We start from the raw sequence: 144,179 nt of genomic DNA, 5'->3' as shown, positions 1-144,179 counted from the left end.
TTACACACTTTTGTTCTCATAAATTGTGTTTACCAATTATGGCGACCACAAATATTTGTGCATGTACAAGATAGGGTTCGTGCTTCATTCGTTAAAACTACGAATACGGGTTGTCCTTTTCTCATTAATCCATTGATCAATTGTAAGTGCTCAATGAATCCTTTTATTTGTAGGGATTTACGCTTATATTAACCGTAAATGTTCATTGATTAAACCCTATTTATTACTGGACTTATATGCAAATCCCAGGTGACAGGTGTCTGATATGTCCATTTGTCTATATATTTTAGGATAGGTAGATTGGGAAATTGGGTTTTGTGCTACCCCGAGAACATATATTTAGGGGAGTCCTGATGAATGTTTCCCTCTTAGCGATAACCATTTGCAAACTGTAGCTTTTAATATAAATGTTGAATAAATTTGCTAATTTGGCTGGGAAAATAAATTTAAGAATGGTAAATATGAAATAATGATTTGCTTTCAATGGGTCATCTTTTTCTCTTGATGCAAAACGAACAACGGTTAACGTGAACCCGTGCCGGAAATATATTGAATCTTGTAAAATTGGAAAAACAATGGTACTTGTTTGGAATTATGTATTAAAAAATTGTACATCAATTAGTTTTATCTTATAAAGATCAACATAAATCTCATCCAAAGATAATATATTTTTTAAGGGCTGGTCTTCTAATGGACATGTATGTATCTAGAGATCATATATTTAAAATTAAAATTACACTGTGCACGAAATTGACACTTTTTTTGTCAAGAGGGGCACCGGCGGGTTAAACTAATTCGATTACGCTGGATCCATTGGTGCTAACGGGTTTTTTAAATTAGCTATTGTTTTCGAGATATGCCGTTATTTCGAAAATGGAGAAGGTTATATTTTTATTTTTCTTTTGCAAAAAATCTATATTTCTAACACGAATCGCAGATTAAAAAAATAGGTAAAAAAAAGGTAATTTTATTGCGGTATATCTCGAAAACAAGAGCTAACATTAATAAAAACGGTTAGCACCACTGAACTCAGCGTACTCGAATTAGTTTAACACACCGGGTCCATTATATCTGAAAATAGTTAAGCTCTCATAAATATCTTAATTATAAACATTAGAGTTAATTTCAAAAATTTGATTTGCGGGTATCATAAATACAAATGCATCCTTTTTTTTGGAAAATTTTCACTCCTTGTGTTGGTTCTGTAGAGCAAAAACGGTTGAATATATGTATTTCAAATATGATTTCACCAGTCGATTCTGCATCAGAAATTAATAAATTGATGTTTTTTGAATCCTTAAAAATAGTTCCAAAAACCCACAAATCTCATAAAAAATAAAAAAAGGAATTTGACTTTTTTTAAACATACACGACGAAAAGGCATTTTAAGCTTAGCAAAACTGCACGAATATTTCCTTTCCTTTTCCATTAAAAAGTTATGAGACTTCAAAGTTATTTATTTAACATGAAAATAATAATTGATAGTTTGCATTAATAGAACATTTTTAACGGGTTGTGATATAAAGGAAATATTGGTGCCGTTTTGCTAAGCTTAAAAAGCCTTTTCATCGTGAATGTATAAAAAAACTAAATTTTTTTTTTATTTTTTTTATGAGATTTGCGTCCCCTGTTATGTGGGCGCAAATCTCATAAAATTAAGATCAATTGTCTTAATTTTGGATGCAAAATCGACTGGAAAATCAGTTTTTGCTCTACAGAAAAATGTGGCCAAAATCCACAAGGAATAACAATTTTCAAAAAAAAGGACGTCATTATTTTTATTTACTGAAAAACCTTCACAAAAAAATTATGATGATAAACATATTCAAACCAAATTCAAACCAAATTCAGCACAAATAAGTTTTATATAAGCTGAACTCGTACTATCAAATTTAGAACCGATCGGTCCACAATGTTCAATAGCTCCCATATAAGCACCATTCTCAAAAATGTCATTAATATGCATAAATCTCTGAAATATGTTAGTATCCAAATAAAATTTTACCACATTTCATTTGAAATTTCGAGTTTTAGGTCAAAGTAGCCATAATTGAAAGAAGAAAAACAATTTAAATTACAAATTTATTTTATATTGTACCGAAAAAATTAAACGCAATTTCAAAAAATTGTTCTCGATAAAATATTTTTCTGATATATGGTTATCGACCTACCCCCTAGGTCGATCTTCACAAAAGTTGTTGGAAAGATTTATGTTCATATAAAACTTATTTATGTCCAATTTCATCACGATATAATTTATTTTAAGACAATTGTGAAAGTTCAAATAATTTTCTAATGGGGACAAGTGACAAATGTTGCCCGATTTTCGCCATACTTTACAGTATAATTTCAGAGCATTGAGACTAATTTCTGGAAAATTTAATAAAGATTGCCGCATAATCAACATATTTATGACATATTTATTCCGGAGGGACGTTTGTGTGGGGACCAGGTATAATCATAGGCGGACATTGCCCATTTTCAATATACAGACAGAAGGACGGATATAGCTTAGATTCTTATGAGGACCCTGAATATGTATACTTTGGAGGGTCTGCGGTAAATATTTCGATATGTTACACACGGAATAACCAAATTAAAATACAAAATGTTAAGTTTAACGGTTGTACCTCTTATGGGTCAGTTTAGCAGATTTGAAATTGGAGAATTTCAATGAAATTTAGTTTTTGGTTTATTTTCTATATTTTTGATTTCTTTGGGTTGCTATTGTTACGAAATTGTACTTGAATTCAAATATAACGATTTTAACGGCTGATTTAAAAGTAGCATAATGCTTCAAGTAACAGTGCTGTAAAACTGTAATATATCTGTGGGCATTGTTAAATAAAAGCTTTCAGTTGATTTGATTGTAAGTTGGCAACACTGTATTCGAGTTCGAATAATCAGTTAAAGAACATTGTAGAAAGTACACCACAGATTGCGTATGATCTAGAATATTCGAACTTTGACAGTTAAAGAGCTTTCTAGATGGTAATGCAGTGCTATAAATAGTGGCAGAGGTTGCAGTTGAGTGGAGTTGATCAGAGACGCTTTTCGAAGAAACATCATCTAAGTGCCTTAAACGGCTTTTATTTGCAATCAAAAGTATCCGGTTTATTTAAAGGAAATAAACCAGCGTTTTGAAAAGGTTAAAACGTAACACTATTAACAATTTTGCAATTTTAAATTATTCCCAGTAAAAATTATTAAAAAACTAAGTTATTAAGTTATTAGTGTTTCAATTACTACATAATATAGATATAAGTTTTATATGTAGATTTTTAAAAAAAATCGTTAAACATTTTAATTATAGTATTCAAATTACGTTTACGTATCTTAAAGATGGAAAACGGTGAAAAAATTTATTTAATTTAATTTAATAACACTTTTTCTCATAAGAAAAAAATGTCCCCCCTTATTATGAGTGTAGTAACTGAAGACTTTGTATCATGGACAATTTTCGTCAACGACTACATAAAATATATGGAAATTTTGACGCAATTAATGCTTTAAGTTAATTTTATTGCAATAAAATATTTTGTTACAATAATTACAACAGTTCTTAAGTATGTAATTAAATAAAATTGTAAACACTTGGTTAAATTTTGTAACAATATTTTTAATTAATGTAAATTTACATATTTATAAATTGTTATATTAACATTTTTTATTAGTTGCTTATCATGTATGTATTTCATATGTTGAAAATTATTTTGAATACTACATTTAAATAAATGAAAAAAGTTTATTTTTCAATGGGTAAATGCATACAATTAATTTAAAAAAAACTTAAATAAACAGATTGGTACTCTTTGTTCCATTTTCCATTTAGAAGCTCGAAATTTAAAATATAAAGTCTATAAAGATTATGCAATCCTGATAAAATTTTGCGCAAATTATTTCTAAGTACACTGAAATTATACTGTAAAATATGTCGAAAATCGGACAACTTATATCCCTAGTGCCCATACAAGGTAACCGTCAGAAAATGATTAATATCATGAACATAGATCTTGCTGACTTTTGTGAGGATCGGTACATAATTGAGCATAGCCCCAAATAACTCCTACTTATATAAGAAAAATATGTTATTGTCACAAATTGATGTTTGGTATGCAAGATTTGGGACATATGTATATTGGTTTTCTCATAGATTTAATTCGTCCTATAAATATTTTTAATATAAATCTGACCATATACAATATTTAACTGTGAGCAGGCATACGCCTCAACTGTACTAGCATTTTAGAGGAAAATAACCTAACTAACTAAAATATTTTTATTGGAGGGGATGAGCCACTAGTGACTTAAACTAATACATGATCAACGATCCCTGATTTAGACAGACTACCTGTCAATGCCCTTCATAAGCATAAGGACATCGCGGGCTTAGGCTGTTATCCACATATTCTTAAAATAACAAGACTTAAATTGTAAAATGTATTTAACAGTTTTTAGAATAGCCAGCTTACAATATGTTTTAATCCCTCCGCGTTACTTAATACAAATCGCCCCAGATTGTTTTTTAAATCCGGACACTGCAAAAAGCTTTAAAAAAAGTACATTTGGTAACGAAATGAAATTTAAATGTTTTAAATCGATTTTAATTGTAATTTTAAAGCAGTTTAAATAAATGGACTTTGTAAAACAAAACTAACAAGTCATAATCTTCTAAACTGTTTGCTAAGTAATTTGATACTTGGTTAACTAAGTAGAACGACCAATCAATAATTTGGGCGACCTAAAAGATGCAACGAAATTATCCGGCCGGAGCATATCTAACATCTCAAACAGACAACATATTTTTAAAAGCCATCAACAAACTACATCGTTTAATGAGGTCAATTAAAAATACTAAAAAACAGACGAAACAATTATCTCTTCTTGTGCATTCGTTTTCCAAAAGAGAAAAGAAATTGCTTAATCATCGAAAACTGAGACAGTCATTTATCGTACACACATTATGACAAGTAATCATAAATAGAAACCGAAAGTGTTGATCGTGCAAAGTGAAGATCATGGCTTACGATGAGTAGTAAGTAGCTTGCATAAATTGCACCAGATTTATAACTCATTAGCTAAAGCTGGCATCCTTTAGAGAGGAGAGAACAGCTCAACCATGTTTAGGTAGCTAAAGCCCATAGGTTTTCGTACGCTGCTCAATCCTAACTAGGCTAGTGGACTAAAATAAATGAATACAGAGCTCTATATTAAAGATTACATTAAACCATTGATCAAACATCAAAATCATGTTACTCAATGAAATCACCCACGATTTAACAACCTAAGTACTTAATACTTATCTCCAGATCAACTTATTATGATCCTAAGTATGTGTGTATGTATCTATGTGTCTATGTATGCAAGTATGTACCTATAATTATGAATTTAATGTACAACGCAACACTTGTTATGAGTGCAGTTGAGTTCTAGCGCATGATTAGTCTTTTTGAATGCTTCCTTTTTCTGCTCTATCTATACAAGTACATATGTAGTATATGGATAGATGGCTCTTAGTAGCGTCAGGATTAAGGAGATTTTGTGAAAAGAATAGTTTTTTTTTCAGTTTATAGTTGTGTTACTTGTCGATCGTGCTGCTGTTGTTAATGGCGTCATTTTGTCAGCTGTCAAAAGTAATGATTGCACGTTGTATTGTTCACTTCGAGTGCCATTGTTCTGCTTTCGGTTTGTTTGCGTTAAAAATACAAAGAAGTTGTGCAAGTTTTCACAAATTAGCGCCTTAAGTAACCAAAACAACTCTATACAAATTATTTCTGCAACCGAGTGACACACATGCAACTTTATCATTGTTCGTTTTAAGTCCTTAGAATAGTTTTCTTGGAAAAATTGGATTTAACACATATTAACCACATAAATTCCAAATATCTTCTTGTCGAGAATATCAGTAATATTTACATAATTATTTAGTTGCAAAAGAACGGAATTCCTTGGAAATCTGTACTAAATATTTTCGAACCAGAGTTTGCATTTGTAACAATTATTACAGCGCTAATATATCTATGTATATAGAATTATCACAAATTTAATTTTGAAAATTGGATCGATCTTACAAACTTAAAAAATTACTTGTATTCAAAAAACTAATTGAATGTTTTAACTATTACTTTATCTATATTGAAATATAATAAAATTTTAATTTACATCCATTCCTAGAGTATTTTAATTTTAACTCTCCTCAAGATAAAATACCTCACACATTTATATAAATATTGTCCTAAAAAGATATTTCAACGTACACTATCCCTAAGATTCCCAAAGAGGACCGAGAGTCACAATTTATATATAAATCTACGTCTACAATGATGGAGTATTCCACTCAGTGGCAAATTATATTTATTTATCTTTTGTATTTATTTGATTTCATATTTAGATATCTGTTGACATTTTACGACTCTGGAAGCTTTGAAAGATAATTATGTTCTCTTTAGACTACATAATTAAAACAAATATTTATTTTCTATAACGCAAATGCAATTTTCAGATGCACTTTTGGAATTGTTTCCCACATAAAATTGTTGTTGTTGGGCAAGAGACATGCACAATAAAATTACCTAATGTGAAATGGGTCTTAGGACAGGTAACTTATCAACATTTTAAACATAGTTAAGGCTAATCAATGTTTAAATATATTGTTTTTGTATGATTTTTATTTTTATAAAATAAAACTATGTTTATTTATTTGAAATACAAATGTTGATCAAATGTATTTCAAAGTTTTTCTACAGTATTTAAATACACTAAATTATATATGACTAAATATTACAAAATTTATGTTATTTTTTACATTATCTGAAAGAAAAACATTCATACATTAGTTCAAGCAATTAATTAGTTTTAGCAATTAATTGTGGTATTGTGGTCATTTACTATATTTTATTATTTAATTTTTTGAAAAAAATATTTATGAAAAAAGACAAAATTGATCTAGTCAATATCAAATGAATTTGTATATTAAAAACACAATATACAAATTTAAAATTTGTAAGACTTTGAACATTTTATACCGCTACCGTAACTTCTATTACATACCTTTACCGATGTAATTGTAAATACCGTTGCTTCTAATTACTGTAACCGATAATAATTTAAATCATAAACATACAAATTGAGTTTATGGAAATCTGCAAAATTTAAAATATAACAAAATACAACCTTTGTCAATATATTTTTAAACTTTATTAATGAAAAACGGTTTGAAAAGGGTAAAAATAGTTTAAAAGAAAAAAAACGTATTATTGAATGATCATTTTTATTCATATAGGACATAGAATAAAATATACATAGAAGCGCAACTGAGAGACAAACAACCTAAGTTTGTTGTCAAAAACCTAAGTCTTGCAACAACAGAATACATGTAAATCAATGTACATATTTTGAGTTTTTATATAAGTAATCGAATTTTGGTCTGAAAAATGAGTGATCACAGATCGAGCTCCTTTTCTTGATTAAACTCCTATTGGCCAAGTTATTAGCGAATTTAGATATTTTGAGTTTTTATATAAAAAATTCATTTTTGGTCAGAAATATGGGTGATCACAGATCGAGCTATTTTTCTTAATTAAGTTATGGCCAAGTTATTAGCGAATTTAGATATTTGGAAAAAAATCGATTTTTGGTCAGAAATATAAGTGATCACAGTTTTTATATAAGCTCCTTTTCTTGATTAAACGCTTATTGGCCAAGTTATTAGCGAATTTAGATATTTTGAATTTTTATATAAAAAATAGATTTTTTGTCAGAGATATGAGTGATCACAGATCGAGCTCCTTTTCTCGATTAAACGCTTATTGGCCAAGTTATTAGCGAATTTAGATATTTTGAGATTTTATATAAAAAATCAATTTTTGGTCAGAGATATGAGTGATCACAGATCGAGCTCCTTTTCTTGATTAAACGCTTATTGGCCAAGTTATTAGCGAATTTAGATATTTTGAGATTTTATATAAAAAATCGATTTTTGTTAAGAAATATGAGTGATCACAGATAGAAATCCTTTTCATGATTAAACGCTTATTGGCCAAGTTTTTATACAAAATTTTGGTCAGAAATATGAGTGATAACAGACCGATGTATTTAATAAGTGGGCGTATTAGTGGACGGGGACAATTTTTATTTATGTAAAAACTTTTGTGGACTATGTATTGCGAACATTAAAAAAATTAGTGAAATCGGTCCAGGCGTCCTGCGATTTTAGATATATCGAATTCTTCTTTCAGTAAAAACTTAAATTGGATTACTATGATCATTTAAATAAAAAACAAGTAAGAGTGCTACATTCGGCTATGCCGAATCTTATATACCCTTCACCTTTGTTGTGGATGCATTATTATTTTTTATAATTAGTATATACATAGGTATGTATGTACATTGCCCACTTTCAGCTTACAGCATCCTAAATTTATCAAGAACACAAAAAACAACAACAACGCCAAACGAAACAGAACACCAAAAAAAAACAAAAAAAAATACGCAAGGCAATGAAGCCAACACACATCCAAACATACGTTTAATTGTATAAAAAACAACAACAACGCCAAAAGAAACAAAACACAACAGAAAAACAAAATACGCAAAGCTTGCACATCCAAACATACGTTTTGTTGTTTTTTTGTCAAAAAAACCAACACACAACCAAACAAAAGTTTAGTTGTATAAAAAACAACAACAACGCCAAAAGAAACAAAACACAAAAAAAAAACAAAATACGCAAAGCTTGCACATCCAAACATACGTTTTGTTGTTTTTTTGTCAAAAAAACCAACACACAACCAAACAAACGTTTAGTTGTATAAAAAACAACAACAACGCCAAAAGAAACAAAACACAAAAAAAACCAAATACAACACATCCAACCATACGTTTTGTTGCTTTTTTGTCAAAGCATGCAATACATTGTGTTTTTTGATGAAATTTTCAGAGGTTGTCTCGGATTTTTGCTCATATCTCTCAACAGACAGATGATGAAATTTTCAGAGGTTGTCTCGGATTTTTGCTCATATCTCTCAACAGACAGACAGACAGACAGACAGACAGACAGACAGACAGACAGACAGACAGACAGACAGACAGACAGACAGACAGACAGACAGACAGACAGACAGACAGACAGACAGACAGACAGACAGACAGACAGACAGACAGACAGACAGACAGACAGACAGACAGACAGACAGACAGACAGACAGACAGACAGACAGACAGACAGACAGACAGACAGACAGACAGACAGACAGACAGACAGACAGACAGACAGACAGACAGACAGACAGACAGACAGACAGACAGACAGACAGACAGACAGACAGACAGACAGACAGACAGACAGACAGACAGACAGACAGACAGACAGACAGACAGACAGACAGACAGACAGACAGACAGACAGACGGACATGGCTTAATCGACTCCGCTATCTATAAGGATCCAGAATATATATACTTTATAGGGTCGGAAATGAAAAATGTAGAAATTACAAACGTAATGACAAACTTATATATACCCTTCTCACGAAGCTGAAGGGTATAAAAATAGCCAAATCGATGTAGCCGTTTTCCGATTTTAGATAAATCGAAAAAAGTGGGCGTAAAAGTGGGTGTGGTCAATTTTTCATTCCGTAAAAAAAAAAGTTGGGCTTACTCCGTTTTTCGCTTTTAACATACTATTTGTAATGCTCCCACGGAGTTCTTTATAACCAAGTTTTACTGTATTGTGTTTTTTACATACGATAATTATTTTTTTCACTACACTACTCAACCAATTTTGAATTTTTCCATAAACTTCTCACGCAGTAAATCATACATTTCGCTATATAGCAAAATTATAAATGATATTTGTCCAGTCCATCCAAATTTGACTTTTTTCATAAGAAAGCACTTAAAAATTCGTCACTATGTATACCGAGCAACGAAACAGTATCCAGTTTTCAAATACATCAGTATTTTATCATTTCTAACAATGCCATTCGTAAACTAATCAAGATTCAGATCTTACTAGCGGCATATGCATATATAGGACTTTTCACTACTTTAGGGTCAGTGATCATTTTAAACTTAAAATAACTGACCGGTAATAGTTTATGAAGTTTACAATTTATGCTCATCAAGTATAAAGCAAACGTAGCATTTGACCACATTTTAGATCAAAAATCTATTCAATTATAACAAACATTGTTTTACAATCTCTCTTGTTTTCTCTTTAATTCTCAGTATTTCTCGCTGTGTGGAGGACATGCGCTCTTAAGCAAACATTTCATTGGGTACAAGTGGAAACCGCAAACCAATACCATGAAATTTTCAAAACAACAAGGACATAATGCTCCCCCCATGTGGGGTTATAAAGAATCCTAGTATCCCACACACACTCTGACTGTGTGATGCTGTGTTCGTTGCCTGTTTGAAAAACAGATTGTTGCTGTTGTTTTGCACGATAAATAATTATTACGAGCATGAAGATGATAATGAGGATTCTATGTTTGAACTCGGTATAATATATCTATGTGTGCTGCATGTTGCATGTATTTACTATAGAAAAAGTATGGTGGCAAAGTGCTATTATACGAGTAGAAATAGTTAACATTCAGCTCACCTTTTAATAAGGTTAACTAGGTACTGGTAAAGTTCCTTTTTGGTTGTTTGGTGTGTGTGTTGGCATGGAGCATGATAGTAAAAAGTGAAGGGGTGGAGAGAAGATATGTCAACATCATCAGTATCATTCGTAGCATCCTTATTTAGTTTGGCTCGTATCTTGTTGGCATCTTCAATGTAGGTAGGTGTGTGTGTGTATGTTAGATACTTCCCAGTGGAAAAAAATCGAGGGCTTCACTTTGTAGGCCTTCTAGAAGACTTATTAACACATTCTTAAATACGCGGCAGGTCTTCAGACAGGCCTTCAACAAAAGACCTCCTAAGATGCCTTCTTAAGTAGGCATTCTTTTTTTTTGTTGAAAAATATGACAAAAAATGCTTTTTATTGACAAGTAGATTCCACATATATATATTTTTGTAATGGGAACACAAACGAATCGTTTTAAAAATACAGCATACCCGAGATGTCCCACTAGGTCCAAATTCAAAACATAAACTCGACAACACTTTCTCTTTGAGCATGTGAAATATCATTCAAACTTGACTAACAGTTTCGAAGTTTGAGATTTACTTCCCTCAGTGAACTTGATTTATAAATCACGGTTTTTTTAAACAGTTACCGCGATCACGTGTTGTCTATGTTAAGCAAAATAACAATTATGTTAAGAACAATATATGTATTATGTATTATTTTCATTCTTAAATCTGCTGATTTAAAAACGTTTTTTAAAAAATAGGAAAATAACAGAATTAAGTAAATGCAACAAAATTTTAAGAGAATTAACTTAACATTTTATTTTATAAACTGTGTTGGAGATAAATAAAATTATGCGCCTAAAAATAGGCAGTAACTGAATGTTGAAAAATATGTATAAAAGAACGACATTTAACAGTTTGTTGAAATATGTAAAAGAACGACATTAAAAGTACCTGTGACTTTGTTGTTTTGTTACCAGTGATTTTTTAAAAACGTTAACATGAATGTTGAAAGATATAAAAGAACGACATTTAACAGTATGTTGAAAAATATGAAAGAACAATATTAAATGTACCTATTACTACAATTGTTCCAGCGATTTTTCTAAGACGTTACCAGTGAATGTTGAAAAATATAAAAGAACGACTTAAATGTACCTGTTACTTGCAATATTCAGTAACTGTTGTTACCAGTGATTTTTCAATCACAGTGATTAAATCACAGGTATGGAAATATCTCTCATCTCTACTGTAACAGTATGTTGAAAAATATGAAAGAACAATATTAAATGTACCTATTACTACAATTGTTCCAGTGATTTTTCTAAAACGTTACCAGTGAATGTTGAAAAATATAAAAGAACGACTTAAATGTACCTGTTACTTGCAATATTCAGTAACTGTTGTTACCAGTGATTTTTCAATCACAGTGATTAAATCACAGGTATGGAAATATCTCTCATCTCTACTGTGCTATGTCACGATTTTGCAATGCGGCTTTCTGGTTGTTCTTGTGTCTGCCAAAGAAGGCCTTTAGTAAGGCCTCTTTACTGCATCTTTTTCCCGCTGGTTTATTTTCATATTATACGTAGATACATACATATATTTATGGGATTGTGTGTGTATGTAAGCAATACAATTTACATACAATATAATTTTACTAATATTAACGCAACAGTAGCAACATTTTTCTTTGCTATTAAATTTAATATATTAAGGCAATAAAACGATTTTCATTTGTTGACTTTTACCACCATTCTCCCTTCCTGCTCTTCTCACGCTCACCCACTAAGCTTCTCTGGCATCTGGCTCGATTTTGTTGTTTGTTTCCTTTTTGATTCTCATGGTGAATGATGGGGGTGATGATGATGATGACGACGTTGAGAGTGTGGTGGGATGGGTGTGGGTGCAAATGAGGTTTTCTGTGACATGTTTTCAGACCTTTGGCAAAATAGTTTTGTTGTCTTGTCTTATGAAGATTAAGTGCTTTGATGTTGTTGTTGCAGTTGTCGAGGAAACTGTAGTTTGAGTCTGGAAATGATTTTAAATTTGATTTTGATTCTTTTTATTTATTGTTTATTCTTTTATTTTATTTTATTTTTTTTTGGTGTCGCTGCTGCTCTTTTCTATTAAATTCATTTAGTTTGTTTGCTCTTTTTCCATTACTTTTTTGTTATTTTGCCATTTAACTTGGTATTCTTTTGTAATTTCAATTAAGTTGCCAACTTTTCCCTCTACACAGATGAGGATGGTGATGATGATAACGATTGCAATTTTTACAATGTCTATTGTAATCATTATTTTCTTGTTGTTGTTGCTGATAAACTGACAAATTGCCGTAATTTAAGAAGAAGAAAAAGAATGAGAGTAAATATGTTGATTCTTACCCCCACATCCACATTCAAAAGGTTAAGTAATTGCAAATTATAAAGCTTTTTCAAATAAATTAATTATTACACAGTGTGACACATAAAATATGCTTCATTAATAGGTTTTTTTTAAGACAATTAGTTTCTGCAAACACTTTCCAAAATGGCAGTTATATAAAAGGAGTTTTAAGTGGACTTTAAACAGATCAAAGTACCAGGATAACACCTAGAGAATGTTTGTTAGTTGTCATGTAATATCATGTCACGGCTGTTAATGTAATTTTCAATGACTGGTAATACCTAATCTGCATTACTTAGAAGTTGTTTAGTAATGTCTGGATTATGAGCTGATACATCAGTACTTATTTGTTAGACATCCACATTAGCACTAAATGAATACACGAATAATTGTAACGTAACGGATTTATAATTACATAAAGGCCTTTGGGAGTCCTTAGGTTCAATAGTTATGATATGAATGTCATGACTAATTAAAGTTCTTATTTTTGTAAGAGTTCATTGTAAGTAGTTGCATCCAAAGACATAACCTACAGCGTTAAAATAATTATGTAGTACAAATGCTAATGAATTAGTAGAGAAAACTCATTGTATTAGAATTTTAATTCCATTACTTGAAAACGAAATTTTAGCTGAATCTAAATATTAAAGGTCCTCTTTAGAAACTTCAATTAGTTTCAATTCATTTCAAAATATACCAAGGTTGGCTACCGATTCGAAAAGTTTAAAAGGAAACGCTAATGATAATTTAAATTATTGGATAATAAAGTTTACAGAAATTAAAATACAGTTGACAAAGCTAGTATTCTACTCGTAATACATTTAAATTTTTGTTAATTTCTATTAACTCAATTATGGAAATAAAAAAATTTTATTTTGATTTGATTGAAATCGTTGCCGAAATAATCGAAAATACATCCTATTATAAATACATAGTTTTAAGGATGTATTTTCGATTATTTCGGCAACGGTACTGTAGCGGTAGCTTTGCGGTTGAAAAGTAAAATATTTTGGTGCAATAATGGTAATTAGGAACGTATGAAATATACTTTGAAATGCCTTTCATTTGCTATACATATTTGGTCAATTCACAAGGTCTCTTATCAGTCATATTGTCATAATGTCCTAATATATCATGACTCGGCAGCTCGGCTTAACTGACTCTTAGGAATTCGGCGCAGGTCTCTTCTGCTTGGTTACGATAACACAATAAACATAGCATACAGATTAGTATTATTTTAGGACATTTTTTGCTTGAAAAGCAATAAAAACCATTGTGAAATATTAGGACATTATGACATGATAAGAGACCTTGTGAATTAACCAATAGTCTATGTCTTGATGTTTTAGAATATCTTAGCTAAGCATTGTTCTGATTTGGGTCACTCAGATATCTGGGGCTTTTGGAAATCTGATTTCAAAAGACATACGGACATCGATATATCCTTCCTTGTCTATATGAAATATTGTAGAAATGAAGGTGATGAAGAAGAGTATGAAAATAATATGAGCAACTCATGAGGTACACGCGTAAAGCGTTTTTAGGCGCCAAACTGGCTGTACTCAAACTCTGTTTCTTTTTTTTTTTAATCTTTATCAAAATTCCAAGTACCAACCTACATCTTATGATCTTTTTACTTTTAATAAGCAAACGTGTGTCCTTTATTAACCTCTATTTACATGGACTTAGCTGCTTTGTATCGAAATGCATGAATTTGTTGAATTTGATATTTGATACTCTACATATGAATATGTTATTTGACCAAAAGCAGACATGTAAAAAGAAAAGAACCACCGCAAATGTCGTTCCTTATAATTTTGTCAAAAGATATAAAGACATGGTAGAAGTGAAAGAAGATTTGGCCAGTAGTTGGTAGTTCAACAGTAGCTATTCAAGATCTCAATTTTCGTTTAGATAGGCGTTTCATATGTGGCATAAACATTAATACATACTACATATGTATGTATAAACATTAGTGTACAAACGTACATAGTATAAATAGTTCCCACACACACACATATGTATGCAATGGATGTGTCAATAGAGAATACAAAACTACACAGATATATTCAAGCAAACATATAGTTGGTTTTTCTCTTTACTTGTTTTGTGTATGTAGGCGTCAACACATTTGCCACTTTTTTGCACTAATTTTTGCCCAAATACAAACATTTAATGCCGGCATTTTTCTTTCATTCCTTTTGAGAATCTCAACAATAACTTCAGTAGAAATTATAGTATTGTGACCACTTGAATTACATAAAAATTGGGCAGCTAACAAAAGGACACTTTGCATATGACTACGAGCACTACTAGCCATCCAACATGCAAGCAGGCATGTCCAGTAACAATAACAGCAAACAAAGCATCAATGTTTAAATAGCCAGGATAATAAAGGATTATAAAGAGGAGTTTGAGCCCAGAAAACAAAAAAGACAAACAAATCACAATCTACACAGCAGAAAATTTCATGCTTCTACTAAGTACTATGCATGTAGATTGTGGAAAGGCAAATATTTATTCTTGAAAATGACGTTGGAACACAATTATTTGGCCAAGTGTATTGAACTATTTCCATAGAGATTTGCATTTATATTTTGCTAAATAATTGTAAAATCAACACTTCTACAAACAAAACAACTTCATTATTTACCATTTATTTACGGGTACAAAAAATATACAATTAGAACAAATGACCCACTACTTAATAGAAAATAACTGCTTGGTTCAACATTTACCAATAGTTTTAAGACTCTTTATGGTTAGATCACTAAAGTGTTCATGATTGTCTATTGTTATTTTGCATTCGTTTTTTTGTTTCAATACAATTGTTCAAACGTTTGTCTATGCTTTGAAAATGTATGTATGTATGTATGTATGTATGTAGCATTCAGTCCGTCGTACAGTTGTCAACATATGTATGTATACATATGGGTGTGGCAAGGACTTTCCAACGCCTACATACAACATACATACATCAAGTATGAAGCGTGCCGACAAATTTCCACAAAACGAAAATGAGTGTTTGATTATCTGATGGTTTGATAAGTTTATTGTTTCAATCACATCTAAATGTAAAAGGAAACATATATGTAGATACACACACTGACCATATGTGTATGTCGTCAGTTTCTATTTATGGCAGATGAGAAATTATTCTTGAAAGAAAGTTTCTGATTTTAACTCTTTCCTTCCGTTTTAAACAATCATAGATTGATATTTGTAACACTTCCTGTCGGTGACTTTGCAAAAAATAAAACGGTCTCACGCTACTCCATAATAGGTAAAACCATTAAAATTTTTAATCCTTATTTAGTATTAATTAGAATAGACAAAATTCCGTATAATTTTTTGAAAATTAGTTTAAAAAACATTTTTATTTTAAATTTTGTGACATATCGCTAATTTCGAGAAAAACGGCTTTGAATGTTTTATGACATTTTACTATTTCTTAAATTCATTTTCAACAATTCATGCGATTTCAGAAATAAAACCTGATTTAAATAGTAGATATTAATATCTTTCTGTCAAATATACGAAAAAACATAAGTTTTAATTTTAACGTTTACAACAAGAAAAACACTCTCATACAAAAAATAATTGACTTTTTTTTAAAACTGATAAAACCATAGGGTAACATAGAGACGAGACGTAATTGTCAAAAACCTAAGTCTATTGTCAAAAACCTATCTCTCGCAGCAACAAAATACTTGCTAGTCAATGTTTAATGATTTATTGTTGTTGTATCAAACATATTTTTCTCGTCTCGTCTCTATGTATAATTCTCTATGGATAAAACTATATATGTACATTAGAGTGACAGCCGATTTTTTTTTTAGATTTCAAAGAGTGCCGGGTGGAATATTGTGACACTAGGCTTAAATGTTAAGTGCTGAAAATTTAAGCCAAATCGGGAAACGATTTCCGGACGCGCATCGAGGTCAAAGTTCAGATATATGCAAAATTTTACTGTTAATATGGAATAAATAGGTGAAACTCGTTAACTTTCTGCATTGTTTTCTAGAAATGTGTAGAATTATTTATATTAATGAATATTACATTAAAAAATTTTTTTTGGAAATTAACCCTGTATCTCCTTTGGTTCAAAATGACCCAAAAACTGTATTATCGCCAAAATTAGAGAAAAATGCAAATTTTTCAGTTTTTGAAAAAATTTTGCTACTAAATAAATACTTTTGCAATTGAATGCAAAAGAATCGAAATATGTACGTAATTATCGTTGTAATGAGATATAAATGAGAAAATTCGATTAAAAAATTTTAAAGTTATTACAAATTCGCCAGACCATTAACGTGTTTCAGGCCACTTGAACAAAAAATTTAGGAAACAAATTAAGATATTTCGAGAAAAATTAAAATAAAAGTTAATTTTTACTTAAAATATGTCCATATATACTTGTATACGAGTTTTTGTCTTCGTAGGATACCGTTAACCTATTCGCAGGTATGGCCAAAAAAAATAATTTTTTTTAACGGGTATTTCAAAACTCCATTTTCAAATTTTTAAAAATTTTGTTAAACAAATTTCAGATCTTTTCGATCATCACATTGGGGTTTATTGAGATCCAAATAGGGAATAAAAATATGAAAAAATTATGTCAATACCTCTTACAGTTTTTCCGTACCTGCGATTGAAATTTTGCGTTTTTCAAGAAAAACTAATTTTTTGTCCATATTTAGGCGAATGAGTCCAATTTCCTTACTGTTATAAATTTTAAGTAAAACCTATTCATAATATTATAGTCCTTGTAATTTTAAAAATGTTCTGAAAGTTTTACTAAAATCGGAAAACGATAACCTTTGAATCGTAAAGGTCAAAGGTCAAATTTTTCAATATTTGGAATTTCTAATGAAAAGATAGCGAAATGTTATATATTTTTGGGCCGATTTTAATGCAACTTAAGGAAAATATAACATAAAGTCCAGAATTTAAAATAGCATCACAAAAATGGAAATTAACCCTTAGCAGCACTTGGGGTCCAAATTACCCTCAATTTTTAAAATCACGAAAAACACAACCATTTGACCCCAAGTCCTCTTAAAGGTTAAAATTCGTTTTTGCACTGTTTTTGTAAATGCTAGACCCCCATTATATATTTTCCTCAAGTTTCATGAAAATCGGCACAAAAATATATAAGAGTTCGCTATCTTTTCATTAGAAATTCCAAATATTGAAAAATTTGACCTTTGACCTTCACGATTCAAAGGTTATCGTTTTCCGATTTTAGTAAAACTTTCAGAACGTATTTAAAATTACAAGGACTATAATATTATGAATAAGTTTTACTTAAAATTTATAACAGTAAGGAAATTGGACTCATTCGCCTAAATATGGACAAAAAATTAGTTTTTCTTGAAAATCGCAAAATTTAAATCCCATGTACGGAAAAACTGTAAGAGGTATTGATATAATTTTTTCATATTTTTATTCCCTATTTTGATCTCAATAAACCCCAATGTGATGATCGAAAAAATCTGAAATTTGTTTAACAAAATTTTTAAAAATTTGAAAATGGAGTTTTGAAACAGCCGTTAAAAAATTATTTTTTTTGGCCATACCTGCGAATAGGTTAACGGTATCCTACGAAGACAAAAACTCGTATACAAGTAAATATGGACATATTTTAAGTAAAAATGAACTTTTATTTTAATTTTTCTCGAAATATCTTAATTTTTTTCCTAAATGTTTTGTTCAAGTGGCCTGAAACACGTTAATGGTCTGGCGAATTTGTAATAACTTTAAAATTTTTTAATCAAATTTTCTCATTTATATCTCATTACAACGATAATTACGTACATATTTCGATTCTTTTGCATTCAATTGCAAAAGTATTTATTTAGTAGCAAAATTTTTTCAAAAACTGAAAAATTTGCATTTTTCTCTAATTTTGGCGATAATACAGTTTTTGGGTCATTTTGAACCAAAGGAGATACAGGGTTAATTTCCAAAAAAAAATTTTAATGTAATATTCATTAATATAAATAAATCTACACATTTCTAGAAAACAATGCAGAAAATTAACGAGTTTCACCTATTTATTCCATACTAACAGTAAAATTTTGCATATATCTGAACTTTGACCTCGATGCGCGTCCAGAAATCGTTGCCCGATTTGGCTCAAATTTTCAGCACTTAACATTTAGGCCTAGTGTCACAATATTCCACCCGGCACTCTTCAAAATTTTAACAAAAATTTTTTTCCATACAACTGATTGTCACTCTAATGTACATGAAAGACTAAAGAACGGCGCATATTTTGTATTACTCAGTTCGAAAAACCCGGATTTTGAGTTCTCACATTGTTGCAGCAAATGAGCGATATGTATGTATATTGTTAATTGTAACGATGTCAGAAAATGAGAAATGGGTATTTTTTTTGATTTTATCGCCTTTTTTGTAGAAAATTTACGAAATTGTTGTGAAAATTTACGAATATTTGACGTTATCATATCAAATCCGCTGGCTCGAAATTGATTTTTCAGCTATGGTTTCTTCGGCAAGGTTCTTGGAATGACCCAAAGAACAAGAATAGTGATGCGCATTTGTACATTTTGTCGGCCCCCAACAATTTGACTCACCCTACTTGTCTTAGCTATTATTATTATATACTAGCTGACCCGACAGACGTTGTCCTGTCCTAGTTAAAATATGCTTGTGTTCGATTTGTGAATTTGTGAGTAGCGGTTTGAAAAGGGTAAAAATAGTTAAAAAGAAAAAAAACGTATTATTGAATGATCATTTTTATTCATATAGGACATAGAATAAAATATACATAGAAGCGAACTGAGAGACAAAGAACCTAAGTTTGTTGTCGAAAACCAAAGTCTTGCAACAACAGAATACATGTAAATCAATGTACATATTTTGAGTTTTAATATAAGTAATCGAATTTTGGTCTGAAAAATGAGTGATTACAGATCGAGCTCCTTTTCTTGATTAAACGCTTATTGGCCAAGTTATTAGCGAATTTAGATATTTTGAGTTTTTAATCAAATTTTGGTCAGAAATATGAGTGATCACAGATCGAGCTCTTTTTCTTGATTAAACGCTTATTGACCAAGTTATTAGAAAATTTAGATATTTTGAGTTTTTATACAAAAAATTGAATTTTGGTCAGAAGTATGAGTGATCACAGATCGAGCTCTTTTTCTTGATTAAACGCTTATTGTCCAATATATTAGCAAATTTAGATATATTGAGTTTTTATGGAAAAAATCGAATTTTGGTCAGAAATATGAGTGATCACAGATCGAGTTTAGATATTTTGAGTTTTTATATAAAAAATCGAATTTTGGTCAGAAATATGAGTGATCACAGATCGAACTCCTTTTCTTGATTAAACGCTTATTGGCTAAGTTATTAGCGAATTTAGATATTTTGAGTTTTTATATAAAAATCGAATTTTGGTCAGAAATATGGCTGATCACAGATCGAGCTCTTTTTCTTGATTAAACGGTTATTGGCCAAGTTATTAGCGAATTTAGATATTTTGAGTTTTTATATAAAAAATCGATTTTTTGTAAGAAATATGAGTGATCACAGATCGAGCTCCTTTTCTTGATTAAACGCTTATTGGCCAAGTTATTAGCGAATTTAGATATTTTGAGTTTTTATACAAAAAATCGATTTTTGGTAAAAAATATGAGTGATCACAGTTTTTATATAAAAAATCGAATTTTGGTCACAAATATGAGTGATCACAGATCGAGCTCTTTTTCTTGATTATACGCTTATTGGCCAAGTAATTAGCGAATTTAGATATTTTGAGTTTTTATATAAAAAATCGATTTTTTGTGAGAAATATGAATGATCACAGATCGAGCTCTTTTTCGTGATTAAACGCTTATTGGCTAAGTTATTAGCGAATTTAGATATTTTGAGTTTTTATACAAAAATCGAATTTTTGTCAGAAATATGGCTGATCACAGATCGAGCTCTTTTTCTTAATTAAACGCTTATTGGCCAAGTTATTAGCGAATTTAGATATTTTGAGTTTAAAAAATCGATTTTTGGTCACAAATATGAGTGATTACAGATCGATATTTTGAGTTTTTATATAAAAAATCGATTTTTGGACGGACATATGATTGATCACAGATCGAGCTCCTTTTCATGATTAAACGCTTATTGGCAAGGTTATTATCGATTTAAGCTATTGTGAGTTTTTATATAAGTAATCGAGTTTTGCTCTGAAATATGATTGATCACAGACCGATGTATTTTTCAGATGTATTTAATAAGTGGGCGTATTAGTGGACGGGGACAATTTTTATTTATGTAAAAACTTTTGCGGACTATGTATTGCGAACATTAAAAAAAATTAGTTCAATCGGTCCAGGCGTCTTGCAATTTTAGATATATCGAAAAAAAAATTGGCGTGGTCAATTTTTCTTTCAGTAAAAACTCGAATTGGATTACTATGATCATTTAAACAAAAAGTTAGCCAAATCGAATTAGCCGTTTTTCGATTTTAGATAAATTGAAAAAAGTGGGCGTAAAAGTGGGTGTGGTCAATTTTTCATTCCGTAAAAACCTAAGTTTGGCTATGACCAACCTTTTTTTAAAAAAATGGTCTAAATCTGTCCGGCCGTTCTCTACTGATGCAATTACCAACGAACGACATTTGATTTTTATTTATATAGATAGATAGATTACCACTGTCCACTGTCAAACCATGGATCGCATATAAATCTCTTTTAAATGTCGTTATCTAGAAAATCAAATTAAAAATAAATTATTTTCGTGAATACAAAAATAATATTATCCGATTCAGTATATCTTTACAAACGAATTTAAATCGTTAAAACCAGAGATGCATACAATTATTAAAAAAATATTTTAAAACTATTGCTCTCATTTCATAAATCGATATCATAAATCATAAATCTATATGTTGTGAAACGTAAGAACTTAGTGTGGAGTATATTGTTCTTAGCAAAATGTGCTCCAAATAGTTTAGATATATAGCTATTTCTTCAATCTTTCGACAAAAAAATTAAAAAAAAAATTTTGACATTTTTTTCCAAAATCTAAAACTTGTTTGACTTTTTATTTCAAAATGGGCCCCTTTTTTCTCAAAAGAAACCTTAAATCTTTCCCTTGAAGACCTTTTTGGTCGCTTAGTGGGATGCGAGTTGGATATCTATCAAAATAAATGACATGAAATCCCCCTTATAAATAACTTCCGGCATAATGTTGGACCACCATCTACTTCTAGCTACTGCCAATTTTATCGTATAAAGTTTATTAATTTAATATCGTTCGACGACATCCTTAAGTTTTTGATGAATCAATTAGTTTTTAGTTTGTATTTTATTGCTTACATTACAATATGTTTACAATGCCACACAAATATTCCTTATATATTCTTACTCGTACTGTTGCGTGTAGCTTGTATCTATGTGCCGCTTAAACCGCAAAACACTCACCCAAACATAAGAATCCTTCATAACTTGAGTTGTACACTACAATTTTCTGTGGCTTTTATTATTGAGTTGAATTTATTGTATCTAGTTGCGTATCTATGGATGTAAATGTAAATGTGTGTGTGTTTAAATGTATTAGTGTTTGTATTTATATTTATTTATTCGACTAGTTATTATAACCTCAAGGCAAATGGCAGAGAAAAGTTACTAAATTAAACATAATAACAATATTTTATAAAAATCTGTACGTGTTTATGTGTAAGTATGTATGAATAGTAGACATTGCTTCTTTCCACAGGACTCTCCCTATCTCTCTTCCTCTCTAAAAGACTATGAATGTAATTTCTTTCAAGTTGGGTGGTTGGGAGTACATTTTTGTTTCAAACAAAATAATCAAAACCAGATTCTGCTTTTGCTGACAAAATTAAAAAAAAATAAAAATAATACAAAAAAAAGATTCTATAACAAGCAAGTAATTAAATCTGTTTTTGTGTTTTTCTGCTCAGTGTCTCGTTCGATGTACAACAAATTATCCCACTGTGATGATCTGTAAATGATGTGTTGTTGTTTTCATGATAATGGGAAAATTGTAATATAATATGGTTTTATAAGACTTATAATAACAGCTCCTGCAGTTTAATTCATGACATGCAAATCTGTATTTTATGTTTTTACATTTATTCTATTATTTTATTTAAAAAAAAAAAAAACACACACACACAATCCGTTAAGGGGCGAGATCTTGTATGTTTGTTAGTGATTTAAAAAATGTATTTAATATTAAAATAAATAAAATAAAATTCATATACATACATATATATATGTATGTATAACTCTTATAACTTTGTTATAGCAAAATTTTAATTGCACCAAAGTCATAATTAAAAAAGAAATTTATTGGACTTTAATAAATAACACTGTGATACTATTTTTCTAATAGTTGTTATCGATTATAACAAGAATCTATTTTTGAAATCTGCAAAACACTACCAAAATCTTGAATTACGGTTAAGAAACCGGATTTTCGTAACCAAGTTGAATATCAAAACTCCTGGAATTCAAAATTACAATGAAATGTTAATAGAATGTTAATACAATTCAAAACTAATAGACTAAAACGATACGGAATGAAACCAAAATCAGCAATTACATGTGAAGTGCAAACTACGTACATAATATTTCTTATTTATTTTACTTTTCTTCACAATTATACTGTCAGTATGTAGATGATATTGATACATATTAATGCTTTCATATTGTTACATTAATCTTTAAATGAAAACTCTGTACAGTGTTATAAACAGAATGCATGGAAAACTTAGAGATTATTTTATTTTTGTTTTCTTTTTGTAATAATACACATACAATTGTTAATGTGAATAGCCACATACATACATACATACATGTGTATGTAGTTTGTGTGAATTTCAACTCCTACATACACACAAATACACTTTGGTATTTTCATTATGAAACTTGTTCAAAAATTTCATTAAAAATGGTTGCCATTGTTGATTCTTTTAACCCGAAAACATTATAAAAATATAAAATGAAACCAAATCAAAACCAAAACCAAAGCAAATGAAATGAAATGATATAAGAGAGGGGAACTGACTATTAACACATGAATAAAATATAAATTATGTGGAAATTGTTACCTCCCTACCTACGCGGCTGGAAAACTGACAAAAATATAAAAATAAAAAATAATCCATCCATCCATCCATCCATCTATCCATAAGCAAATTTTGTTAGTAGGAGACAAGAAATACGTCTCACAGTCACACAGTGTATGTGTGAGACTGTATGAGTGAGCAAACAGAGTGAGAGCAGGGAAATGTTGATATAAAAAATAACAAATTTTTTAATATAGCGTTGAAAATTGCACTCAATTGCTTGGTAATACTTATTTGCTCATGTTTCATGTGAGTGTATATGTGTGTTTGTGTTTTTGAAAAAAGCCTTACTTACCCACATGCACATGCACCATGTAGCAGCAGCCAACCAAACAAACATCCATCCATCCATCCAACAAACGAACCACTTTAGGAGAATATATTAAAATTATTTTTGTTGATGGCTGAAAAATGTATAAAAATAAAGAAAAACGAAACAAACTACATTAAATTTGACTTGTTGAAAGGGGGTATGGGGTTGGGGGTTGAGTGTCGTGGCAGTAGTGGTGTTGAAAGCAAGAGGTGGGGTTGTAATGGTGGATTTACTGATGATGCTGGTGTCTGTAGTCGCATTTGGACTTAATAAAATACATGAACAAATTAAAATGCCTTCAAATTCGTTTTGTTGTTTCTTATTTGCACTGCATACATACATTCATCCACCCATACATCTACACATGCATACATACATAGAAACTCACACCCAAACGCACCTCTCACTTGGTTGACTTTTTATTACTGCATACTATTAGGAGGTATTTTTTACAAATTTTGTGGCAAGTGCAATTTTTATTTGACTTTTGCATTTTTCATTCCGTTACACTCGTAGTACTACATAGAATCTTTTACATATGCTCAACCAAAAAAAAAAAAAAAGAAAGGAAAAATAAGAAACAAAACACAATTTCAGCATATGGAATATAAATACATACATAGATACTTCTATCTATGTATTAATGTATGAATTTTGTTTGTTTGTGGATATGTAGAAGTTGGTGGGTGGGTGGATGGATGTGTGAGCGAGTTGTTAAATGCAATAAGCATTTGAGCCTAAAAGCAATACTATGCAAATATTCCTTAACAAGCGTTTGTATAACTTTTTCTATGTATGTATTTTTCCAATTTTTGTTCATTTTTTTCCGGTTAAATTTTGCGTTTTTTGTATTTTTTTTTTTTGATTCACAATTGTTGTTTTTTCTATCATGGCGAGAGAATTAAAACTTTGTCTGCAATTGGTATGTTGTAGATTTTAACAACAACAAAAATTGTTTCAATTTTTAGTAAATTTTGGGGCGAATGCTTTTGCAATTTTTTCATTGCATACAATCTTTTTTATTCGAGCTTTTTTTATACTTGCATTCATGGATAGAACATGCATGTGAGTGTATGTTGTGTGTGTGTGTGTGTGGGTGAATGTGTGAAAGTAATTCATCTCACATAATGAAATTTTTTATGTGTTTGTTACATCAATTGCCAAAAAAAAAAAGAGATGGTAAAATAAAATCGAAAAAAGGAAATAATAATAGACCACAATATACACAAAATTTCATTTTTTCATTTAAATTGTATATAATTGCCTATAAACTAGACTATGTTGCTGGGAGATTAAATTGCCCTTTTTGTTGCATGAACATACATCCTTTCATATGTACATAACTATGTATGGATGTATGCATGTGTAGTATATACATATGCATTTGTATATGCCACACGAAATCTATTGAAATATTTGATCATCACTGAATGTAAGTAAATACAAACATATAAATTCATATTCATTGTACATACATACATACATACATGCATATGTAGATATTTTCGTATATCATACATACTCGTATGTACATACTCGCATGTATGTAAATGTAAAAAAATGTGTAATCAAGAATTTTTTATGAAACAATTTAATGACTTTTATTGAGTCGCAATTCAATTTATATGACTATATTTTATTAACAAGTAAATTTGATCTGATATTAAAGACATCCAAGCTACACAAAGTCTATAATAACAATATCTCTTCACTCATAATGTTTCTTTAGAATGCATATAGGGGCCGCATAGTGCTTTGTTTTCATATAGGCAATGGACAAAAATAGAAGGAGTTATTGCAGACGAATAAAAATTAGTGGAATATTACCTTTTGGTAAGATTAAGAAAAAATATAATTCTTGAAAAAATCCGTGAAAGGACACGGGAACCTCCCATATATCCTGAACATATAATTTTGAATAAAATTCACAGTTATACTCCTAACATTTTAAAATTTGGTTATAGTCATTTTAATAAAGTTATTGTTGTTTGTGAAAATTTTTATCACAATCGCAGCGCGGATTCGGGTGGCTGCCATACATCCTTTTCCTTAAAAAACCTATAAACCTGTATAAAATTATTAATTTTCAGAAATTATTGTTGTCTTATAATATTAGATGCAAAGTTATGAAAATTTTATCGGAAGGATATTCATAATTCCAAGACATCAAGATTTTAATATCCTGTATAACATCTAATTTTTTTTTTAAAAAATTCGTAAAAATCGTTTCTTATTTTGGAACCAATTTGGTTATAATCATTTTAATAAAGCTATTGTTGTTTGTGAAAATTTTTATTACAATCGCAGCAAGGATTCGGGTGGCTGCCATACATCCTTTTCCTTAAAAAACCTATGAACCTGAATAAAATTATTAATTTTCAGAAATTATTGTTCTCTTATAATATCAGATTAATTTAGTAATTAACATTTTAATTCTAGCAAGGATTTACATAACTGCCAAATATCCTTTTGTAAAAAAAATACTGAAATATTTTATATATTTTCTAAATTCGGAAGGACGGATGGACGGACATTTTCAAGTATTGATAGCCTTATGGTTCAGCTGTAAAATTAGAAACTGGATGTTGGATTATATTTTAAGTGTTCCTAATATCAGCAGAAGCTCATATTAATATCTCAATCTAAGGCTATGTAGGTTATATTAAATTATTGAGTTACTTACATATACGGTAAAAATGTATTATTTATGGGTGCCATCAAAAACCAATTTTTTTTAAAGTTCTAGTCAAAACGGACAAATAATGATTTCACATTATAATAAATAAGAGATAGGCATTAGATAAAATTAAAGAAAAATTAAAATTGATTAACATGTTTTTTTTCAAAATTAAATCAAACTTTGGATTTTTTTTTTGATTTCAGCAAAAAAACATACAACATCAAGAACCAAATAAAGACCTATTAATACACTTTATGCCATTAAACTACTTTTGTTAAATAACGCAATATTTCTTAGTTATTTAAAAGAAAAAACGGTATTATTTTATAAAAAACCAAAAATCTGGAGCTATTTCCCAAAACCATCAAATTGAAAATTTACGAAATTGTAATTTATATATTTAAACGAAAACAAAATTTTAATAGTTTTCATACGAAAGGACAACTAATGATTACATTTTCTTATAGATAATACTTATGGCTATTCTATAGTAAAACATAATCAAAATAGATTAACACGTATTTTACTAATATTCCAACAAAGTTTTAGAATTTCAGGCTTACAATAAAAAAAATTTTAATTATTAAAAATTGCGCAGATTAAACTGTTAAAAATTTTTTGACAAAAACAGTAATTTTCCATAATTCCACATTCATATTCTTTCATTTGCAGCCAATCGCGAGTTTATATCTTTTAAAACGAACTTTTAACAATGATTTTAGTTAACCATAAAAAAAATATATTTTTCTCCATAAAATTTATGTTGAAAATGTACTAACTTTAGCGACCTCTAGTGACGACAAAAAGAGATATTTATAAAAAAGTCTTTTTTACACGAATGAGTTATTTAGTTGTCTATTGAAAAATATAAATTTCATTAACATCAAAGACATAATCTTGTTTTTGATTTTTGTCCATTGAACAAAGCACTGTGGGCCGGTATTTGGGGAGTAGTAGCTATAAATCTAATATTCAAAATGAGTCCTTTGAAATAAATATACCCAAATGCCGAAGATGTTAGCCGATATTCAAAAAATCAGAACTACTTGGTTTTCACCTACTTCGGTTGACAATACAATGGATACTTTTCAAAATATTCAGTTAATAGGTCGCAATCAAAAAAAAATACTTAAGAACTTTGTATTCTTTTAGTATTTCATAAATATGTATATCATTAATTCCACCAAAGATCACAGAAAAAACACACGTTCTTAACCTTGGCCTTTAAGATTTTGGCATAAAAATCGAGATTTTATTCACGTTTTCAATTTTTGGATTTGATTCATTTAAGATGCATTTGTTTGTGTCCTCTTTAGACTACATAATTATATATTCGTTTCGTTTTCAAGAAGTGCATTCATTCATGATGCAAATGTAATTTTCAGATGCACTTTTGGAGAGTTCTCAACTTAAAATTTACAATTTTCTGAAATAATATTGAAAACTGTTAAATTGACTAAACAAAAATTTTTTATGTGACATTATTTTTTTTCATAATTTTTTTTAATTTAATATCAATACTTTTCTTCATACAAAAAACCATCTATTTTAAAAAAATAGATGGATCGGATTTTAGAATAGAATAGATCGGATTTTATTTATTTACAAAACCTTATAAAGGTAAATAAATTAATAAACACCGAAATTCCTATAACGGAGAAAGAAAATTATAGTTCTGGGGGAGCCTTTATCCGCTTAAATTAACCAAATTTTATTTTACAGGCTTATGCAATACCTATTTATATTTAAAATGGATTTTTAACGATTTTTTAATGTGAGGCCCGAGGTGACCAACATTAAAGAAATACCTGTTCATTTCACTAAGTTATCTAATAAATATTAAAAGATATTTATGTTTAAATTTTGAAATTTACGTTTTTTTACCTTCACTTTGTTTTTTACAAATATCTTCAACAATGGATGTCTAAATATTTTCTTATTTCTAACAAGTTTTTTGACGATATCACAATCTGTCGTGAATAGTCAAAATTTAGAAATGAGTTTAAAAAAAATTACTAAATTTTTACAAAAATGGAGTTTTGGAATGGATTTTTTTTAATTTTTTTTTCAAACTTGATAAAAACTGACTTTAAAAATTACTAATAAGGAATTTTTTTTTTTTTTTTAATTTTTAGCGAAAAAAAACTTTTGGTGAAAAAAAAATCAGGTTAAAAAATATTTTTTCCGATTTTGAATCATTGTAGATCCAACTTATATACGTATTTGCAAAGGTCTTTAAAATATCTATCATTAGATATCCATATTGTCTATATTAATGACTTAGTAATCCAGATATAGGTCAAAAATAGCAACCGACTCCGCTATCTATAAGGATCCAGAATATATATACTTTATAGGCTCGGAAAATTATATTGTAATATATTGAAATTACGAACGGAATGACAAACTTACATACAGTCAGAGACTAAAGTTAAAATACAATCTCAAATATTGATTGTTTAAAGAAAAGCAAACGTTTAAGGAAAACTTAAAGTATACAATTTTATTTAGTTTCATAAACTGGGAAACCATAATATGCAAATGCATGTTTTTTCTGGTGAGTCTAATGAGCACATGGATAAGATATTTACACGTTTCAGAACTATTTAAGAATTTTGGCATCGATTTGTTAGTGCATATTTTTGCATATTTTACCCTTAAATGCATATTTTTGCATATATTTGTTTTAAGAGCACATTTATGTCATATTTTTGCGTTTTAGAGCATATTTTACTGTTTAATAGCATATTTTGACTTTATCAAAAACAAATTTTGTCTTACTTCTTTTTCGTATTAGTCTCACGAAGGTGAAGGGTATACAAATAATTTGAAATCTGTCCATATTTGTACAAAGTTTTCCTAACCAGAGGTGGTCGACTTTGGCAACCTGTATCTCACCTTGTATTCTAACAGGGTGGTCATCATTTTGAATGATTTCTTGACAAACCGAATAGATTTCATAATAATATACATAATTCATAATATTTTAATTTTTATTTAAATTGCCAAAATTTTATTTTTTTATATATAAATTCCAAAATTTAGGCAACCTATTCAACCTATTTAGAGGCCCTTCATATGAAAAGAAAATGGGATACAGTCGCTTTGGAAGAAAAAGTTAAAAAAAAAACTTAAACAAAACATCTTCTATTAAATATATTTTAAATGGTATTGAATTTAATTTAAATATTTTGTAAATTTACTACTTTTTTTTTAGCTTAGCGAACAAATTTATATACATTTCCTTTTCTACTTAACATGGATCCTTCATTTTTTATTGGTATTCTACAAAGAACCTCCCCTAACGAATACTTGTATTCTGACACAGTGTATTTACTATGAACGAGTATATATTTCCTCTTCAATTCATTTGATTACAATATAATTTTATAGACAAAAATGCAAAAACAAATAATGTTAAAGCGATTCTTCTGGTATGCATGGGTATCAACTTAGTATAAGGATTAAAAGAAGAAAAAAAAACAAATAAAAATAAAATGAAATAAAAATTTCCTTAGCAATTATTTCTACCGTAGTATCTGGCCAACAGTGTTACCACAATTTTTGGAAACGGAGAAGTTTCAATATGAATTGAGAATGATAATTACATTAATATGAGTATTTTCTGTTATCGATATGAGGTTTAATATTCTTAATTGACTTAAGGTAATTTCACAATTTACAAATATTAAAAAAAATCGATATTTCTTTCGACTTTTTATATACATATTTATATAGACATTATATCTATTATAAAATCACTCAAAAGAATTATATTATTTGATCTTACAAAGGTCAAGTAAGATCAAATAAACATTTGATGATGATAATGTTTACACTTTATTCGTGAAATATGTATGTATGTATGTATATATTTCCGTGGAATTCAAAATAAACTCTGGAATATAAGTGATATATTAGCTTAAGTTGAGACAAAAAGTATTTTTGGCAACTCTATGTGGAAAGTCCTCCTCCTATTGATGTTTTAAGTGGGTGGTGGTGGGATGGTTGTTTATACGGACGGATAAATAGATGGTTAGGTAAACGACTGACTGCCTCGACAGACTTGGCTGGTTGACTTCAATGCATACTAATGAAATCAAATCCACAAAATCAACAAACAAATGAAAAGAAAATTCAATAAAATTGTAACCAAAATAAAAAAAGCACTACATCAACAACAACAACAAAATAATGAAAGAAAGTAAAGCAAATAAAACAAGGACCAACGAAAAGATGACAAAGAAAAAATCTTTACTTGAAAAAACAGTTTTTCTGTTCTGTTTCTATTTTCGATATTCTTTCATTTTTATTTGAGCGTAGAAAAGTACTCGTAGTACATATGTATGTATGTGTATTTGTGCTGTGTAAAAACGAAAAAAGTGAAATTCAACAAAAATTAATTAAAAACATCTAGACGTCATTGATGTTATTGTAGAGGGTGGTTGAGGTTAGACAAGTGCAAACAATCGCTCTCACGCAGTTTCACCAAACTCCCGCAGAAAAAAAAATACAGTCCAAATAACGCCCACTTTCACCACTTAGTTAATGATGATTGAGACAAACATTGACTTGATCCAAACTTTTTGTAAAACGCAAACGAAATTCAATTTGAAACAGTTTGACAAATAAAAAAATAAATGCAAACAAATTACAAATCTTAATAGATGTCAACGGAACAGCTTGTTTTAACATGTTTTGCACTTACGAGTATATTCCTGAGTTTTTTAAATGCCATTAAAACTCTTCAATTGAGGTTATTGGTTTTTAGAGTACGACATCTCCCCACCATTTCACATATTGGCTTTTATTCCTTCTTTCACAAATACCCATTATACGCTCTACACTCAAACAAAAACTCAGTTAGTTCTATTAAGATTTTTCAAATGATTTGAGTTCCATGTGGAAAATTACATTCATACATATTTATATTGTTTGCTATAATTTTTCGTCTTGCACAGAAAAAAATGACAACAGTTCTTAAATAATTAAAAAAAATTGTAAACACTTGGTTAACTTTTGTAACAATTTTTTTAACTAAATTATTTGTAAATTGTTATACATATTAACAATTTTTATTATTTTCTTATCAAGTATTTTATTTGTTAAATAATTCATTTTAATAAATTAAAAAATGTCAAAAAGGAAAATTAAATTGTAAATTTTAAAATAAAAATAAAAATCTATAAATAAAATATTAATTGCTTGTATTGGAAATTTTCGCGAATTGTTAAAGAAAAATGTACAAGGTATGTTTATTAAATAAGTTGTTGTACATTGGACGAATAATCATTTAAAGAGATATTTTTCGACAGGGTTCATGTACAAATCTGAAAGAGCGTACAATGGTCCTTCGCAAGAAATATAGCAAATACGATTGATCATCTCTGAATAAGTCTGTATAAAATGCAAGATTCCATCCAACATTATAAAAAATTATACAACGAAATTATATAACCGAATCCAAAGTCAATACATGAAGTATAACCATTATATCAATGTTCTATTATATCCACGATTGTCCGACTTAAGTAATATAACTCAGCCAATAAGATTCGGATGAAATAGCTTAATTGTATAAGCTATTTCATTGAAAATTAATAAATGTAATTTTCAAGAAAAACTCCCTTTTCGATGTAATTTTCAGATTAAAACTTGTAATTATTAATAAAGAACCACTTAAGTAAACCCTTCTATTGTTTTTCTTAGTATAGAAAGGTCAATAAAATAGTAATAATATCTTTTAAACCCAATAGAGAAAATGTAATTAACTGTTAACAACAAAATTGTTTAATATGATTATGTTAATGTTTCAATATAATAGTTGATTGTTGATCAATTAATTATTCAATAACACAATCTTGTAGTTAACTTTAAGTAACAATTTTTTTTTATATTTACAAAATCGATTGTTGGTGCTTTTTTAATTAAAAAAATAATTGTATTGACGAATTTGGTAATTAATATGACAATTGATTTGTCGTAATTTTTTTCAGTGTGTGTACAATATTTTGTACATGTAATACATATGTACAAACATATGTATGAATGTAAATTTGTTAGTACAATATACATATTATGTACGTACTTACACTCTCTCATACTCATGCAACATACATACATATGTATACATATTTTCTTTATTCGTTAAGAGCTTATAATGCTAAGAAAATTTGTATCCTTTTCTTTGCAATTCTTAGAAAATAAATCCTTTAATAGTTTACCAAATGCATTAACTCGGCTACTAGAAACCGTTTCATACTCATAATAATAATAGGTTCTTTAAGTTCCTCTTTCTAAATACACATTTACCTCCCTTCTGCCTTTGAACATTTGATTTGTTGTTAAATATGTATATTGGATACCATTATATTTATTGAAAAATCCATTATTTAAATATTTTTCCTTCATTATATTCTGACACACATGCATTCATATGCATATGTAAATTTACATTCATACACATATGGATGTAAATGTATATGTGTGTATTTCATTGTTTGTTTGTGTATTATAAAGAAAATACCCATTAACCCCTTTCCCGTTCTATACAGATTTCAAGAATGCAAATTAAAATGAACAAAAATATTAATATTTTAGAACTTAATATTAAAGTTATCTAAATTATTTTGTAATAGTTTCAATTATATCAGACGAATTCAATATACATAGATGTGTGTTAAGTTTTACATATGTAGGTGGATCCATGAGTTTATGTATAAATCCAAGGATGGAAAGTTAGAATAGAATCGCACTTTTTTGTTGATTCCAAATGATCTTCAAATCGATCGAAATATCTAATTTCCTAATCGGGAAATTTTTTTAGGAAGTCCCGGGGCAACAATGCTAGAACTTATTCGTTGTGATTTGTTGCCAATCGAATGACTCGATTATATCCATATAAATAAAATAGCTGACACAGAAGAATTACAATTAAATTTCAGAAAAAAAAATTCGATCATTTAGATTAAATGATGTTATAAGAATTCACAACCAAAATTATATTCTTTATGTGGCAAAAACAGGAAACTTACCTGTTCTAAATACAATGAATAAATGAACAGATTTTTAAAATCTTTAACGGTAATGGAAACTTACCTGTTCTAAATACAATGAATAAATGAACAGATTTTTAAAATCTTTAACGGTAATGAAAAAAATGCGGCAAATTAGGAACCCTAACGATCACTAATATTTTCCCTATTATAAGAAACTTTAAAACACATTTCGTTCTTTACTAAGTTTTGGAAATAAAAAAATCTATTGTAGACATTTTAGATAGTATATTTTGTATATATCCTACTAAGGACTGAGATCGAACAATTTTTAACATACATATACATTAGAGTGACAATCAGTTGTATGGAAAAAATAGTTTGTTAAAATTTTGAAGAGTGCCGGGTGGAATATTGTGACACTAGGCCTAAAAGTTAAGTGCTGAAAATTTGAGCCAAATCGGTCAAGGATTTCTGGACACGCATCGAGGTCAAAGTTCAGATATATGCAAAATTTTACTATTTATATGAAATAAATAGGTGAAACTCGTTAAATTTCTGCATTGTTTTCTAGAAATGTATAGATTTATTTATATTAATGAATATTACATTAAAACAATTTTTTTGGAAGTTAACCCTGCAACTCCGGAAAAAATGCAAATTTTTCAGATATTTTAAAAATTTTGCTACTAAATAAATACTTTTGCAATTGAATGCAAAAGAATCGAAATGCGTACGTAATTATCGTTGTAATGAGATATAAATGACAAAATTTGGTTAACAAATGTTATTACAAATTCGCCAGACCATTAACGTGTTTCAGGCCACTTGAACAAAAAATTTAGGAAAAAAATTAACATATTTCTAGAAAAATTAAAATAATAGCTAATTTTTATTTAAAATATATCCGTATTTACTTGTGTATGAGTTTTTCTCTTCGTAGGATACCGTTAACCTATTCGCAGGTATGGCCAAAAAAAAATATTTTTTTTAACGGCTGTTTCAAATCTCCATTTTAAAATTTTTAAAAATTTTGTTAAACAAATTTCAGAATTTTTTAATCATCACATTGGGATTTATTGAGATCAAAATAGGGAATAAAAATATGAAAAAATTATGTCAATACCTCTTACAGTTTTTCCATACCTGCGATTTAAATTTTGCGATTTTCAAGAAAAACTAATTTTTTTTCCATATTTAGGCGAATGAGCCCAATTTCCTTACTGTTATAAATTTTAAGTAAAACTTATTCATAATATTATAATCCTGGTAATTTTAATTATGGTCTGAAAGTTTTACTAAAATCGGAAAACGATAACCATAAAATCGTGAAGGTCAAAGGTAAAATTTTTCAATATGTGGAATTTCTAATGAAAAGATAGCGAAATGTTATATATTTTTGGGCCGATTTTATTATTCTTTGATTTGAATATTGAATTTATTTCACTTTATTAATATCTTGTTATGTATGTATGTATGTGTAAAGATATAAACAAAAATGTATAGATTGATATCACCTAAATATATTACTTATTGTTAATGGGCTTTTACACCAATTGAATATCGAGATAAGCAATAATTCAAATATGTTTGAATTAAACAGAAGATTGCCAACTTCATAAATGTTTTGTAAAAAAAAATCCTACAAAATTTTATTAGTTTAGATTTATGTGCGTTTTCTTACTAGTTTCTAATATTTTTATTAGCTTTAGACTGGAACAGCAGACTGGGTCGATTGACCCTATGAAATTGTTGTACCCTTTGGAATTATTTATTTCCAAAATTCTCGATATTTGTATGCATTGATGTTTGACTTCTTTATTGATAATGTAATTTAATTCTTGGTAACCCTGATCACAGATTATATTTAAATAATACAAAAATTTAGTTTATTATTATTAATATGTAATAAAAATGTTCGTTAGATGGTGATAATAAAACATACATATTTAGTATATGTTAGCAAATGCATGTGCATTATTAAAAACATTAGACTGGCACATGCTTATAAAGCTATTTGCTTCAAAAGTAAGTTTTTGCATATTTAACAAGTTTTTAGAAAAAAGGCATTTTTTGTTGAACTTTGCATAAATAAGCATATTTCGCACATGGAGTATAATTTCATTAATGAAAATATTGCTTTTGAGTTTTTCATTCACAAAATAAATATGTACATATTTTGGGTCTTAGCTAAAAGCAAAAAAAAAGTTTTGTCATGAAATTTTGTCCACAAAATTTTATTTTTGGCTTGTTGTGTAACAAATAAAGATAATTTATTTATGAAATGTGGAAAAACACATTAGCGGTATTCACAATGTTGGGTACTTGGCCTAGTAAAAAAAGCAGAAATGCTATTTATTGACAAACTTTTCAGTTTCTAATGTATTTACTAAATTGCCAGGCCAAGTACTCTATATTGTGAATACCGCTATTATTCTTTGTAAAAAATTTTATTACAAAAAAATTAATATAAACATTCTTTTTTTTGCCTATTTGTTCGCATATTCTCCACTTTTTTTAAAAAAATTAAAAATGCTTTAACATCTATGGACGTGTCCATACAAATTGATGGGATAAAAACATTGAACATGTCGATATGTGGACCTGTCTAATGAACAGTTTTATAACTAGTTTATCAGCAAATAACCACAAAATTATTAACACGACCACCTACAACAACAACGGTTTGGTTTAATAACAATAATAATCGTAATAATAATGATAAATAACAATCAAATAGACAAACAATACTCCTACATATTGACAGTGTCAATATGTTTATTCTTTCAACAGGTTTGTTAAACAGCAGTCAATGTGTTATCCGTGTCCGTAGTTGCCAGATAATCTGGAACCAAATTCGTCCAAATTACTTGTAAATTTTTATTTCAATAAAAACTCAATTATATACTTATCGCTCATTTGCTGCAACAACGTCATAATTCAAAAAAAAATCGTTTCGAGAAAAACGGCTTTCAATGTTTTATGACATTTTACTGTTTCTTAAATTAATTTTCAACAAATCATGCGATTTCCGAAATAAAACCTGATTTAAATAGTAGATATTGATATTTTTCTAATCTGTGTTTAACCCAAATTTTTACTTGTCAAATATAAGAGAAAACATGAATTTTAATTTTGACGTGTACAACGAAAAAACACACTCATACTAAAAATAATTGACTTTTTTTTAAAACTGATAAAATTATATGAAAGACTAAAGAACGGCGCATATTTTGTATTACTCAGTTCAAAACACCCGGATTTTGAGTTATGACGTTGTTGCAGCAAATGAGCGATATGTATATTAAATTTGATTTGATAGTGTCATCGATATGTTCTAACATTTATTGAAAATAGGAGATGGGTTTAGCAAAATTGTATGATAACCAATTTTAAGGATCAGTCTTCTATATACATACATACAGTGACGGACATTACAATAGAATCACTACCAATATTTCATTTAAAACCAGGAGCAATCATAAGGATTCGTGTGGGCCAGAAAATATAAAAAAGTGGCAAAATGTGTAGTGGACGGACGAAACGACCATTAATTTAATTGGTAGTGATGATAAGACATGGGTTAGACGTCCAAAAAATGGCAAAAACCAAAAACGTTTAAACATGGTTGGGGAAATATTATTATATGGGGATGCTTTTCTTGGTACTGCGTTGGTCCAATTTATTGGATTAAAGAAAATATGAATAAGCACTTGTATGTAAATATTTTGGATAATGTTATAAAGCCACATGCAGAAAATGGTTTTTATATAACAAAATTCATGTTATGGAATGGCCGTCTCAATAACCAGACTTAAATCCTATGGAAAATAGTAAAAGACAAACTCGGATCTGAAAAATTTAAAAACAAGGAAGAACTTTGGCAGAAAATTCAGGAAATATGGTATGCAATTTCCCGATCTACATGCGAAAGTTTGTTAAATTCAATCCCCAAAAGATTTGATGCTGTTATTAGAAATAATTGATATGCAACAAAATATTAAGAAAACAACGAATTCTTATGATGATTTTTTATTTTTAATCATTTTAAGACTGATTGATTCTATTTGAATGTCGCATATTTTATTTAGTCTTTTAGATTTGACATCGTTTTTAACATAAGAATGTGTTATTTTTTTGATTTTATTTTTTTCTAATTATTGTTTACGTTATGAGCATTAATATATAATAAACAAATTTTAAATTTTGAAATCAAATTTTGTAGTTTTTAATCGAATTCATATGTGGTGATTCTATTGTATTGTCCATCACTGTATGTATACAGTAGACTGATGGACGAGGTTTTTTAATCGGTTAAAAGGACGAAAAGAAACCTAGAAACCCGTTTTCTATACCCTTCACCATGAGTGGCAAGGGAAGGCGCGGATCCAGGGGGACAGACCCACAAATACCTGAGATATAAGAAAACAACCACTACTACATCGATTTTTTTCCTACTTTTGATCTATATCTATATGGATATCTAATGATAGATATGTCAAAGACCTTTCCAACGACTTACATAACGTCAAAGTAATTCAGACCTACAATGGGAAAACGGAAAAAATATTTTTTTAAACTTAGTTTTTTTACCATAAAATTTTTTTAACACAAAACTTTTCCATAACATTTATTTTTTGACCAAATATATTTTCAGTCTTTTCAGTACTTAGCTGCAGCAAATGAAATTAATTAGCAATTGAATTGTTGAATTATATAACTATTTTATATTTAATTTCCGTCAAATATTTGAACGTACCTTTAGACATAGGGTAACATAGAGATGAGACTTAATTGACAAAAACCTAAGTCTGTTGTCAAAAACCTATCTCATGCAACAACAAAATACATGCTAGTCAATGTATTTTGTTTTTGTATCAGTCATATGATTTGTTGTATTTTAGTTTGACAAATCAGAGTGTCTCGTCTCTATGTATAATTCTCTATGCCTTTAGATGTGAAATTAAAAAAAAAATAATAAAAATTACAATGTACATAAAATCTCAATTTATCATATTTATATTGTATAAATTAAGTTCAAAGTTGAAAATTAAATTGTTTTTTTTTCAAATTTCAGCTAATATTATTAAAACCATTTTTAAAACTAACAAAAGTCTTCAAAGGTGGCAACAGCAAATTATTTGTGTGATTGAATTTGTTTGTTTATTTTTTCAATTTTTATTTGACACACGACAACAAATGTCAACGACGATGACAATGAATGAAATAAAAGGATATTAATACAACTTAATAGTGAAATAATGATGATGATATTGCTGTATTAATACTGATAATGACAATGAAGTTGTTGTTGCTGCTGCTGCTGTTGTTGTTGTCATTGTTGTTATTGTTATTGAATAAAATAAGATACATATTAATATTAAAGGGCGGTTATATTAAATTAGTGTTATAAACCACAGAACACAACAGCTTTTGTTAACATGAAAAATTCTCACACTTAACAATCAATAAATATGCGTATATGTACTTGACTTACATACATACTTGATTTATATACATACATATGTATATCGTGGGACAACATATATTCAAAACCATCTATCTCAGAAATCTCTAGTTTTCAGGAGAGCAAAAGAGACAATTTATTTCTCTAGTTCATAAGTAATGTAAATATGGGGGTTTCATCTCAAGTAACCCAACTTTTGAAACCGATTTCTCCGATCGGGATGAAATTTTCACCAAGGTTAGTCACAGGGCACACTTAGTAAGGTGACTGCATTACTACAACAAATACAACAATACAAAAACAACAGGTACTTTGTTTTTGTTAAAAAGTAGGTGAACTGTCAAAGTTGCCTGTTGTTGTTTTTGCTTTTGGGTTTGTTGTATTTTTCGCCACAACAACCACAAGTGAATTGACAGTTCAAACTGAATAAAAAAAATAATCAGCTGTTTCATCGCAGTCACCTTTCTAAGTGTGCCCTGGTTAGTCCTATTGGATTATAGTTTTTTTCTCATCCATGTAACTTATTATTATTTTTGATTTGGAAAAAAACAGTCAACATTTTTTTTTTTTTTATTTTTTTTTTAGAAATATTCAAGAAACAGCTGTCTAAACTATTTGTGTCTAAACTACTATCCAACAGGACTAACATTGGTGCAAATTTCATCCCGATTAGAAGACATCGGTTTCAAAAGTTGGGTCACTTGAAATGAAACTCCCATATATTTAAAGTCTTAAGCTAGGTACTCTGTTCAAAATTCCGTGCGAAATGCTGTCAAACTACATATAAAATATTTGGAATGAAATATATGCGAAATAATTTCGCAAAAGCAGTACTCTGTTTTTATTGTGGAAAACATGTGAAATACATCTGGCAACCTTATTTTTCTACACGAAATAACATAAGCAGCACTTCTTTCGCACGAAATTAAAACTGTCAAACAGCATATAAAATTTTTCGCATGAAAAAACCATAATTTTTCGCAAATATGAACAGAGTACTAGGCTTTAGTCATAATCAAAGGTTTATAAAACAAAAATACCATAAAATAAAAATTTGATTATGAATAAGGGGAATAATATGTATGTACATATGTATATCAAATTATTTATTCAACAATATATTTTTAATACTAAATTTAATTAATTTTTTTAACCCTCCGTTAGTCGCAATCATTTTCAATCGAGACTAGTCGCAATGTATCAAATTGATATCAATAAAAAAAAGTCGCATTTAAAAATAATCTCTTCACTTTTTATTTCGAAAACATAAAAACAATATTAAATGAAATAGATTTAAAAGAGTAATACAAAAAAATTGCAGTAAAAATATTATTTTATCAAAAAATTGCTTAAAATTTAGGGTGTTTAAAAAAATTTACAATAAAAAATGTTAGCCTGTATCAACCAGATCAGTTACGAGTAACGGAGGGTTAATTTGCGTTATTAAAAATTTGATTAATTTTTATATTTTGCCATCAAAACGCATTTTCAAGAAAATCTAAGATAGAGGCAATTGAATATAGTCCCTCGATATTATTTTATTTTATATTAAACAAACATTGTACTTAAATATATGGGGCATTTCATGTCAAGTTAACCAACTTTTGAAATCGATGTCTTCCGATCGGGATGAAATTTGCACCAAGGTTAGTTCTATTGGATAGTAACTCAGACACAATTTTTCAACAAGATCGGTCGAGAACTCTCTGAGTTATAGGGGCTCAAATTTTGAAATTTTGGTCAAACAGGTGTTTTTTCTTATCCATGTAACTTATTACCTATTGTTCTTCAATCTTTCGAAAAAAAATATTTAAAATAAAAAATTTTTAATTTTTTTTTTCCGAAATCAAAAACTTTTTTGACTTTTTTTTTAAATTGCAAATTCGATTTTTTTTTCAAAATGGGCCCTTTTTTAAAACTTTTTTTTTAGTCAAAAGAAAGCATAGCTCCATTCCTTTAAGATATTTTTAGTCCCTTAGTGGGATACGAATTTTTTTTGCAAAATCGATTTTTTCTCCAATATGGGCCCTTTTTTTAAAATTTTTTTTTTTTTTGCTCAAAAGAAAGCTTAGTTCTTTACCTTTAAGACCTATTTGGTCGCATAGTGGGATACGAGTGGGATATCTATCAAAATAAATGTTTTAATACAAAAATGGTATGTCTTGAGTTACAAAATATTTATTTTGATAGATATCCCACTCGTATCCCACTAAGGGACCTAAAATATCTTAAAGGAATGGAACTCAGCTTTCTTTTGACTAAAAAAAAATTTTTTAAAAAGGGCCCATTTTGAAAAAAATTCGAAATTGCAAAAAAAAAGTCAATAATTGAATGTCTTGAGTTACAACATTTTTATTTTGATAGATATCCCACTCACATCTTACTAAGTGACAAAATAGGTCGTAAAGGAAAAGAACTAAGCTTTCTTTTGAGCAAAAAAAAAAAAAATTTAAAAAAGGGCCCATATTGGAGAAAAAATCGATTTTGCAAAAAAAATTCAAAAATTGTATTTCTTGAGTTATAAAATATTTATTTTGATAGATATCCCACTCGCATCCCACTAAGGGACTAAAAATATCTTAAAGGAATGGAAATAAGCTTTCTTTTGACTAAAAAATTTTTTTTAAAAAAAGGGCCCATTTTGAAAAAAAATTCGTAATTGAAAAGAAAAAATGTAAGTCTTGAGTTAAAAAATATTTATTTTGATAGATATCCCACTCGCATCCCACTAAGCGACCAAAAGGGTCTTCAAGGATAATATCTAAGCTTTTCTTTGAGCTAAAAAAAAAAATAAAAAAGGGTCCATTTTGAAAAAAAAGTCAACAAAGTTTTTGATTTTGCAAAAAAAAGTCAAAAATTGTATGTTTTGAGTTACAAAATATTTATTTTGATAGATATCCCACTCGCATCCCACTAAGCGACCAAATAGGTGTTCAAGGAAAATATCCAAGTTTTATTTTAAGAAAAAAAGGGCCCACTTTAAAAAAAAAGGTTTTGATTTCGGAAAAAAAATATTAAAAATTTTGTATTTTCTTTTTAAATATTTTTTTTTCGAAAGATTGAAGAAAGAGCTATCTAAACTATTTGGGACACATTTTGCTAAGAACAATAGGTAATAAGTTACATGGATAAGAAAAAACACCTGTTTGACCAAAATGTCAAAATTTGACCCCCTATAACTCAGAGAGTTCTCGACCGATCTTGTTACTATCCAATAGAACTAACCTTGGTGCAAATTTCATCCCGATCGGAAGACATCGATTTCAAAAGTTGGTTCACTTGACATGAAATGCCCCATATGTATGTATGTATGTATGTATGTATGTATGTATGTATGTATGTATGTATGTATGTATGTATGTATGTATGTATGTACTTTTACACAGCCATCCATAATAATATTTTAACTGATTGATTTTTGCTGACAAACACTCTTGATCAAGTTAATAATAACACTACCGTACCAGTACCAGGTCCATTTTAAAATAATACTACATACATACATACATATTTAATGAAGCTTCAACAGCTAATGACAATTACGGAATAGACGTTTATTAAATATTTATGTATTTAAATATTAATAATCACAGTGTATCTATTATTACGATCGTGAGTGCTGTGTATGTACATAAGTAAGAGTATTAAAATGTACAAACATAAAATATTGTTAATATTAACAATTTATTAAACAATTTTATGGTGTTATCTTCTCATATTTTTTACGTAGTAAATTTATTTTACTTGATTATTTCATACATATTTGAATACACATTAATTCATACCTTTTCATACATATGATGTGGCAGCATATGTATTACAAAGCAAAAACATCCAGGTAAAACAACGCCATCGATAAAAAATAAGTTCAAATTTACTGCATCATTACCAAGGTTGTCAATTAAACAATTTACAACAACACAAGCTCAAATTTAAATAAATATGTAATATACATATTTGTATATAAAGTGATTTTTAAAAGCATAACTTAGGGAGCTGATACAAAACCGCTTGTCGGTTTATTATCAAGGCGATAATAGTTAGAAGAGTGTTGTAAGAATTTTGTGTAGAAAAAAACTTTATTTTATAAACATTTATTTATTATTTACATATATTAGCATACACTACAAAAAATACAAGTGTACAAAATTGCAATAGTTTTAGTATAATGTTGCAATTAAATATTTGTTTTTAACAATCTAAAATGTCGACTATTCGACTTTTGAGATAACATAATCGATTGTTCGACTTTTTTGCGACCAAAAAGTCGATTTCGACTTTTTTTATGAAAAAGTCGATTGTTCAAACAATCGACTTATAGAACCCTAGAGCAAACGTATTTTTATACCCTTCGCCATCGTGAGAAGGGTATATATACGATTGTCATTTCGTTTGTAATTTGAAGACCCCCCATATCTATATAAATAGAAATCAAATGTCGTTCGTTGGTAATTGCATCAGTTGAGAACGGCCGGACCGATATAGACAATTTTTTTTTTTAAATGTTGGTCATAGTCCAACTTAGGTTTTTACGGAATGAAAAATTGACCATGCCAACTTAAACCCACTTTTTCGATTTATTTAAAGTCAGAAAACGGCTGCACCTATTTGGCTAATTTGTTTTTAAATGTTCGTAGTAAAATTCCTAAGAAAAATTTACCAGGCCCACTTTTTTTCAATATATCTAAAATCGCAAAAACTCAAAATATCTAAATTCGCTAATAACTTGGCCAATAAGAGATTAATCAAGAATAGGAGCTCGATCTGTGATCACTCATATTTCTGACATAAAATGGATTTTTTATATAAAAACTCAAAATATATTAATTCTCTAATAACTTGGCCAATAAGCGTTTAATCAAGAAATAGAGCTCGATTTGCGATCACTCATATTTCTGACCAAAAATCGATTTAAAACTCAAAATATCTAAATTCGCTAATAACTTGGCCAATAAGCGTTTAATCAAGAAAAGGAGCACCATCTGAGATCACTCATATTTCGGACCAAAAATCGATTTTTTATATAAAAACTCAAAATATCTTAATTCTCTAATAACTTGGCCAATAAGCGTTTAATCAAGAAAAGGAGCTCGATTTGCGATCACTCATATTTCTGACCAAAAATCGATTTTTTATATAAAAACTCAAAATATCTAAATTCGTTAATAACTTGGCCAATAAGCGTTTAATCAAGAAAATGAGCTCGATCTGTGATCATTTCAGACCAAATTTGCAAAATGTATGTACATTGATGTACATGTAGTCTGTTGTTGCAAGTCTTAGGTTCTTTGTCTCTCAGTAACGCTTCTTCGGTAACAATACGTTTTTTTTTCTTTCAATCTATTTCAAACCGCTTCTCACAAATCGAACACAAGCTTTTTTTAATTTGGACAGGACAACGTCTGTCGGGTCAGCTAGTCTATATATAAAACATGTAAAAGAGCTGTGTCGAATCTTATATACCCTTCACCAAATTATACTTCAAAATAAAAATTTTTAGGTAAACAAAATTTATTTTTTTAAATTTTTTTTATTTTTTCATTATTTTAAATTTTAAAATTTTTTTGTTTTTTTTATTTTTTTAATATTTAGCGAAAAAAAACTTTTGGTGAAAAAAAAAATCGGGTTAAGAAATATTTTTTCGATTTTGACCCATTGTAGGTCCAACTTATATACGTCGTTGCAAAGATATTTGAAATATCTATCATTAGATATCCATATTAATGACTTAGTAATCCAGATATACATCGAAAAGAGGTCAAAAATCGAGGTTGCCCTGGTTTTTTCCTTATATCTCAGCCATTTGTGGACCGATTTTCTCGATTTGAAATAGCAACCGAACCGGAAGAATTCCGGAGATATTGATGTATGAATCGTGTATGTAAGTTATTTGGGGGCTTTGGAAGTGATCGAGTAATCGAAGTAATGTTAAATATCGCTCACCTAGTACAATACCGTTCTAACTCATAATTAACTTTTTTAATAAGCAATTCTCTAACAGAACAATTAAATATCTTTGCTGATATTCCTTTATTTTAAGAGAGTTAATGAGATATTTTTCAATGTATAGTAAAATAACATTGAAAGTAATTTTACTCGTAACATTTTTTTTTTTGGAATTGTGACGTTATGCACGAAGTGCGCCATATGTGTGTGTATGTTGGCAGCATAAAGTGGGAGAAAAAAATGCTGAAATCTAGTTTATTTCAATCTCATTTTGACTTTGCGATATTTGTTGTAAATGTGTCCTGATTTTGAATGTTACAAGTATAAAATTGGCTCAAATTATAATGATTAAGGCATAACAACAACTGCCTTAAATGATGAAATTATGAAGAGGCCTTAATACTAATGTTTGCAACAAAATGTAATTATCTTGCAATTGTATGTACAATGCAATATTGCACATAAATATTTTGCTCATGTTCACCAGACCAGCCCCCCCCCCCCCACACACACAAACGGCTACGATTAATTCTAACAATACGCACATTATAAATAATGAATTACAAGTACCCAGGCGCGTAGGCAGTTTAAGTAACCATATTTGAGGAGAGAAAGTATGTATGTGGAAAGGAAGCGAAATTTATTTTAACATATACACATACATACGTACATTAGAGTTTTTTTTTACTAAATTTTAAACTTTCGTGCTGAAGATTTTATTCGATCAGGACGATGTCAAAGATCAAGTAGAGAATTTTTGGATCAAACAAATACAATTTTAAATAGCTAATTTAACATACTTAAAATGGGCAAAAACTAAAGAAAAATTAAATTGCATGTCTATCTATATATTAAGGTATTCATGGGTATTCCTGTTCTCACTTTCACCATTCACCGTATTTTTGGAAGCTAATTACAACAATATTATGTAATTTCTTCAGCATTTCTAATTATAAATGTTTAGACGTGATTGCTCTAACCTTAATTATATTTTATAAACTTTATTTAATATAGATATTGTTGTAATATGCTTCCAAAAATACGGTGAATGGTGAAAGTGAGAACAGGAATAGCCATCATTATGACCCTTCTTCTGGAAACGTGTCTGCAAATACATACTTAAATACGAGTCCTAATGCAAATGAGAAGTTGGTGCATATTTGTATGTACATATGTATGTATGTACTTTCACATGTACACGTATATCCATGCATATCTATTTATGAATGTTTGTACCCTGTAGAACATGGAACTAGAACAGCTATTGATCAACCAAATCTTCTTTATACTGCAAAATTATATACTAAATCGAAGTGACTCCATCAAAACAGAATTACTACATTAGATCCTCTGCATATATATATATTATACCCTCCACCTTCGTGAGAAGGGTAGATAAAATATAAGTTTGTCATTCCGTTTGTAATTTCCACAATATAATTTTCCGACCCTATAAAGTTTATATTCTGGATCCTTATAGATAGCGGAGTCGTTTAAGCCATGTCGGTCTGTCTGTCTGTTGAAATCAATTTTCCGAAGCGCCTAAATAACTTACATTCACGATTCATACATCAATATCTCTGAAATTCTTCCGGCTTGGTTGCTATTTATAATCGAGAAAATCGGTCTACAAATGGCTGAGATATAAGGAAAAAAACATGACAACCTCGATTTTTGACCTATTTTTGACCTATATCTGGATTACTAAATCATTAATATAGACAATATCGATATCTAATGATAGATATTTCAAAGACCTTTGCAACGACGTACATATATAAGACCATAGTAGGTTGGACCTACAAAAAAATTTTTAACCCAAACTTTTTTTTTACCAAATGTTTGTTTTCGCTAAATATTAAAAAAATTAAAAAACTAAAAAAAAATTTTAAAATTAAAAAAAAAAAATTTAAATTTAAAACAATTCGAAATTTTTTTTTCCAAAAAATGAAAAAAAAACAAATTTGGAAAAAAATAAATTTTGTTTACCTAAAAATATTTAAAATTTTTATTTTGAAGTATAATTTGGTGAAGGGTATATAAGATATGTACTTGTTTTAAAATAAGTTTTGAAATTTTATGTACTTTTTTAAATTTTTAAAATGTTTTACATTAAAAAAATATTTCAATTATTTGGATGTGTTTGAAAAAGCTGTTTTTAAATATTTAAAATGTTTCTTAAGGTAAGAAAAAAAAAATTGTAGAAAAGTGGTTTCTGTGAATTTTTTTTCCCGAAATTCCGAATTTCTTATATGTACATACGTCGTTGTAAAGGTCTATGGAATACCTTCCAATGCACACGACTTAGTAATATAGATAACAGCTTATGCATCAGAATTAACAATTGCTGCTTTTAAAACTGCAAGTCATTCATGTATACTGTACATTAGAGCAGCGAAATGCAAACTCACACCACTACAGTTTTTAGATATTGTAGTTGTATGAGTTGAGAATTATTCTCTGGCAAAAACAAAAACAAATAGCTGAAATAATGAAATAAACAATCATAAAAGCGTAACACAACCTGCTTCTATCAATGCTCATGCGAGACTGACTGTTTTTATACAATGTGTGTGCTTGCGTACATGTGAAAATAAAAACAAGAGAGCTCATTTGAGAGCTCATTGCATTTCGCTGCATTAGAGTTTCCAACGAAATTCAAACCGAGTTTTCGGATTTAAAAAAAATCCGTTTTGGTCTTGTTCCTAAAAGTATTATTTGACAAATATCATTAGTTTGATATTTTCTGGCAGTCATAACTCAATTTTAAGTTTATTTGCAGGAGATATGATAAATATTTAAAATGAATTGGTAACATTATGGATTAAAGGTCCCTTGCCTCACATATGAAATGCAGCACACGACTTTATCAGAAGCAATTGTTGAAAAATTATGAATATTTTGTCAGTTACTTTTTGTTTTGTTTCAAAACATTAAAATAAGTCTTCAGAAAATTGTATTTCCACAGTTAATTAAATGCTAGAGTACAATTACAACAATTTTGTGGATGAATTTTTGGGTTTAAAATCGAGGTATTCACTGTTAGGTCTCCTTTCTACGTTCAAATATATGGAAATTAATTTTTTGACTAATCTTCGGAATTAAAACTATGTGTTTCCACATAGAAATTCATTAAATTTTGTTAAAATTTAACAAAATGTCAATAAAAATAAATTAATAAAACAAATTATAAAACAGAATATTCGTCATTCGAATACTTTTAATAAAAATTTAAATAAACTATATAAAAAAGTTTGTACATTAATACATTTTAGCTTAATATAAATTTACTAGAATCAGATATACATTTTTTCTCTAAAAATTAGTTGTTATCTTCAAAAATGCATTATTACTTAAAACAATCAATGAAAAAAAGAAAATTAACGAATATTTTATCCTAATTGAAAGCAACACTGACAATGAAAAATGTGTTTCAAATCTACAATAAGGTTTTTTATACATATAGCCGTATGTTTTTAATAACTTGATTATTTTAATTTATTTCAAATGTAATATTTTAATAAATAATCTTTATTGATAAATTAAAAAATCACCAAAATTCCCAATTTTACAACTTTCAATCGACTTTCGGCACAGGTTTTCGTTAGAACAAAATAAGACCCATCCAAAGCAAATCTAAGTTTTAAGGGCCGGTCTATTCTACATGCAATGAGAATGCATGTTTGTGGTACTAAGCTAATGAGTAGTAGTAGTAGTATTTAACAATGCGCTAATAACGTTTATTAAAACCAGATGAGATTTAAAACTCATACTTGTTTGTTGTCAATCATTCAGTTGTACAAGACTTTATTTTATGTACAAACATGTGTGCAGTCATGCAGCATTGACAAATTATACATTAACATGAAGCATACAGCATACATGAGCAAATAAAATTCAAGTACGTATTATCCCAGCAGTTAAGCAAGTAGTCAATGTATCCCTTAAAGACAGTAATTGTCACAAATGTCTTATCACTTGGCTGACTCCATTTTATATATTTTGGTCATTTGACACGTGTGTGCACTTTGTAGTGCAGAGAGAAGACAATTGGTTACTTTATGCATCCCAAGTAATCTAGCGTGAAGACAATTGTCACTTAAGTGTCTCTAAGTAATCTAGAGTGTAGTCACTTTAAACGTTTTGTGAGTAATTCGTACAAAGTGGTTTTTTACAAATTGTGTTAATATAATTGATATTGCATGTAACATAGCATGAAGTCAATAGTCACTTTAGTGTCTCTTAGTAACCTATGGTGAAGTCACTTCAAACTTTTTTTTGTACTGCAGTTTATTTTACCCACCAGAAGCGTTGACTACCTTCGATCAGCTATCCGATAGTCACATTGTAATGAAAAGGGTGAATGCTTAGGACATGCACGTGTTAAAATAACTAGTCAAGTAGCTGGTCAAGTAACCAGTTACAAAGCTAGCAAGGTAACTGACGCTATGTAACCAGTATGTGAATCCAATGCGTTGCCTACTTTGGACCAGCTATTAGACAGTCCCATTGTAATCAAAAAGAGACAATTGACCCCCTGCCTAGGACATGCCCGTGTTAAAATGACTAGTCACGTGGCTATTGAAGTAACTAGCTCCCACCCTAAATGATGGGTAAAATCACTAGTTCGGTACTGTCTCCTAGAACTGCTGGGATTTATGAATGTACATACATATGTATTGTATGTACATCCGAATGTTTAATATCCTTCTAACAAAAAAAAAACTGCAAAAGAATAAAAAAGCTTTTCTTAATGTTTTGTAATAATATAGCAACAAAATTACATTCATAAATTTAATTTTATAATAATTATATGAGTATTTATGCCTTCTACATACATATGTATGTACATATGTATGTATGGATGCGTATTAAATATTGTTAAACAATAGTAATAAGAACATTAAACAATGTGAAATAATTAAATAGCTTAATAATAAAATTATATTACACAAATACATCGTACAAACATACATACCTACAAATGTTTCCTATGTGCCCTTAAAAAAAATTAACTTTGAATTGGTCTTATTTTGTTCATTGGTATAAAAAACTAGCTTATTCAAAATCGGATAACGAGAACACATGCCCGAAATGGTATTTATTTTGAATTCTATAAAATAATTTATGTATATTTAAATAATATTACATCTTATCTTTTAACAAAGTATGTATGTATAACCATAATTTTCTATTGATTTTTATGTTTTATACCTCGTCGGAAAGATTATTTAAAATTTTAAGTTTTAAGGTATGAGCACTACTAAAATTCTATTCTGCCGAATAATTTATATTATGATCTCCACTTGATCTACCAATGTCGCGTTGTTGCTGCTCAATTCTACGTTCTTCCTCCAGACCATCATGACCCACACCAATGCGTTCAATAAATTTTGCCGCTCTAAATCCATGAGACTAATTTTAAAAAAAAAAAAACAACAAATAACAATTTCAATAAGCCAAGCAGAAATTAAACTTTATTTAATCAACGTTAAAAACTCACTTCGTAAAATAGCGAACGTCGCTTTTGGCTTATTTCTGGATCAAAATCCCATTCAGTTCTTTTGTGCGTTATGGGTTCTCCGGCAACATTATTTTGCAAAGTTTCAGTTATTAGCCGATAAATAAAGGATTCACTTTGTTGAAATTGAACAAATAACATCACAATGAACAACTAGAAATAGATAATTTGGCATTCAATTTAATGCTAAACATTATTCGAAATATTAGTTTTTCTTACACTTGTGCCGATTAAAAAATGTTGTCTCAACATTTTAACGAAATTGTGAAATTTTATTTTAAGTCACAAACAATAAATTAAATATTAACTAAAATTTTTGTTTTGATCTCTTCGATCAACACGAAATCACTAAAAGCCACCATAAACAGTACAATCCGAAACTTGTTCAGTCAGACAACATCACTGAATGTGCAGCCAGTCAGGCATTCAATCACAGAGTTAGTAAGTCAGGTGTGCATAAAAATTGGAAAAAAAAAGTTTCTTGCGATCTGTAAAAATGTGTAAACAACACTCTTGTCGTATCAATAGAAATTGAGCAATAATATGTGTAAGAGAAACGCTTAAAGTTACTCTTTGTTTATGGGAGAATAAATGTAGAAATTATTTTTTCTCAGCATTAAACAAGGAAGTTGTTACTTTAAAATTTAAAGTTTAAATGAAGTTAGTATGAATGTATAAAATTTGTGTTAAACAAAAAATGCTTCAGTGATTATTAATTACATTTTGTAACAACAACCAAGACTATTTTTTTATTGTAGTTTGTTATTCGTCGTAAAAATAAACTAACAATAATAGTAGTTAATATAAACAACATACGAGATAGACTTTAATATCTGACTCCACTTTGACATCATGTACACAGTGTACGTACATATGTATGTACTTAATATACAATAGGTACATAAATTTATATTTGTTTATCCAAAAAATAAAAATCATAATAAATATTTAGTGTACATACATATTCAGTTAATGTTTGCTATTGCTTTAGCACTAAATACGAATAATGACATTGTTTTTGTAAAGTGATCTTCAGATGGTGGTCTCAGACAAACTGGTTCCCATTTAGGTGCATGTGTATGGATACTTATTATTACATAAGTACCACACGGTCATATGTATGTATGTACATACAGTGAAGCCTCGATTATCCGTGATTCGATTAAGCGGCAACATCAATTATCCGGGAAAGAAAAAGAAAATATTTTTGGATCGATTTCAACTTTTTTGCATCGATTAACCGTAATTAACTCTATTATCCGGGATTATAAGCAAAATTTTTTTCTATTATTTTTGAACAATCAAACACAATGTGAATAAATCGAAAATGGGAATTCCCTCGACTTTTAAAGTTTTGTGTAGAAAGTGATTCTGTTATTGGCTTTGGATGTTTCCTGAAAGAACGAACTCCAATTTCTGGATTAATAGTGAATGAAAAGGCTAAAATATTCCACTCAAAATTAAACAAAAAAACGATATGGAATTCACAACTTTAATGCTGCAGGAGAAAAATGATTATATAGCTGCCACAATTTTTGTGGAAAAATTAAATGAATTCATATCAATGGAAAAACTCAACAATGAAAACATTATTGTGAAATTTTCCCCACCAAATGTGATGTCTTTGATATATCCGATGGGTCAGGGTGCAATATGGAGCTTTAAATGTCATTATCGAATAACTCTAGTGTAAAAACTAGTTACGTCAATCAACAGAGAAGAATTCAAGAAAGCACTGTTCTCAATTAATAATGCTTGGAACGCTATTTCTTCTGCAGTTTTGAGAAATGCGTAGAATAACTTACTCTATCTAGAAAATGAAGAGGTGTAGGCATATGTCCGAAATTTAATTAAATCCTTAAATAATTTTATTATTACTGATATAATTATGTAATTACAACAATATGTATTAAAAAACTACTCAAAATTGGTACTCAATTAACCGGAAAAATTGATTATACAGTATGCTTCTTGTCCCGACCAATACGGATAATCGAGGTCCCACTGTACATATAAATTACCATTGTATACAAAGTACATACATACAGTATATTTCATATGTACATAGTATGTCTGTAGTTTGTATTTACACACAAACATTGAATGACTTAAGCTTGGCCTCATTTCTGAGTTTGCAAAAAAAATAAAAAAAATCTGGTATTTATGCAGCTTCCTCCTTTTTTTAGCCCAGATCACTATATGTATGTTGGGGCATTATACGTTCTTTATGCGAATACATATGTCAATCTAAAAAGTTATTAAGGATTCAAAAAACATCAATTGTATTAATTTTTGATGAAGAATTTATTGATGAAATCAGATTTGCAATATATTCAACCGATTTTGCTCTACAGAAAAATGTGCTCAAAATCCGCGTCTTTATGTGCGTTGAACCACCAAAAGGAGTGAAAATTTTCCAAAAAAAGGAAGTCATTATTTTTATTTACGCAAAAACCTTCAGAAAAATTATGATACCGCAAATCAAATTTTTGAAATTAACACTAATGTACATACATATGCATGTATCTCGCCACGGCTTTAATACATCCTCAATGATAGGTGAACGATAATTCGTATTCCTCGACGACATAATATGTACGTATGTATGTATGTATGTATGTATGTATGTGAGACAGCCAGAACAAATATGTAGTCAAAATGGTGACAATATCGCTCAGTTTGTCATTAACACAACAACAATGAAAAGTTCGACTAAAAGTTGACAAAATGCCACATTCAACATTGAAAACTTTATCGCTCATCAATTGTGTTCGTCTACTATGATTTGGCCAACTGCACACTGGAGTTTATTATTAGATTTGGTTGGTATTGAATTTCATTTGACACTAATTCATGTGTTAGCTATAGGGTATTATATGTTTGGACATGCTGGAGTAAACTGTTTACTTGTTTCCTAATGTGATCGTACTTTAAATACGATTCATCCATTAACCTGTTGCCAATAATTAACGCATGCCACCATCAGTTTTGTACATATGCACTTGTTGTTTGAAACGTGTAAACAATCACGTTGTTCACGTTAAAAACAATTTCCGTTTTTTTTTTTGTCATATAATTGAAGAATTGTCTGGAAGGTCTTTAACATTTTCAAATAGTATTTGGTAGCTACACTTTTTTAATGATTTTTTAATTTTGAATGAGCATACTTTTGCAAAGTATTTTATTTGTTATTAACAGGGAAACCGGAAATATGCTCTAAAAAAAGTGTTTTAAGCGCTTTAAATATGCAGTAAAAACTTTAAAATATGCTCTTAAAATTTAAAAAATATGCTCTTAAAAAAACAAACTTTTACATAATTTTTAACAAAAAAATATACTTTTATTTAAAAAATAAACAAAAATAACATGAACTAAAACAAGTCTAACAAAAAATATAATAAAACATACATCAAGTAAATGAGTAAAAATATTTTTCTTTTAAAATATCAATAATTTATATTCGTGAGTGATTTTCGGAAGTGGGCCTTATATGGGAGCTATGACCAATTATGGACCGATCACCATGAAATTAGGTCGTGTGATTTATGTCTATATGTAAGTTATTTATGTTGAATTTTGTGTATATACCAACATTTTTAAGAGATTTATGCATGTTAAAGTGATTTTCGGAAGCGGGTCTATATGGGAGCTATGACTAATTATGGACCGATCGTAACAAAATTTGGTGACATGAATTGTGTACATATAAAACTTATTTGGAGCGAAATTTGTGTAGAAACATAAATAAAGAGAGCTAGGTGAAATAATGGACCGATTTTAGCCAGTTTCAATGGGCTTAGTCCTTGGGCCGAAAAAGTTATATGTACCAAACATGATCAAAATATCTTTAAAATTGCGACCCATACTCTGCGCACAAGGTTTACATGGACAGCCAGCCAACCAGACGGACATCGTTTAATCGTCTCAGAAAGTGATTCTAAGTCGCTCGGTATACTTTAAGGTGGGTGTTAGACTAATATATTTGGGCGTTATAAACATCTGCACAAATGCATAATACCCTCCCACTATGGTGGTGTAGGGTATAACAATAGGAACTTAAGCTATGAGAAGGCCTCGAAAGGTATTTTTTGATGATATTTTATATAAATATAAAGTCACATCTTCAATTAAGGTTACTATTGCAATAAATTACAAAATATTGACTTAAATTTTCAAATAAAAATCGCTGTCTATTGGATCTGAAAACATTTTTATACATAGAAAATGTTCTTTCGACATCAACTGATGTTACAGGAGGAAATTTAATAGACAATATTTCTTTAACACTTAGAACGGTTAAGTTTGAATTAGAACTAAAATTTGATATTTAGATGGCGCTATTATGAAAATAGTGCTTATTTTATATTAAAAAAAAGCCATGTATTTTTCAATTTTGAATTTTAAACAAAGGTAGTAAAAACCTGTAGCAGAACAGCGAAAAATAAGTAAGACAAAATTTGTTTTTAATAAAGTCAAAATATGCTATTAAACAGTAAAATATGCTCTAAAAACGCAAAAATATGACATAAATAAGCTCTTAAAACAAATATATGCAAACATATGCATTTAAGGGTAAAATATGCAAAAATATGCACTAACAAATCGATGCCAAAATTCTTAAATATTTCTGAAACGTGTAAATATCTTATCCATGTGCTCATTAGACTCACCAGAAAAAACATGCATTTGCATATTTTGGTTTCCCTGGTTATTAAAGACTTTGTTCTTTTAGCCAATTAGGTTACAAATACAAACAGCTTTTTAGATATAAAAAAACAGTTTTTTTACTTTCACTGAAAAAGATGAGAATTAAAGAGAATGAAAAAAAGTAAAAGAGCAGCAATATCAACTCTATTATTAGTGCTTTTTCAAAATGTCGAAGTGAAAAATATCATTCAGAATTTGGTTTGAAATTTAAATTTTTTCTAAATATTAATGTATTAAAACTAACCTAAATAATATTCTCCTCAATTGTTGGTAATTCTTGAAATTGTAATTAAAATAAAATATTGTAGATTTTGGGGATTTTTAGTTATTAAATAAGAGATACGATGATACCATCTGGTTACACAGATAATAACAATTAAATTTAGTTTAATTTCTCTTTTTGTTGTTACGAGTAAAAGCAGTGTTGCCGATTAGATAATGCAGTCTTTGTTGAATTCTAATTAATAAATTTTCTGTTGTTATTTTCATAAATTCATTATTTTCTATTGCTTCAAAAATAAATGTTGGATAATTTTGAGTTTTGTAAAATTGACTAAGGCAACACTGGTTGTAAGCCTCTCTCTTTCATTTTAATAATTATTTATTTGCTCTTTTGCCTTAAGTAAAGCCATAAACAAAGCCAAATACTACATAAAATTATAATAAAAAAAAATTTAAAACTATTACAACTACAACCAGTTTCAATTACTTCTTGTCTGTTTAAGCCACCAAAACCAACAATTGTCATAAACATCGACTAGTAACAAATTTAGTCACAATTTATACGGGAATAAAAGCGGTTACAAAACTTTAATAACGGATTAAGCGGTTCGAAAACTGATTGACAACTTTTAAAGTCAGTTTTAAAATTCGAGGGAAAACTATAAATTCTTAAATATAATAAAGCTTAACGTTAAAGATGTTCAAATTGGGAATATTTCTTCTACCAGTAAGTGAAATCGAATAAGAATTCTTTATTGATTTTCCTAGTTATCAGAAAAATTAGCAATACAACAAATTGACACCTTCTTTTTTCCAATGGTGACCTGTAAAAAATGAAAAAAAAAATAAAAAACTTTCTTAACGTACAAACAATCAAATAGTGGCACCATTTATAAATGATTTTTATTTATTTTGCATTAACTAACTACATACTATGCGCTCGTATACAAAGTGTTCAGGAAAAAGTTTCTTTTTTTATACATAAATACCTTCCTACATAGTACATAAATATGTACGTATGTATGAATGAAACTTTCATAGTAACAAACCTTTTTACTTTCAACTTCTACAATTTTTGTCTATTCTACACCCATTAATGGATGCGTGGTGAATTTTAATTGTATTAAATTATGGACGTTAAAAATGGGCAAAACAAATGCCCAATTTTTGAATGCAGGAACTTAGTGATAGAGATTAAAATGAACAGGTGATTGACCTTCGGAACCAGTTTCAACATACATACATACATACTACATATGCATGTATTAAAGGTGAATTGCGCCGCCAATGATTGATTGCAACATCTTATTGATTTCTACTCTTATTACCTACATACATACATATATTTACATTTGATGTTTTTGTTTTCATAAAAGACCTTGAACATTTTTAGTTTCTTCATGATGTGCAGACATGTGTGTGTTCAGGTTTTACCAAAATATTTCCACATTAAAATAAAAACAGCTCAACACATTTTTTATTTAGTTTACAGAGACCCATTTTAATCATTTATTTTTTATTTTAAAACTCAAATTAAACAAATTGAGTTTGTTGTTGCTTTTTATTTAGTTTTGCAGTTTATTTCAATCTGCATGTTTGTGAGAGCTTTTGAAAGCAACAGTATACCAATAACAACAATACAATTACAACAAATAAAAAAAATAAGTGTGTCATAATGAAATGTTTACTTCATTCACTACTCTTTTTTGTTTATCAAAATATTGCATAATATTTGCAAAAGAAGGAAGGGAGAAAATATTAACACACCTGAGACGAAGACGAAAGCAAAGCACAATAAATATGTAATGCAATATAATATGTATTGTATTATTTCATTAACCAGACGAAAAATATGGTTAAAAATACAAAAAGTGGAATGGGCACTCATCCAACTTTACATTTCAATTTTCACGAATAGCTTGATATTTTTATTTTTAGGGAAACCGGAATCGTGTACATTCTATAGGGCTGTTCATATTTTGCCCTTAAGAGCATTTTTTGCATTTCTTAAGGAATATTTAGTTTGACTTTTTAGAGCAAAGGTTATACATAAAGAATAATAACGTTATACATATTATTTTCGTAACTTGCGGACTTCTATACCATAATAAGTAAAAGAATGATGCAGTTTTATTTCAAATGCATTTTTAGAAATATAACAAAAAAATATCGCTAAATTTATAATTAATTTAAACTATTATTCACAAAAAATTATAAAAATATGTTGACAAAAGTCTACATACGATCTGTACACTAAATAAAAATTTTTCAGCGAATACAAATTTTCATTAAATTCAATATTTCGTTGGGCCACCACGGGCATCTACAAGCGTCTGGGCATCGAAGTAACTAAATATTCTAGTTCTGCGGACTTTATATTTTGACATTCTTCTGGAAGCTTCTCCTTTAACATTGGTTCTCAAGTAGTAAGATGTTTTCGGATCTTCACTGCCACCACCATGCTTAACTGTAACAAGTAAGTTTTTCGGATCCATTGCTGTATCTGTTTTTCGCCATACTTAATCTCTCTCCAACACTTCCAAATATGTTATACTTGAGCTCATCAGTGAACAAAACTCGCTTCCAGAATTCCATGTCCTTTTCAAAGTGTTTTTGGGCGAATTCCAAACGAAGTTTGCGATCCGTTCACTAATTTACGAGGATTTCTGCTTTAATTACCATTATAATTTAAGGTTCTTTGAATTGTTCGTGAATATCTTCTGATCTTGTTGCGAGTTCTTCAGCCAATTTTGGTGCATAGCAATAAAAATAGATTTCAAACAAAACTGCATTATTATTTTTTTATTTTAGTATAATTTGTTGAAGGGTATATAAGATTCAGCACAGCCAAATACAGCACTCTTACGTGTTGCTGCAACGTCATAATTAAAAAAAAAAAGTCGTTTCAAGAAAAACGGCTTTAAATGTTTTATGACATTTTACTATTTCTTAAATACATTTTCAACAAATGCTGCAATTTCTGAAATAAAAGCAGATTTAAATAGTAGATGTTAATATCTTTCTAATCTGTATTTAACCCAAATTTAAACTTTGCAACAAAAACAAGTAAGAGAGCTATATTCGGCTGTGCCGGATCTTTTTGTATTTAAATTTTTATTTATTATTTTGCGAAAAATTCGGTTAAAAAATATTTTTTCCGATTTTGACCCATTGTATGTCCAACTTACTATGGTCTTATATACGTCTTTGAAATATCTATCATTAGATATCCATATTGTCTATATTAATTACTTAGTAATCCAGATATAGGTCAAAAATCGAGGTTTTTTCTTTATATCTCAGCAATTTGTGGACCGATTTTCTCGATTTTAAATAGCAACCGAGCCGGAGATATTGATATATGAATCGTGTATGTAAGTTATTTGGGGGCTTCGGAAAGTTGATTTCAATAGACAAATAGACAGACATGGCTTAATCGACTCCGCTATCTATAAGGATCCAAAATATATATACTTATGAAAATGAAAAATGTAGAAATTACAAACTGAATGACAGTCTTATATATACCGTTCTCAAGGTGAAGGGTATAAAAATCCTTTCACACAAAAAAAATTGACTTTTTTGAAAACTGATAAAACTATGTCACTTTTATATTAAAACAATGTTTATTTGATTTCCTATATTTCGATATTTCAACAAATTTCTTTTACAAAATGTTTAATTTTAAAAAGTTTAAATTTAAAAATTGTTAATCTTTATCGCCAAATATACCAGGTCACGATTTGGAACCGACGAATATGGATTTTCTTTTTATGTATATTTGGTCAATTCATATCATATTGTCATAACTCCCTGGTTATACCTGATAAATTTGTATCATGATAAACTTCAAAATGGTTGTCTAGATAAAAAGTTATCAGCTATAGTCTCCATTTATTAGTATTATTGCTTTGTTATGATAAAATTGTTAGTGCTTTTGCTTAGACATCTTTGTCTTGTCATTTATTGTTATGATGAATATTTGTCAAGTATAGACAGGGGGTAATGTCCTAATATTTCACGAATAAGAAATCCAAAGCAAAAATTTAAAAATGTTAACTACCTTGAAACCTTTAATTAAGTTTTTAAGCATTTATTATGATTTGTATTTAATTTTTTTGCAATAAATGGGTATGATTTGTTTATTGTTTATTTTTCAATTAACTATGTATTTTTAATAATATATTATTATATATGTATTATATTATTTAATAAAATTTATTACATTCTTTCAGATTCTCTTAGTGCTGGTTTGTCTGCTACGGTTTGCAAACGCTACTGTACAACCCAGAGCACCAAATTTTCAATATTTTGAAAGGTAATATACATCTTCACCTACACTGACATACTAAAATTTTAAAGAATAATGAATAGTATGTTAAAATTTAATGAAAATTTTCCAATATTATTTAAAAAAGACAAACTTTCAATAATGCAGAAATTTGTTCTTACTGCTTTTATATATGTACATCAAAACTATTCTTAAAATATTGTAAATTAAAAAAATCCATTTGATTTCTTTTAGACCAAAGTATCGATATCCTTACTATGATTCCAACGGCCGTGGTAAATTATTATATGGTTATGGTGGACCAGATTTATATCAATACAAAACTTATACACCACTTGAAGGAATACACTAAAATTCAAGCTATTTATTATTTAGTTAGTTAATTTATATCATAAGTTTACAAAATTCAATTTAAATATTTTATATGTTAATTATATATTTTTTCCAATAAAATAACAAAAAAGTACAAATAAATATGCAAATTGTTGTTTTTGTTTTCACATATTTTTTCTACTAATACATTGTCACCACTTAGGTTTAATAACGATGTGAGATCTTTGACAGGAGAGTTTCCGCTCTATGTCTATTCTCTATGGTTATATGAGGAACCGCAGAACAAAAGGTACTTTTTCGCATCTTTTCAAAAATTGGTTTTTTGGTATTTTTATAATATTTGGGTTGAAATCTTCTAGAAACAAACAAGTCAGCAAAATTTGTTTTCTAAGTTACAAAAAAATTTGTGCTTAACAAAACGTACAACACTATTATAAAACGAAAAAACAATATTTAATTTCAATGTGTAATTTGTTTATACATTAGATCAGGATTAAAAACATTCATTTAATATATTATCGTTAATAACACGCATAAAAAACATACTTTTTAATTTTTTTTTTTAACAAAACGTACTTTTTTTCTTTATTTTTTAACAAAAGGTTTTTTTTCCGATATTAAAATGGTTTTATATGAAACATCCTTAACATTTAATGTGGTGACTTATGGCAGTTAGATCTATCTATTGATAAGTAAGAAACTTGTTACCATTTCCATGTTCATGCAGTTTTTTAAGGGGGCGAAATAAATAAAACTCATTTTTCCAAAAATTTTAAATGTGCGAAAAGTATCTTTTGTTCTGCGGCTCTCATATATTTAAAGCCATAGAGAATTATACATAGAGACGAGACACTCCGATTTGTCAAACAAAAATACAATAAATAATATGTCTGATACAACAACAAAATACATTGACTAGCATGTATTTTGTTGTTGCAAGACTTAGGTTTTTGACAATTACATCTCGTCTCTATGTTACCCTATGTTTAAAGCTTTCTGTACAAAAAAATTATTTGTACGGTTTTTAATTTACAAGGAAACTTTTTTCGAAAAAGTTTAATAACTTTTGCTATTTTTTTTAAATGTCTTTAAAGCAGTTTGTAAAAAAATAGGTTTTCAATGAAAAAAATTTAAATAATTATTGTTGAATTTGAAAAATTACGAAAAAAAACTAATAAAAAATATAAATTTTTTATAAAAACTTCAGGTGTGTTGTCAGTTGCCAAATGGTATTACAGATGGCAACTGGCAGCTATCATTTCTGTTGTCAAATTGCAACCAGAAATTTGTGGTTGCCCTCAACAGAAGTTCGGTTGCCATCCATAATTGACCCATAAGCCCAATTACATAAATTTTAACATTGGTTCCTGGATTCATTCCGGGTAAACAGTTTGGTACTTTTTTAAAACATATTTTATCTTGAGCATAACCATAGATTTTAATCGTTTGAGACATGTCTTTAGCACAAATTTTTTTTACCAAATTGGAGTATTTTTTTGGTACCTTTTTATACCCTTCACCTTCGTGAGAAGGGTATATGTATATGTACATATAAGTTTGTTATTCCGTTTGTAATATCTACATTTTACATTTGCGACCCTATAAAGTATATATATATTCTGGATCCTTATAGATAGCGGAGTCGATTAAGCCATGTCCGTCTGTCTGTTGAAATCAACTTTCTGAAGCCCCCAAATAACTTACATACACGATTAATACATCAATATCTCCGAAATTCTTCCGGCTTGGTTGCTATTTAAAATCGGTCCACAAATGGCTGAGATATAAGGACAAAACCAGGACAACCTCGATTTTTGAACTATTCTTTGACATGTGTATCTGGATTACTAAGTCATTAATATAGACAATATGGATATCTAATGATAGATATTTCAAAGACCTTTGCAATGACGTATATAATACCATAGTAAGTTGGTCATACAATGGGTCAAAATCGGAAAAATATTTTTTAACCCGATTTTTTTTCACAAAAAGTTTTATTTCGCTAAACATTAAAAAAAAACAATTCGAAAAAAAATTACCCAAAAAATAAAAAAAACAACTTTGGAAAAAAATTTCTTTACCTAAAAATATTTAAAATTTCTATTTTGAAGTATAATTTGGTGAAGGGTATATAATAGTTCGAATATAGCTCTATTACTTGTTAAATTTTAATTTATTTAGCTTATCGTCATTAAAGTTAGCTGATATGTATCTGAGTGAAATTAGAGTTTGGAAAAGGTGATAATATTTAGGTACCAAAATGTGAGAACTGAACTGTAGACTATTTCGTTCTTCTAGTACCAAAATACAGTTTTTACCCGTTTTGTCCCCTAAAAGGTTCGAATTTCAAAAAAGTACCAGACCTGTCAGCTTATTTTTTAAAATGGAGTAACATGCAATTTTATGTATCTTTATTAGTTTTGAAGATATAAGGTTACCGAATTTAACCGTTTTTTACCCCCTAAACGTTCGAATTTCCAAAAATCCCTTCGTAGTGGATCGTTTTGGGGAGTGAGAAACCCACAGTTTAAATTTCATGATTCTAGCTTCAGCCGTTTGGGCTGTGCGATGATGACTCAGTCAGTATCTCTTAATAACTTAAAGGTGTATGAGTTACCATTTTCCGTTTTACTTACTATAGCTGGATTCTTGACAACTCCAATATTATTTTCATCGGCTTTTGAAGAAGCCGCTAAATAAGGGCCCCACCAGGGCTTGCAGAATACCGTCTCTCCTTTTTACGATAACAGCGTATCGTTATCAGCCATATTTCAAAGGATTCCTTGAAATTAAAAAATCCTTTAATGTTTTTCACAAAATTATAAAAATAAACTCATAAAAACTACCTTCTGTCTTCTTTCTCCCGCCTTTTTTGTTGATTCAACATAACGTCAAAGTCGTGTCAATAGAAAATAATAAAAAAGAAAATTGTTCTATTTTAATCAATCTGGCAACTTTATACTCCGGCTGACATCAGCCGCTCACATGCTGATGCCTGTGTATCTAAAATCGTAAAAACTTCATATAAAACAAGTAAGAGAGCTATATTCGGCTGTGCCGAATCTTATATCCCTTCACCAAATTATACTTTAAAATAAAAATTTTAAATATTTTTAGGTAAATAAAATTTAAATTTTTATTCCAGTTGTTTTTTCAAAACTGTTTTTTTAATTTCTAAATTTTTTTTAAATTTTAAAATTTTTTTTTTAAATTTAAAAAAAAAATTTTAGTTTTTAAAAATTTTTTTTTTAATATTTAGTGAAAAAAAAAATTCGGGTTAAAAAATATTTTTTTTCGATTTTGGACCATTGTAGGTCCAACTTACTATGTCGTTATATACATACGTCGTTGCACAGGTCTTTGAAATAGCTATCATTAGATACCCATATTATATATGTTAATGATTTAGTATCCAGATATGGGTCAAAAATAGTTCAAAAATCGAGGTTGTCCTGGTTTTTTCCTTATATCTCAGCCATTTGTGGACCGATTTTCTCGATTTTAAATAGCAACCGAGCCGGAAGAATTTCGGAGATATATGATTCGTGTATGTACACACAAAAAAAAATCGAGGCTATATTAACTAAGCTTGCATAGTTAATTTCTTTTTATATGAAAACTAAAAACTATGTTTTATTATCTATGCCAATAGGTAATTCAAACTATACACTTTACCTAAAAACTATGTTAATATAACTATTGGAATTAGTAATTTGATGTTTGGTATCTTCTTCGAAGTTTTTTTCTTTATTTTATTGTCAATTGAAAATATTTTTGGTGCAAAAGGGTATGTATGAAATTATCTAAAATTTTAGTTATATTAACTAAGAAACTTTGCAAATGCCATTCTACACTTGCGCTTAGTTAAATGTATACCATATTTTTAGGAAATATAACCTATGGATTTTTTTGTGTGTAAGTTATTTTGGGGCTTCGGGAAGTTGATTTCAACACACAGACGGACATGGCTACATCGACTCCGCTAACTATAACGATCCAGAATATATATACTTTGTGGGGTCGCAAATGAAAAATGTAGAAATTACAAACGGAATGACAAACTTATATATACCCTTGCCACTCATGGTGAAGGGTATAAAAATGGTTTGGCTGACGTCAGCCGCTGATGTCAGCCGCGGTATTGCCACCAGTGTAGCTAGAAGCAGCGTTGCCGCTTTGGTCCAATTGGACCAAAAGTGGTAGATTTTATTTACAAGTACAACGATTGGTACAAGGCGAATTTATACAAGGTGCTATCAGTTCTACAAATACAACAATTGGTCTTAACAAATGTCAAAAAACAAAAATGAAAAAATAAACAAATATGTATTAAAACTTAATGTAATGTAGATAATTGTATAGTGAGGGCTTTACTTATTTATGTAAAAAATAAATATTTTGTTAATACGATTAGAATATGTAGATATTTAAATATAAAAACAAGCTTTGACAACTGTTAAAACCAAAAAGCGAAAAAAAAAATTATCAGCTGTTTGACTGACTCCACCTTGTATAAATTCGCCTTGGATTGGTAGTTTGGTTGGTTTTTTTTTAATTTGTTGGTAGGAAATACAATTAATATTTTTAAAATTTATAGTTTTTAAATTTAAAGATAACAAATAAAAAACATGTGTGAAATAAAAGAGTTGGAAACCCTGATTATTGAACTTAACGCCGTTAAATGTATAACATCTTTGCATTTATATGAAAAACATCAAAATCATAGTGTCAGTGCAAATTAAGTGTAAACAAACACTTGTATTTCTTAAACAAAAGGCCGCAAAAAAGTTATTTTTTTTACAATTTTATTTAATACATAGTTAAAATATGTAGTATTTTTAGATATCTTCAAAAAAAACTCCAAGACTGGCAATTGATGCTGATGGAGAAAACCAAACATCAAACGGCAATGATAGAAAATAAATATGAATAAAATATCTATAATTTTACTTTTTTGTAGTGAATAAAGTTGCAAAACGAAGCGGAAATTTAGGAGTGAGTGGATTCAACTTTTTGATTGGTTGCAGGAGAAAGATGGAAGCTGTTTTTGCATTGTATGTTTCAAAACAATCTTAAATCACTGCTCCCACATAAATAATGGAATTTGCTTCGGCTAAGTGAAATATCTTTAGATATTAATGCTCGCATAAATTTGTTCGGGAAAATGTCAGCACACTTAAAGATGGATTCAATGAACTCTGTTATAGTGACTTATGTAATTTTATTTTTAATATATGTACTTTCGCTTCCAAATAGTTCTGCTGCTGCAGAATGAAAACATAATTTATGACAAACCCTAATATAATAGCAACTTAACGAAATATATAAAAATCGATTATTTTCGTATTTATTCACAATTAACTGAATTCGCTCATTTTCACAAAATTTTACTTTTTTGTTGATATACATAAAATTGAAATTGAATTTTGAAAAAAAATATATTTTTTATGTAAAAATATGCAATTTTTTTGTTTTATAAAAATCGGCAGAAATTGTTCAGATTTATTGCATTATGACACACCCACATGTAATAGCAACAAAATGATTTTTTTGCTCTATGTAATCAAATGCTTATATTTATTTAAAATTAAATTTTTGGTAGGATATGACAGATTTGGTAGGTTTTAGAGTGTATGTTGGTAGCAGCGTTGCCGCTTTGGTACAATTGGACCAAAATTGGTAGTTTGAAGTTAACAAATTGACTTTTGGTAGTTTGGTTGGTTTGTTCCGATATTTGTCATATTTTGGTAGGCTACGATATTTCTGAATACAGAAGTATTTTTAAGAACAAAATAATTAAAATAATAAAACAAAAACTACTTATGTTAAGCCAAAATAATAAAACTACATATTTGCAAAATATGAAGATAGCATTTTCTAAAATATTTAGTTTAGTCAGGTAAATGTGTATTTATTTAGTAGTGTTGAGTTCAAAAAATGCCAAAGGGCTCTCAAAACTTTTATTTTCTAATAATATGTGTTAAACTCTGCTTCAATATCATTCTTCCTCTGGATAATTTTATAGCAGCAATAATATAATTTTAAGTTAACTATTAATTTTAAGTTAACTATTAATTTTGAAACGAATTCATATAGCACTTCTCAAATATTTTAAATTTGGTAGGTTTTGGTAGGCTTTGGTAGTTTTTAATTAGAAATTTGGTAGGAAAAATATTTTATGAGTGGCAACGCTGGTTGGTAGGAAAAATATTTTCTTTGTGGCAACGCTGGCTAGAAGCTACGAAAAAATGTTTTTTCGAATTTTCACTACTACATAAAATTACAACCATTAATTTCCCATAATGTTTGTGTTTAGTTGTCAAAAATACTGGGTACAGAATATTTACAAGTTTGACAATTAGCTGGGAATAAAAACAATTGTTTTCACACAAATCAGAAAAGGCCGCAAAAAGTCGCATAATTTTTTAAATTGAAATCCTTTTTATTATGTCTCGGAAGGAAGCTCTCTCTCAGTTTATAAATCAAATTCATGGACGTCCCGTGGTTGTGAAACTTAACAGTGGTGTTGATTACAGAGGTAGGTTAATATTTGTAATTTAATTTCTTTCCGCAATTGCATGAAAGTGGATGGCAAAATCATGCTTTCCTCTAAAGAAATTTAAGAAAATACTGTATTTTATTAAATTGACTTTTCCTACAAGCAGAAATTATCATAATGCTGCTTAATTTAGTGTCAAACGTTTCTATTAATATTGTTTCATATTTTTTATTTTATTTCCAGGCGTTTTAGCATGTTTGGATGGTTATATGAATATAGCTCTTGATCAAACTGAGGAGTACGTCAATGGTCAATTAAAAAACAAATACGGAGATGCTTTCATACGTGGCAACAATGTCCTATACATATCTACACAAAAAAGAAGAGTGTAATCATGTAAAATAAATGTATTTTTTTTAGAAAACAAAACCAGCAGATAAATATTTTTTATAAATAGGGTAAAATTAAAGATATGTAGGTCCGACCAAATATTCGGGTTGGATTAAGCCAAAATTCTGCATTATCGATCAAAATTTGGCAGATTACTGCTTTTCAATACGACAAAAAAAACGTATCGTAAAATGCCTAAGCTTCGTGTCAAAATTTATTCCTCAAAAAAAACTTCAGGAGTGAAGTAAGTGGGTGCTTTTGCAGCTACAAATTGTAAAGTTTTATATTAAAGCAATGGAGGTAGTAAAACTATTTTAGCTCAAATTTAGAAACGTAACCCATTTTCATATGAAAATATGCATCGTAGTATTGGAAATTAGTGACGTATGTATGTTCAAATCTGTGAACTCACATTAATATAGAAAGAAAGTGCTTTGTAATTAAAGAAATCAGTTACAGCGAGAAACAATTTTGGAAAAGTTTTTGCTGCATATACGGGAATTGTTGGAAATGTCATTAATCAGTTTTGTTTATAGTATATTATGTTTATAAATTCGAACGAGTTTATACCACTCAATTTACATAAGAGTGGCGAAAGTGTTACGAATCCTATATGTACAATAGTGTGGGTAAATTTTTTTAGTCAACAGGCGTATAGCAAAAACGTAATCTACGAAAATTTCCCCAAGAAACTATGGGTCTAAAATCAGAACCTAGCTCCCGCTGAGTGGCTTCAAAATATGATATGAAAGTTTATAAAAATGTATACCAATAAATAAAGGAAATTTAGTTCTTAACAAAACAGTTCTAATTATTTAAATCGGCATATGAATAAAAAAACAAAACAAAAATATTAGTACAATTTTTAAGGTAAATTTGTTCGAAAAAGTTTAATAACTTTTACAAATATGATCCGATTTTAACAAGTAATGTCTCATTTTTGTCTACATAAAATTATTTAAAACACTGTGCAAAAAGAAATAGGTTTTAATATAAAAAAGTGTTATTTTGTAGCAGAGTAAAATCTTAAATCTTTATGTCTCTCGGCGGGAGCTAGGTTTTAATTTTAGACCCATACATTATTTTGGAAATTTTCTTAGAATTTTGTGTAGATTCCAATTTTGCTGTACGCCTGTCACGTCTTTTCTCACCCGAACAAATGGAACAGCCCTAATGTACAACCAGTTAAAGAATGTCAACAGTCAAATTTGTAATTAGCAAAATATTTAATTAGATTATTCCATTATAGACAAATTTTCAAAAAATTGGGGATTCAAACGGTCTCCTATTAGGTCGTATTGTCATAATGTCATAAAATATTTTTTAAGTTTAAACAAATTTTTGTTGGGTTTCAAACAAAAAAGTTATAAACTAATCAGACTTTTTGAACTATGTTTATTGGTTTGTCATAAAATAACACTTTTTTTGTTTGCAGCACAACAAGAATTTGTTAAAACTAAAAAAATATTTTACGACATTATGACAATACGACCTGAATACCTCAAATGTATGTGTTCGAATATAAAAATTGCTTTGTAAATCAAGTGATTTTAAAAACTAATGATTTAACCAATTGATGTTCTGAAAATGTTCGTCTTTGAAAATTATTGCTAAGTATTTACACAAGAAAATTTTGTGGATTCGATTTACATACCATACACCACCAAAGTATGTGGATTCGTTTTAAAAACGAAATGGTTACTCGATTTACTGAGCTGTGGACTTTTTCTAAATTAAATCTTTATTAGCATACAATACTGAACCGGAAATCTAGTCTATTTTATTATAATTTCGCCTTTGAAATAATTTTTCGATACAAAAGTTCATTCAATCTCAAATGCGATAATTCGGCGACAGTTTTCTGTTCTAGCTGAATTTATTTATATTTTATAATAATTATCTTAATTGAGATCATGGCATTCGATATCTAGCAATAAATTTTGTATATTTTATTACACTTGTTTTCTGGCTGGTTTTTAAATATCTATTTAGTCTTATAACTCCTGGAATTTGATTACTTCTCCTTCAAAATTTCATAATCTATGATATTTGATAAAACTTTTAGAATTCGACCAAACTTTTCCCGAATTACGAACACTGTAATAGAAATTTGCATCAATCTATGTTTTTTTTTTTAGTTATAACAATTTTGTTTCGTTTAATAAATAGTTTATTTTAAATATTTATAAATATGTGATGACTAAATGGTATATGAAATAATTAGCTAGGATAATACTTGGAACCGTAGTCCTTAGGTATAGCTCCAAAATGCTTCAATTGTTTAATGGGGTACCCTTTGCCCAAAGCATCGATTAATCGTTCTCCTTTCCAACCAAACTTTCGTACATAATAAGGACGCCACGCTCGACCAAAGTGAGGATTAAATGGAATTTCACTCTCTTGTGTGAATGGTGAATTGCCCAAAAATAAATTTTCGAAATAATCTAAAACTGCTTTTTTCTTTTGAAAATGTTCCAAGAAGAGATTGGCTTGTGCTGCTCTTTTTGGGTCTTGCGATGGCAAGTTTTTAAAATATTGGAAATTTTTCAAATCCACATTTGACCATCCAATAGCATCGTGAACATCGTTTAATACCGCTTTATTAAGTGGGACAAATAATGCTAAAACAAGCTGTATAATTAAATATTAATTTTTGCAATTAATATTTTTAAAAATCAAACAAATATTTACCATCAATAAAGAAATATACACCTTCATTCTACAATCAAATTTTTTAATGTTTACTGTTGTAAATATTCCTAAAGACTGATATAATTTTGACTGTTTGCATGCACATGCAAACTGTCAACAGTAGCATTAAATAAGTGCCCAAATATTGACCAATATAAAATTATTACAAATTAAAATAAATAAATAATTGCTTAATTTTAATAGAAGCCACTGTTTGTAGTTCGCTTGCTTTGTTTGTAAGATTTGTGAGTACGCGTATTTTGTCACCCACCACGCCGCCGCACAACACGATTATTATTCATATCAGGTGCTTAGTGCTACTTCATGACTTATTACAAATTTATGTTGTACTCAACGCAAAAGAAAATTCCCGGTTTTTAATTTGAAATCATTTTGTACATGTGCGACTACAATCACTCAAGGTCAATCCATTGAGTTTTATAAGAAATGTGTCATTATTTCAGTTGGAAAAGTCATTATATTCGTGAATAAATGAGAAACTACCATTTATTTATATCATTTGCAAATAATTTTTTATTAAGACTTTTGCTGTTTTGTATATTTAAACATAATTTAATAGTAATTATTCTATGATGATGATTTTCTATTGTTATCAAAGTCCAAACTATATAGCGAAATATGAAAAACTAAAGGAAACAAAAAACTGAAGAAATTTCCCTAAATAAGATGCACATCTTTTAAAAAGCAAAGTGGAAACTTATTTGAAAACTTGTGTATTCCAGTACATTTAGCTGGATTTCAAAATCATTTAATCACAAATTATAATTCAATTTAATTTTATTTATACTTAGAGATAGATAAAAAGATGCTCAAGAGACTCGAGTAAAGAATATTTATGGTAATACCAGATTGTTGTTTAATTGGCCCATGCCAATAATTGTTTCATATCGGGATCGTCTGAAAAAGATATTTTTAAATAATATTAAAAGAAATCCACACACGATGAAGATAATTTGAAATGCTTTCATCACTTACCATCTGGAATCGTTTCTAGATTGTTTGAGGTAGTAGCTTTCTTCTTTTCTTTTGCTTTTTCAGCAACTTCATCATCTGGCACTTCTGGCAGCGTAGTTGCAGGTTCTGGTATGCCAATAATTTCCTTGTCGAAGTTCTCTTGTTCTAGTTCATCTAGTTCACGTTCCAAATCTTCATCGTCAATATCAGCACCAAATGCTACAGGATTTGAAATGGCATCCGAAATTTCGCGCGCCACATCTTGTTGTTCTGCAATGTCATCCATCATATCATGAACCTTATCAACATCCCTGCAATTATTATACAGTTGTATATATAAATAAATCGTAAACATCATAGCAATCAAAAGGATGAAATTAATGATAAACTCACATATTTTGATGAGCTGCTTTAAGGGCATCGGCAGCATTTTTCATTGTTGTCAATACAGCAGTATTCGTGTTGGCACTTTCAAGTGCTTCACGCTGCATTTCAATTGTGGATAAGGTGCCATCGATTTGTTGCAATTGTTTTTCCAAACGCTTCTTCTTTTTTAATGCTTGTAAAGCCACTAAAATTTATTATAAAATTAAAGTTTCCACGTCATTTCTAAATCAATTTTTTTTAACATCAGTAAACAAAAAATAAATTTGAATAATTTTGTTTCGTTATAAAATAAAAATAAATTTCATAAAGAGTAAATAAAATATGTACATATATTTGAAGATATATGTATGTATGTACATTAGGCCGGGTCGATTTGTATGGAGGATCAAAAAGTAATAAATCGTATAGCAGAAACGCAATCTACGGAAAATTCTAATGCGTTTCTGCTATACGACTTTTCGTGATCGACCACCCTAATGTGCATACATACATATTATGTACATATGTATGATAGAAACATTTAGCATATTTTTTAATTATTTCGTAAATTCTGCCAATTGTTTTTAAACAATATTCACTCACGACTCTTCTAAAGCCATATTCATTGATTTTATAACTTCCTACAAAAGTTCTTTTGTGTCACGTAACTGGGTAAAAAAATTAATGAAATTACAGACCATTACTGTTTGCACATAAATAGGATTAACTTTAAAAGAATCGGATGAAATTCATTTATTTGTCGGTCTAATTAAGAATTAAAACTTACTGGGAAACTTTACGCGATTTGAACCAGAACTAAAGTGTTTAAATATGATTTGTTATGATAGTTGTCCAAAAACATGAATGAAAAGTATTTCTAATGACCATAATTAATAATTTTAACACAAAAGGTAAAATATTAAGGATTTTTTTACTAGGTTGCTATTGTTGTGCACACTCTTACAAATATGTATAAAGATCCTACTGTTAGTCCTTATTTTTGAAAAAAAAATAATTCTTTTAGTGTTTATGTTTTTGTTAATTCTTCAAAATGTGCACACTTTCCAAAAATTACTTTTTTCTAATTGTTATTCTAAAAAATACAGAAAAGATTTTATGTTGCTTATGTTCTGCACAGTACAAAAATCACTATAATAGGTCCATAGATGGCTGAAGATATGTTGACTATTTGTATTTTTAAGTATGCTACTAAATTCGGTGTAAATAATGTTGCCATAAGAAAGAACGAATATCTCTTGAATATATATTTCTATTAGTCTTGAATTAACTGTGGGTCATAAATATCATTCGTTAATATATTGTTATTGGATACTTGTCAGTTGGTCATCGAAGCTATGATATTCGAAAAAGGAAACATATTTTTCAATTTTTATAAAATTTTGTTCGTAATAATTCTGTAATTGTGAATATTTGTAAATGGAAATTGCATTTTTTATTCCCGTAATTTCAACAAATAGATAGGTACCTATCTATCAGTGTTCAGTTTCTTATGGAGTAAAAATATTTGGTAGTTTTTATGCCCGTAATTTCAACTACGGTGTAAAATATACAGCAGATAAGTTTACATAAAAGGTAAGTAACTTGACATTAATAAGAAACTTAGCACTGATAGATACCTATCTATTTGATAAATTATTGTCAAGTTACCTTTTAGGTAAATTTATCTACTGGATATTTTTCACCGTAGATATCTATTTGTTGAAATTACGGGCATTTGTGTTAAACAAATAATGTTTATATCGAATTTAGAGCGTAATTCATGAAATGCGAATGCACTTAAATCAGGTGATATATTTTCAGTCCAATTGAAATTATGTATTCATGCAAATTTGTTTCCGATACTCAAATTTCCATTACTATGCCCATTTTTAAATAAATTAAAAATTAAAGTGGCCAATAGTTGTTTTTTCTTTTAAATGTGATATGATCAAAACAAAAAAGCGATAAATATTTATGAAATTAATTATTAGGGATTTCAACATTACGTTCTTGTGTTACAAGATTATCCAGACATCGCCACATCACATCCGAAGAATGGGCCCGAATTAAAAACAAAAAACATTGCAAGATGAAATAGAAAATAAACAAAATTTTAATAAAGTCTAGCAGTGATAATGCTTATGAGATTTGTGTAGAGGAGATAAAAAAGCAGGAAAATGCAATTATGAGTCATCAAAACACATCGCAGCAATCAACATTGTAAACCATACACAATCATTCATTGGTGTTCTTGAAGAAAATGCAGAATCCCATGTTGTCACATATAATATAAATTGTTAAAACATACCTCTTTTGTTTTTGGATGCATTCTTTCTAGCTGTACTTAGCTCCTCTTCAATTTTGGATTCCAAAAATTCTTGTTTTTTGATTAGCATATTTTCAGTTTCTCGCAGTTTTTGTATTGCTTCGCCCGTAGTTGGAGCTTGTTCCTTTTTGCCCCCAAACATTTTGCCAAAGAAACTCATCTTAATTGGTTAATTATTTCCGTGTTTATCGCGTTGCTCAAAACTATTATTTATATTAAAAATATTCACTTTCTGTAAGTTATTATTGCGATTTATAAATATGTATATTCTAATTTTTCTTCGATAGTGCGTCATCCAAAACTGACATTTGTTTTGACAACTACAATTGTTTTGGTAATTTCTACTAATACTGGGTACAGTTTTTAAACGCAGAGAAACAATAAAAGTGTAATAACAACTCTGCATAAATTCTATTACAAATAATGTCAAGATTTTGACGTTTAACCACCGGGATAAATGTCATAAGCTTGAGACAGCGTTGTTTACGTTTTGGTTAAAAGAAAATCGTGATTTTTTTATAAGTTTTTCGTAAATGTTTTAAAATTATTGAATAAAAATGGCCAATCGCACAGTTAAGGAGGCCAAAAATATACATGGCACAAATCCGCAGTATCTCATTGAAAAAATTATTCGGTCTCGCATTTACGATTCCAAATATTGGAAGGAACAATGTTTTGCTTTAACTGCGGAACTTTTAGTGGACAAAGCTATGGAATTACGTTATATAGGAGGTGTATATGGTGGAAACATTAAACCAACACAGTTTCTCTGCCTAACATTGAAAATGTTACAAATACAACCGGAGAAAGATATTGTTGTGGAGTTCATAAAAAATGAAGAATTCAAGTACGTTCGAGCTCTGGGTGCATTTTATCTACGTTTAACTGGCAGCGCATTGGATTGTTACAAGTACTTGGAACCTTTGTATATAGATAACCGCAAACTGCGGAGACAAAATCGAGTGGGTCAATACGAAATCGTGTACATGGACGAATTTATCGATGAGCTTTTGAGAAGTGACCGAGTTTGTGATATTATTTTGCCGCGCATACAGAAACGATCAGTTTTGGAAGAAAATAATGAACTGGAACCTAAAGTATCTGTATTAGACGAAGATCTCGACGAAGATTTAGTAAGCGAAGAAGAGAATGTGGAAGAAGAAAATGAAACAAAGGGAAAATCTCTGAAAAAATCAAGAAAAGATCATTCAAAATCAAGATCATTATCTCCTAATCGTCGTGATGAAAGTATTGGAGCCGGACCAAGCCATAGTAGTCGATCTCGCGAATACAACGAAGACCTAGAACGCTATCAACGTGAACGAGAAAGAGATCGTCGTGATTATGATAGAAGTCGGAATGATCATCGTTACGATGAACATGAACGGGATAGAGAAAGGGAGCGCGATCGTATTAGGGATCGTGGTGACAATCGTCGAAGAGATGATTATACAGATGATCGCTATGACCGTCGTGATGATTATCGTAGTGAACGTGGTCGACATGACCGCGACCGAAGAGATCGACGTTATTAAAATATGTGTAATAATTGATAATTATTTAATAAACCATTTTTTTAAGTAATCCTAAATGTTAAATTGTTTCATTACAAAACTGCAAGGACTAATTTATGTAAAACAAAAGTTTTGTAGTTATGCGCTTCAGATTTTATTTTATGAAATTCATAGTCTTCATATAAAAAGTCATTGAACCAAACAATTTTTTTTGTAAAATATATCAAATACGAAAACATTACCAAGGAGGAAGTATTCTAAGTAGATATGTACTAGAGTTGTATCATTCATGAACGAACTAATGGTTATATCTATCATTTAGGGTGACCACTAGTTACATAACTAACCACGTGACTAATTGTTTTAACACGTACGTGACCCTTTTGGATTACAATGAGACTGTCTGATAGCTGGTCCAAAGTAGTAAACGCATTCCATTGGATTCACATACAGATTACGTAATGTCAGTTACTTTACTAGTTACACCATAAGTTACTTAGAGTCACTACAGTGACAATTGACTTCGTGCTAGGTTACATGGGATGTCAGTATACTTAAGCAAAAAGAAAATAAACTATGATAATTATATCAACAAAATTTATATAAAAAAAGTTCAGTACAAACTACACTCTAGATTATTTAGAGACACTTAAGTCACAACTGACTTCACTGGGATGCATAAAATAAGGGTTACATTGACTACTTACTTAACTCCTGGGATTTGAATGAACAAATTTAACAAAATCTTTTCACACCCATATGTGAGATACAATAACAAAATACATGGCATGAATTAGGTTTTAGCTATCAGTTGCCTTTATAATTGTCATCTATGGAATTAAATACATCATATCTTTTTTCAATTTCGAAATAGGTTTCCATCAAATATTTTGTAGTACAACTAGCTATCACTTGATGCAATTGTTCGAATGAGTGGTTTCGTTAATGCACAACACAAAATACTGAAATCCTGAATATTTTTTGTAAAACTATTAAATTTTTTATGATTTAATATGTTAATAGAATAAAATTTTATTATTCAACTAGTAAATGTTCCTTCAAAAATAATATATATACCTACATACCTACCTAAAGTTTAAAAAAGATAATTTTCATTGTGATAATGTAAATTGAGGTATTAGTGTACTATAGTATTTAGTACTTGTCATATGTATGTAGCAATTGTCACTCTTTGTTAAATGTATTATTACATTTTTCTTAAATAAAGCAAATGTTTTTAAATATAAAATATATGTACTAAAAATAGTTTTCATTATTAATAAAATGGTTAAATTTTTATTTAATAAAAAAGTATATACATATTGATAAAAAGAAAAATTGGTAGAATTTAAAAATAACAACAATCGAATGAAAAAAGAAAGCAAATAAATGTCAAAACAAAAGTCAGCTGTTTTGTGCAGAACAACGAAAGCTGTCAGACAAAGCAGAATTACAAGATTATACCGTAAAAGTTAAGAGATTTTACAAAGTAAATATCTAAGATTTTCTAAAAATAAATTAAATTCTGTTGTAAATTTAAAATATTAATTGTAGAAAGAACTCAACTTATTTCCACAATTTTTAGCATTTAATGCTATTTTAATATTTTACGTAATTTTTATTGTTAAAACTGTTATTTTATCAATTATTTACGTCACTTTTACTGTATACTAAAAGATTCACAACAGAATCGATAAAGGTCACCTTGAAACGCCAAACTCTAGTGTCACCTTGGCGGAACGCACTCATACACATATACAAATTTCTACTCTTCATTCGTTTAACTCAATTGGGAAGCCAGTTAATAATAAAGTTTTAAACAAAAATTACTTCATAAAATTCACAGATAAATCAATCATTATTCCAGTGTAAAAGGTTGATACAAAAGTGCAAGTTAACAACAAATTTTGTTGAAATAAAAGGAAAAGTGTCGAAAAATATCGCAGACATTTCAACGGTCTATTTGGTATACAGAAATTAAGTGCTTGTATGTGTTAAAAAGAAATACCTAAAAACCGTTTTTCTAATTTCATTTAAAAAGTTGAAAATATCCAAGTTTTACTTATTCTCGAAAATCTGAAAGAATTTATAAAAAATGACGTCCACTAAAGTTAAACAACGATTTATTGAACGTGGCTCCCACAAGGGAAAGGGCTTGGCCGTCTTCACCAGTGGTGGTGACTCCCAAGGTATGAATGCTGCTGTAAGAGCTTGTGTCCGGATGGCCATTTATTTGGGTTGCAAGGTTAGTGTTGATCAATCATTTTTATTTTTCACAGGCCTTTTTTAACCTTTGAATTATTTTTATTACTCATGGTCGTGCGACTACTACATATTTTTATATTTTCACAAATTCAATTAAGTGATGATAAGCACCTCCTAATTTGTTTTCTTATTTGACATTCGACATCTATTTTTGGATTTTATTCTTTTGATTATTTAGTACAACTAAACGATTGCCAAACAAATGAAACTGTTATCAATTTCATTTTGTTGTAACTTTAGTTGTGCATTGTTTTAGTTCTATGTTTTGTTTTTTTTTTTTTAATTAATATTGTCATTGCATTTGTTTATTGCATCGTCTGCTGTCATGTGTCATCAGAATTTCATTTCCCCACACTTTATTTTACGAAGTAATGGACGTGTTTGTTTATTTCTTTAAAACTTGAACTTTTGCAAACAATGTTATTTTAAAGTATACATTTAAATTACGTCTGCTATATTTATGTAAATATGTATGTACATATGTATGTAGTATGTGTATTGTCTGTATAATTTGTTCATACATATATACACTTTTATAGCACTTAAAAAGTATTTATATACATTTATGCATATATGAAGTATGTATAATGACGAAATGTATCTTAACTATTAGTTTTTTAATTAATTCGACTTTGCCATCAATAGTTAAAGAATTCATAGCACTACTAAATAATAGAACTGATATACATATGTAGGTACATATTGTCCATATGTACATACCAATTATGTACAATTGGATGTATGTATATGTCATTTTTTGCCCTTACGATTTTATACCTACCTATTACCAAATTAAAAAATATTTTTGAAAATTCATAATCAATTTTTAAATGTATCAAAGGTTTATATCCTTACTAAACTTAAAAATATATTATGTTGTGTATATACCTACATATGTATATACTTAAACATAACTTTCTAAGTTTGTTCTACCCTTCACCATAGTGATATGGGTTTACATACCTATATGTACATATTTTTACTTTTAAATGTAATTAGATAGATATACCCAAGGCGAATTCATACAAGGTGGTGTCAGTTCTACAAAAACAACGATTGGTCTTAACAAATGTCAAAAAACCAAAATGAAAAATTAAACAAATAAGTATTTAAACTTAATATAGTGTAGATAATTGAATAGTGAAGGCTTTACTTATTTATGTAAACAATAAATATTTTGTTATTAAGCTTAGAATATGTAGATATTTAAATATAAAAACAAGCTTTGACAGTTGTTAGAACCAAAATGCGAGAAAAAAAATTATCAGCTGTTTGACTGACTCCACCTTGTATTAATTCGCCTTGGATATACCTATCAATTTCATATAATTAATTACAATTTTTGACCATTATTGTTCTATATAGTTCATACATAAAAACTGCATAATTAAAATTTAGGAAGAATGTTTCTCTTTGGTTTTTTATTTCACTAATTTTCAATATGATTTGTGTACAAACGATAGCAGAGTGCATGGGAAAGTTTTTTGAGAAATGAGTGGAATTATTTGGCAAAGTTAAAATATGAAATAAAATTTTATAAATTTTTCAATTTGATAGAGCAAAATTATAAAAATATTCTCAACTCAGGAATAGATATCTTATTTTACCATAGTTACATAGGTACAAAATCGTTGAAATACACAGATGCTTTAATGACTAGTGTTCAATATAGTTTACAATTCTTTGTAACATTGAGAGTTTATATATAAACACAATTTTAAACAAACTATGTGATTCGATTTTGCTCATTTAATCAGATTTTTTTTTTATAATAAATATTTTATTTATTTATCTTCAATTTATATATATAGGGGCCATTAACGGCTAATTAAAGCCACTAAATTAAATATATTAACAAATACCTATAGTATAAATAAAAATAGTTAAAAACAATTAATTACAAAATTATTAACATTTTTTTTTAAGCAAACATTTAAATAAATATAAATGTATATATGAATATGTAATTTAATAAAAAAATATATAGTTATCAGACCCTTTTTTTAAAAATCATTAAGATATAGTAAAACAAAAATTATAATGTATGAAAGTGCATAGGTATAAAGTGCAGTTTTGTCAAAAAAAGGTTTATTTCTTTCTAGTCTGTTTTGCAGACATTTTTATTAAAAAAATAAATAATAAACGGTTTATTAAAACCTTTATAGATTCGCATACAAAATTAAAGACTAGCGAGAAATAAGTAAAATTTCGTCTTACAAAGAAAATATATATGAATTTGGCTTCTCATATTCTAATTCCCAATAATAGTAAGTTAAATAGATGATATCGCACTTGATCAACAAGAGGGTATTAACTCAAAATTTTGAAAATTTCACTTTTTTCAAGAAATCAACTAACAACATCAATATCTATCTACTGTAAACATTTCAACGTATTCCGATTACTCTTTCATCTCGAAAACAACATTTGAGACCATTTTCATGATAATGTAGTGACTACTTTTATACAACAAAAAGGTATTATTTTGAGTTAATACAAAAGTTGAAATAGAAATGCATCGTATATTTTCATAAAAAAGGTATTATTTTGAGTTGAGCCTTTATTCCAGTTAAAAATAATCAAATTGTTTTATTTATATTTGGTTGTATTTTGAGTTGATACTGTTTTGTTGATAAAATTTGTTTTACTTTATGATTTTAATTCGAAATGTGACTCTTTTTATAATAAAATTGTTCACATTTTTTCAGAAAAAAGGTATTAACTCAAAAAACAGATTTTTTTTGCAATAATTGGAAAAATTTAAAAGAAAAACAATGTAATTATATTTTTAAATGGAATTTATATACTATTATGTATTCAGATTTTCAAATTCTCTTAAAATGTAACAACAAACAGTTTTTAACCTCTACTGAAAATTTTAAAATTTTGAGTTAATACCCTCTTGTTGATCAAGTGCGATATCTACAATAAAGATTCTTTATGACGCTCTTGGCAGGGTAGAAAATGCATTTAATTTGCCTATTGTCTAAAATTAATGTTCAGTGGAATTATTTGAATTATTACAGAGTAATTATAATAAATGAACTTAAGCCAAATTAAAATTTACTTTTAAATTCTTCTTTTTCAGGCGTACTTTATTCGTGAAGGCTACCAAGGAATGGTAGATGGCGGCGATAATATCGTTGAAGCTAATTGGTCTTCTGTGTCATCCATTATTCATCGTGGTGGTACCGTTATTGGTTCAGCAAGATGTACTGATTTTCGTCAACGCGCTGGTCGTCTAAAGGCTGCCCACAATCTTATACAAAAAGGCATTTCTAACTTGGTTGTAATTGGTGGTGACGGTTCGTTGACTGGTGCAAATTTATTCCGCCAAGAGTGGTCATCATTGTTGGATGAATTGTTAAAGGATGGAAAAATTACTGATGAACAAAGAAAAAAACATGATGTTTTGCACATCGTGGGAATGGTAAGTAATCACGTTACATAGAAAAGAAAAATAACAAAATTACAAAAATCCCGGTATAAAACTTAAACCCCTTTGGGGTTTACAAAAAATTAAAATTATTATTTGTATGATGTTTAAAGTAAATAATAACTTCTTTGAGTTAAAGTTTTCATTTTATTTTCAATAATTTGTTAATCGTTTAATTTTTGTCAACAACTCGATTTAATTTTTTTTTTGTGTTTTTGTATTATAATGTTCGAGTGGAATTATTTTGTACTATTAATTTTTCTTCTTACTAAGGTTGGCTCCATTGATAACGATTTCTGTGGTACTGATATGACAATTGGTACTGATTCAGCTTTACATCGAATTATAGAAGCTATTGATGCTATTGTTAGTACAGCTTATTCTCATCAGCGTACATTTATTATGGAAGTTATGGGCAGACATTGTGGGTAAGTTTTATAAAAAAATGCCGCACACACAAACACAGATAATATTATTGAAATTATATCAATTTCAATTTTACGATAGGATGTCTGTGTAAAATTTTACAATCACTGCTTTTGGTGGACATCCGATCGTAAATTGCAAACATAATATTTGACATACAAATTTTAGATCCATTAAGGTACAAATTAAATACTAATCTCCAATTCGAAATGAAATCAAAATTTAAAATAAAAACAATTCAATTGGCTAAACGATTTTTAGAAAACAAATTTAAATTATGTACATATGATTTGTATTCATATTAAGCTATTAATTCCTTTGCATAAGTTATTTACCCGTAGTTACTGGCATTATATCAGAGGCTGATTATGTTTTTTGTCCTGAATCGCCGCCACCACACGATTGGCCAGAAAAACTTTGCGATAAATTAATACAGGCAAGACTAAATACACATATTAGTAGGAGTATTATTTCTGTAAAAACAAATCTTTCAATATCACCATTAATAATCATTATTTAAAGCATATATACTTAAAGACAAATAAAAATATCTAAAAACTTATTTTCAATATATTTAGACAGATAGTGCTTGATTAATTTTAATTAGAAACACATATTTGTTATAATTCCTTTATGGCTTTGGTTTCATTTAGTTTAGGATTCAAAAACAAAACAAATGATGAATTGGCTGCGATATATTGGTGACGAGTGGTTTAATGATTTTTTTTTTTAAATTCAATTTGTATAACCTTTAATACACTAACACAGTGCAGAGACAGTGCTTTGTAACAATGTTTAGAGAGTGAGGTCCGTTAAATTGTGAATGTATCATAAATGTTTGCACATGTTCCCTCTAATATCTCTTCAGATCAATCTAAAAATGATTGGTTGTAAAAAAAAGAGAAAAATATATGTATGCATATGTAGTATGTATTATTCATGTGTACGTATGTTTATGGAGCGTACATTCATCTGTATTCCCCACCAGTGATGACTAATATACATATGTTGTCGTTGTTATATGTTCTCTATCATCCATTTTGTGTCTATCATTATTTTTCTTTTACAGCTATTTGGCTCTAGTAGCTGGTTTGTCATGTGAAGCAGATTACATTTTTATTCCTGAAGCTCCTCCAAAATCAGATTGGCCTGAAAGGCTTTGCCAACAATTAAGTCAGGCAAGAACAAACAAAATTTAGAAGTTGTTTCACGTTTGCCAAAATATAAATGTTTTATTTTTTATGTTGCTTTTATTATTATAATTATTATTTTTTTTTCTTTTTTGATGTAACAAAATTCAAAATCTACATACATATTTAACTCTGTTCGTTTGATTATTTTGGCTGTTGTTGACTTTAATTAGCGATTATTTCTCACCTGCAGAGCAGACAAAGCAAAAGCAATTTGTTTTTATAAATTTATTTTGTACATAACTCGAATGCGTATCCTGATAGCACATCTCATTTATTAATTTTTCCATTTTGCACCATTCGATGCACATCATGTTTGCAAAATATGATTCTAATTTGCAATGCGATTCATCACCAACAAATAAATAAATAAATAAACATACATACCATAACATACCATATATGATGCATCATTGATATCGTCTCAATCATTGTGAATATTTGTATGTAAAAATAAAGTTGTATACATACATACATGCACACAAAAATACATTTGCATTCATATCTTCATAATTATTTTGATTTTAAAATTTTTAGTTATTTAGCCCTTCAAGCCGGTATGTCATCCGGATCTGACGCTATATTTATACCCGAAGATCCGGCTCCACAGGATTGGAGTGATATTTTATGTGAAAAGTTATTACAGGTTAGGCTGGTACTTTGTTTTAGTTTTTTATTTTAATTCTCTGAATTGTATTGGTATTTTTTATTCTAAATTCTTATTTGTATTTTCGGAAAGTATGATGAAATTAGGGATAATGTATACTAAGTATATTGTGTATATTTTGGGAACTGCTCAAGGTGCATACTTTCTAATCCAATATTTTTGTGAATTTTTCTCATGTATTTCATTTTATGTTTTTACTGTTAAATTTTAAAGTAAATTCGTATTTTTGTTTGTTTCGTTTTAACATTTTTTCGTTATTTTTTACTAATTTGGGGTTTTTTAAATTTGACTTAATATTTACATACAGCAGCAATCCAGATGTAACGCATTTACATTATTTTTATGAACATGATTTATTTTCAAATTTTAAACAATTATCAAGTAGTAGTAGTTTTTTATTTTTATAAATAAGCTTCGAGTTAGTTTTTTTTTAGAAAATGATATCGCGTGTATATGCTTTTTAAATCATCATATGCTTTTTCATACATTTATGGTTTTGGTCTCATAATGTCAAAGTTTGTAACTACATAATACATTAATATATAAGAGTAGTTAGTCTACACATTACATTCATAATAAAAGTATGGTAGTAATACATATATCCATCAAATTAATATCATCATCTTGCATTTTTTTTTAGTATTCATTATTATAGAAATATCAATGCAAAATACTCTGCTTTTTGATAATAAAAAAACTATAAATTGCATTGTATATTTATTTCATAGTAGTTTTTGATTTTATGTTAACGAAATTACAATTTTCGATAAATATTAATTGGTATTTTTTGTCGGCGTCGTTGTATAGGAACGTAGTGCTGGCCAGCGTTTGAATATTATTATTGTAGCTGAAGGTGCTATTGATCGCGATGGCAATGCAATTTCGGCTGAAGATATTAAAAAGGTAGTTGTAGATAAGCTACAACAAGATACTCGTATTACTGTCTTGGGCCATGTTCAACGTGGTGGTAACCCAAGTGCTTTTGATCGTGTTTTGGGTTGTCGTATGGGAGCTGAAGCTACATTGGCTTTGATGGAAGCTACAAATGAAACTGTCCCCGTTGTAGTTTCACTGGATGGTAATCAAGCCGTCCGTGTTCCTTTGATGGAGTGTGTTGAACGCACTCAAGCTGTTGCTAAAGCCATGTCTGAGAAAAATTGGGAATTGGCTGTTAAATTGCGTGGTCGTTCATTTGAACGCAATTTGGAAACCTACAAGATGTTGACTCGCTTGAAACCACCTAAACATGAGGGACAGGTGAGTTTGAAATGAGAATTTCAAAATGAAAATGGTGCTTACGAAAATGAACTTTTTTGTTGTTTAAACTCAGGGATATCGTTTGGCCGTTATGCATATTGGTGCACCGGCTTGCGGTATGAATGCTGCGGTACGTAGTTTTGTGCGTAATTGCATTTATCGTGGTGATGTCGTGTACGGCATTCATGATGGCATTGAAGGTCTAATTGCTGGCAATATTAAAGAGATGGGCTGGTCTGATGTTACTGGTTGGGTAGGCCAAGGTGGTGCTTTCTTAGGTACTAAGCGTACACTGCCCGAGTGTAAATTCAACGAAATTGCTGGACGTCTCAAGGAATTTAAAATTCAAGGTCTTCTGATTATCGGTGGCTTTGAAGCTTACCATGCTTGCGGTCAAATTGCCGACCAACGCAATAATTATCCTGAATTTTGTATACCATTGGCTGTTATACCATCTACTATTTCCAACAATGTTCCTGGTACAGAATTTTCGCTGGGTGCCGATACCGGCCTTAATGAAATCACTGAGATTTGCGATCGCATCCGTCAATCGGCCCAAGGTACTAAGAGACGTGTTTTCGTCATCGAAACTATGGGTGGCTATTGTGGGTACTTAGCCACGCTGGCCGGTTTGGCTGGTGGAGCAGATGCCGCTTACATATTCGAAGAGAAGTTTTCAATTAAAGATTTACAACAAGACGTCTACCATATGGCTTCTAAAATGGCTGAAGGTGTACAGCGTGGTTTGATTTTACGCAATGAAAAAGCTTCTGATAACTATAATACTGATTTTATTTATCGTTTGTACTCGGAGGAAGGCAAGGGCTTATTCTCTTGCCGTATGAATATTTTGGGTAAGATTTGAATGAATTTAAATTAAACAAATTAGAAAAGGAAATTATAAAACTGATTTGTATAAAATGTATTCATTAAAGGCCATATGCAACAGGGCGGTTCTCCAACACCATTTGATCGTAATATGGGTACAAAAATGGCTGCTAAATGTGTGGATTGGTTTTCGGAACAATTCAAAAATAACAAGCAAGCTGACGGTACCATTAAATGCACTGACAAGGAATCTGCTGTTCTGTTGGGCATTGTAAGGCGTCAGTACAGATTCACTCCATTGGCTGATTTGATTTCTGAAACCAATTTCGAGTAAGTTCGAGTTTATATGAAACTTAATTTAACATCTTCATTAACTATTTACATGTGTATATAAATGTTTTAGGCAACGTATTCCTAAAAGCCAGTGGTGGTTAAAATTACGTCCTTTGCTAAGAATATTGGCTAAGCACGATTCGGCCTATGAGGAGGAAGGTTTGTACATTACCGTTGAAGAAGAATGCTCCACCGATGCTGTGGCTTAAGTGTAAAACTATACATTTTTAACAGCAGAGTCACTTTCATTTATAAGATGATTTTTAGCTAGCCAACCAGTGTTAAGTTCAATAGAACTAAACTAAATTGAATATTGCACAAAATCAGAGCTTGATATTAAAAGCTATATTATGTTAGTAAAAGCTATTTAATTTATAGATTTTTATTTTACTTTTCGCACTACTTACTATTCATCATTTCATATTCATGATAATTTATAATTTTTTTGTTCACTTTTTATTTATGACTCTATTAAACGATTTTATCATCAAAATTGGCATCGCAAATGTTTTTATTAAAGCTCAGGTCTACTGTATAAGTCGAAATGACCCCAGTGTATTCGATATAAACGTTATCATCATTATCGTCATCCATTCTCTTTTTATTTATTTAGTTTCGTAGACACTATTTATTATGTTACACTCAAAAATTATTACTAAATAAATTAAATAATTCTTAAATTTTTCAAGCTGCTACAATTCTTTGTAAAGGATTTTGAATTCATCTCAATCCTTCTTAATACTAGTTCTGTTTTAAATTATCGAGTGTTGTTTAAAAATTACATTCATTGAGTTGTATTGTAGAAAATCGTATCTTCTATCAAATCTAAATACAACATACTATATAATTACATATACATACATATATCAGGTGAAACAAATATTTAATACACAATAATATACACATGTTAATAAATGTTGTATTTTTTGATGTTTAAGATATTAAATTATTTAATAAATTATGACACTTTGAAACAAAAAATAAATAAATCTCTAAACTTATTTTGCATATTATCATATTAAAACCACAATACATATTCGTAAATTTTTTCTTGTTTCGGATACTTAGATATCGCACCCGTTCAACAATACTGTATTAACTCAAAATTTTTAAAAATTCACTTTTTGCAAGAAATCAACTAACAACATCAATATCTATCTACTGTAAAAATTTCATTGTATTCCGATTTCTCTTTCATTTTGAAAATCACATTTGAGACCATTTTCGTGATAATTAGTGACTACCTTGTATCAACAAAAAGGTATTATTTTGAGTTAATACAAAAATTTAAATAGAAATACATCGTATATTTTCATAAAAAAATGTATTATTTTGAATTGAGCCTTTATTCAAGTTAAAAATAATCAAATTGTTTTATTTAAATTTTTTGTTTTGTTGATTAAATAATACAAAAAAATATCGAGAAGTTCCAGAAAAATGGTTGTAATTCAAAAAATAGATTTATTTTGCAATAATTCCAAAATTTTTAAAGAAAACCAATGTAAATATATTTTCAAAAGGAATTTGCTTACTATGATGTATTCGGATTTTCAAATTCTCTTAAAATGTAATCACAAACAGTTTTTGCCCTCTACTGAAAATTTTGAAATTTTGAGTTAATACAGTATTGTTGAACGAGTGCATATGTTGGCTTTAGTTTTATTAATTTCAATCTGGCCTATCTCATATAATATACATATTTTTTTTAACATTTTCTAGACTGACCAAATTCTTTACAGAACAAACGCACCAAAATTCAAGCGTTGGTTTGCCTTTCATAATTTGAAAATTTGTATATAAAACAAAAACAAATTTTTAAAATTTTTTAAATTTTGTTTTTGTTTTACATATAAATATCACTTTGGTGACGTGATTTACAAAATTAGGGCCTTATTGTCGTCTATTCCACATAACTTAACAAAAAAAATTTAAACAAATTGTGACTGATTTTTTAAATATTTTATCAACATTTTACTCTACATCACAAGGATTCCTTGTATCTGGCGAATGTGCCCCAGGGGGAGTTTAGAGGTTTAATATACATTTTTTTTAGTTCAAATTAAATGATTGAAAAGACTATTGTCACTTATTGTTCACTATTATTGACATTCTATCTTCAATCAATCAGCCCAATTATGAATAAAAATTCCCCGGGAGTTTTTTCCCTTTTCTCATTTTTCCTATTCAAATTCAATGGGAAAAACTCCCGGTGAACAAACTCCCGCGGAATTTTTTATTCATAATTGGGCTGAATATCTGTTTTGTATAACAAAAACTAAAGAAGTTAGCACAAAAAATTTACTGGCTGAAATATTTTCATAGATTATTAAAAAACAACCAATCGCGTCTACCTCACGTGATTATGTAAAATTAATCTTTCATGGATGGTAAACAATCCATAAACGAAAACATAACTTGATAATGTAACAAAATCGATTACTCGGTTTTTAAGTTATTCGCTGTTGGCAGATGTGCCCCTATGGCGAATGATCAGTTTTACGACAAAATTATACAAGGTGGAGTCAGTCATACAGCTGATAATTTTTTTTTTCACTTTTTGGTTCAAACAACTGTCAAATCTTGTTTTTATATTTAAATATCTACATATTCTAAGCTTATTAAAAAAATATTTATTGTTTACATAAATAAGTAAAGCCCTCACTATTTAATTATATACAACTAGTTGCCCCGGCAAACGTTGTTCTGCCATGGCACACACATAGTTTTAAGACTTCCACTATAATAGTACTATAATAGTATGGGAGGTGCCATGCCCATTGTTCCTATATAGGTCAATTGTGAATCTAAACCAGACATCGGCAGAGAGTAAAATTGCCTTTGCACACTAACACCACTTTGCGTTTTTTGAGTACCGCTCTCTGGCATTCAGTGCACTGATACAAAGGTTTGTAAGAATGATTTCTTTTAATTTTTTTTGCCAATTACGTACGTGTGAAAGAAAATAAAACCAGAGAGCTCTTAAGGTTGCTCTTTGCCGATGTCTGATCTAAACCATCCAGGGACCCACTCAAACACACACAACAAATTTCATCGAAATCGGCAAAGCCGTTAAGGAGGAGTTTAGTTACTAACACACGTACCGAAGAATTATATATATAAAGATATATTTAGTTTAAATACTTATTTGTTTAATTTTTCATTTTGGTTTTTTGACATTTGTTAATACCAATCGTTGTTTTTGTAGAACTGAGACCATCTTGTATGAATTCGCCTTGATCGACGAAACTCAAATTATACAAATTGGAAAAAAAATACAATGCCGTTTTATTTTTCTTTGGATATAGGTTTGATCCCAATTAAAATTACATATTTCGAATGATTCAATTTAGATAATAGTTACAGCGTAGATATGTATGTTAGACCGACTCACAGAAATGAGCATTTTTATTATTCCTCTTAAAATAAATATGTATTTGTTTTTTTTTTTTTGATAATTCCCAACATAGTTTGTTTGTGCGACTGTTCGTGAGCTGCACCATTTTTTAGGTATTTAAAAATATTTTTATTTTTTCTCAAGCCATTGCCAAATGTGTATCAAATAACACTTCTTTCCTCTTTATACAAAGTGAGTCGCTCTAATGTATATTAAAAGGAAGTATAAAATAAAAATATCCCCTCCGATGATTCATTAAATTCCAACTAAATAATAAGAATAAAATGCTTTGAGAGCAAATAATGATAAACTATGAATATGTTATTTATAAATCATTATTTATAAGAAAGTCAGTGTGAATAATAAATAGTATTGAGCGACTGACGGACGATGCTAAATATGATGGAGAATAATGAAAATCCAAATGAAGAAAGTACATTACTTAGTAAATATAGAAGGAGAAACACAGATTCTGTATCCACCATAGCCAGTGAAAGTTTGCTTGCCGAAACAGACATGTCTCATTTAAGATTTCAATGCAAATGGCAAAAAATACGTTTCTATTTAGTTGAAATAATGGTGTTGATATTGGTTTTTGCCTACAATTTATCAGGTATGTATTACTGCCTCGTAAAAAGTGGAAATGTACTTCTTTAAAAGTGAAGATTGTTATATTTTAACACGGTTTCCAAAATATTTCGGTTAAATGCGGCCGTTTTTGAGAGCTGAACCTTTTTAAAAATACCTCTAAAAATGGAATAAAATTGTTTACATACGTTCAAATAATTATAGAGAAAACAATTTCAAAAATTATACTAATGTAAAACACGACTACAGCTACAGGGTTGTCAGATATGAAATCCTCAAAAACTGCTCAATTAAAGTTAAAAATTTAATATTTTTAAATCATTCAGAATAAGTATATATTACATACTAAAGGGATTAATACGATCCACCACCTTGTCAATTTGAGAAGTAAAGCTTTATACGGTCATGTAATTTTTTTAATCTTCTATATAAATAACAAGTAAGAAAGTATGGTCGGTCAAGCCCGACCATATAATACACTACACTAAGTAAAAGAGCAAAAACATTTTTCTTTTAAAATTTCAATAATTTATATTTTTGAGTGATTTTCGGAAGTGGGCCTTATATGGGAGCTATGACCAATTATGGACCGATCACCATGAAATTAGGTCGTGTGATTTATGTCTATATTAAAGTTAATTATGTAGAATTTTGTGTGTATACCAACATTTTTAAGCGATTTATGCACGTTAAAGTGATTTTCGGAAGCGGGTCTATATGGAGCTATGACTAATTATGGACCGATCGTAACAAAATTTGGTGACATGAATTTGATTCAACCAGTTTCCTTGGGCCGAAAAAATAATATATACCAAATTTGATTGAAATATCTTCAAAACTGACGGACATCGTTTAATCGACTCAGAAAGTGATTCTAAGTCGATCGGTATACTTTAAGGTGGGTGGACTAATATTTTTGGGCGTTACAAACATCTGCACAAACGCATTAACCCTCCCCACTATGGTGGTGTAGGGTATAAAAATCAAATGTCGTTCTTTGGTAATTGCATCAGCAGAGAACGGCCGACCGATTTAGACAATTTTTTTTTTAAATGTTGGTCATAGCCCAACTTATTTCGCTAATAACTTGGCCATCACTCATATTTCTGACCAAAAATCGATTTTTTATATAAAAACTCAAACTATCTAAATTCGCTAATAACTTGGCCAATAAGAGTTTAATCATGAAAAGGAGCTCGATCTGTGATCACTCATATTTCTGAAATTAGAAAATTAGATTTTTTATATAAAAACTCAAAATATCTAAATGCGCTAATAACTTGGTCAATAAGCGTTTAATCAAGAAAAAGAGCTCGATCTGTGATCACTCATATTTCTGACCAAAATTCTATTTTTTTATATCATGAAAAGGAGCTCGATCTGTGATCACTCATATTTCTGACCAAAATTAGATTTTTTATGTAAAAACTCAAAATATCTAAATTCGCTAATAACTTGGCCAATAAGCGTTTAATCAAGAAATGGAGCTCGATCTGTGATCACTCATATTTCTGACCAAAAATCGATTTTTTATATAAAAACTCAAAATATCTAAATTCGCTAATAACTTGGCCAATAAGCGTTTAATCATGAAAAGGAGCTCGATCTGTGATCACTCATATTTCTGACCAAAATTCGATTTTTTTATATAAAAACTCAAAATATCTAAATGCGCTAATAACTTGGCCAATAAGCGTTTAATCAAGAAAAAGAGCTCGATCTGTGATCACTCATATTTCTAACCAAAAATCGATTTTTTATATAAAAACTCTAAATATCTAAATTCGCTATTAACTTGGTCAATAAGCGTTTAATCAAGAAAAAGAGCTCGATCTGTGATCACTCATATTTCTGACCAAAATTCTATTTTTTTATATCATGAAAAGGAGCTCGATCTGTGATCACTCATATTTCTGACCAAAATTAGATTTTTTATGTAAAAACTCAAAATATCTAAATGCGCTAATAACTTGGCCAATAAGCGTTTAATCAAGAAAAAGAGCTCGATCTGTGATCACTCATATTTCTGACCAAAAATCGATTTTTTATATAAAAACTCTAAATATCTAAATTCGTTAATAACTTGGCCAATAAACGTTTAATCAAGAAAAAGAGCTCGATCTGTGATCACTCATATTTCTGACCAAAATTTAATTTTTTATATAAAAACTCAAAATATCTAAATTCGCTAATAACTTGGCCAATAAGCGTTTAATCAAGAAATGGAGCTCGATCTGTGATCACTCATATTTCTTAACAAAAATCGATTTTTTATATAAAAACTCAAAATATCTAAATTCGCTAATAACTTGGCCAATAAGCGTTTAATCATGAAAAAGAGCTCGATCTGTGATCACTCATATTTCTGACCAAAATTCAATTTTTTATATAAAAACTCAAAATATCTAAATTCGCTAATAACTTGGCCAATAATCGTTTAATCAAGAAAAGGAGCTCGATCTGTGATCACTCATATTTCTGACCAAAAATCGATTTTTTATATAATAACTCAAAATATCTAAATTCGCTAATAACTTGGCCAATAAGCGTTTAATCAAGAAAAGGAGCTCGATCTGTGATCACTCATATTTCTAACCAAAAATCGATTTTTTATATAAAAACTCTAAATATCTAAATATCTATCGAAAATCGCAAAATTTATATCGCAGGTACGGAAAAACTATAGGAGGTATTGACATACTTTTTTCACATTTTTATTCCCTATTATGTTGTCAATAAATCCCCATGTGATGATCAAAAAATTCTGAAATTTGTTTAACAAAATTTTTAAAAATTTGAAATTGGAGTTTTGAAACTGCCGTTAAAAAATTTAATTTTTTTGGTCATACCTGCGAATAGGTTAACGGTATCCTACGAGGACAAAAACTCATATACAAGTAAATATGGATATATTTTAAGTAAAAATAAGCTTCTATTTTAATATTTCTCAAAATATGTTAATTTTGTTCATAAATTTCTTGTTCTAGTGGCCTGAGACACGTTAATGGCCTGGCGATTTTTTAATAACTTTAACATTTTTTCACCAATTTTTGTCTTTTATATCTTATTATAACGACAATTACGTACACATTTCGATTCTTTTAAATTAAATTGTAAAAGTCATTATTTAATGGCAAAATTTTTACAAAAACTGAAAAAATTGCATATTTTCCCCTAGTAAATGCACCTCAAAACTTCAGCGTCGTTGCGCCACCAGTTAACGTTATCCTATCATCCTAATATTTTACACAACGTGTTTCTACAATACATAGAACAATTCTAGAGGGGGGACGGCCTGTACCTAGAAAGTTTTTTTCGTCCATACAATCTTGATCACTCATATTTCTGACCAAAATTCAATTTTTTATATAAAAACTCAAAATATCTAAATTCGCTAATAACTTGGCCAATAAGCGTTTAATCAAGAAATGGAGCTCGATCTGTGATCACTCATATTTCTTAACAAAAATCGATTTTTTATATAAAAACTCAAAATATCTAAATTCGCTAATAACTTGGCCAATAAGCGTTTAATCATGAAAAAGATCTCTATCTGTGATCACTCATATTTCTGGACAAAATTCAATTTTTTATATAAAAACTCAAAATATCTAAATTCGCTAATAACTTGGCCAATAATCGTTTAATCAAGAAAAGGAGCTCGATCTGTGATCACTCATATTTCTGACCAAAAATCGATTTTTTATATAATAACTCAAAATATCTAAATTCGCTAATAACTTGACCAATAAGCGTTTAATCAAGAAAAGGAGCTCGATCTGTGATCACTAATTTTTCAGACCAAAATTCTATTTCTTAAATATATAAAAACTTAAAATATGTACATTGATTTACATGTATTCTGTTGTTGCAAGACAGGTTTTTGACAACAACCTTAGGTTCTTTGTCTCTCAGTTGCGCTTCTATTCTATGTCCTATATGAATAAAAATGATCATTCAATAATACGTTTTTTTTTCCTTTTTAACTATTTTTACCCTTTTCAAACCGCTTCTCATAAATTTACAAATCGAACACAAGCATTTTTTTAACTAGGACAGGACAACGTCTGTCGGGTCAGCTAGTTTTATAATAAATTCCATGTGCATTATCTAATGATTTAGTTATAAAAACTGAAACGTAAAAAAATCAGTAAACCCAGTTAAACATCCATTAATATTAAAGGCATCAGAATTCCAAAATTTATCGTATGTGTTAATTGTATTACTACACGCATTGGCTACCTTCACCAAAAATATTTTCATTAATTTCTTTGATGTTGAAACTTTTTTTCTGTGTACTAAATTATCTTACTTGCAAGTGATTTGTAAAGAGTCATGTCATCATCTCAAAAACAAAAAATTTATTCGAAATATTTTGTGAATCTTTTAAATCATAGAAAGCTTTATTTTGGTAGGGGTAAATTTTCAAACTTTTTGTCTTCCATATAAGACGAAGCATTTTAACTTACATACATACATACAATTGGCGGAATAAAACGGTCTGCTGTTAAGTCATATTGTCATAATGTCCTAATATATTATGATAGTTTAAACCACTTTTTGTTGCACTTCAAACAAAAATATGTTATTTTATGACAAAACAATAAAATAGTTCAAAAATTCTTACCCCCATTAACACGAATTCTGGTTAGGTGCTAACTAATAGTTATATGTACTGTCGTTTAAAATTATTTTTGTACGAAAACTGCCAGTATAACTATTAGTTAACACATAACCAGACTTGGTGTTAATGTTGGTGTTAATGTTTTGTTTGAAACACAACTAAAATTTGAACATTATGATAATATGATTTAATAGAACACCGTTTGAATCCCCCAAATGCTTATTAAAATAAATTTATACGAAAAGCTGCTCACTTATCACTGTTTTATTAGCTACTGTTTTGAAAAATAGAATAATATTTCAAACCTGTACCGTTGTTTACAATTATAACACGACAGATTGCCTAAAATTATCCACCAGAAACTCATCCGATTACATTAAGGTATGTAGATACTACGTTCAACTGCCTGCTTAGTTAATATTTATTATTTATTCTCTATTTTGATTGTCTAACGCTGAAGGGAATAGAAGAAAAAGTTCAGCCATATGCCGCCCGAATTTTTATGACCACATCCGTGATTCAAAGTATAGTCCCAGCTTTCTGTGGATCATTTGTTGGTGCTTGGTCTGATCGTTTTGGCCGCAAGCCTTTGTTAATAGCATCGTTTACTGGTTATAAAATATGTGCTTCTGTAGATTTAATTAAATTTATTAACCTTATATTTTCAGGTTATTTTCTATTTTATACTGTTACTTCTATTGTAAGCCATTGCTCTGATGTAGAAGATGTCAGCCCTTGGTATTATTTATTGGCCTCTTTGCCACTTTCTTTATTGGGAGATAGTGTCACTTATTCTGTTGCAGCACTATGTTATATTTCCGATGTATCCACCGCTGAAGAAAGACCATACAGGTATACATACATATTTACATAAGTGTGGTCCTAGAATATCAAGCTACTGGCCGTGTTCCCCCTAGAATTGGTCCATACATTCTATGGTCTGGGGAATTTGTAATAACTTTAAAACTTGTTAATACCTCTTTCCCATTGTAAATTCACCTCCAAACTTTAAAGCCGCTGAGGCACCATTTAACGTTTTCCTATCATCGGAATATTTTTTAGAACGTATTTTTGCAATATTCGATATTGTGAAACAGGCTATTATTAAAATAGCTGATACATCCCCTTAATTTGAAATATCTAAGAAGGCTTCCAATCGGGTTGGGGCTTATAAAAAATACAAACTATTATCGCTTTTTTATACATAAATATTTAAAAAAAATCTGTATTACATCCTTACAAAATTACCACTATTATTAATAAATATTACTAAATAAAACGTTTTGTTTAGGTACATACATTCAAAATACTTATAAGATTGCGAACATATGTATGTATGTAAGTGAAAGAAAGTGAATAATAAAAATAAAATTTTACACTTTTGGTGATTAGAATGGTATTTTACGAAGCCGTTATATACATTGGCCTAATGGCGGGATCCTTTTCATCTGGTTATATATATAGAGACTACACCTCATCGACGTTGGTATTTTCAATATCCGCTTTGTCTTTATTGTTTGCAATGTTATTTATCATATTCGTTATACCGGAAAGCCTAAATGCTCAATCAATGCCAAATATTCAAAATAACGCGCTGAATCCACTGGAAGAGAATCAAAGGACATCTAAAAATGTATTTGACTGTAAGCATATTAAAGACATGTATAAGACGTGTTTTAAATTCAGAGAACATGAAGCTCGTTCTGTACTTTTGTTGATTGTATCCACTTTAGTTATTTGTGCATTTGTAGTAGGTAAGAATATGTGCAACATTGATTGACTGTAGATTACATATATGTACATTAGGGTGGGTCGATTTTTTTCACGAAAAATCGTATAGCAGAAACGCACTCTATGGAAAATTCTACGAAAATTTCTCCAAGAAATAATAGGTCTAAAAGCAAATCCTATCTTGCGCATTTCGTCTTTTATCCAATATTTCAATATAATTTTTTTTAATAGTCTTTTTATTGGATAAAAGACGAAATGCGCAAGATAGGATTTGATTTTAGACCTGAGGAAACTTTCTTAGAATTTTCCATAGAATGCGTTTCTGCTATACGATTTTTTACTTTTTGATCCTCCATACAAATCGGCCGGCCCTAATGTACATAGTTTAATAATATATTGTGTAAAATTTCATCTGTTTTTTGTTTCATTGAAGATGGGTCTGTAACTGTTTTTTATCTATTTATACGTGAGAAGTTTCAATGGACGATCAGAGAATATACAACATACGAAACCCTTAGTATATTAGTTCCCATTATGGGAAATATTTTGGGTATTTGGTTGCTAAGAAAAGTACAAACAATACATTTTAAATTAACTAACATGATATTCAATTAACATTTTCCTTTAAGGTCATTAAAATTCCACTGCTAAATCTTGCAATATTGGGGTTATTGTCGAATACTTGTAATTGCTTGATGAAAGGGTTTGCAGCCATAAATTGGCAATTATATTTGGCCATCGTCTTAGGAGCATTAAAATCCATTGTCAATCCAATGTTGCGTACGGTTTTGACCAACATATTGCAGACAAATGAATTGGGTACGTACTGAACTCATAAAATTCAATCTAAAAGTTTAAAGTTTTCTTAATTAACATATTATTTTCTTGTGCTTGTTTTAATTTCGCAGGCAAAATATTTTCCTTTATAAGTGCATTGGAAGCCTTTGTACCATTTGTGGCATCGCCACTATATACAATTGTTTACGGGTTTACTCTTAAAAGTTATCCGGGTTTCTTTAATATTTTAAGTGCAAACTTCTTTCTTCTAGCGATTGGTTTAATTTTGTAAGTTAATATATTTTAATGTTATTTTATTATACATAATTTGTTTATTATTTTTATTTATTTTTAGGGTTGTCTTTCGCAAAAAACAGAAATACTCCACATATTATAGTGTTATTTTAAATTAGTTTTACATATTTATTTTTTATTTTAACTCTTTATAAATACAGTAAATGTATTTAAAAAATATGTAAATAAAGAATTAAAATTTTATTGAACATAACTATTTTTTAGTGTTAAAAACTTCATGTTTGTATAAGTGCTCTTTGGCCTGGTGCACAATTTTAATCCGTTTTTTTCCATCTTAAATGCAACAAGTAAGAGAGATATATTCGGCTGTGCCGAATCTTATATACCATTCACCAAATTGTGCTTTAAAATACAAATTTTAAATATTTTTAGGTAAAGTATAAATTTTCAAATTGAAAAAAATTCGAAATTGTTTTTATTTTATTTATTATTTTCAATAACCTAGCTTATTGGCCATAATCGGTTATAAATTTCTACTTAATTTTTTAAAAAAAAAGTTTTTTAATTTATTAGTGAAAAAAAAATTTATGACAAAAGAATTTGTTTGATGTATAGTTGATTTCTATATCTACTTCGCTATCTATAACGATCCAGAATATATATACTTTGTGGGGTCGCAAATGAAAAATGTAGAAATTACAAACGGAATGACAAACTTATATATCGTCCCCTTAATAAAACAATAGTGTATAATATTTTTTTCCATTTCGAAATAATTGGGTTTAAAATGTTTGTGTTAGTAGACATCTAGAACAAAAGTAATATTTCAATTGATCTTTTGACCCACTTTGTGAAAGTAGAATTTCACCAAATTTTTACCACATATAGAATCACTTATGTAGATTCTTATTATGCAATAAACAATAATGGTGAATATGCTACGATATACCCTTGCCGCTCATAGTGAAGGGTATAAAAATTAACAACATTCGTTTCTTCACATATTTGAAATCAACTTTCCGTAGCCCTGAAAAAACATATTAATATAGACAATATGGATATCTAATGATAGATATTTCAAAGACCTTTGCAACGACGTATATATCGCCATAGTAAGTCGGATCTACAATGGGTCAAAATCGGGAAAAATATTTTTTAACCAGAGTTTTATTTCACAAAAAAAAAAATAATAATTTTTTTGCCATCACTATTTTTAATTTTTATTTAAAAGTACAATTTGCTGATGTTAAAACGGGGTCCCTTCGATTCTACTTGATTGTTCGAACGCAGTAATCTACCACGTAAACCAACCAATCAACAATTTGAGGAAAATTGTCTAGGGGAAATATATTTGTAAATTTTAGGTTGTTTGTCTCACATTTTTATCTATAGATTTTATTTTAATTTTAAACTTCATTATTTGAATTACACAGGCGGATACAGCTAATTATTCATGGAATTTTAGATGAATATTTCTCAGTGTTTTTCCAATGATAATTGAAAATTGACTATTTTTTATTTTACTATTTTTTTCCAAAAAAATTTTATTTAAGTAAATCTTAGTAAAAGAGAAAAATATTTTCTCTTAAAATGCCTGTTAGATTTTATTATACTTTTTGTGGGAAAACGGAAATTTGAATTTTATATATCCCGAAATACATATATTTTTTCAAAAATATAAATATTCCAAAAATATAGTTTTTTTTATTTTTATATTAAAAAATTTCGGTTTGAGAATTTGTGAACTCTCCCGTTGATCTGAGCCTGAACTAGTATGACATTAAACTAAGTGTGTGTGTTGACTGGAAATTTGAGCCGAAGTATTATGACGCAAAATATCCGCTGACAGTGACTTTGCACGTTTGGGATTCGAAACTGTTAGTTATACATAAAAAGTATGTACATATTTTGTGGTTATTGTGTACTGTAAACGTGATTTACATTTTTAACAAGACTGTGCTAAAAATTAGAAAAGAAACTGCAAGCCATAAGTAATGATAACCTTAGAAATGTGTATATTGGTGTACTCTATTTGAAATTTGTAAATGTTGATTTTTTATTAAACAATTGTTTAGACTTACAATTTGCCCTATTATTCTTAGATTACTTTGGCAAAACAAAAAATTTCTTATGAGTCTAGTAACATTTTGTGAGCTGTTATATAATAAGAAATAGGTATAAATAAATATATAATTAATGAAAAAGCAAAACATTAATAAAAAATAATTCTCGTATTCAAGGTTTACTACCGTTACCCCTGACACCAAATTTATACCAATTGATTTTTTTAGTATTTCACTTCAAACAACAATTTATTGAAAATTTTACTTTGATTACGATTATTCAATGAAACAAACAGCAATAAATTCAATCCTTCTTTTCAAAATAGGTATTACAAATACAATTATGGACCATGAAAAAGTGAACTAATTCACACGTAGAAGCAGCAAAATAACAATATTTTATCTTTTATATTTAAAAATAGAGTTGTAATTTTAAAATCATCCATTATTACTCATTATAAAATATTTCCCATTCATCACTTTGAAATCAGACAAGCAAATTATTTGTTTTTCTCTTGGTTTAATTACATAGAGTAATACACGCAGATCAGAAACTCTGCTGCCAAAACCCAAAATTGTAAATAAACTCATATTCGTGATTTAGTAATGTCGTAGATCATACTGCATACATACTCAATTTGATTATAATTTCATGTAAATTAAAACCAGTTTAAATGTGTACTGGGTTGCACAAATTAAAATACATTTTAGATGTTTTTTATCATCTTGGAGCAAGTGTGGTTCCCCAAAATAACTGTCGAAAGATACTTACATACATATGTATATACATAAATATGTAAATACTAATATAAATAACTTGCATCAACTAACAGAAGTAGTGTTTTTGGCTAACAAGTATTCTTTTCAGTACAATTTGGATTTTGTCCAAAACAACATCATTTTTTTTAGTTCTTAGGAAGCTTTAATTACAAAGACTTCTACATACATATGTTAACGCGAAAAGTACCTTATAAATAAATATAACTACCAATAAATTAAAATAAAAAAAAAACTATTTTTTGTACTTAATACGTTTGTTTAAATGCATGTATTTCCATCACCTATAACATGTATAACTATTAAATTAACAAAATTCAAAATAAATAACGTTTGTGTATGGAATTGTATGTATGTATGTATGTATATAAATATAAATAATCGGCTAAACATTGTAGTATCCAAAAACAAAACAAAAATAAATAAAAAAATACATGCGATCATTTATAATTATTATTGATATAAAAAATGATTCAAACGAAAGCTTCATCGGGGAGAAGTTAACAACTGAATTGATTTTTGTCTAAACTTCAGTTCAAACACAAACTTTGATGCGAAAACTAGAAATTTGGGTGAAAATAGTAACAATAGCAAAAACAAGTTTAAATGTTTATTTATTTTGTTTAAATAAAAATGGTAGAAATAGCAATAAGATCAACGTGGACGCGCTTGAAACAGTATCAATGGGCGACATTTTTTCATATGTTTTACATCGAACCTATTGTTTTTATATTGGTATTTTCTCACAGTTTATCAGGTAAGCACAACCTTCTCTCTTTAATACATTTCTAATAATTAACTACAAATAACAAAATGCCTCCTTCTGCATTATAACAAGGAACAATTATGAGAAATGAAGTTATATATCAAGCATGCACTACAATTTTTGGTTATAATGAAAGTGATTGCCAACAACTAGGAACAAAAAACGTTACCGGCTATTTGCAGGTGAAAATATAAAAATTCTAAATCGAAATTGTGTACATATTACTTTTTGTAAATAAAAAAACTGAATTTTATCGAATTGTTCTTTAAAGGAAATCGAAACAGAAATTCAGCCCTATGTAGCAAATTTGTTTATGATACGGACTCTTCTCGAAAGTATAGTTCCAGCGATCTGTGGAGTATTTATTGGATCATGGTCTGATCATTATGGTCGTAAGCCACTATTATTGGTATCAATGATAGGTAAGTTGTTTTTATACTATTATAAAATTCAATTGGAAATGGTGTAGTAAATTTGTTTTGTGTGGTTTAAGGCTTTTCTTGTACTTATGTTATTGCGGCAATAATTTGCGAATTATCAAATTATTATCCAGTTAATCCTTGGTATTACATATTGGCCGTAATTCCTCACTCAATCTTAGGCGGTAATTGTGTGTTTTCAGTTGCTGCATTTTGTTTTATATCCGATGTAACAGACACTAAAACAAGACCGTATAGGTGAGTGAATTGACCATAAAATGTTATTACAATACATATTATTATTATTATTATTATAATTTGTAGAATGATTTCATTGGAAGCGTTTTTATCAATTGGTCTTATGGCCGGTTCATTACTCTCTAGTTTTGTGTATGCTGCCACTAGTGCCACCTTCACATTTTCTTTATCGGGTGTGTTAATGTGTTTAGCGACTGCTTATATAGCATTGTATGTACCCGAAAGTTTGAAATTCAAGTCCACAGAAACTGAATCAAACACTGTGCAAAAGTGTTGCAACGATCTTCCTTTGAAATGCACAATATTAACGAGTACATTAGAATTAACGGCAGATTGCAACGAGAACGATAAGAAAAATGTCGATAGGGACAATTTTCACGATGTCGACCTACGAAATGATGGCGAAGTACCGAGAGTATTGGCAAATGAAACTCTGGACCAAAAGAGCAAAGTTCATGAAGAAGAGGCCAAATCCGCCGGCTTATTTAGTTACATACATGTCAAGGATATGTGGATTACATGCTTTAAAGCACGACCCTGTTATGATCGCAGTATTATTTTATTAGTTACTGGCACTATGTTTTTGTCTATTTTCGTTTTGGACGGTGCAATGACAGTGTTCTATTTATTTGTACGAGAAAAATTTCAATGGACTGTGAGGGAATTTACATTCTATGAAACAATAAGCCACGTTACATCGGTGTTTGGAGCATTAATTGGATTTTTAATAATGCGAAAGGTATAATTTTTGCAAACATATATTGTAATTTATTTGTATATTATTATTGTAAACATATTTTCTTATTGTAGGTTTTTAATTTGTCAGTGGTTACTTTAGCGTTGGTAGCTTTCTTCAGTGATATTATTCGCAGTATTATACAAGGTGTAGCAACGGAAGCATGGCACCTATATTTAGGAATTGCTGCAGGAGCTTTGAAAGCTGTTGGAGGTCCAATGTGTCGTACAATTGTTTCCAATATTGTACCTACCACCGATTTAGGTATACATTTTCACAATTATTCAACAGTATTAAAAATATAATGTCTATATTAATTATATTTCCCACATATTTTAGGTAAAATCTTTTCAATAAAAAATATCTTGCAGTCAATTGCTCCATTCTTAGCAGCTCCTTTATATACAATCATTTATAAAGCATCTTTAACATCATTCCCTGGTTTATTCAATATAATCAGCGCAATATTTTATTTCGTTGCATTTATATTTCTACTGTGAGTGTTATTCAAACTATTAAATATTTATGTAAAAGTAATTTATTAATTTAATTCTCGTTTTAGATTTGTTTTACGTTTTAAATTGTATAACAAAGAACATTATGGTCAAATATTAAAGTAGTTCGTTCGATCTCATCGTTACACGTATGTATGTTTTTTATGTATTTGTTGTTAGTCAAATAATTTAAATGCTATTTTATATACATATGTAAATACATACAAATAAATTGCCAATTATTTATTTCAAATAACAAAATGTTACAAATTCAAACTATAAACAAGAGTCAAAAATTATTCTCAATAAACTTGCATGATTATGTATACAAACACTAAAATTACTTTCTTAAAATCAGGTATTGTAATTATTATCAATTTCATTTATTAGAAATGCCCTTTTAATTGAAATGTGTTCTATTATAAACTAATACACATCGTGGCTTAATGGAAAAGCAAGTAACTCACTTGTTTTCATTAAACAATTTGAGGACATTTTTTAACGATTTTTATCATATTGCTATAAATATTATTTTCAACCAATATACAATTGCATTTTAATAACATTTTAAAAAATGTTACTCAATTTTAAAGGAATAGAAAAATAGTTACGTCCTTTCTGTATTAAGCTATCTATGTATACATATTGTGCGTATTTTATTTATAAATTAAAGTTTATTATCAAAGATATTTGATATCACTCATTTCTTAAAAAATCACAAAATTTTACTAATATTAACATTCAATATTAAAGATATAAAAATTAGCTAGTTTTAAAACAATTAACTACCAATTGCTTGATATGTAGCAGTTTGTCCCATTGATTTCTGAATGCCGTAAATTGTTCTGTAAAGAAATTAAAATATTTGGATAACAATGAGGAATTTGTTTGCAAACCGTGTTCAATACTTACGATATGAGAGTAAAACATAATAGATATAAACCAGCACTAATAAAATTAAATAAGCCCGGGTAATAAACAAACGTAGCATTATATACTAATGTATACAATGGAGCTGCTATTAACGGCGATAACGACTCCATTGAAGTAGTCAAAGCAAAAATTTTTCCTAAAAAATGAGAATTTGAAATTAATTAGAATTCTTTATAGCATGCTTTTATAGATTTAGTTAAGCAACTCACCAACTTCCGTAGACGGCGCCACATGAGATAATATTGCTCTAGACATTGGTCCCATTATACCCCTCATGAAACCGAAGCATAAACCTAAATATAGTTGCCACCAATATATTGCTGTGGCTCTTACAGTGCTCTCCAAAACACAACTGGCCAGAGAAATCATTGTCATCGATACAATTGAAAATTTTAAAATCTATAGGTAAGCAGAACTTTGATTGCTATTCGTGAGGCAAATGTTGACATATAGAACTTACCCTACGTAAAATAAACATGCCTAGTATACTACCAATTATTTGTACGACAATTCGTGCAGCATTAAACATACTAAAATCCTTTAAAGTCCATTCAAATTGTTTGCGAACAAACAAGTATGTCACATTAGAATCACCCTCTGCGAAGCAAGACAATCAATATGGATAATATTGGCATCACATTATGTACATATGTATGTATGTATGTATAACTTACCCATGGTAAATATAGCCACAGTTAAAGCGATCATAGTTAACCAAATAATAATGCGATCAAAGTTGGGTCTTCTCTTTAGGCAAGTTTGCACCAAATCTTTTACCAAATCAAAACGGAAGAATTCTCGTATTTTAGACTATAGATATGTATGTGTTTGTAGTAAAGACTATTAATATTGCCATTTAAACTTTTATAAAGTTGTAAACTTACTCCTGAATGTATTTGTTCTGGTTTCAAACTTTCCACTACGAATATAACAACATAAATTAAAGCCAATAACATTAAACATGATGATATTATAAACACTGTAACTGCATCGGTGGCTGCATATAAATATCCACTGGCAACGTTTCCCACCATCATGCCCGCACATAGAGAAGCCTCATTTAAAACCATTCTACAAAAGAAAAGCACCGTACGAATATTTATCATAATTTATTTTACTTATGTTTACCTTAATGCCCTGGTTTTTTCTTTCGCCACATCAGATATATAACAGTATATACCAGTTATTAAAGCACATGTGCCTCCACTCAGCACAGAGGGAACGGAGCATAACAAAAACACCCAAGGGCTTACAGCAATTTTAGTAGATATATAAGTTAATGTTGTCAAAATGATAGAACCCGCCAAGTATCCTTTAAGAGTAATATAATGTATAAATTGATAATTTGAGAATTTATAACTGATTAGGATTTTACCGGTAAATGTTGTCAAAACAATAGGTCTGCGTCCGAACTTATCTGACCAGGGCCCTATAAACAAACTGACAATTGCGGGTATAATACTTTCCAACAATGAACGTGCCATTAGGATTTTCGCCACATACGGTTGTACTTCAATTTCAATGCGCTAAGTAGTGTTAAAAATAATAGATAAAATTATAAATACATATTAAAATCAATTATACATGTATGTACATTGCGCGATATTGTCAACAAATTAAATAGTTAACAATTATCAATTAGTTAAGGTAAATTTCTATAATGAATCATCAAATTTGTTTTTTTTTTCGACTCACTTAATTGATACTTAAAAACTATATTTGTGTTGAATTTTTTTACTCACTCTATATTGACCTTAAAATAATTTCCACATAAAGTATCAATAAAACAAAGAACGAATAATAACTTGAAGAATATGCATAAATCACATTAATTTATAGACTTATTAAAATATGAATTGCAATGTAGAAAATAAATTTCCTTAAATCGGCTAAGCCGTTCGTTTTAAAAAAAATTCTTGAGCTATTGTTAAGTTCGGGTCATTCCCTTCGTACAAAGGAATATGATTTTTAACTTGTTAAGTTCAAACAATTATTAAATCATTACCATAAGTTTTAAAGACGTCCCAAATTAGAACAAGTTGTTTACAGTCGTACATGATTATGAAGTTTTTAGTTATGAAAGTAGTCTATGTCAAAAATCAACTGAGTTGTGCTCTTTTGACTTAGACTACTATCATAATCACTAACGTGCGTAAGTACTTACATATAAAAAAATCAAGAAATGATGTAAACAACATATGTACATACATTTGCGTATTTATTGTTGGTAGTCATATATTTTGCCTTATTTTTGTTTTTGTTCTAATGCAAGTGATAAGAACTAAACAATTAAATGTAAGTAATAATAAGAGGAACAATAAATATTAAATCAAGTGTACGCCCTGATTTTTGCTTTTGTTTTAAATTTAACTATAAAGATAATAATAATAATCCGTCACACATGCAATTTTAAAACAATGTTAAATTCGACTTTTGAAACATGTGAAAAATGTGTGTCAGTTTCAATATCGATATTATTGAAAAAAAAAACTGGAATATAATTTTACTATTAATGGTACTGCTATTAATCTGACGAACTCATCTAATTTTTGCTAAACTTAGATTAAAAAGTAAGCAATTAACAATTTGCTTAATTAGTTTAAAACGATATCGAAATTGTAGATATGCTAAAAAAGAATATACCTATAGGTATTTTATACAATTCTATCTAGATACATTGTGCATACTTTTTATATAGTTCCCATGCTGGCAATATTTGTATAGTAAAGGAAAGAATTATCGTTTTTATGCTTTATGAGTAATAAATAATTATGACTACATATTATTGTACTTACTCGAACCTCTTCAGATTCAGGTTCAACTCCTAAGAGCGGCTGGCATACTGTATCATTATAGTGTTTTATATAAATGCATGTTTGGTACAACAATTGGTTTTGATATACTGTGGCTGTAATAAAAAATATGTAAATGGTGCAAATTTCATCTAATTTAACTATGTACTGAAATAGCTACTTACTAGATAAATACATGGACAAGAAGACCAAGAAAACCGCAGGTTCCAAAATAAACCAACGGTGTTTTACCTCACTATTTGGTAGAGTAGAATACGAATTGGCATCAGCTTCCTCATTATTATTATTGTTGTGACCTGTTGTTGTAGGGGAGGTAGAAGCGGCATCAATATTTTGTGCTATATCACCTTCCTCGTCCGCGTCTATGGGATCGTACAGTCTCTCTTCATCATTTGACATAGCTTTTATAATAACTTTGTTTAACTGTTTATACCTAATAAATTTGTTTACAACACTTGATATGTATTTATTTAAACAAAGAAATGTCACTTTTTAGCAATTCATACTTGTTGAATTTTAAAGCAAAACTATTCTTGCGTTGTTTGTTTAGATATCGTTTTTTGATGTTTTAATTATTTATTTTTTTAATGTATATATGTATGTATTTTTGTAATACGTAATGTTATATATTTGTTAAAAAAATATTAATCAGTTGCTCGCAATACTTCCGTTTCCCAGTAATTTTTTTACAAAACTAAAGTGTTTTTGTTTTTATTGTCATTAAAACAATTATTTGACGATCATAACTACTCATATATAAAAGCTTTTAGTAAGATTCAACAACAACAACAAAAAGGAATAAGTAAAAACAAGTTTTTGTTTCGTTTCGTTCTTAATAACAATAAACTTTCACTGCAGATTTACAATCACACTATTTGGTATTCCATTAATTAAGTTAAAAACGTTATCATATTTGTCTAAACATTTAATAAAATATGAGTTCTTATAATTTTTTACCAATTGTATTATTATATTTTACACGCAAAGTATTATTTTACATGAATTTCAAAAATGTTATAAAAGCTTTTATTTCTTCATTTCTTTTTTCGAAATGTGTTCGTAGTCAGCTGTTTTGCAATTGTTGCTTTTTACATGGTGATGCCATCTTGGCTAATCTGGTTTGCATCCAACATGATTACACATTCACACTGTGCATTTCCATATACATAACCTTTATTTCATGTTTCTGGGTTCATTGATGGAGAAATTAAAAGTACCTTTCGAATAAGGAAAAAGTACCAAAAAGTCTCCCCATAGAATTCTCATTGACTTAGGACCATATATGCTTAATATCATGTTTCTAGGTCCAATATTATAGAAAATTCAAAAAGTACCATTATAGAGAAAAAGTACCAAAAACTATCAACTTGTGGATTCTCACTCACTCGGGTCCATATATGCTTCATATCATGTTTCTAGCTTCATTGGTAAAGAAATTACAAAAAGTACCATTCGAATAAAGAAAAAGTACCAGAATTATAAAAATGATCTCAGGTGGAGTCAGTCAAACAGCCCATAATTTTTTTCCTTTTTTGTTCTAACAACTGTCAAAGCTTGTTTTTATATTTAGATATCTACATATTCTAAGCTTATTAACAAAATATTTATTGCTTACATAAATAAGTAAAGCCCTCACTATTCAATTATCTACACTATATTAAGTTTAAATACTTATTTGTTTAATTTTTAATTTTGGTTTTTTGACATTTGTTGTTTTTGTAGAACTGACACCACCTTGTATGAATTCGCCTTGGTTCGGCTCATAGACCCTCAAATCTAAACCGTAAAAACTTCATATAAAAATGGTTTGGTTCAAGGCGTATTTAACAAGGTGACAGCAGTGGCGAATTGAAATAAATACAGGCGAATTCACTTATTTTTTATATATAGAGTTTGACATACGGACGTACGGGCGAATATTTTTTATATATGTAGTTTGACATTTGTGCGTGCTATTTCTATAATCAGCTGTGCTGCCGATGGCACCTTATTAAATGCACCTTGGTTTGGTTCATGTCAGCCGTGGACGTCAGCCTCGGTGTTGCCACTACAACAAATAAAAAATACTATGTTCTCTCTAGGGTTCTATAAGTCGATTGTTCGAACAATCGACTATTTCCTGAAAGGTCGGAAAAAAGTCGAACAATCTCAAAAGTCGATAAAAGTCGAATAGTCGAAAAAAGTCAAATAGTCGATAAAAGTCGACTTTTTAGATTGTTAAAAAAAATATTGCACTTGCATTTTTTGCAGTGTATGCTAATATATGTAAATAATAAATAAATAAATGTTTATAAAATAAAGCTTTTTTCTACATAAAATTCTTACAACATTATTCTAACTATTATCGCCTTGATAAATTTAATTTTTATTGCTAAATATTACAAAAGCCGCATCAATAAATGTAGAAACCATGTACTTTCTACAAGAAATGGTAAAAAGTTGAAAAAAGTCGAAAATAATCGGAAAGTCGCAAAAAGTCGAAAAAAGATTAACTAAAAAGTCGAAAGTACGAAAAGTCGACATTTTAAAAAACGGAAAAAGTCGAAAGGTCGAAAAGTCGACTTTTTGTTTCAGCTATAGAACCCTATTTATTTATTTACATGATATTAAACTTATATAAATACAAGATTAATATATAAAATAGTAACACTGGCTGCCTAGGCCATCAGCTATTATAGAACCCTAATTCTCTCTACTGATTCTGATTTACCATATTGATAAAATTAAAGTAAACCATCTGGCAACGATTTGTTATTATTATGAAAGGTCAACTTTTCTACTTTCGACTTTTTGCGATAAAATAATCGATTTTATTATGGTATTTTATCGCAAAAAAGTCGACTAATTTAAGACGGTCGTAAAGTTTAGTTACTAGTTAGATCAGTATTTCATAGATTTTTGCATGTTATGACTTTGATGTGAATGATGGGTTCCGTTATTTTTAAATTAAAATCAAATCGATCAGAGGTAGTGAAAAGAGTTTCAATAATAACGGCTTAATTGTAATTTTCGATGACGAAATATGTATGTGCTGCCATCTTTGTTGTTTTGTAAACAAAGAATGCAACCCTGTCAGCTGGTCACAGGTTGGTCTGTGAAATCGAGACTCGTTTGTACCAATCACATGACACTATCATATGCAATAAGAAAAATTTTCATTATTTGACAGTGGACAACGACGACGTATTTTCGTATGGAATAGTGGAAATTTGATTTATTTAAATAATTTTTTCACTTTCCATTATTTTTTAAGCCTAATTTTGTTGTTGATTTCATTTAAAATTTAATTTTTCACACAATTACTGGTTTGAATTTTGTTTGTCAAGAGAGTAATTGAAAAAAGCTGAAGTGAAACAAAGGAAAAATGCAGGCGATAAGATCGTTGATATTGACGTTGTGTGTCATCAGTTTGGCATTCGCGGAACATTCTCCAGTATTTTTATGGGGCGCCAACAGGTATGTTATCAAGAATATTCTAACTGGAAAGAAAATCTAAAATGTGTAAATATTTGAATATCAAGTGAGGCTAAACCATCATTGGCAACTGTGTCTGGCGACGAATTTGCCGAACTCGTGACTCCTCTCTTGGCTCAAAAGGCCTTGGTTGTGTTTATGGAAAACGATGTAAGTTGTTAAACTGAAAATTAAAATATAATAAGTAATGGAATTATGTGGATTATTTGCAGTTGACCAACAAGGATTTCTTGTGCTCCACTGATGGAAAATCATGCTATGCACGATTACAAGGTGTGAGTGATAAAACATATTATGCCGCTGTCGAAAATCCCGTGGAATCCTTGAAAACTATCGATGGAGAAGAAGAATACAATTCCGTTGATGCTTCTGGTAAATTTTCCAAACCTTTGGAAACAGCTGCTGGTAAAATCAATTTTGTGAAATTCAACGATGAACAATCTTCCGTACGTGGATCCAATTTGCAATCGCATGGTAGGTGAATTTATTGGCAGTATTTGAATGATATTAAATGTATTTTTATTTTTTAGATTCCATTATTGCGTCGGTTACTTCCCAGCTTGGTGACAATGTTTTCTTTATGTATACATCTGCCCCATCTACCTCTTTGCTAAAACGTCAACGTCGCGAAACTACAGATAACTCCCAAGGTTATGTGTTCCGTGAAGGCTCTAAATTTTTGCTTTATTTTACATCATTGAGCGTAATTAACGAGAATTCCGTCACTGCTTTAGATATTAACGCTATGACTGTAAAGGCGGATAATGCAACTGAAATGTCAGTTACCTTAACACCAACAACTGGCTCACCCTTAACTTTTGATTTAACACTTGCTGGTGGTTATTTCTTTATGAAGAATGTAATGTACAATAACGTAAAGTTCCTCAGTTCGGATGTGTATGCCCCAACCGATTTTTCATATTTCTGCGGAAACTTAACCTTAATTAGTCTTGCTACTGATGATGTTCCTGCACATACTTTAAAGTGGAATTCTTTACAATTCCAAGCACCTTTTGGCCGCACCGATAATACCACATTTATATTCGGTGATGCCTGGCATTGTGTTGGCTTTTTCACAGGTGGTATTTTGTCAGGTCTTTTGATTGTTGCACTTCTGCTAACAATCACATTTATTGGCGTTTGCTGGATGATGGATATTAATACAATGGATCGATTCGATGATCCTAAGGGAAAAACCATTACTATAAACGCTAGCGATTAAAAAATTATACATATAAAAAACTAAATATACATAAATATGTATAAATATTTTTCCTTCTAAAATTAATTGCATCCAATCTTAAAATTCATTCCCTGATTTTAGTTATACATAATTATTTTGTTTTTGAAATATCTATTTAAAAATTACAAGTAAAATACTAAATTTGGAAATTAATTTAAAATGAGTGTGTTAAATGAATAATATAAGCCACCAATTTTCCTTTGCTTGGGTTAGTTCAGCATCCATATTCAAGTCTAGGAAAATTGCTGCCTTTTTGTTGTGTATTTTATTTTAATTTTTTTTTTCTCTACACTATATTAAAAATTATTTCTTCGTATTTGCTACAAAAGTATTGAAAATTCGCACAAATTGACAGACTGTGTTTTGTGGTTGTGTACATGATTATCGATGAAAAGTTTCGTATTTTATAAACTTATGTATTTTTTATATACCCTTTATTGTAAACGGTTTAAAGTTTGTCAATAAAATGTTTATTATCTTGTTTGTTAAATTGATGGATTTATTTTTAGTATATGAGGCATTCTTTTTTAAAGCGAAGATTAAAAGAAAATCATTGTTGATTTATCATTGCATGTGGTACGCAGTCTTGATACCCATTTTGGATATATTTATTACTTTCAAATTAAAAATGTTGGATAATGAAATATTGGAAAGTATAGAACATTTTAAATGAACATCACACATACGACCTAACTATAATAAAATTCCATAATTGCGTAAAATTAATTTCAAGATAATACGTTTGTTTTTTGTTGGTACCTATTTCAGAAAAATATTTCAATAATTCTGTGAGACATGCTTTCGAGAAGCATGTCAATCTGGATTACTAAGTCATTAATATAGACAATATGGATATCTAATGATAGATGGGTCAAAATCGGAAAAAATATTTTTTAACCTGAATTTATTTTTCACCAAAAAAAAATTAAAAACAAAAAATTTTTTTTGTTAAATTTAAAAAAAAAGATTAAAATAATTCGAAATTTTTTTTTCCAAAAAATGTAAAAAAACAACTGGAAAAAAATATTTTGTTTACCAAAAATATTTAAAATTTGTATTTTGAAGTATAATTTGGAGATTCGGCACAGCCGAATATAGCTCTCTTGTTATATTACAATTACACTCTGAGCATTTTTTTGGAACAAAACAATATGGAAAAATTAACGAAAAAAATTTTCATTTATAGATTTTTGGTAATTCGAACGTTTTATTTTTTATATAATTTGAAAGTAAATTTTAAAATGAATTAAAATTAATTTTTATTAGAATTTATTTGTAATAATTCAAAGAATAACACTGAAAACTAAAATTTTAGACAATTGGCAAATTGGAATGCATTTTCTACTCTGCCAATTGTCTAAATTTTTATATTCAGTGATATTCTTTGAATTATTACAAATAAATTATAATAAAATTAAGCCAAATTAAAATTTACTTTCAAATTATATGAAAAAACTCTTCAATAGTAAAAAATAAAGAGTTTTAAAATTATAAGTAAAATATGTGTATGTAGGCATACATATGTAGGTAAATTAATAATTAAAATTGTTACAGATTGTACCAATGAACGATGAAAAAATTGCGATCTTTTTTTATTTTAATAAATATATATTTTTTAAACATTGCGATTTATTTCGTAATTATTTTATTGAGTTATTTATTTTTTTACAATCACATTTTTTTTCTAATTAGCATTTTTAATAACAATCATTTGTTTTTATGTGTATTAATCGAATTTTAGAGACAATATTAATATATAATAAGAGTAATATAATTATTTACATAAAGAACCTCGTGAAAATATAGCAAGTCATTTAATTTTTACAATAATTATTATAGAAATAAAGTTCTTAAACATAAATACCGAACATGTATCATTAATTAGTATAAACTAAATTAGTTTAAATTGGAAAGAGACCTGTTGCACGCTATTGTTGAAGGTTCGCTTGTAAAGATTTTGTTAAGTGTGTTAAAGTTAAATCATAGGGTCATAGAGAAATACATATAGAGCGGAAACTATAAAAAAACTTAGACAAATTACTCAAAATCAAAATTGTTTTCACATTGGTTTTTTACTAATAAATTCTCACCGCTTTGGCTTTTGACAGGAGAGTTTACGATCTATATGTATTTATCTATGCATAGGACAACATAGTGATGAGACGTAATAGACAAAAAAATAAATCTTGTCAAAATCCTAACTCTTGCAAACCACTAAATACATGTTAGTCGATGTATTTCATTGTTGTTGTAGAAATCATATGTTTGATATGATTTGTTGTATTTTTGTTTGACAAAATGGAGTGTCTCGTCTGAAAATTGTTTTTGAAGATGTATAATACGAAATTAATTCCACTTTAGATCGGAATGTAATTATTTCATATAACAAATTTTTTACCTAAACAGATATTTTTTTCTGGTACATATTCAAAACAGATTACTTTTGTAATTTTGAATGTTTGTCTAACGATATGTTTTCTTTCATATCTAAGTATGTAGTAAAAAATCTGTGATATAGAGATCACGAAAAGTATACTTTAATATGTTGCGCACAATTCACTGTTAATTTTTAAGTACTAAATTGAGTAAAATTTTGTACCAATTTAAGAAAATTTGGTTCAAAATCGAACTAGTACAATTTAAAAAAAAGTAAAAGCTATCGGAAGAATCGCTTATGGAATTTTCTCTGTGAAATTAATATATTAACTCCAAAAATCTAATTTTTTATAAAAAATCAGAGAAAAGGCAAACACCAGAACAAACATTTTCATTTCAATTGCAAGCTTCTAAATACATATGCATATTCATATTTACTATTTATGATGTACATATCGCACTCGTTCAACAATACTTTAATAACTCATAATTTTTAAAATTTCATTTTCGTGATAATTAGTGACTGCATTTGTATCAACAGAAAGGTATTATTTTGAGTTAATACAAAAAATTAAATAGAAATACATCGTATTATTATTTTTAATTGAGCCTTTATTCAAGTCAAAAATAATCAAATTGTTTTATTTACTTTGGTTGTACTTTGAGTTAACACTGTTTTGTTAATAAAATAATACAAAAAAATATCGAGAAGTTTCAGAAAAATGTTATTAACTCAAAAAATAGATTTATTTTGCAATAATTGCAAACATTTTAAAGAAAAACAATGTAACTATATTTTCAAATGGAATTTACTTACTATAATGTACTCGGATTTTCAAATTCTCTTCAAATGTAACCACAAACAGTTTTTTCCCTCTACTGAAAATTTTGAGTTAATACAGTATTGTTGAACGAGTGCGATATGTGTGTATCTATATAAACTATACTATCTCTTTATTAATCCACATATTAAGCATTTTATTTAATTGGTTCTGATTGTTTTGGAACTGCCTTTTATTTACCTCCCGAAATTACACATTTCGTTAATATAACATACGTATTTATCCGACTAAAGTCTGGTTAGCCGACCGCTGATGGAATCTAAACGTAAAGTTGAAGCATTTTTGCAATTTAATTGCTTTTAAAAATCAACACTGCTAGCAGATGTCACGTAAAAACGTAAGGAAATTCTAATTTTAATAGGTTTAGACAATACAGTTACGTTATATTTTATCACAATAACTGCTCTAACTACTTTACACAATTTACTACTTTAAGGCTACATAAAATAATGGTCGGCTAACCCAGACCTAACAAAAGTAATGAGATGTGACTCATTTGGCATTCGGGAGATATCCGAAAATTTCGGCTACAAAAATAACGTAATATTCATTATTTTATTTGTTAATTTGAATTAATGTTAACGAATTAGGTTCTAATTGCTTTTCCGTGCATAGTTGAATGCCCCAACAGAAACATTTTGTCGAATTTTTTGTGAAAAAAGTTCAACATCGGGACTTCGAAATATACATATGTATGTACGTATAATATTATTGATTTTGTTTTAAAAAAGGCGGTGCAGTAGGAGGAGGAGTAGGAGGAGAAAGAGGTGTAGCATGTTATTACTTATTTTAATTATCTTGTGCTTCAAAGACAAACAGCTATACTTATGTTTTTCGTTTTGTTTTGTTTTGATTTAAAGTTTTTGTTTTTAAATTAGATTGATTTAACATTTAATATTCTTATACATATTATATATGTAAATATGTATAGTATGTATGTAAATATGTATTTCTTAATTTTCTTTCGGTAAATATAATTTAACAACTTTTGCTTTTGGAATTTATACAATTGTAGTAATAAAACTAGCATAAACTAATTCGGCATCTTATCGATCGAGATGGATATAGTCGTAATACATGTTTAAGCAACTATTTCTTGGAAGGTTGGTTTAAAAGACGATGATCGATTAATTCTGAAGATTCCATTAGTTCGGTAATTTTTATCAGCTACACTTCTTCATAACTACGACACTTGGGTACTGGACCAGACCAATTACCATCCGGTTGACATTTTGGACGCTCTGGTGGTCCATTTTCGCTATACTGCACGTACCCTGGCCTACACTGGACACTGATGTAATCACCAGAGTCATAGTTAAATTTCAACGGCGCTAATAAGCCATTAGGTGGATCACCAGGATATGGGCATTGGGATTTACCTAAATCGAAAAAGTTACATTATACTTAAAATGTTGATGGAATCTTGTTTTAACATCCGATTCGCCTGAAATCCCATATACAACGCGGTTCGACTCATAGCCTGTATGCATATCTGTAGGTATGTATGTTAATAAATTCAAACCGTGTTGTATAGGAGAATGGTGCATTCGCTAAGATATACATATTTATATAATATACATATGTATGTAGTATGTATTTATATATATATTTTTTTTAAATTTTTTTTGTTCAAAATACTAATTAATATACATATATATATAGAGAGAGAGAGAGATCATAAACCAATGTAAATATCTTAATAAATGAATAATATTTGGAGAAGCGATGACAATGATATTCATACATATAGTACAATACATATAAATTGTCTCACTTGCTCTAATTGTCTCTATTGTTTGAATGAGTAATTAACGACTGAGCACTTACCCATTCAGTGAGGGATTGGTGTGCTTGCAGTTGTTGCTGTTGTATATGTATGTATGTACATATACATATATGTATGAATATGTTTTTAATTCTACTTACAGAATGGTGGAGGATGCGACCACAAACCACTTTCTGTGCAAATGATACTAGGCTCACCGACTAGCGTGTGACCCTCGTTGCAGCTGAAAGTGATTAAAGCGCCTACTGTAAGACGTCGTTGATTTATATTTGTACCACCTATGCGACCATTTAATGGAGGAATGGGTGTTGGACATTGAATTGCTGTAGTTGGTTGCCGGAAGATATAGATAGAGATGGAGATGGAGAGTGAGAGTGAGGGAGAGAGAAGAATAGAAATAAAGTACATGTATAGAAAATTAAATATTTATGATTTTTGACTAACCTCTACATCTTGGGACTGGGCCACTCCACACGCCCGTCGGATCACATTCCAAACCCGGTGGACCGGTCAATTTGAAGCCCCACTGGCATTTGAACACCGCCCGCCCCCAAGCAGATGTATTCAATTCGACTAAACTTAAGTGAGGATCATCTAAAATCAAACGTGGACATTGTACAGCTTGACAAGTTGGTGGCGGCGATGACCAATTACCGGAAGCTAAACAAGTTGCATTGGCAATTCCATCGACTCGAAAGCCTGGAGGGCAACGATACATTGCCCGCTGACCAAGCTTATCGCCTTCCAATCGTAAGCTGAGCGGTAGCGCCGGTTCTGGAAGCTGCGGGCAAGTGGAAGTGGCCATTATTATAGCAACACTATTTGTTAGTCCGCGCGGTGAAGTGCAAGTAAATGTTCCCGAGTCTCCATTTCCCATGTATTTAATTGTCAGGCGGTAGCGAAAATTTTTATCCTCATTAGACCATCCTAAACAGTGGACAAAAATGTTACTGGAAATTTTATAACTGTAATAGACTCATATTGCTTCTTTACCTGTTTCGTACTGCATGTACCAACTGGTCCAACTCCAATCTGGAATGCCTCTTGCTCGAGGATAAATGCAGTCGAGCAATATGGTGCTATTTGGCAAAACAGCCAGTATTCCTGATGGTTCAAAAGATCCCGAACCATTAAGTATTCTATATTTAATGGATGGGGCGCTGTCATCCGAAAAATTCGTCAACAAAGTTGTCGGTACACACGACGGCATACGTGGTGCCCACAATCCATTCGAACACAATACTCTTGATTCTCCCAACAGCTTGTACATACCCAGATCTTTACACCTGGCCTGTAGCGAATGGCCATGCGGCAGATCCCAGCCCACATTCTAGTAAAAATCATTATTTCAACGCCAGTAACATTATTACATTTTCATGATTTCAAGTGATGATATCAGAGTTTTTTTGTTTTTTTTTTATAATTCGAACATACATATATGTATGTACATATGTATTTATGTACATAAATGTATGTATGTATTTCGTATACCATGCGTTAATGTGCGTATGTATGACAATTTGAATAAAACAAAAAAAATTGTGGTGAGATATCGTAAAAGATATAAAAATTATAAAGAGAAACATAAACAGAATAGCAACAGAGGTACAGAAATATAGACGAAGAAGTTACATTTGCATTCACATGTTTAGATTTAGACCAATGGATCCGAGAGAACAAGTATAGAAAGAAAACGAGATAAAGGAGAAAGACACAAAATATGTTGATTATATTGCGATTAAGCGTGCATAGTTAATTATTACTTTAGCTGAATAGTGAATAGAGTTGAGAGTGAGATATGACAAAATACAAGTATCGTGTCCTTTTATTTCAAAGTTCTAATGTTGTTGTTGTTGTTGTGGTTTAAATACATAATACTTATGTATTTACGTATCTATGTTGTATATCTACATATCTATGTTTTTGTATGCATATTCTATCTTGCTTGTGTTGTGATGTAGTGTGTGTGTAGACGATTAAAACAGTGGCATTTTTTGAATTCCTTCCTAATTACTATTTTATCATCCTAATACAAGTTTATTATACCTATACATTGTACCTCATTAAGCATCAGCGTACAATAGTGCTAATTTTGATTGCACACTCATGCCCTCCCCCGCCCGCTGGAATTGTTATGTCAATATGTACATACTTCCCATAGTTTAGCCGTGCTCTTCATAAAATTACAATGATTTTAGCTATTTTATGAAATTTAAGATGCATCTAATCTGAGAAAGCAATTTAAGCATTTACATCCATACATATGTATGTATGTAGTATATTGTTGTAAATACTGGTTAAACGTCATAATCTGAAACAAAATATGAATTTGAATATTGCAAAAAACATACATTCTAGTATTGTGGTTATAATTAATACATATTACTCATACGTTGATAGTAGAAGAACAAAGAAAATCTATCGTACTGGGAATTTGTCCCCAAAAGCCTTATAAAATGGCTTTTGGGAGAAAAAATTAGTTTTGAGAAAGAGGGTTTTTTTGCGGACATTTTAAAGTGTCTTGGGGATTTTATGCGGATAAAATAGTTAGAACAATGTATTTTATATTGTCAATAAAATATCAATATCTCTAATTTATTTCATATTTCTGTAATGGAAAATAGCATGGGAAGATACATAGATATTTTGAATGAGATTAAAAGCACTTGAAATTTTAACTGTAATTGTATCGATGATAATAAAATTTTCAGTATTTACATTATTGTACGGTTTTATATCCGGCTCGAAATTTAATTTTATGTTTCAGTAATTGGATGTCCTCAAATCTACAATTTAGTTATTTTGGAAAATTAATTTATTTAATAGCCTAATTATACAGAAACATTTTATTTGGTTAAAGATAAACAATATTTGGGGACATGTCAACGATCACATTTTTGAAAACAAAAGATAAATAATCCAATGATTTAAATAGTTATCCTATGTTTTTAATTATGCCAGCAAGTGTATGGGTTGATCCTAATTGAATAGACGTCGATCTTGCCTCCTGATAACACTAATAAAACACATTCAAACGCCACTGTTTTGATGAATAATGACCCTTTTCATTGACTGATTTAATTTTAATACATAATAGTAGTAAGTAGTAGTAATAATTATAGTTTATTTTTTATCAAAAGCAGCAATGTTTGTTTTGAAAAATTCAAATACAACTACAAAAATGCTAAACACTATGCATATGAATGTAAGTAAGTAAGTAAGTTAGTTTTTGTTGGTGATAAATTTAAATTTAAAAATGTTTTAAAGAATTGAGATTTATGTAAAGGTCCTATTCACTGCGTATTTAATGTTTTGAAAGGACCTTTAGTAAACAACTCACAATTTGTGTATTTGAAATTAAATTCGATTTAACCGTACGATAACGACGAGCACGGGTGATGGGGTTCTGTAAAAAAGTTCAAAAAAGAAAAGGAAAAAAATCAAAAAACAAAAACAAATTATACAGTTTTATTTTCTTTTCACAAATATCGGCCACTTTTCGATCAATAAAATAAGTACATGTGTATGACTCTACTAAGTACTATAATTTCTATTCAGGAGTGTGAAACGAACGAAATTCAATGAAGTAATGAGGACGTTGGCTATTAAAAAAAAAAATCTAGAAAATAGCTAAATGAGCTGCCTTTTGGTTTGATCGTACATTTTATTTTATTTAATTTTTTTACATGTATTTTATGTGTAAAATAGTATTGTTTTAATAAGTAAATATGTAGTATTAAATGTAATACATGACAGACACTACATCATGTAGGTACATAATACATTTGTATGGATGTATATATGTATGTATGTAAATATTTATTTATATATAATGTACTTATGTAAGTTTTTATTAATATGTATGTATGTATGTATGTATGTACAAGTAAACGGTGCATTACATATTTTAAATTCGTGTACATGTGAAAGTAATTTGTACGTGAGGGAGGAAGGATAGATTGAGTTTGAGAGAGAGTGAGAGACAGAGAAGAAAGATTGATTGATTGACTTACCACTGAAATATTACGATAACTCAACAATAAATACGGCGGTATTCTTTGAACGTGGCATGATTTGTATAACGGCTGAAATTTCACATTCCCATTTTCATCTAAAACAAGGTTTTCATAATTACATTTTCATAAACAAATTTTCAATTATACAATAACGATTAAATGAACAAACAAAAATAATAAGTTAAAGTGCCATGTATTCGGCTGAGCCGAATATCCTTTAATATACCTTTCACTTTACAACACTTTTGTTGTTTTAAAATACGGTCCGTAGGATGTAGGGACTTCGTAAAACGTATTTAAATCAACACAAGGATAACGATCCAGAATTTATATACATACATATCTACTTTATATGGTCGCAAATGAATACATACATATAAGTTGTGTTCGCGTACTTGATAATTTGTAATAATTTGTACAAATTATCACTGGAAGCTACGGGATTCCGTTCGTTTACTTTTAAAAACTTGTAACGAGAGAGCAAGAGAGTGTTAAAAGTGACAGTTCGCAGATAGAGAACATGATATTTTTTACTAGACAGAAAATGTCAACATGAAATATGTATATGTTTAAAACAAATTGTAGCAAATGTAAACAAACAAAATAGTTGTAAATTAACACAAAATTGATTGAATGAAATGTATTTTTACGCTCTAAATTAAAGTTACTGGATAATTTTTACGGGAAAGTACGCGAACACACTTATTGTAGAAATTAGAAACGGAATGACAAACATATGTAGATATGTATGTATATCTTTCCAGTCATGGTGAAGGATATACAAATAAAGGATATACTAGATAATTGTGATATATTAATATGTATGCATGTACTGTGTATAAGTAAATATTTAATAGTAAATAAATAAATAAATAGTTGTTATATGATTTTTGATTCAAGGAGTATTATTTTATTGCAATTAACCGCTGCTATTTGTTGCTACAATTATAAATTATTTGTGATGCACGTGATTCTACATTTGTTTAAATATGTACTAAAAAGCATTACATGTTTGTGCGTGATTCTTATTTTTAATAGAAATATTATTATAATTTTAGCTTGTTTCTTTTTCTTTTAGTATTTTTTTCTACAATATAAAAGTGTTGTACAAATATGGAGTTAATTATGTATGTATGTATGTATGTATGTATGTATGTATGTATGTATGTATGTATGTATGTATGTATGTATGTATGTATGTATGTATGTATGTATGTATGTATGTATGTATGTATGTATGTATGTATGTATGTATGTATGTATGTATGTATGTATGTATGTATGTATGTATGTATGTATGTATGTATGTATGTATGTATGTATGTATGTATGTATGTATGTATGTATGTATGTATGTATGTATGTATGTATGTATGTATGTATGTATGTATGTATGTATGTATGTATGTATGTATGTATGTATGTATGTATGTATGTATGTATGTATGTATGTATGTATGTATGTATGTATGTATGTATGTATGTATGTATGTATGTATGTATGTATGTATGTATGTATATTTTAGCGCTATAAATAATGTATCTGTTGCATTGTATCGTCTGTAAGTGTGAATAAGTTAGTGTTTTGTTTTCAAATGTCTATTGATACACTTGCTGATTGGCAGTATTTTTTGTTTTGTTTAATCAATAAAAACATTTTGAAGTACATACATACAATGTATTCTTTTTATATTTTTCATCTATTATTCTTATTATTATTATGAATGTTTGTTATATTTAGTATGTTGTATATTTGTTGTTTGAAACCAAATTCATCCATGGTGTTTTTGAGTCAAATAGATGTATTAAATGATGAGCTTTCGGTTCACTTACCCTCCTCATTTGTGGCACAGAGTGGACCCACCCATTTGCCTTTAATGCATCGGATTTTACATAAACGCCTGTCACCTAATGGCCCTATTTCGCCGGGGAAACGTATTTCTGAAACTTCTGTAAATTGTTGTTGTATATCGATTTCATCTTCTTCTTCATCCTCTTCGTCAGATTCCCCTTCATCAGTGTGTACAGGATAATGTGTACCCTCTTCATCAAAAATACCTAGTGCAAACAAGAGAATAAATACATTTTTATTACTATTCATCTTGAATAATTTGTATGTGCATCACCTCAGTATGAATAAAATAAAATGTTTACATACAAATGTATGTAGATACATACATACATATGTACATAGATAGGCATGTACATTAGACCTGCCCTTAACAAAACCAAAATCCATTTTTTATTCTCTTTCCACCTTTATAAAAATATTCGTATTGCATTAAGTATTGGTCATAACTAAAGCACCCTCTCAATGGATTTTTTCAAATCATAATTTTTTTTTTGATAAAAAAGGATTTTTTGCGATGTATTTTGTATATATTTTATTAAATTATATTATTAATATTCATTTAGTAAAAGATAATTTTATGAAAAATTAATTTAAAATGAGAAATCATATAAAAGCACAAAACTCAACGGACAAAACAAAAGCACCCTTCTATAAGACATCACGACATGAATTGAGTATAAAATATTCAATTAACAGATCAGTTATTTCCAGGCTCATTTCAAGGTTTTTGGTCGCACATCACCGGTGCATTCTGGAGGACGTCCACGTAAAACCACACGATATGATGATTCCATGATCAAAAGAGCAATACAAAAAGATCCTACAGCATCAGTTAGTCAAGTAAGAACATGTTTAAGATTATGCGTTAGCGAAAGAACAATCCGTAGAAAAGCAGTAGAAGCCGGATTATTCTGCCGACGAACAGCAAACAAACCATTTATGTATATCAGCTATGAACAAGAAAGCTAGACTGGAGTTTGCCAAAGCCCACATCGACAGGAGTGTCCAAAAATGGAAGACAACAGTACTGTTATCTGACGAATCCAAATACAACTTAAAAAGTTCCGATGGAATAATAAGTCGTGTACGCAGACCAAAAGGAGAAAGACTGAATCCTAAGTATGGCAAAGCAACAATTAAACATAGAGGAGGCAATGTTATGGTCTGGAATTGCTTTTCTGGTCAAGAAATTGGGCCAATTCATAAAATTGACGGGATTATGGATCTGTTCATGAAAGATGTAATGTTGCCTTATACCAGTGAAGAGATACCACTTATAGGGAGCTTCCAACAGGATAACGATAATAAGCACACCTCCAAAGTTTGTAAGACTTGGCTACAGAGCAATATGATTCAAGTTATTCATTGGCCTGCTCAATCTACTGATCTCAGTCCTATCGAGAACTTGTGGAAGATTGTTAATATGAAAATAAAGCGTGAAAATTGTCGAAATAAGGATCGGAAATTTTCACGATTTAATTCAAGCCTTTAAAATAGCATGGGGAGGAATATTGCAAGACACCATAAGAGCTGTGCTGGTGTCATCCAAAACAAAGGATTTGCAAATATATATTAATGAACATTTTTTTATTTTATATCCATAAAACACCAGCTTTAGTTTTGTCTGTTTCATTTTATACCTTTAAATATTTTTTGATTTTAAGTCATCTCTTATAGAAAGGTTAACTTTAAAAGTACAGGTAGGCCTCCATTTACGCGGTTTGTTGGGCCCAAAAAAATTGCGTGTAAATCAAATTCGCGTAAAACGAGATTCTAATTTAGAATGAAATGCTTTTGTGGGGCCAATAACTTTTTATTTCGCGTAAAACAATACATCAGTCACATAACAAATAAGAAATTGGGACCTAAAAATCGCGTTAAATCGAAAACACCTTTAATGCAAACGGACGTAACTACACAAAAATTCCAAATTGAGGTTTTGATTGATTATGGTTCTTTTTATCAAACTTTATCAAACATGTTCGTTCACGCACATTTTCGATCAAAAATTACAATTTTACTAAAGAAATTCAAACGCAAAAAATTGCCAAGTATACTCTATTGTTATTGATTTTATAACTTGTTTTGCTTCTCCTGTAAAAACCATAAAAATGTAGTTACGTCCGTTTGCATTTAAGGTGACGATATATACTTTTTAAGTAAACTTATTTTATTTGTACTTTTAAAAACTTAAAACAAAAGTAAAGTAAAAAAACTGAAATAAAAAAAATTCTTATCGAAAATTAAGAAAAAAAATTCAATTAAAAAAACATAACAAAAAATTCATAAAAATTAACAAAGCAATTTCAAAATAATAAAAAAGTGCATTTAGTTTTCAAAAAAGAAATCTGTTATTCGCATCTGTTTTTACGTTTCTTGTTGTTTGTTGCCGCGTTATATAAAAATCGTGTAAAAAAGTCGCGTATTTGAAAAAAGGGTTGCTAATTAGAGTTCGCGTTATATCGAATTCGTGTAAATAAAGTACCACGTAAATGGAGGCTTACCTGTATATACATATCTGTTTATCAATAATAAATATATTAACAAATGAAAATAATACATACATAACAGATATTTAAAACTTTGTTTTTATACAAAAAAAAAAATATAATATGAAAAAAATTATTAAAATTATTAGTACTCATCTATACCTCATGGGGGATTGTGTGATCGCATTATTTTTTGCTACTATTTTTGAGTTATTGAATTTTTAATTTTTGAAATTTTCATAATGCCCTTATTCAGTCATTATGGACATATCTCGTTTGTACGGAAAGTAAAATTTTGTACATTTACAAGTGAATAAATACTATATTTTTTTGGAATTTATATTTATGAAGAGTAGCTTGATTGTTATATGCATGAATGTTTCATTATTGCGTTTTAGTTTTGTTGTTGTGACCCCAATGTCCTATATATAGGACGACTTAAAAAAACACTTTTTTCAATAAATTTTTAAAAAACAATAATTGCACTGATCAAGCTCAAGCAATCGGCATATCTGGGTTAATTTGGAATGGTTTCAATTTCGTAGTTAAAATTCCGATTGATTTCGATTCCGTTTGATTTTGTTAATTTGACAGCGTTTTGTACAAATGTATGAAAAATATGAAAACCAAAAAAGTTCTGTTTACTTTTTCTGAAAAAGCAAAATATGTACAGAATTAATTCCACTTTCGATGGGAATGGAATTCTGTGACGGGGGTATAGAATATTATTTTTTCGCTCTTTATTCTATGTATGAGAATAAGCTAATTAAGGGTGGTCTCTAAAAGAAACATTTTCAAGATGTTGGTCTTCTTTTAATGAACCAATATTTATTAACATGAGCTGGTCTAATGTACAAACCAAAGGAACTATTATGTGTTAAGTATTTGTTTATTCAAAACTAAGATCAATAAAAATTGAATTGTAAATGTTTGTATCTATGTATGGATATATGTACATATGTGCAATTTATTTCATACCTTTATCTTTGCGACTTGTTGATTTTGAACTGGAATCGCCACCACCCTTGGGACGACTAAGAGCGCCGGTGGTTTTGCCTGATTTACGCTTAACGCGCTGTAAAGCATCATTGTGACTCATATTTGAGTACATTTGGGCATCATCCTCAACCTCTGTAGTTTGTTCCAATGGTGGTACGGTTTCATTGCCTTTGTGCTCATACTTTCCAATCATTTTCCCAGATAAATTATTACCATCCTTTTCGTAATTATGCTGCTCATAAGGTTCATCTTGGAGATCACGTCGTCTACGTGGATTTATATTTGGTACAACTGTTTGGATTTTATATTCAGCATTTTTGACGTCATGTTCGTGTTCGTGACTATCGCCGCGACGTCTATGATGATTTTTTACAAATTGTTTGAGTTTTGGTTTTTCTTCGAGTCCTGTACGCTTTTTCGCCATTGATTGATCACGTTTCGAACAGTGATGTTCAGTGCAGTTCGACTTCTTGGGTTTTCTGACTTTCTGCTTCATTCTATACAATTTGAGCTTAAGGTGTTCGTTGGGGGATTGGGATTTTAGTATGTCGTCAATGTGTATGTAATAAACATCACCTTCGGCGGCTAATTTACTACCACTCCATTTGTCGGTGTCCGGTGATGCATCAGGGTCGTGATGTATTACTTGTCGTTTATAGCGACTACCTCTGCCACGTGTTTGGCCATTTTCATTTTCGATGCGCCTTCGCCTTCCTGAACCAGTGCGTCTATTCTTGTCGTTCATCTTACGATTTTGGCCATTTTTTTTCTTTGGTACTCCATCTGCATCTGTGAATTCTTCATTATCATCTTCATCATCGCCATCATCTTCATCTTCGTCATCTTGTTCATCATCTGCAGCCATATCATTAGCATGATATCCTGTAGCCGCTCGATGATCATTGATATTGACCTGATAGGGATTCACAATGCCACCCATTTGATTGCCGTTATGACGTCCTGTCAGATCAATATTGATCCTTTCAACATATTCAACATCACCCGTTGTCAAATCGTCCGGTGGATAAATTTCCGTCGTTTCGAATTTAGCATAAGGCTGTTGGGTGGTTGTCTCGGGCTTAATAACGGTAAATCGGATATCCGGTGCTTTGCATCCCGGAGAGGCATCTGAAATTCAATAATTTTTTTATCTTTTAATATTGCAAAATATATTCAAAACTACGTTTTGTTCCACTTTCGGAAATTAATATTATAATGGGGTCTTAAAATACTCATACCCCAGCCAATGAAATCGTCTATTGACATTTAACATTAGCTTGTCATTGAAAATCCACCAGTAGACTATATTGACTAAGTAGTTATTTTTTATATCTATTGACTACACAGCATAATAAAAAAAAACAAACTATTGACGCGATCGTCGACAATGTCATCAAAAATACACTAGAACTGTTGTCTCTAACGTATCTCTACTGACGCTTAAATGAAAGTTTGTCGACATTTTAACTCTTTCAGCCACGCTTTTTTTGTGTATAAGTTTAACATCAAAACAAGAGTAAGAAAAAATTTATCAAAAAATGAAAAAACCACCCCATTCTAAGTTTTTTTGTGGAGTGAAGTGGTTAGTTTACTAACCACCGTGGTGGTTGGCATTAAAAATAACTATGATACAAATATTTGTTTCGTATAAATTTTTTTGAAATCGAATATTTTTGACTAAATTTTCATACAAAACAACTGAAATATCATTTCACTTTTATTGAATAAGTGAAAGTCTCTTAAAAAACTGATTTTTACAATATTTTCAAATTAATATATTTATCTAACCAGAACCAAAAAATATAATTATTTAGCAAAATGACAATAGATGTCAATAAACTATGTTTTAAAGACTATAGAAAATGTCCAATTTTTAATTTAGTAGAGGCAAGCTGCGTTTCACGTTTTATTATTTAAGTATTGGCTTTAAGCCAAACAACAGGTCGAAGCCTTCAAACACCTACAACTCTAAAGTAATTTCAGATTCATATTGGATAAAAATATTCGTGACTGCTCCTTTAAATATTATTTAAAGTTTTCGGAACAAATACTACCAACAATACATGAACAAAATGAGAATAAAAATCGACTCCTTTTTCATCATCAATATGTCCATATAGTAAATAATATTTACTAAATACTTAGTTCTGAATTTAGCAGGTTATAAAATTTTTTTTTGGAAAACTGTAAATACACTATATAATCATGGCTATTCCTGTTCTCACTTTCACCATTCACCGTATTTTTGGAAGTATAATTACAACAATATTATGTAATTTCTTCAGCATTTCTAATTATAAATGTTTAGACGTGATTTTTCTAACCTTAATTATATAATTTTATAAACTTTATTTAATATAAATATTGTTGTAATAGGCTTCCAAAAATACGGTGAATGGTGAATGTGAGAACAGGAATAGCCATGAATATGTTTTTATTATATTAAAGCTATGATGAGGTTTACAACAGATATTGGGCAAATAAGATTGCTGATGACGACCGTAGAAAATGTATTCCAAATTGCCAAATGTCTAAATTATATTTTCAATACATGCATATATTCTTTGAATTATCACTAAAATAGAAATTACATATATTATTCCCAAAAAGTTTTCTTTGATTTGATATTTTCGGCGTATTTGTCATTTAAATATTTTTATAAATTTCACTTCATAGCTAGGGCCATAGAATAAAATATACATACAAATGTAGAAGCATTACTGAGAGTCAAAAAACCTAAGTCTGTTGTCAAAAACCTAAGTATTGCAACAACAGAATACTTGTAAATCAGTTTACTTTGTTGTTTTGTCAGTCATAAAATTTGGGAGAGAGTAAATATTTTTAATATACAGTGACCGACAAAAGTCTACATACGACCATTATTTTCGTAACTCGCGGACTTCTAAACCAAAATAAGTAAAAGTAATGATGCAGTTTTATTTCAAATGCATTTTTAGTAATATAACAAAAAAATATCGCTAAATTTATAATTAATTTAAACTATTATTCACAAAAAATTAAAAAAATATGTTGACAAAAGTCTACATACGATCTGTACACTAAATAAACATTTTTCAGCGAATACAAATTTTGATTATATTCAATATTTCGTTGGGCCACCACGATCATCTACAAGCGTCTGGGCATCGCAGCAACTAAATTTTCCAGTTCTGCGGACGTTATATTTTGCCATTCTTCTGGAAGGTTCTCCTTTAACATTGGTGCACAAGTAATAAGATGTTTTCGGATCTTCCATTATAGAATTTCCCACACGTGCTCAATAACATTTAAGTCCGGACTTTGAGCTGGTTATGTTATACCAAATATGTTATACTTCAACTCATCAGTGAACAAAACTCGCTTCCAGAATTCCATGTCCTTTTCAAAGTGCTTTTGGGCGAATTCCAAACTAAGTTTGTGATCCGTTCGCTAATTTACGAGGAGTTCTGCTTTAATTACCGTTATTATTTAAGGTTCTTTGTATTGTGAGTTTTTGAATTGCGAGTTCTTTGGCCTATTTTGTGGTATTTACTTTTGAGTTTTTGTTGACTTCTTTTAAAATGAAGATTACATCTCTACGATGTAGTTTCTTTGGGCGATCACTTCGCAGCTTGTTTTTAACTCTACCAGTGTTTTAAAACATATTGAATATTGTTTGAACTGTAGACTTAATAAATTGCATGCTTATCTGTTAGTATTCAATAAAAAAACAGGACATGTTGTGGTCGTATGTAGACTTTTGTCAATGATTTTTTATTGTTTTTTATGAATAATTTTGCAAGTTTACATTGCAACAACATTTTTTTTGGTACATAGCAATAAAAATAGATTTCAAACAAAACTGCATTATTATTTTTTTATTTACCTGGTTTTCTCTAATAAAGTGGCAAAAATTGTGGTCGTACGTAGACTTATGTCGACCAATGTATGTATTTTACTCTCAGATGCACCTCTAGTTCTACCCTATGGCTAGGGCTTGTAAAAATTTATTTTCGAAATATTTCTTTTAAATTCTGAATATATTCATTATTTATAATGACATCAGGATATGAAATATGATTAAACAAATAGACGATTATTCCCGGTTTTCTTGCATTCCTGTCCAAGTTTGACGACTACATTTGATTTTTTTTTGCTTGAAAAAAGTAAATAGACACGTAATTTTTGGTGTCTTTTACTACATAAAGTCGAAGGTTATCCAATTTTGTGTGTATTATAATAGAGAAGTTCCGGACTGGACAATTTATTTAATTCAGCAGTTAATGTTAATTTATTATGAAATGTTTTGAAGAAACTGGATCTTAAATAGTTATCGGAATATAATACGTATAGTTACGTTAGCATAAAATTAAGTACTATCAATACTTAAACTCTTTAAAAATAATGGAAAATTGTCCTTTAAATACATATGTATGTAGATATTTTCCAAAAAGTGCATGCATGTATGTATGTATGTAAGTATACTATAGTTTTGAAAATACATTATGTAATCATTGCATATAATACATTAATAAATGAAATATTACACGTTTTAATTGTGACTAAACTCGACTTTAGTTTCTTAATTTGAAATGAAATTAATGAATTTATTGTAATATATGTACATAAGAATAACTCACCTGGTTCTGGAGTAGTAGTTTGGGGTGGTTCAGTTTCAACATTTGCAGATGTTTTGTCCAGAAAAACAACAACAATTATTAAAAGAAACAGAAACGTCCACATTGGCTTGTGACGCATATGTTGTAGATGATTATATGGAACTTGTAGAAGTAACATTTTTTTATTAACTTGTTAATTTCTTTACCAAAATTTTATAGTTCACTGAAATTTCTAAAAGAAATACATACATACATATGTATGTATGTGTGTATATTTGTTATTATTATATTTTATTTTATTTTATTTTATTGTATTGTATTGTATTATATTATTATTGATTTTCTTCAATGATTAAGATAAAACGACACGCTAGTGAAATATGCAAACAACATCCTTCGTCAAGGACTCGCATTTATAATATATGTATATGTACAAATGTATGTATGTATATTCATACGATAACTAACTTTATATATGTATGTGTATATCCATACATAGAATTGTTGTGGATTTGCTTAAACAATAAACAGATGAATAACAACGAAAATTCAAATAAAGACTAAAACTGAAAGCAAAAATATATAAAAATTATGCAAATTACATTAGAGAAGAATAAGAACAAAAAATATAAAATAAAAAAAAAAGAATTGAGAACAGGCTGCGCGCAATTGTTTTAAACGTGATGTCGTTTTTGCTTAAAATGAAAGCAAAAGGATTCTGCACTTTTATCATTATTATTATATAAAAAGAGTAAAACGCATAAACACATACTAAACGATGTATACACCCATACATACACATACGTTCATATACATACATACATACAAACATATTTTTAATAATCCAACAAACGGAAGTGAGCACAAATACAAGTAAAACTTAAAAAGCGCAACAAAATCTGTCATAATACGAATAGGTTTTAAATTCAAACACACTTTTTTGCTATGCTTTAAGGTATTCCCTACTGACGTTTGATTATTGAAAAATTCTAAAAATTCAATCTAAAAAAATCAATCCATAAATATTAGCTGCGAGGTAAAATATGTACGTATGTACTTATGTATATAATATATATTTCATATTATTGTACATACATAAATAGTGAATAAGATTTATTATTATTTGTTTCAGCAAATGTTCACAAATTTCTTTATCTATTTACTTAATAATAGTTTTTATTTAATTACTTTAGGAACAATTATTATTTGCATTATAATCGTACAAATCATTATTTTTTGTTAATAATTTCTCTACACCAAATATACATATGTAGCAATGCTGCTTAATTCGAATATGAAATGAAAAAAATATACATATATTATGTGTGTTTTCTTTCCTTCCTGTCTACAATATTATCTAATTTGATTTAATTTGTACTTTTCAAACTACATATATTTTGGATTTATTAAAAGGGACAGCCATTATTTAACTATTATTAATTATATTATCATACTGCTCTCAATATTTGATTAAGTGCATATGTATGTATGTGCATTAATTGTTTAATATAATTGAAATCACTGTAGTAGGTTTTCATATACATATATGGTATTATTTATTCACTTATTATTTTGAACCTTTTTGTTATTATTTAACTCCGTGTTGACCGTCTTAAGAGTTCGAAGTTCAAAAACGAACTAAAGTTTTCTATGATTCTCTCGCAGTATTTATATACATATGTATCTATATTCGTTAAATTTTTGATTTCATTCGTCAGGTCCTGCGTTCTAAGGACTCTAGTTTCATACATTCATCTCGTCTTAATTTTCCATTGCTTGTTTTGGCCGGCTTTTCTTCATATTTTTGGTTTAAAATTTATGCGGTGTTTGTGCCATGAGCCATGTGCTTTTTGCTGTTTTTTTTTTGTCTGCAACTCTCCATGCGTTCTTATAATTGTTGGAATTGTTAAAATGCGCCAAATATTGTGGCATTTGCAGGTGGTGATAAACATTAGTTACTATATGAACTAGTGTTGCCAAATGTACCGATTGCGGGACAAATCCAAAAAGAAATCAAACGAAATCCAAGCAAATTTTGTTTTATTCTCATTATTTGGAAAAATATAAACAAAGCAAAGCGTATTAATCAGATGAGAGCGTCTCGGCAACAAATACAAATGATTTTCAATGTCAAAAACAGATATTTCCATGAAAAAAATCACCTGGACCCTATTCCACAAAACAACTTTTCAACTTTTCACAAATTTACCAAATTTTAAGTTTTTACTTTTTTTAATTAAAAAAAAAACGAACTGGTGAGAAATCACGTTGTTGAATAGCAAAAACTTATTAAAATATTTATTATTTTACTAGTTTGAACTAGGGTACATTTTAGAGTCGGAAAAAACCCAATCAATTGTGGTAGGGAAAGTAATAAAAGACAAAATCACTGTTTATAGTTGGTGTTTTGTCTAATCTTTGATATTTTTTCAAATCAAGCTTGAGTGTTTGTTATTCTCATTCACTATATTTGGGAAGAGATTTCCTGCGCATTTTACTGGTTGCTTAGGCTCATCCCCCAACAATAAATTTAAGGGAATTTATTCAAATAATATTAAAAACTGGGCATTTTTTATTTGTCTATTTTTTACTGGGATAATTAGTAAAGTAGTAAAAGAGAAAAATATTTTCACTTGAAATGTCTTCTTAATTTTACTATTTTTTTGTACGAAAGCGGAAATTTGAATAAACTACACCTTTTCAAGTTGAAATGGAGAAAATCCAAATTTGTCAGTCCTGTCACAGAATTCCATTCCGATCGAAAGTGGAATTAATTCCGTATTTTGCTTCTTCAGAAAAAGTAAAACGAAAATTTCTTTTGGAATGAAACCACTTTCAGTTTTCAAAGTAGAATTGATATTACTTTGTAATTATTTATTTTTCTAAAATTTTTAATCAATTTCTGTACCAAAAGCTTCCCTTTTATTATACCCTTCACCTTGGGTGAGAAGGGTATATATAAGTTTGTCATTCCGTTTGTAATTTCTACATTTTTCATTTCCGACCCTATAAAATATATATATTCTGGTTCCTTATAGATAGCGGAGTCGATTAAGCCATGTCCGTCTGTCTGCCTGTCTTTCTGGCTGACTGTCTGTTGAAATAAACTTTCCGAAGCCCCCAAATAACTTACATACACGATTCATACATCAATATCTCCGGAATTCTTCCGGCTCGGATGCTATTTAAAATCGGTGCACAAATGGCTGAGATATCTAGATTACTAAGTCATTAATATAGACAATATGGATATCTAACGATAGATATTTCAAACCCCTTTGCAATGATCAAAAGTTTTTTTTTCGCTAAATATTAAAAAAAAATTGAAAAAATTTTGAAAAAAAAATTTAAAGAACAATTCGAAAAAATTGTTTTTCCAAAAAATTAAAAAAAAAAAAATTTTGTTTACCTAAAAATATTTAAAATTTTTATTTTAAAGTATAATTTGGTGAAGGGTATATAAGATTCTACACAGCCGAATATAGCTCTCTTACTTGTTTTAATATAACAGACGCTGTTAAATTTCAATCAGAAATAGAATTATCAAATATTATTGGAATTATCAAATACACGGAATCTGAAGAATCTAAAACGAAATTGATCGGAATAAAAACTACGGAATTGAAACCATTCCGAACAAAATGTGTATATAGTTAACAAATTTCCTTAATTTAAATGATATGTATGTATGTATGTATTTATTTTAAAATTTGGATTGTATGTTGCATAAACAATTTGAGAGAATATAAGTAAGTTTTGAAGATTCCGCCATTTTTCACAGATTTGGAAAATTGTGCCGCTTTTTTGTTAAAATAAAACTGGCAACCCTAATATGAACATACATATAAAAAAAAATATTCCTCATTCGCAATACGAATATGAAGATGGGAGACGTTTTACAATGAGTGGCAAGGGTATATATAAGATTGTCTTTCCGTTTGTAATTTCCATATTTTTCTTTTGGAACCACATAAAGTACATATATTTTTGATCATAATAAATAGCGAAGTCGATATGTTGAAATTTCATTTCCGAAGCAACCAAATAACTTTTATTTCGTCAAATTTTTTATACGAAAAATAGTTTTTAATAGATTTCTTAAATTATGCTTTGGTGAAGGGTATATGAGATTCGGCACAGCCGAATATAAAATTCTAAATTGATAATTTAATTTTGATTAAACTTAATTAGTTGTAGAATAAATTGCATATTTGGTTAATTTATAATATGTTGTTTACTAGTCGCATGTGATGTATACAGAGATTTGAAACCACTTTGCATACGATTATTTACAGAGCAATTATTAGCAATTTGAGTTTTATTGCTGTTTTTGTTTACATCACGTTTTTACCGTGCTGTATGGAGCAAAAAATAAATACATAAATATGTACATTAGACCTGCCCTTAAAAAATAGATGGGTCTTATTTGGTTCTTTAGTAGGTGAAACTAACTTTTGCGAAATTTGAATTTGGTCAATCGGATAATTTTTAAACATTTGAAATAAATATTTTCTTCACATGATTTATGTTGACCGGTCCTTTGTTGGTCATAGCTCCCATATAAGGTAGCTTTAGCACATACATATTTAAATATCATCTAGATGTTATTATCAACATATGTAATATTGAAGGTTTTTACCAATGTACATACATATAAAAAGTAGCACGACTCTCTATTTTTCCATATTACTTTCTCACATACATATACGGGTGCGGTGTGGATTCAACATCCTTGTGAGAGATTTAAACATCTCAGAAGTCTAGAAATTTTAACTACAAATTGTCGAATAAATAATTTTTAATACACGTAAATTCACTAACACACATTATTTTAAAAATTTTTCAACAGATTTAGCACTTTTTCTTTTCCGAAACAAGCCCATTTCGAAGAATTTCAAATAGTTATTTAAATTGCAAAATTTTTCAATCGATTTCCGGAAAGGAAAATAAGACTCATCCGAAGCAAATCTATTTTATAGAACCGGTCTAATATAACATACACACATACATACATATATATGTATGTACGTATTTGAAATGTTGATTCAAATCATACAATTACATGTATAATTCTTTGTTTACATTCAAGATTTGTATGTATAAAATTATTTGCAAAAACTTACCCCACACATTTTCAAATACTGACACTTTGAGATGTAAAAACAGAATACATAGATACATACATATATAGATACATATGTATGTATATATGTATGTATGTATGTAAGTGCATATAAGGAACATACTTAAAATTGCACTGAATAACTATACCTTACAATACAGGAAAGTACATGGATACGTATAGAAATGCGAAAACAAGTTCAACAAATAAATAACGACACATCCTCTGAAGTGGTGGTGGAGATGTCAACAAACGGATGCAAGCACATGCCACCCGTGTCTCTAAAACAAACAAAAAAATAAAATAAAAAAGCAAACACGACAAAATAAAATTGCGCAAGTGCATGAAAATTAAAAGAAAACAATCATTTGAGAGCAAATCCACAGTATTCAAGCAGCAAACTGTACAAGTGAATTGTGCTGCTCCACGGAGGACAATTTTTCTAAAAAAGAAAACTCAGTTGTTTTTTGTTCTCGTTTGGAATAACACTTATTAACGGTATAAAATCAGAAAAACACAGATTTTGCATAAAATATTTGAAAACGGCAGACAGACTGATAAACATACACACTAACAACTAAAATTCACTTGTGTATCTAATGGAGTAAGTGAAAAAAAGTTAATCCAAGACGCCTTAGTAAGCAAATTACAAACATTTAAAAGAATTTACTTTATTCGGATTTAATTAAATTGAAATTATTATAAAATATTTAAGAAAATCCAAAGATTTGTGTATACACGATGTACGTACGTACATACATACACAAATGCACGTATATTTATACACATACACACATAAAAATAATTTTTGCAAAATATTCAAAACCAATAAGTTTTACGTCAATTATATGTGATTGTGCCAATATTATTATTGTAAAATAAAAAAAACAAACAAAATTATTTGGTTAATATATGTATGTATGTAAATAAAACGTGATGAAGAGTACGATTATGTAAAAATCATAAAATATTTATCCATAGTCTGGGAAAAAATCTTAAAGAAATTCCGACAGAATCAAATAAAATCGAATTATACGAAAAAAAAAGTTTAAACGCTCTTCTTTCTTTACTGTTCAAAATCACCATAACCACCACCCACCCTAAAGTGCCAGACTTCCGGTTACCAATTACATACAATTCTACTCGTATAAGGGCTACTCTCATCTCATCTCAACTCGTATCATCTCATAAACATCATCAACCAACTAACTCATTTCTCTCATATCGTAACTTCAAATTGTCCTTGCTCTTATTATTCCATTTACCGTTTCTATTTTCATATTTGTATTTGTTTGATTGTTTGTTTGTCGGAAAGCTACGCCACATCATAACATCACTACGAACAGAATACAGAATACGAACAGATTGTAGACTTGTAAACAAAGTAAAGTAAAACAAAAGAAGACAGTAAACATTACAGCACAATAAGAATAACAATAACAAAAGTAACCGTTATTTAAAGCATAAAAATAAGGAAACACGAGGATATTATATCTTCTTCTTCTTATAGTTCTTCTTCACTTCTTGCATGTTTATTATCGCAAATAAAAGAAAACTACATAAATATGTACAAATGTATGTATGTATGTGTGTAAGTACAAAAAAGGAAAACGAGTAAAAACGTTGGGTGTTTTGTATCTACATACATACATGTATGTTTGTTTTTGACGGAGAGGAGATTGAAATTTTTGTCTAAATTGTTATAAGAACAATAAAAAGGAATATAAAGAAAACTGAGGAAATTGTGAAAAAGGTAATAAAACATTTCAATACAATTTCGTTTCAAACCGTATTCTTTGGTAAATTGTACTCGTCCATGTTTGTGTAGCAATACACACGAATTTACATACATACATATGAATAGTGTATACCAAACAGTTCTTGGTGATTGTCCCGAACTAGTGATTTTTCATATTTTACACTAGTTACGTAAATAGCTCCGTGACTAGTTATTGAACCTACATGGATTACAAATATACTGTCTAGTAGCTGTATACATAGTCAGTTACCTTACCAGTTACTTGATTAGCTACATAACTAGTTATTTTAACATGTGCAAATAGTCAGTTAAAAAGTCGTCTTCTAGACAGTCCAATACTAACCATCCTCCGACTACTCTCCAATAGATTACTTCTGGTAGTTAAAAGAAGTACTTCCTAAAGAGCAGTTCAAAATAAAAGTTTAAAGTGACTACACTCTAGATTACATAGCGACACTAATGTGACAATTGTCTTCACCCTATCAAAAAGGTTTCCACTTACAGTCATACACATACATTGGTGGCCACCAATTTAAGACAAATACTTGAATTTTTTCATCAACTGAATTTTAAGTGCGATAGAGCCAAAATAAAAGGACCTCTAATGGTATGAAATTTATTATTAATGTTTCTAGTTTCTGAAAAATGTTTGGAAAAATCGGTAAAACATATATGGACAAAGATATGTGGAAATACGTTGGCCCACGTCAGCGAACATCCGATGTTAATAACATGATATGACCGAAACTAATGGAACTAAAAATACGAAATTTGGTCCGAATATTTTATAATAATAAAAATATAATGATATAAATGTGAGAAAATATGTTTATTTAAAAAAAATTTTTTTGGTCAAGTTGTAGATATGTGTTCGTGTTCGTGGTGAATATGTATGAATTGACACAATCGAATAAAACACACTTGTGTGTTAAAACAGTCCTCATGCATACATATTTGTGGAAATATTTGAAAAAATAATTGACAATCACGTGGAGTTTAGCAAACTATTTTTGTCTTAAATTCCTGGCCACCACTGCACATCAAATTTCATGTTTCTCGATTCCTCACAATAGAAAATTCAAAATATACAAATATAAAATGCAGCATTTAGTTCACAATTAAAGTGACTACATTCTAGAGTACTTAGATATACTAAAGTGACAATTGACATCATACTAGATTTCGTGGGATATTAAAAGTAGAATTCTCTCTGCACTACAAAGAGCACATACGTGCCAAATGATCCAAAATATATAAATTGGAGCCAGTCAAGAGATCAGACATTAGTGACAATTACTGTCTCTAAGGGCTAGGTACATTGACTACTTGCAAAACTGCTGGGTAGTTATACAGATATAGAAACGGTTACAAAATCTACACTGTGTTAGAGCACTGTACTACTACTAACTTGCTGCATGCCTATACATATGTATGTATGAATATACAACTTAAATATAATAAACAAAAGAATTATAGAAGTGATATTTTTAGGTTAACATAAAAGTTTTTGCATTTTATTATGAGTATATTTTGATAAAATCACAAACACTTTGTTTTTATGTTTGTGTTGCCACTTACTTTCATAACAGATCCCTGGAGACATATTGAACTAAAAATAAACGAAAAGATAACTTAGATATTGCTTAAGACTTCAAACATGTTACATTCAATTCAGTTGGATTGAAATACTTTACTCGGTTTATTGTTAATAGTAAAACATCTCAAAACGTGCGCTTCGGCACCCCAATAAGAAGAAAGAAATAGTACTATTAAGTCTCCCTTTGTGAATCTAATTGTATGTGTCTAATTTCATATTTCTGGGTCCATTATTATAGAAAATGTAAAGGAATGTTACCACAGAAAATTAAAAAAAGTACCATTAGCAGAATAAACAAGTAAGAGAGCCATATTCGGCTGTGCCGAATCTTATATACCCTTCACCAAATTATACTTCAAAATACAAATTTTAAATATTTTTTGGTAAACAAAATTTATTTTTTTACCAAAGTTGTTTTTTTAATTTTTTGGAAAAAAAATTTCGAATTGTTATTTAAATTTTTTTTTTAAACTAGTTGATCGCCCGGTAGCATTTACTAATGTTAGTTCTTCAGGTTTTTCCAATCCACGCATTCCAGCCTGTTGTTATTTATTTTCAAATAAAATATCTAAATTTGTACTGCATACTTTAAGTAGCTTTTTTATTACAGTTGACTGGACTCACAAAAAAAAATTTCCGAGTTTTATCCGGAATTTTTTCTTTTTTTTTCTTTACAAACCATCTCCTAAAAATCTACCAAAACCATCTCCTTTATTCGAATCGAATAATAAAAAAAATCAGCCAAATCGCTCCAGCCGTTCCCACGTGATGACATTACATACATGGTCCATTTAATTTTTATATACATATATAGAAGATAGCAGAAGATATATTGTTTTTAATTTTTTTTTTTAGTGAAAAAAATTCGGATTAAAAAATATTTTTTTCCGATTTTGACCCATTGTAGGTCCAACTTACTTTGGTCTTATATATGTCGTTGCAAAGGTCTTTGATATATCTATCATTAGATATCCATATTGTCTATATTAATGACATAGTAATCCAGATATAGGTAAACAATCGAGGTTGTCCTGGTTTTGCTGATTTTAAATAGGAAATTTCTCAAAAGCATGTCTGAAGGAATTATTAAAGATTTGGATCTGTTGAAATAAATTTTCTGATGACAATTTATTTCAACAGACAGACAGAGATGGCTTAATCGACTCCGCTTAAATAGAGTAAAATGCAATTTTAAGTATTTTTGTATCTTTATAAGTTTTGAGGTTATAAGGTTAATTTTCTAATACATGTATCTATCTAAAAAAGCTTATATTGTAAAAAAAATAAATATGCAATCTGGTATCAGTTAGTTGTTAGCCTTTTTAAAAAAACATTTTCGTTATTTTATATATGTAATTGCAGTTCATGAAAAATTTGACCAATTATATCCGCCCAATATTAAAAACAAGAAACCACCAATATTTGAAGTATACCATAAGTTTACATTAAAAGCTTAAATGATGTTCATATTTGCTACTCAACACATTCGCAGCAAATGATAAATAACAATTTAGAGGCGGTAAAATGTTTGGATCAAAAATTAAAACATGGATGGAAAACCATCTTGGTAGACCACGTAAAAAAAGCAACAAAAATAAGAATGTATCGCCTTCTGATCACATAACGACTGGAGAACAATATAAACAAAAACATGCAGCTACCGGTTTTACAGTCTACAATAGCAATGGATGTTCATCACCCTATAGGACCAACACAAATTCAAACAGTTCTAGTGGCAATCATACAGGATGTAATAGTAGCGTTATTTCCAGTCCCAATAGGCGTAGAGAAGTATCGCCCATACAAAATCACGTGAGTTTAGTATCATTAACTACATTTATTTAAAAATATCAATATAATTTTCTCTTTGAATGTCTAGACTCAGAGTCGCTATGGTTGGCAATCGCCAGATAGAGAACATGTCATCTCTCCTAAATCTGATAATTTCTTGTATGCACCGCAGCATCACAGCCAGCAGTATTTGCGCAGCAATCATACGGCCCCTAATACCCGAGAAAATTCTTGCGAAGACAATAAAATCGTTTCTAAACAACAGCAGCATCAACTTAATTGTTCTACTTCATCGTTTTCTTCATTATCATGGTCAACCGGATCTAAGGAACCGTCTATGCACTCTAATAATATTCAAAACATAAATGTAGTTTGTCATTCAGTTGCTGCTCCTACCAATAATAATTCCAATATCACTACAACTGAAATAAAATCATATACAACAGTAGATACAAAAGAAACAGATGATGATCCAAATGCGGTACATTACGAAGAAATTGACGAAATTGGCACTTTAATAAGACATCCTGAGAAACTGCGGAATAACACGATTAATGATTTTGAAAGACCAAAATCCGAAAAATTCCCAAAACTTACACAAACGACGACTGCATTTTCGGATAGTAAGCAGACTCAAGATGATGCTTCCACCCGATATGGCCGATTGTTGCCATCAAAGATTCCAAACCCTATAATTGTAAGTTTTCGCACAGGTAGTGAGGAGTGTATATCAAGAAATGGTTCGCAGTTCACGACACAATATGCACGGGGGGATATCAAAAATAGCTCATACTCACAAAATTGCAATGGAGTGAGAAGTAAATTAAGGACGGGTGTGCATCCGGGTTCTCTTCAAGGAAATCCATCAGCTCCCCTAGTTAGTCTATCATCCCCGGAAAGTGCCTACTCGACTGGCTATTCAACAGATGGGACATCGCCTGGTACTGGGTACACACCACCGGAATATTATGTAAATATGCGAACTGGTACCCACTATTTCCCTAAAAGTGTGAACTCCTTAGCTATAGAAGCTCAGAGATATAAATTCGGATTGAATAAAATTGAAGAAATGTCTCCCATTGATCCCTTGGTAAGTTCGGCCTTCTAATTTTACTGCAATTCTGTTTGAATATTTGCTCACTTCAATCATTCATTTCCAGCCGAAAACCTCATTTGCTCATCGTAATATTGAAGAAAATTATTCAGCATTAGCTAAACAAACTATTTTCACAGAACCGTACGAAAAGTCGTCATCCACTTTTCAAGCGTGGGAAACAAGCGAAGTGAAGAGTCCATTGCCCATACGCAATACTATCGTTATACCGACTTTAAAAGGTTTCGAATGTAAGTTCACGATTAACGAATACTTTATACTCCAAACAATTTCACTCTGCCCTCAACCGTTATCGTAGCTCCTTCGCCCAGGCAAAGATGTCGAATACGTACCAATCCCTGGTATTCCACCACTGAAACCTCTTCATCAAGTTCTACCGTAAATCCAACTCAACAGCAGCAGCAACAACAACAACAACACCACCATCATCATTCAGGTGGTTCACTTACCAACACATCATTAACATCCTCAATGACATTCTCATCTACTTCATCACACTCGACATCAGCCTTATCGACAATACATCTCGATCAAGACTTTCAACGTTCCGTCTCCCCAGGCATCAGAAACACTACTTTAGGTGCAACAGTCTTGAGTATAAAAAATAACAACAGCAACAACAACAAGTAAGTGGCATGTTGTGGCATACAAAATAGCAAAGTACTCTCATGTACTTGCATGTGCATATACAGTACTGTGCCGAGCATAACCAACAATTTTTTTACAATACTACAATTCCAAAAAGAGTAAATTTGTTGCTAATGTTCTGCACAGTACTGTGTGTGTGTATGCATGTATGTGAACGCAATAATGTGCAATTAAAAACAGACCCTTACACAAATTAATTCTTTATGGTTTTGCCAGCAACATGACATGTGTGTCATCAGAGTCGTCATCCTCATTGACAGAAGTGGAAAATATGCAGCGCTGCTATACACCCAATACCATCAGACAAAAGCGTTCACTGCAATTACAATATAATCAACATACTGCTCCTGTTGCCACTTGCAACAAGAAAAGTCAAGAGGTCCCTTTGGCTGTGGCAAGCGATGACGATGCCACATTGAATGAAATGATGGGTAAATTTGATGAAAGTTATATATATGAGAAAGAGACTGACATTTTAAGGTACATATGTAGTTTATAATTAAAACTCAAGATACTTAAGTATATTCGGATCATGATTCCACTTCATTCGTTTTTTGTTTGTTTTGTTTTGTTTTTTGTAGCAGTGACTCTGATCCTACTGACTGTCCCACGGATATGGATACAGGACAAGATGCTGGTGATGAATGTGACACTGATGATTTACTAGACATAGATTTTATTGACACTTCCTCAATACAAGAGATTAACGAACATAAGGACCACCAAGTCAATTTGGGCAAATGCTACTATGTGCAAGGAAGTCCTTTGATGGCCCACAGAAAAGCATCTCTCAGATCACAGAGACGAAATTCAAGGAGTTCAAAACTATCAAATGAGCAAACAATAATCACCGCTGCAGCCAACAGTGCTCAAAGAAGAAGAAAACGTTTTCACAAAACCCGAAAGAAGAGCTCTGAAAGTAGGGAGAACTGTAGATCCCCCCTACGTAAGCCAAGAGAGACACGAAGTGTTGGTGGAACACCCGTGTGTCTAAGAAAACGCATAGCAATCAGCGAAAAGCAAAGGTAAAATAGTGGAAAGACACAATGTTGGCTCAGTTTTAATCTGCCCTCTTCTATTTACATAGATTTAGTCACACTACACCTCATAGACTATCCCACCGGTCGAGTTCCTTAGTATTTACGGGTGTTCGTGAAAATCGTTTTATGACTGTAGCAGAAAGTGAGAAAGCTCTATTAAAGGCTGATTTTGAAGCAGATGTGAAATACCGTCAACTAATAATGGAAGCCGAATCCATATTGCTATCAATGAGAAATAGCTTACAAAGGTAAGGTGTTTTCAAGTAGCTTACTAACGAACTTCGTGAATAGTATTGTCAAATATTCCGATTTTCGTGGTATTGTACCGTTTTTAGTCACCGAATTCCGCATCCCGCACGGGTGTCCCAATTCCCTCTTTTTATATTTTCTACATCTTTTACTTGATTTAACTGAAAAAGATTTCGTATCAGATTTAGATTGTACATTGTAGAATGAACTAAATATTTTTTAAAGCAATTTTAAAAGTAGTTTGTCTGTATATTTATCAAAAAAAAAAATGAAGAACCGAAGCATCCAAAAGATTTATTAAGATATTAATTTTCAAATGTATTTATTTTGTAAGTATTTCTCGTGAAACACCTGTAGCAAGTCCACGAAGGCTGAATCCTTTAGCCAATAAACGAGTAGAAATGATTAAGAACTGTGAAATTGAACCAAAAAGAGATATTCAAAAGCAACAACAGCATTCACCTAAGAAACATATTGCAACCGAATTAACCGATCAGGAATTAACAGCTGCCGTCAACAAACGCATTGAAATTTTAAAATTGGAAACCCACTCTCCACCTGGAAGCCCAAAGTTGGGTCAATGCAGTCCTCGAAAAACCCACTTAACCAATTTCATTAATCAAAACACACCCTCCGAGGGAAGCGTAAGAAAAAATTCAAACAATTCTCCCTTAGTTCAAAGAAGAAACACAAGCCCCATCGCATCTCCTTCGCCACAACAAAGATGTTCCAAGTTCCAGAATAACTTAAGGCCGCCTTCTCGTACTAACAATTTACAGCTCAGTGACTCTGACCAAGATTCTAGCAAACCAGTTAAATTACCAC

At 29.3% G+C, this 144,179-nt stretch overlaps 13 protein-coding genes across 16 annotated transcripts in view; 8 read left to right on the top strand and 5 right to left on the bottom strand.

The window, feature by feature from the left end:
* Nucleotides 1–50,549: 50,549 nt before the first annotated feature.
* LOC135962178 (uncharacterized) lies at nt 50,550–51,482 on the bottom strand. Its single transcript, XM_065513955.1, has 3 exons — nt 51,232–51,482; nt 50,995–51,165; nt 50,550–50,906 (listed from the first exon to the last, which is right to left on the bottom strand). Exons 1-3 carry the CDS (start codon nt 51,262–51,264, stop codon nt 50,763–50,765), a joined length of 348 nt encoding a protein of 115 aa, XP_065370027.1. The 5' UTR covers nt 51,265–51,482; the 3' UTR covers nt 50,550–50,762.
* A 4,912-nt stretch (nt 51,483–56,394) lies between these two features.
* LOC135962009 (uncharacterized) lies at nt 56,395–60,706 on the top strand. Its single transcript, XM_065513684.1, has 3 exons — nt 56,395–56,668; nt 60,177–60,259; nt 60,467–60,706. Exons 1-3 carry the CDS (start codon nt 56,639–56,641, stop codon nt 60,582–60,584), a joined length of 231 nt encoding a protein of 76 aa, XP_065369756.1. The 5' UTR covers nt 56,395–56,638; the 3' UTR covers nt 60,585–60,706.
* A 6,221-nt stretch (nt 60,707–66,927) lies between these two features.
* LOC135961567 (U6 snRNA-associated Sm-like protein LSm6) lies at nt 66,928–67,480 on the top strand. The gene is made up of 2 exons (XM_065513074.1): nt 66,928–67,106; nt 67,311–67,480. The coding sequence occupies exons 1-2, from the start codon at nt 67,016–67,018 to the stop codon at nt 67,457–67,459; spliced, it is 240 nt and encodes a 79-aa protein (XP_065369146.1). The 5' UTR covers nt 66,928–67,015; the 3' UTR covers nt 67,460–67,480.
* Nucleotides 67,481–69,604: 2,124 nt separating this feature from the next.
* Nucleotides 69,605–70,175, bottom strand: LOC135961545 (uncharacterized). Its single transcript, XM_065513049.1, has 2 exons — nt 70,149–70,175; nt 69,605–70,088 (listed from the first exon to the last, which is right to left on the bottom strand). The coding sequence occupies exons 1-2, from the start codon at nt 70,173–70,175 to the stop codon at nt 69,678–69,680; spliced, it is 438 nt and encodes a 145-aa protein (XP_065369121.1). The 3' UTR covers nt 69,605–69,677.
* Nucleotides 70,176–70,654: 479 nt separating this feature from the next.
* shrb (charged multivesicular body protein shrub) lies at nt 70,655–74,130 on the bottom strand. The gene is made up of 4 exons (XM_065512502.1): nt 73,798–74,130; nt 71,517–71,694; nt 71,145–71,434; nt 70,655–71,066 (listed from the first exon to the last, which is right to left on the bottom strand). Exons 1-4 carry the CDS (start codon nt 73,973–73,975, stop codon nt 71,026–71,028), a joined length of 687 nt encoding a protein of 228 aa, XP_065368574.1. The 5' UTR covers nt 73,976–74,130; the 3' UTR covers nt 70,655–71,025.
* A 177-nt stretch (nt 74,131–74,307) lies between these two features.
* Nucleotides 74,308–75,406, top strand: Prp38 (pre-mRNA processing factor 38). Its single transcript, XM_065513571.1, has one exon. It carries the CDS (start codon nt 74,373–74,375, stop codon nt 75,348–75,350), a length of 978 nt encoding a protein of 325 aa, XP_065369643.1. The 5' UTR covers nt 74,308–74,372; the 3' UTR covers nt 75,351–75,406.
* Nucleotides 75,407–77,038: 1,632 nt separating this feature from the next.
* Nucleotides 77,039–86,224, top strand: Pfk (ATP-dependent 6-phosphofructokinase). 4 transcript variants are annotated; one of them, XM_065513883.1, is made up of 8 exons: nt 77,042–77,574; nt 80,683–81,024; nt 81,304–81,458; nt 83,184–83,292; nt 84,121–84,570; nt 84,644–85,424; nt 85,506–85,728; nt 85,802–86,224. In XM_065513883.1, the coding sequence occupies exons 1-8, from the start codon at nt 77,425–77,427 to the stop codon at nt 85,938–85,940; spliced, it is 2,349 nt and encodes a 782-aa protein (XP_065369955.1). In that variant the 5' UTR covers nt 77,042–77,424; the 3' UTR covers nt 85,941–86,224. The 4 variants fall into 4 exon arrangements, with proteins under 4 accessions (XP_065369957.1, XP_065369955.1, XP_065369954.1 ...); XM_065513882.1 differs by lacking the exon at nt 83,184–83,292 and adding an exon at nt 82,526–82,634; XM_065513884.1 differs by lacking the exon at nt 83,184–83,292 and adding an exon at nt 81,784–81,892.
* Nucleotides 86,225–89,511: 3,287 nt separating this feature from the next.
* LOC135960436 (probable peptidoglycan muropeptide transporter SLC46) lies at nt 89,512–97,353 on the top strand. The gene is made up of 9 exons (XM_065511729.1): nt 89,512–89,738; nt 94,609–94,718; nt 94,798–94,948; nt 95,006–95,189; nt 95,730–96,091; nt 96,502–96,638; nt 96,698–96,887; nt 96,977–97,133; nt 97,201–97,353. The coding sequence occupies exons 1-9, from the start codon at nt 89,516–89,518 to the stop codon at nt 97,256–97,258; spliced, it is 1,572 nt and encodes a 523-aa protein (XP_065367801.1). The 5' UTR covers nt 89,512–89,515; the 3' UTR covers nt 97,259–97,353.
* A 3,135-nt stretch (nt 97,354–100,488) lies between these two features.
* On the top strand, nt 100,489–102,901 carry LOC135960629 (probable peptidoglycan muropeptide transporter SLC46). Its single transcript, XM_065511967.1, has 8 exons — nt 100,489–100,697; nt 100,779–100,888; nt 100,978–101,128; nt 101,200–101,383; nt 101,450–102,122; nt 102,194–102,383; nt 102,459–102,615; nt 102,682–102,901. The coding sequence occupies exons 1-8, from the start codon at nt 100,574–100,576 to the stop codon at nt 102,737–102,739; spliced, it is 1,647 nt and encodes a 548-aa protein (XP_065368039.1). The 5' UTR covers nt 100,489–100,573; the 3' UTR covers nt 102,740–102,901.
* Nucleotides 102,902–103,236: 335 nt separating this feature from the next.
* On the bottom strand, nt 103,237–107,051 carry LOC135960630 (probable peptidoglycan muropeptide transporter SLC46). Its single transcript, XM_065511969.1, has 10 exons — nt 106,524–107,051; nt 106,342–106,454; nt 104,922–105,072; nt 104,675–104,858; nt 104,431–104,617; nt 104,221–104,356; nt 104,007–104,143; nt 103,756–103,945; nt 103,526–103,682; nt 103,237–103,458 (listed from the first exon to the last, which is right to left on the bottom strand). Exons 1-10 carry the CDS (start codon nt 106,756–106,758, stop codon nt 103,395–103,397), a joined length of 1,554 nt encoding a protein of 517 aa, XP_065368041.1. The 5' UTR covers nt 106,759–107,051; the 3' UTR covers nt 103,237–103,394.
* A 2,451-nt stretch (nt 107,052–109,502) lies between these two features.
* Nucleotides 109,503–111,566, top strand: VhaAC45 (Vacuolar H[+] ATPase AC45 accessory subunit). The gene is made up of 4 exons (XM_065511673.1): nt 109,503–109,815; nt 109,881–109,983; nt 110,046–110,307; nt 110,364–111,566. Exons 1-4 carry the CDS (start codon nt 109,724–109,726, stop codon nt 111,053–111,055), a joined length of 1,149 nt encoding a protein of 382 aa, XP_065367745.1. The 5' UTR covers nt 109,503–109,723; the 3' UTR covers nt 111,056–111,566.
* Nucleotides 111,567–114,915: 3,349 nt separating this feature from the next.
* hig (hikaru genki) lies at nt 114,916–130,262 on the bottom strand. Its single transcript, XM_065513613.1, has 9 exons — nt 130,056–130,262; nt 125,416–126,564; nt 121,930–122,154; nt 120,094–120,191; nt 119,421–119,486; nt 117,074–117,410; nt 116,525–117,007; nt 116,221–116,403; nt 114,916–115,673 (listed from the first exon to the last, which is right to left on the bottom strand). Exons 1-9 carry the CDS (start codon nt 130,210–130,212, stop codon nt 115,462–115,464), a joined length of 2,910 nt encoding a protein of 969 aa, XP_065369685.1. The 5' UTR covers nt 130,213–130,262; the 3' UTR covers nt 114,916–115,461.
* A 9,774-nt stretch (nt 130,263–140,036) lies between these two features.
* Nucleotides 140,037–144,179, top strand: part of LOC135961544 (serine-rich adhesin for platelets) — a 4,701-nt gene continuing 558 nt past the window's right edge. Inside the window, exons 1-8 of the mRNA XM_065513048.1 lie at nt 140,037–140,324; nt 140,392–141,393; nt 141,464–141,647; nt 141,716–142,043; nt 142,282–142,545; nt 142,647–143,090; nt 143,153–143,353; nt 143,689–144,179. The exon at nt 143,689–144,179 is cut by the window's right edge and continues 177 nt beyond it. Of these exons, the coding sequence (XP_065369120.1) occupies nt 140,037–140,324; nt 140,392–141,393; nt 141,464–141,647; nt 141,716–142,043; nt 142,282–142,545; nt 142,647–143,090; nt 143,153–143,353; nt 143,689–144,179 (3,202 nt within the window). The remainder of the gene's footprint in view (nt 140,325–140,391; nt 141,394–141,463; nt 141,648–141,715; nt 142,044–142,281; nt 142,546–142,646; nt 143,091–143,152; nt 143,354–143,688) is intronic.

Source organism: Calliphora vicina, chromosome 5 (genome assembly GCF_958450345.1).
Source record: "Calliphora vicina chromosome 5, idCalVici1.1, whole genome shotgun sequence".
Taxonomy (NCBI): domain Eukaryota; kingdom Metazoa; phylum Arthropoda; class Insecta; order Diptera; family Calliphoridae; genus Calliphora; species Calliphora vicina.
The sequence above is the reverse complement of the archived record's forward strand: the minus strand, read 5'-3'. Positions and strand labels throughout refer to the sequence as shown.

Coding starts and splice junctions, on each gene's coding strand:
- LOC135962178 (XM_065513955.1), bottom strand. CDS start 51,264: ATGTTGAGACAACATTTTTTAATCGGCACAAGT. Junction 51,166..51,231: donor ATTTTTTAATCGGCACAAGT/GTAAGAAAAACT, acceptor ATCTATTTCTAG/TTGTTCATTGTGATGTTATT. Junction 50,907..50,994: donor GACGTTCGCTATTTTACGAA/GTGAGTTTTTAA, acceptor TTTTAAAATTAG/TCTCATGGATTTAGAGCGGC.
- LOC135962009 (XM_065513684.1), top strand. CDS start 56,639: ATGTTCAAATTGGGAATATTTCTTCTACCA. Junction 56,669..60,176: donor TGGGAATATTTCTTCTACCA/GTAAGTGAAATC, acceptor ACATTCTTTCAG/ATTCTCTTAGTGCTGGTTTG. Junction 60,260..60,466: donor AATTTTCAATATTTTGAAAG/GTAATATACATC, acceptor GATTTCTTTTAG/ACCAAAGTATCGATATCCTT.
- LOC135961567 (XM_065513074.1), top strand. CDS start 67,016: ATGTCTCGGAAGGAAGCTCTCTCTCAGTTTATAAATCAAATTCATGGA. Junction 67,107..67,310: donor CAGTGGTGTTGATTACAGAG/GTAGGTTAATAT, acceptor TTTTATTTCCAG/GCGTTTTAGCATGTTTGGAT.
- LOC135961545 (XM_065513049.1), bottom strand. CDS start 70,175: ATGAAGGTGTATATTTCTTTATTGATG. Junction 70,089..70,148: donor TGTATATTTCTTTATTGATG/GTAAATATTTGT, acceptor TTAATTATACAG/CTTGTTTTAGCATTATTTGT.
- shrb (XM_065512502.1), bottom strand. CDS start 73,975: ATGAGTTTCTTTGGCAAAATGTTTGGGGGCAAAAAGGAACAAGCTCCA. Junction 71,695..73,797: donor TGCATCCAAAAACAAAAGAG/GTATGTTTTAAC, acceptor AATAAATTTTAG/TGGCTTTACAAGCATTAAAA. Junction 71,435..71,516: donor AAAGCAGCTCATCAAAATAT/GTGAGTTTATCA, acceptor TAATAATTGCAG/GGATGTTGATAAGGTTCATG.
- Prp38 (XM_065513571.1), top strand. CDS start 74,373: ATGGCCAATCGCACAGTTAAGGAGGCCAAAAATATACATGGCACAAAT.
- Pfk (XM_065513883.1), top strand. CDS start 77,425: ATGACGTCCACTAAAGTTAAACAACGATTTATTGAACGTGGCTCCCAC. Junction 85,425..85,505: donor TTGCCGTATGAATATTTTGG/GTAAGATTTGAA, acceptor TATTCATTAAAG/GCCATATGCAACAGGGCGGT. Junction 85,729..85,801: donor ATTTCTGAAACCAATTTCGA/GTAAGTTCGAGT, acceptor TAAATGTTTTAG/GCAACGTATTCCTAAAAGCC.
- LOC135960436 (XM_065511729.1), top strand. CDS start 89,516: ATGCTAAATATGATGGAGAATAATGAAAATCCAAATGAAGAAAGTACA. Junction 94,719..94,797: donor ACTCATCCGATTACATTAAG/GTATGTAGATAC, acceptor CTAACGCTGAAG/GGAATAGAAGAAAAAGTTCA. Junction 94,949..95,005: donor GTTAATAGCATCGTTTACTG/GTTATAAAATAT, acceptor TTATATTTTCAG/GTTATTTTCTATTTTATACT.
- LOC135960629 (XM_065511967.1), top strand. CDS start 100,574: ATGGTAGAAATAGCAATAAGATCAACGTGGACGCGCTTGAAACAGTAT. Junction 101,384..101,449: donor ACTAAAACAAGACCGTATAG/GTGAGTGAATTG, acceptor TATAATTTGTAG/AATGATTTCATTGGAAGCGT. Junction 102,123..102,193: donor GATTTTTAATAATGCGAAAG/GTATAATTTTTG, acceptor TTCTTATTGTAG/GTTTTTAATTTGTCAGTGGT.
- LOC135960630 (XM_065511969.1), bottom strand. CDS start 106,758: ATGTCAAATGATGAAGAGAGACTGTACGATCCCATAGACGCGGACGAG. Junction 104,618..104,674: donor GAAAAAACCAGGGCATTAAG/GTAAACATAAGT, acceptor TTTCTTTTGTAG/AATGGTTTTAAATGAGGCTT. Junction 103,683..103,755: donor GGCGCCGTCTACGGAAGTTG/GTGAGTTGCTTA, acceptor CTCATTTTTTAG/GAAAAATTTTTGCTTTGACT.
- VhaAC45 (XM_065511673.1), top strand. CDS start 109,724: ATGCAGGCGATAAGATCGTTGATATTGACGTTGTGTGTCATCAGTTTG. Junction 109,816..109,880: donor TTTTTATGGGGCGCCAACAG/GTATGTTATCAA, acceptor TTGAATATCAAG/TGAGGCTAAACCATCATTGG. Junction 109,984..110,045: donor TTGTGTTTATGGAAAACGAT/GTAAGTTGTTAA, acceptor GATTATTTGCAG/TTGACCAACAAGGATTTCTT.
- hig (XM_065513613.1), bottom strand. CDS start 130,212: ATGTTACTTCTACAAGTTCCATATAATCATCTACAACATATGCGTCAC. Junction 117,008..117,073: donor GTACATGCAGTACGAAACAG/GTAAAGAAGCAA, acceptor TCCACTGTTTAG/GATGGTCTAATGAGGATAAA. Junction 116,404..116,524: donor CCCAGTCCCAAGATGTAGAG/GTTAGTCAAAAA, acceptor AACCAACTACAG/CAATTCAATGTCCAACACCC.